Here is a 117,227-nt window from a genome sequence, read left to right on the forward strand (position 1 = left end):
AGTTGCTATATACCAGGAATTAGCCAAGATTATTGCAGTGGCTTATTACAATAGGTTGACTCCTGATCAATTGTGTTAACATGTTTGGTGCTTTTACTGAGTCTTTTTCCTATTAGTAGCTATGAGCAGAAGGTAAAGGAAGACAAAGTGGTAAGAAGAACTTCTGACCTTGGAAATAAAAATCTTACAAACCTTTAGTCAAACAGTCCCACTCTCACTGAAGATAAACTTTTAACTCCCTCTTGTGGTTAAAAATAACACTCCACGGCCAATTCAAATATTTTGCTATAAAGCCTTTTAAAAAAACAACCAAACCACAATTCCTCACCTAAAGTTGCATCTGAATGCATCAAAGTATTTAAATTTTCAGAGGCATAGACATGCTTGTTATATAGGCATAAAGAAAACCCTCCTTTCTTCTGCTCGTACAAGGCTATGCCAAGTGTTTGCAGCCTTTGGCTCTTGAGCCGTACATACTACTTTGTTTCTTCCCAGGAAACTGTAAAACAGAAAATTTGTTACATCTGTTATCGTTACAGCATCAGATCAGCTGCTCTACTAATCTAAAACAGTTCAGTTTCTGCACATTTACACAGCAAGCGAATATAAGGGTAATTATAATGGTGAGTATAATGTATTAAATATGATGTCCGTATTGGATACCACCAATTGCCTTTCATGCACAGATACAACAGAAGGTCACACAAATATGTCTCAATCTAAAAAGTTTGCTAGATTCCTTCGCTGGACCAGAAATTCTACTACAGTTGCTGCTAAGACAATATACTGTATAAGGTAAGAACAGATTAAGTCTACCAAAGATTATATACAAGCAATCCTAGAAGCAAGTTTATGGGAATTTTTGCTATACAAAAACTGGTGAATACTGTTGTGTTAACTTCCTGACAGTGCTGAATTAACACAGATTCATACTAAAATAAAAATCAAAATTCAATGTTATTGAATGCTTCCAGACTGTTGGACCTCTCCATAAAACTCATTAAACACTCCTAAATATCCTTTTTTCAGGATGCACAGAGTCTTATGCCAAGCTTTCAGTGGCCCCTTCAGGATCTGCCTACTTCATTTGTTTCAAGATCCTGGGACAAAAAAGAGAACTTGCTTGAATGACCTTTACAAATATAACATGATTGCAATTTATGTAGCACCCTTATTATGCCTAGGCATATTACAGATGCATTATTAATGCTATTCAGTCCTTTATTACAGCCAGAAAACCCATGCTAATAGCTTGAAAGCAAAAGAACAAGTCTTCCACTTAATTTGAATGGCAAATGAGCGGCAACCTCTCACTGTATGCAATTAAAGTGGTGGACCACCTGTGATAACAAAAGAAGATTTATGTTAATAATCCTTCATACACTATTCTAAAGGAAAGGCAAACCAAGAATAAAAGGAAGCAATATCATTTTTAAGGCAGATTTCAATGTAATCACTATCAGCAATGTACAATACATTTTCATCATGCAGCAAACATGGCAGTGTATGAAAAAGCTAACTCTTATGTTCTTATTGTAAATTGATGGTACATTATTTGAATGGGAGCATTATTTAGGATCTGATTCTATCACTGTTACTCACATAGAGTAGAATCTTACGCCATAGATATTACTACCAACTTCAGGAATTCAGATTTATCAAAGGCACATAGCTACTGTTATCTGCTGCAATGAATTCTTAAAGGCCCAAGAACTAAAGTAACTTACACACTGGGAGGCAGGATGGCAAAGGATCATACTAACACACACACACACACACACAAAACCAAAGTAGATTTAAGATGCCCGTACCTTACCTAAACTTCTATCAAAATGTCCTTTCTCTACAAGATATAAAACATAAACAGAGTAGAAAACGGATATGAGCAGAGTTGATATTGATTGGGTAACTGTCCATTTCTATACTTTCCAAAGGTCCCCACCTACCTCTCCTCACATGCAATCTTAGCTCTGATTTTTTTTTCAGGGCAATAGGATTTTCTTAAGAAAACTACAGTATTTACTTAAGGGATTTCACTCATGATTTATTGATAACATAACTCAAGCTTAAAGATTTTTGCATAACAATTTGTTTGAATATGTGTCATTTTTCTTGTGATACACCCCAGGGCAATCTAATTTTAGATCAGTCAGACAATATGCAGGATCCCGTCATGTGTTTATAGAATCTATTTACCATACTCCAGATGCAACTGGAAATATAGTCCATCTGCTATCTAATGGCCCAATTGCACTTTCCTTTTGAGTGAAAGTAATCAAAAGTCTGTTCTGGGAAAGAGATGTTCAGGTGCTAGCTAAAGTTTTATTTCCAGGCACCACCATAAGCCTCTGTGGTCTAAACCAAGATCAAAAGATCCAGCTCTTTAGTGACTCGCTACCAAAAACCCTATAGTTACTGAGACCTTGGAAATCTCAAGCCACACCAAATTATAGACTGGGATATAAACACTGCTAGAAACTGCCAACATGGAAAAGCAATCCTATGCCAGAGTGGGAAAAACTGAAAAGTTTTTATTCCTCTGGGAACCCTGTCTGGACCATATAAATGAATAGACTGTATCTCACAGTCTAAATTTAAAGTCAGCAGCTCCTTCCTGGACATATTATTTTCTAAATTAAGTATATTTTTTGTAACCACCTGCAAACTCATCTGAGACTCAACATTCTGATCCCAAGACTCAATTACCTGAAGAAATCTTGTGACTTCATGTTCATCCTTTTTAGAACATATTAATTTGAAATCAATATTGCTTCTTATGACTCCATATGCAATTTACAATGCAGATATAGAAATGCTTCCTATTTATATATGCAGGGATTAGAGAATTGTCTTGTTGTTAGGACACTGGACTGGAACTCAGGAGTTATGGGTTCAGTTCCCGGTATGGCCACATATTTTCTTTGTGATTTTGGATAAGTAATTTAATTTCTCTGTGTGTCAGTTCTCCATCTGTAAAATGGAGATAAAACTGTACTTCCCTTCCCACACCCTTTGTCTGTCTTGTCTTGGGGACAGAAATTGTCTCTTACTGTGTTTGTATAGCACCCATCAAAGGGGTCCTGATATTGGCTGAGGTCTCTTATAAAATAATAAATATAATACTGATTGGCATCTGGATCATCAGTTTTGAGTGACACTTTGTTATATCAAAGCATATAATGAGTTAGGGGTATGAAAACCCCCAAGTCCTATAACACTTAGACCAGGGTTGGCAGCAGTCGGCACGTGGCCCATCAGGGTAATCCACTGGCGGGCTGCGAGACATTTTGTTTACATTGACCATCCACAGGCACGCCCCCCCACCCCGCAGCTCCCGGTGGTCACAGTTTGCCATTCTTGGCCAATGGGAGCTGCAGGAAGTGGCGGCCAGCACATCCCTGCGGCCCGTGGCTTCCCACAGCTCCGACTGGCCAGGAACAGTGACCCATGACCACTGGGAGCTGCGGGAGTGGGGGGGGAGGGGAGGACATGCTTGCAGATGGTCAACGTCAGCAAAATGTCTCGCAGCCCGCCAGTGGATTACCCTCATGGGCTGCATGCCGAAGGTTGCCAACCCCTGACTTAGACAAACAATCTGGTCAAAAAATGATACTGGCTGCAAAATGATACAAAGTTGCTTTCCAGAATTCTGGCATTCTGGGATGGGGAAGAGAAGAGGAAAGGGGAATGGGAGCCCGGCATGTGGTGTCCCCTTGGCAGTGGCTTGCCTCCTTAATTTTATAGGAAGCAGTGATTTGGGCTTTTACTTTACAGATCATGTACCTGCAATGCCTTTCTATATTATAGGATGAAATTCAATAAGGACAAATGCAAAGTAGTCACTCAGGATGGAACAGTCAGTTGCACACCTACAAAATGGGAAATGACTGCCTAGGAAGAAGTACTGTGGAAAAGGATCTGGGAGTCATAGTGGACCACAAGCTAACTATGAATCAACAGTATAGCACTGTTTAAAAAAAAAAAAAAGCAAACATCATCCTGGGATGTATTAACAGGAGTGAGAAGTAATTCTTCTGCTCTACTCTGTGCTGATTAGGCCTCAACTGGAGTATTGTGTCCAGTTCTGGATGCCACATTTCAGGAAAGACATGGACAAATTGGAGAAAGTCCAAAGAAGAGCAACAAAATGATTCAAGGTCTAGAAAACATGACCGGTGAGGGAAGATTAAAGGGCTTTGTTTAGTCTGTTTAGTCTGGAGACTCAGCTTAGGAAACATTTTGTTTTTGACCAGCTCCACAAAATACACACTGCAAAGTAAATGAAGGCAGAGAACTTGACCTATGTTAGAGTTCTTTTCTCTTACCAGCTGCTGTTCTAACCTGTATTAGAGAGCTCCACCCCACTGGTTACAAGAAAAAAAAATCCCTTTCCATGTCCTCTGGGACAGAAGAACAGGACAGGTATCTCTTGCCCCGATCTCCTGAGGTCCACCATTTTACTGCAAAGGAGAGCTCTGCCACATCAAATATCTCAAAGAATATTTTAAAAAACAAAACAAAACAAACAAAACCTATTTGAAGCCAAATGGATCACAAACCACCCAAAGCTGCAAAATTGGAGGAAAATAGTTTTTGGTGAGAAAAGAGGGTTCGCTATCCTCATATTCCACACCTGCATGGCTCTGGAGATAAAACTTGCTGGCACGTCAGTAAAAGAAGCATCCAGATTTAACAAGTTTTTCTCCACCTCCAAAACAGCATGGGCAATTGAACCTTGCTGGTCGACTTTGCAGAGCTCCCAGAGAAAGAGGAAAAGCAGGTTCATCACATGCCCAATTGTGGAGAGGATTTGAGGAACCTATAGCCCCATCTATTCTGAGTCTGGAAATCATATTTGTACTTTCTCTTTAAAAAAAACCACCACAGTTCTCTAGAAAGGTACTGACAGTTTTCTCAAAATGTGTACACAGGGCTTAACTCTGCTATAAAACTTTTATAAATCATACTATAGATATTTCTAACATGGGCACCAATATTTAGGGACCTACTCAATATTTAGAAAAACCAGTTACTAGCCTGTTCTATAGTTGTTGTTCTTAGAGATGTGTTGCACATGTCTAGTCTACTTCAAGTGTCTGAGCACCCAAAGCACTAGCATTGGAGATTTTTCCTACAGTGATACCTGTGAAGGTGGTGCGTGCGCCTTCTGCGGTCTCATGTTCATAGAATCATAGAATCATAGAATTCAAGATCAGAAGGGACCATTATGATCATCTAGTCTGACCTCCTGCAAGATGCAGGCCACATAAGCCGATCCACCCACTCCTTAGCAAGAGACCCCTGCCCCATGCTTCGGAGGAAGGCGAAAAACCTCCAGGGCCATTGCCAATCTTCCCTGGAGGAAAATTCCTTCCCGACCCCAAATATGGCGGTCAGCTGAACCCCGAGCATGCGGGCAAGACTCTCCAGCCAAACCCTCTGGAAAAGGTTATATCATACCAGGCACATAATTGACCTATTGACTAAGCCCGTTATCCTATCATACCATCCTCCATAAACTTATCTAGCTTAATCTTAAAGTCATGGAGGTCCTTCGCCCCACTGTTTCCTCGGTAGGCTGTTCCAGTATTGCACTCCCTGATGGTTAGAAACCTTCGTCTAATTTCAAGCCTGAATTTCCTGACTGACAGTTTATATCCGTTTGTCCTCGTGTCCACATTAGCACTGAGCTGAAATAATTCTTCTCCTTCCCTGGTATTTATCCCTCTGATATATTTAAAGAGTGTAATCATATCTCCTCTTATCCTTCTTTTGGTTAAGGAAAACAAACCAAGCTCCTCAAGTCTCCTTTCATACGAAAGGCCTTCCATTCCTTGGATCATTCTAGTGGCCCTTCTTTGTACCTGTTCTAGTTTGAATTCATCCTTCTTAAACATGGGAGACCAAAACTGCACACAATACTCCAAATGAGGTCTCACCAGCGCCTTATATAATGGGACTAGCACCTCCTTATCCCTACTAGAAATACCTCGCCTAATGCAACCCAAGACCGCATTAGCTTTTTTAACGGCCACATCACATTGCCTACTCATAGTCATCAGTTTATGTAATTTCCAACTAGGGACAAGAAGTTGTGCGTATCTCCCTCCACATTGAGGAATGGGCAAATTTCATAAAACCTTTGGGTTTGTACCCCTTAAAGGGAGTGGGCACCAGAGTGTTGGAGCAAGCCCCTAAGCTGAATCTTTCTAGAGCAGATCTCTGTCTCTCTGTGCAGCTGGGTGTGGCCCTGCCTGTGTGTTTGGCTGGAAGAGACTTGTGAGCCTAACCCAGCAAGGCCAGGTAGAGGACCCAGGCTGGCAGAACAGGCTGACTCAGTGGCATCCCAGCACAGTAGGTGACAACCCAAAGAGCCCAAATCTGTCACAATGACATTGGCCATGTCATAGCACAAATGTATACAGGAGGAAATCCATGGTGAGCTTCTTTGAGTGAGACTGCAAGGCCCTTCCCCTGTCCACTACTGACATAAACAGTTGCAAAGATTACCTACACCATTTAGTCCTACCCAAATAAAACGCTAAGGCTCTTCTAACATTCAGTGGGTGGGAGTCTCTTCTCATCCTTATGAGCATGAGGCTTAGGGAATCAAATTGGTGAGTATAGTGCCAGATTGATGTCGAAGTGAGAAATCACTTTGGTGAGAAATTTTGGATGAGGGCATAAGTATACCTTGTCTTTGTAAAAGACAGTTGTATGTGATGGGTTAGATACCAGAGCTCTCATTTCTCCCACTCTTCTTGCAGAATTAATTGTCACCAGAAAGATGAAGCAATGAACAGACCCATTATCTTTGCTAACACCAGGTTTAAGTCACAAGGAGGAATTGGATCCCCTACTTGGAGATATAACCAGTTCAGACCCTTCAAAAACCTTAGCATGAAGGGGCATACAAATATTTAGTGTATCTGGCACTTAAATACCTTGCACTTTCAGGTGACATTGTAAATAAGAAGTGGTCAGCATTATCTCCTGTAAATGTAAACAAACTTATTTGTCTTAGCAATTGACTGAACAAGTGGATTTCTAGGTGTGGTGTTGCACCCTGTAATGCTTTATAGAAATATGCTTATGAATGTAAATATGACATAACTGGAATATGTTTTGTGCTAGATTTGCCATGTAACATATCTTTGCAAAGGTTATGATCTACTGAATATATTAATCCTATTCGTATGCATGTATCATTTTTATATCTGAAATTATGAGCATTGGCTCTATACTTGTATTTAAAGTGTTTGCTGTAGGAAGCACATAAGACAGATTTGGTCAACATAGTGTGAAGGGGTTATTAAAGTAATTGGGACTATTTAACTAACCGTAGACTTTGGAAGATGCCAATCCACATCTGAGCTTTCCTGGGAATGTTCAAATTAACATGTAAACAACAGCCTGCAAAAGTTGAATAATTCTTAAACTTGTGACTTGCCCAGGTGGCTAGAGACCCCATCTTATGGCTGTGATGTGGCACAAGAGAGAGAATATAAGAGGCCCTGGAAACCCCTCCATTTTATCTTCAGCTGGCTCAAGAGATAGCCTCTCCACCCCAAAGAGATGCCTGAAAGAAACTGGAACAAAGGACAGTAACTACGGGGGTGTGAGTGATTGCTGGACCCAGACTAGGAAGGAGTCTAGTCTGTCAAAGAAGCTTATTGGAACATCTCTGAGGGTGAGATTTACCTACATTTTGTTTCCTACTGTATTAGGCTTAGACTTGTGTGTTTTTGTTTTATTTTGCTTGGTAATTTACTTGTTGTCCCTGTTATTATTTGGAACAGCTTAAATCCTACTTTTTATGTTTAATAAAATCACTTTTACTTATTAACCCAGAGCAAGTATTAATACCTGGGCGAGAAAACAGCTGTGCATATCTCTCTATCAGTGTTATAGAGGGTGAACAATTTATGAGTTTACCCTGTATAAGCTTTATACAGAGTAAAACGGATTTATTTAGGGTTTGGATCCCATTGGGAACTGGGTATCTGGGTGTTAGAAACAGGAACACTTCTTAAGCTGTTTTCAGTTAAGCCTGCAGCTTCTGGGGGGACATGGTTCAGACCTGGGTCTGTGTTTGTAGCAGGCGAGTGTGTCTGGCACAACCAGGCAGAGTACTGAAGTCCCAAGCTGCCAGGGAAAACGGGCTTAGTGGTAGCCTCAGCACATCAGGTGGCAGTCCCAAAGGGGTTTCTGTCACCCAACCTGTCACAAAAGGCTCTCAAGTTTTACATTGTTTTGTTTTTGAGTGCAGTTATGAAATAAATAAATCTACATTTGTAAGTTGCTTTACAATTGTAAAATCTACATTTCTAAGTGTACTTTCACTGTAAAGAAATTTCAATTCACCTCATACAAATACTGTAATGCAAAATACTATTTTTGTTAATATTTTTACAGTGCAAATTTTAAAATAATCCAATAATATAAAGTGAGCACTGTAGACTTTATATTCTGTGTTGTAACTTAAATCAATATATTTGAAAAAGTAGAAAAACATCCAAAATATTTATAATACATTTAAAACGGTATTCTATTAACATTACGATTAAAACTGCAATTAATCAATTTTTTAAATAGAGTTAAATTGATTTGAGTTAATTGCTTGAGTTAACTGTGATTAATTGACAGCCCTACTAAAGGCTTTGACACTGGTTCCATAATCTGAGGTTTTGCAGTCTGAGATTTTCATTAAAATGAGTAACTGAGACTTCAAATTCCACCATTTCAAATACAAAAGATTCATAATTTGTGACCAAATAGAGCCAGCCTTACATATTTTAACATGTTCTTCAGTTTCTGGCACTGTATGTGTGTGTAGGTACCATAACGAGATGCTAATTGTGGTTATTTTATGGTTAATAAAAGGCATAAAAATAAAAATTAAGGCTAGGCAAAAGGGGAAGAAACGAATGTGCAGGCTTTTTGCCACTGGACATCAGAGTTTAAACAACATACAGAAAATGACTGTGGTTTCCCCTACCCAATGTTTTTCCAATGTCATAAAATCACCACATGCTTTTGGACTTTGGGGAGTCAGTCTCTGCTCCAGCCACACACAGGACAGCAATGTATATTCAGACCTGGCAGCAGGGTGAGATGACACACAGTGAAAGGACTAGGGGAAAGTGAGCAATAACTAGCAAGGGAGAAATAGAGTAAGATTCACTACAGGCTGGCAATTTAGACCCTGCCTCTTCACAGGCATCCAAACCCTGACCCTTTACAGTGCCTGCCTGTGTAGAAATCTCACCAATTATGGAAAATGTAAGTCAGCTCCTGGTGACAGCCACATAGCAAGTGGCTAGTTATAATAATACAATATGGAGATACACTTCTTTCATAGAACTGGAAGGGACCCTGAAAGGTCATCAAGTCCAGCCCCCAGCCTTCACTAGCAGGACCGAGTACTGATTTTGCCCCCAATTCCTAAGTGGCCCCCTCAAGGATTGAACTCACAACTGTGGGTTTTAGCAGGCCAATGCACTATAAAATTTAATGAAAAAATAATTGTATGTGCAATTTCTTTTTAAGCTACAACTCTGTATTACATGGCAGAGTAAGTTACATCTAGTTACTGAATTCATCAGGGAAAACAAACAATGCATACAATTAACATTTTATTTCAACTTTTAATAGAGACAATCTATAAACAAACTATGGAAGTCAGGGTTAGGGCTGGGCAAATAGTAATACAAGTTTTCTAGAGGGAAGTTGTGATGCCCTCGAAGTGCACTAAATGAAGACACATTACTGAAGATTGCCAAGAATAGTATCTGTTGTAGATAAACACTGTTGGCCTTTTGGTCCATGCACACAGTTGTCAATTAGTCACCTTAGAAGGTAACATTCAGGGCCCAGATTTTCAAGAGTTCAATACTCTACAGTTCCTATTGAGAACAAGTCATTTAACTGCCACCCAATGCCTAAAACTATCCTGAAATACCAAAACAGCTTATAGGATGGAATGCTCTTGGAGTAAAACCTTGTTTGGGCCCAATCTGCATCAATTAAACCAGAGATGAGTTTATACAGACTTCAAAATTTCACTCACCTGAGACAATAAGGCACATGGATTTGACCCACTTGGGCCCCAAGCTAATCTGAGACAACCTCTGATAATACTTGGAATCATACATATATCCTTCGTTATGCGTCTGACGAAGTGGGTATTCACCCATGCAAGCTTATGCTCCAATACTTCTGTTAGTCTATAAGGTGCCACAGGACTCTTTGTCACATATATCCTTGATGCAGTTGATGTTCCTGCTGACATCCTGGCACAAACCCTTTGGTTCTGAAGCCAGGGATCCAGGCAAGACACTTCAAAGTTGTGAAGAGCTGCACAAGGGTTTACAGTGATCAAGTCCAAGCTACACCAAAGTTGAAGCTTTAATGTAGTCTTCCAAATCTCGAAGTATGTGAACAAAACCCTGTAGTCTTGATGCCTCTGTCAGCCTCAGTCTGGTTTGATGTGATGCTTTAGGTGAGGCCAGAAAAATTAAGATATTCCTAGCTAAATCTTAAATGGCTCAAGACAGTATCTTTTAAATGGGTTGCCTGATGCTAAAACAAATCCAGGACTCATGATGGTGATGTAGACTTGATGCAACACAAAGATATCCCACTCCCTCCCCTCATGTCAAAAATTGCTCAGGCTGAGCCTTTTCTTTAGCTCGTTACGTATCCTTTACTATGAGATCCAGATGATATTACTTGTTTATTTTTGTATTACAGTAGTGCCTATAGACTCCAAAATTAGATATCATAGCCTTACTGTGCTAGGCACTGTACATACAATTAGTAAAATAGTCCCAGCGCTGAAGAACTTACAGTCTAAATAGACAAGATAGATGAAGGGTAGAAATGAAGGCAGAGAGATGAAGCAACTTGCCTGAGGTCTCAGAGTAGGTCAGTACCTATTGAATCCCAGGGGTGGGCAGGCACAAGCCTGCCCACATCTGAAGGCCCTCCCCCAGCCTAAGGAGAGGAGCTACTAGGCTCAGGGTTCAAATAAGAAGGGGGCAACAAATGATAAAATGGGAATGGGCAAGAGGGCCATAGGTTCAAAATCTGGGATCCAGAAGAGGACACTCGCCAGAAAACCCAGACAGCACCCACTGCTCCTCGAAGGTATCTAGGGAGCCAGCAGACAGGGCCCAGAGGAACAGAAGTATGAACCAAGGGTCAGAGTAAGTCAGTAGCAGAGCCAGGAATAGAACCCAGGATTCTTGATTCCTAGTCCAGTGACGTGTCCCCGCCACACACAACTTACCAGCTATTACCACAATCCAGAAGGATTCATTCCTAAATATTATAAAGGTTTTGTAATGTATATAATAATAGAAGTCTGCTAGGTGCTTTATAGGCAAGGACAAAGTCTTTGTCCAGACGTTACAATCTCTGTTTGTTAATACATTTAGAACATGAGTTCACAACTTAGGGATTTCAGGGGGCCATGACCACCTTGTCCTTCCTCTTTTGCCAAGTGAGCATGTCAGGAGTAAGGCCCTTCAGCTGCACCAGCTCAGTCTCCTGCCAGCCTAACTAGTCAGTTATAGGGTTGCCTGGCATCCAGGTTTCAACCAGAACGCCTGGTCGAAAAGGGACTCTGGCAGCTCCGGTCAGCACAGGTGACTGGGCTGTTAAAAGTCCAGTTGGCCGCAGCGCCAGTGGGGAAGGCTCTGTGCCCAGCTCCGCAACTCCCATTGGCTGGGAACCACGGCCAAAGGGGACTGTGGGGGTGGTGCCTGGGGGCAGGGGATGCACACTGTGCCCCCTGGCCACTCCTCCGCCTAGGAGCCAGAAGGACATGCCACCACTTCCCTGGAGCTGCACGGACTTCCTCCGTCCCCAGGAAATGCCGGGCCTGCCTGAGATCAGTGCCGCCTGGAGCCTGCACCCCCTCCTGTACCCCAACCTCCTGCCCCATCTTGGAACCTCCTCCCACACCCCAACCCCTGAGCCCCAGCACGGAGCTCCCTTCTGCACCCCAAACCCCTCACCCCCAACCCCACCTCAGAGCCTGTACCCCAGGCTGGAGCCCTCACCCCTTCCTGCACCCCAACCAACCTGGAGCCCCCTCCCACACTCTGAGCCCCTTGGTCCCAGCCCCATACCTGCACCCAGAGCCTGCACCCCCAGCCAGAGCACTCACTCCTCTCATACATCCCAACCCCCTGACCGGAGTCTCCAGGTAATCCAGTTCTGACCCTCAGCTCTGATCCCTGGGTCTGAACATGTCTTGACTCTTGGCTCTGGCATTCAGCCTCTGACCCTGGCTCCAACCCAATTCTCTGACAGAGTGGCAGGTGAGTGCCTCAGTATGGAGAAGATTGAGACTGACAAAACTGTCCATGAACTTAGTAGTTGCTTACTAAGTAGCCATCACTTGCCAATGATTACTTCACTGTGATATTTAATACAGCACAGTAGTTGCCTATTCTTAGGGTAAAGAAATGACTACAATATTACAGATGCCACTCTCTGGCAATCATTGATTTTTAATCGCAACCACCATTGTAAAAAGAAAAATAAATATTGTGAAGCTGGCAGCTAATGTCAGACTGTGCCTCAGATGCTCTTGTTCTGTGAAAACACTCCAATATATGCAAAGAAAAATGTCATTTTTAGCACCCAGCCTTGAGCTCCCTTGGCCTGTGCCACTTCCCACAGTCCCCATTGGCCTGGAGCGGCGAACCGGGGCCAGTGGGAGCCGCAATCAGCCGAACCTGTGGATGCGGTAGGTAAGCGAACTGTCCCGGCCTGCCAGGGTGCTTACCCTGGCGAGCTGCATGCCAGAGGTTGCTGACCCATTCTACGCAAAGAACTTCCTCCTAAGACAGCTGTAACCTGGAGCTCCTCACCCACCATTCTTAATAAAAGAACTGACGGTTGTGGATGTTAGTAGCACACAGGCTCTTGGCATCCAAACATGAATTGTATTAGAACATTATACTTGAAAATGACAGTTGTATTATAACAACCTACTTACCATTGGAGAGGTTTCACTTCCAGAAAAGGGGTGGGGGAAACCACATCCCCAAATAGCAACGATGATCATGTCCAGGGGCCTCAACAGTTAACAAAACAATATACACGAGGTATTTATAGTCAGACATCGCTTGTGTTTTGCTTTTTGGAGCATTCCAATTGCTGTAACTTGCATAGGAATGCACACGCAGTGGACCCAAGATGATGTGCTCTCCTTTGAGGGAAATTTGGAGGTTGGTAGGGATAAGCCTGAGCAGTGCTGCAGTCACCACCACCAAAACACTCCATGATATGAAGCATGGAAAAGAACTTGGATATGTTACAATAAAATGTACTATTTCAAACTTGCAAGGCAGACCAGTGGCAGATGGACAATTCACTGCCAACATGGTGATCTGACTCAGACTTGAGCTGGGCCCTGAATAGTCACAGGAGAGCTACATCCTGCCCTTTGCTAAAAGAATAACTCATGGGCCTTCAAGGAATCCCCAGGGGTGTGTGTGTGTTTGAACTGAGAGTCCCTCCAATTCCTCCTCCCAAAGCCTAGACTCTGTAGAGGGAACAAAACACAAGTGGGAGAATATAGGCTACCTGCACTGTCAGGTTGAGGCTGTTACTACAGCCCATGGGCAGTAGCAGTAGCCACAATCCACTGCAACCACCTTATGCTGTGTAAGCCATGAGTGGGTCTGAGAGTATCACAAACCAGATGGCTGTCCCATCACCCCAACAAACCCACCCTCTTGGATGCCTACATTTTCTGCAGAGCTGTTGCGGAGACAGGATGTTCAGTGCACAAGAGGTTGAAAAATGCTTCTACCAGGCCTATTTGCAGTTAAGCCAGGCTTAGTTCTTGTTCAACGTGTGGCTCAGTTATTTTGAGCCCCTTTGCAGTCCCAGAAAGCCCAAAATGCAGCAGAAGCAACAGTTACACATGTCTAAGTATTATTTCTTTAAAATAACGATCATAGGGTAAATTATCTGAGTCCTCTCGATGGAAGTAGAGAACACTGCAGAAATCAGAGGTTCACATCAGAGAGGAAAAAAGTTATAGTTTTCTAGCCAATGTTGGTTAGATGAAAAGAGGAACCACTCCTTCTGACTTCCATCTTCGACTATGTGCAATGTCAAAAACCATGACAACTCAAGTATAACCCCCCACAGAGAAGAACGTATTGCCATTTTTCCAATTAGTTGATTTTAACCCATAAAAAGCTTTAGTTTGGGGTTATCACTTAGACGTCAACTCCCCTCTCAGTTGAGATGTTAAATAGAACAGCCTTTCTAGATAAATGTTAAGTATTGCCAACCTTGCAGTAATGGCTCCGAACTCTAGGATTCATCCCCCGCCCCACTCCAACAGAGTCAAGTCTGTGCACTTTCAGAGCTATTTACACAGGTGTTTTCTGAGCAGAAGTGTCTTAATTTAGGTTTGTGGAAAGTCTAATTATTTGTGTTAATTGATCATGATGCGACTAGAGTTCTGGATAGTGCAGTTTTATAAGCTGAAATAAAAACTTCACATTAATAAGAGAATAGCTTTCCTTTGAAGTAATTAAGTTGCTTACTAGTAACTGCAATTCTCCAATTACTTTTCTCTGCTTCATTAATCTGGGACTGTTTCAAGAACATACAAAGTGAGAAGGGTTGATGTATACTACATTTGGTAATGGAATCCCAAAACAGGCTTAGTGATTTTAAAATGTTTGAGTCATGTACAGTTCAGATGGGACTAGTTACTCTTTGGGGCTAAGAAACAGTAGGAAGTCTACAGGAAGAACCAAGTACTTTGAAAATTTAATAAAGCAGATCGTAGAGAATTCCACCTAGAGTTGCTTTTAAAATAGACACACACGAATAAGCAAAGGTGTTTAGGAAACTTGCAGAATGAGCCTTTAGCTCTTCTGGAGTGTGAAATATCTTTGTTACAAAACATTGCACCACACACTTTGCAAGGTTCAATGCCTTTTTCTGCAGCCAAATTAGGTGAGCAGCAGCCATGAGCCAAGAAGCAGAAAGTCACAGCCTCACGTTCCATCTAAATTTAAACAAAACAACGAAATATCAGGCTGTTAAGAAGCCGATCCTGTACGAATAGTGCCCACCACCAGATAAAGAAACAGATCTTAGATGTTTAAAGAAAACTTTGTTTGACAGCGTTCTGTCAAGGAATCACTTATCAACAGTTGTGGTTGTGAAATCTCTACTTCTTTACTACTTGTACGGTTTCTGTCTGGTTTTTTATTTGTGTCTGTTACATAACTAGTTTTGCAAGATTCAAATCAACTAAGGTGGTGGGGTATGATTGGGTAAAGAATTATTTCACAATGTGTTCGGATTGGTCAAAGAATTATTTGTATTATAATAATAAAATGATTGGTTAAAGTATAGCTAAGCCGGACTCAAGTTTCACTATAGAAAATGAGGTCCGAGACGACCAGCTGGGAAGGAAAAAGGAAAGGGAAAAAGGTAAAGAATAAGAAGGAAAGACCTGGAAGAAAAACGACTATTCACCTGCAAGACAGCCTGAGAACAGAGCTGCTAGAATCCTATGCATAAGCATGATGTGAAGCAACCAGAAACCAGGTGAGAATGACCTTGCCTGGCCAACAGGGAAGTAAGCCTGTGAGAGCAGGATTGGTGAGCATAGCATTGCATGCTTAGCATGTGTATTCTGCTTGGTGATTGTTAATAGGGATATTACTGTATAAGGCTCTTCCGCTGGTTAAAGGTCCTGCAAACCTGCAGACTGTTATGCCGTGAGCCCGTGGAATGGTAAGGGTGGGTGCCCTGGAGTGTGGGATTATGCCTTGAGCCCTAGGAACAGGATAAAGGTAGGTGCCCCCTAGAGTGTGTGGGTAGCAACCTGGATGGGTTATTTGAAGATGAACTCCATTAGGACAATTACCCTATGGAATTTAGATGCCTAGGGCAGTTCATGACTGTTCAGTATTGGTCTTACATTCCTATTTTCTGTATAAAGAGAACATTTAAAGTTCAGCTACAGAGAAGAGCTGGTTTTCAGGCAGAACACTGACAAGGGAATAAAATTAGCAAGAATATATTTAAGAGGTATCCAAATCCATATTACATAGAACTAGAATTTAGGCTGGAAATGGGTACAATTTTCTCTTTATGGGATATATGGGAACTTACAATTAACACAAAGTTCCTGCAGCCTAGGAACAAAGTTGTATTAGGGACGGGAACAAACCAGATGATCGCATAGGTCTTGCCCATCTCCAGCGTCTGTGATTCCATATCTATGAAAGAATAGACAGACATCCAGATCTTTCCCCATCCTAATTCTTCACAGACATACTCCATCCTGTTAGCCATTTGCTCAGACTCACAGAGGACCTCACATAAATCACAGAGGACCTCACAGTTTTCTCTGCTCTGGGATCAGCAACTCTGAAACTAAGCAGGCTAAAAGTGGATAACTTCTTGCACCTGATTTAGGTTAGGACAGTGGTTCCCAAACTTATTCCGCAGCTTGTGAAGGGAAAGCCTCAGGCAGGCCAAGGGACGTACTGGCTGCCGCTTCAAGCAGCTCCTATTGGCCTGGAGCAGCGAATCGCGGCCACTGGGAGCCACGATCGACCAAACCTGCGGATGTGGCAGGTAAACAAACCGGCCCGGCCCGCCAGGGGCTTTCCCTGCACAAGCAGCGGAACAAGTTTGGGAATCACTGGGTTAGGAAATAGAGAACAAGGAAAAAAAATTACAATTACCAACCATATTTGAAAGACATGTTGCTAAGTCTGCACTAACTTACTTTGCTCAGGTTTTGTAAACTCCAGATTGCAACTAAAGAGACAAATACAGAGATCATGATTTGGAAGTCAAAAATTTAAGCAACCGAGAGTTTTCTGAGCAAAGCAAAAAGGATCTTAATACATGAATTAAGAATGGGTGGCAGCAGACTGGAAACAGAGACATCAGGATCATATAGTCTTGTCATCTTGATCAGAATACTTTTCAAAAGACAATGGAGAGAAAACAAAGGCAATTACTTCTATAGTAAATCAGAAATACATTCTTCAAGATACTACTTGGCCTTTCCTAGTTACAAGTCAGACAACTACTGCTAGCTTTCAGCACGTTAAATAAAAATTAAAAAAAGAATCCAAGGATACCTGGAACAATTTGGACTTCCCATTACCAGATAAGAAAATGACTACTCGAGGGCTGAATTTGGAAATGCAGCCCTTCTGAAAATTAAAAGCCTTTCAGGAACATCCGTCAAGAGTGAGCAATGTTAGTAACCTGTACTAACAGACAAAAGTACATAACTCTTCAGAGGATTTTGGAGGTGAAGTCAAAGTTTACACTTTAAGGTGTAAACCTCAATCATTCTGTAAGACTCTCAGAGTTCAAGGAATAATTTCTCTGGAAACCAGTTGATATTATAAACCCCAGGCTCCAATAAATCACTTAAGGGAAAACTCTAAATAATTATGTTCAGAATGATAGCTAGTTAAATAAAAGAGATTCATGCATCAGTAATCAGAACCTATGTTTCACTTCTGCTGACAGAAGATTCCACTCCTCGAAATTCCTCTGGGTGAAATTCTATGGCCTGTGATATGTAGGTCATCACACTAGATGGTCATGATCATCCCTTCTCGTCTCAAGATCTCTGGGGGAAAAAAAAAGCTACCAGGAGGTTGACAGCTCTCTTTATTAGACTCCCCAGATAGCACCAACATGGCCAAAAGAGGGCAAACTCTCAGATGACAGTTTTGGAATCACACATGATTAGTGCTTTTAAACATTCTCCCCCCCCTCAAGTACAATCTTTGAACACGGCACCGAACTCAAAGAATGTCCTTGTGTTAAACATCAGACAAAGCACGCTGGTTCATGGAATGGAGATTTACATGTATATTTATCACTTTTTGAACTCTGATCTTACAGTTTTACGATCAGATGTGATGGAATCTTTTTGCCCTAGACAGCTTTTTAACTTATTTTTTAAAAACCAAAACATGACATAGCTATTTCCGTAACAAGACAAATTTCAGGGTATACAACCCCATAACAGCTCTACTGTAACCAGGTCCATGCTTGCCTGCAATTCTAAGCAGGGGGGAGCTGTTGAAGCAACTGCATCAAGAATTAAGAGTCATGTTATACAAAATTTACAACAATTCATGTCAAAATAGCTATAATTATCCGCTCTTAAATAATGTAAGTGCAGCCCAAATTTTGTATCAGTATACAAAACAAAAAATGCATAAGCAACTAAAGGGGAAAAACAAGACAGTGAATGAAGTTTTTATTGTTATTTTGTTGGGCTCAGTTTAATATACTCAATTTTTTGTTTCGCTGAGCTCAATAGATTTTTCATAAGGGCTCCTATTTATCAATAAGTGGTCTAACAAAAGCTATCGAACTAGCAATTTCATTTAAGGTAAACTATTAAGTAGGTTTTTCTGGAATGAAATGAGCTGGGCTTATACCTATTACAGACTACAAAGCTTTGAATGCAAATATTAATTGCAGATTCAACTGAAAATTTAATTATTTGGACAAACCTTTGCACTATGAAAAACAGGCAAAAATGCAAATTAAGTTACAATGGTCCTAATGGAAGCAAAGATCACCAATAGTTCAATTTTTAAAAACTTTGTAGCTTTTAAATATATTTTTTCATCAAAAAATATATATGCAATACACTGAACTGTTTCCCAATAAGAGATGGAAACAAGGGGGGGGGGGGGAGAAGGGAAGGAAAGTTTGCCAGAACTTGATTTGTCTAAATAAATTCCCTCCCCACAAAGCATTGAAATATATCCTAAATTAAAAATCTGACCCATTTATAAAAAAAATGCAATCTAAAAATCAAGAGACAAAATGAGTTTTCAAAGCAGGCCTATGTCACACTAGTAATCTGCAATATGCACATGTATAAGCACAGTTGTGAGTTATTTTATTAACTTAAAGTAGCGCTATGCAAATCACTCCTCTCTGTGCAACACATTCTCCGTTTTCCATTTTTTAATAGCTAAAGCTACATCAGAAAGATTTTGTTCCTTATAAGTATTTTATACAAGAGGTTTCCAGCCAACATCGACAATAAGACACTGCAATGTTTCCAATCAGTTAGATTTTGTTTTAATGACATGGGCATTTCTTGAAATGAACACAGCTATTACCTACAAAATAACGCACATTAATTTTGATGGTCTTACAAAACCAGTACTGAGCTGCAAATCTGATTCAAAGTAATATACTGAACGTTCGAGAATATCTAAAAACAGATATTAATTTTTTACTTCAATTTTGCAATACTTCTTGAAGAACTTGAAAAATATGACGCTGTAACAAGATATTACCAAGATTATAAAAACTGGTAGGAATAATACACTGTATCACTGATCCTCAGTAAGTAGAATTCTGATTAATATTAATCACACTAAGTGTTTAAAAAAGTGTTCATGGTTATTTAAAAAGTGTTGTGGCCCCCTAAACATTTGAAAACTGATAACCTTTCCACTCTTTATTTAAAGTCAAAATGTTTTTTTAAAAAAAGTCTCACAAAACAATAGCAATAATCAAAAAGCATGAATTGTATTTTTGTAATCAGTAAGATCTCTAGTGCTGAAGGGCTTTTCATAGTAAAAAGCAGATTCTTTGGGGACATTAGTTAGTTAACTTAATAAAATTCAGTTTTATGATGATTTTTCCTTCCTGCTACGAGGCGAGTCTGCTCCATTTGAGGTTACTGTTCCATTTACTCCATTTTCTAGGAACAAGAAAAAAAATTGATGATTTCCCAAGCAAAATAACAAATAAATAATATATAAATAAATAAATTATATTTGATTATCTTTAAGTTGTTTTTAAGTCAACGTATAGCTTTTGTACATGTTATTCCAATGTAAGTATTACTCTGCTAAATGCAGTCTTAAGAGACTTTCATGATGCAATAATTGCAATAGCTTAAAAACATTCTGTGTAAAAAAAAAAGTCTGTTTTACATAGTTTGCAGAAAAGATTTTAAAATAGAGACTGATTTTGAGTTCTGGACAACTAGTATCCAACTTTACAGATGAAGGGTTCTAAAGAGATAATCCCAAATCAATTTTTTAGAAGCTCAAACCTTTTGCTTTTCTGCAATGTGTGGAGAATACATAGTATAGTGCAGCAAAAAGCTTTACTGGCATTCATCTGGGATGACTTACATAAATCACTCATGGATTCACCTTTCTTAAGTAATGTATCCATTCCAAGTTTATGTTAACAAAACACTTCTACCACACTATCAAACATATGTAATAATATATACAGTATATTATGTGCAGTTTGTAAATATATGTTTGTAGTGATCTTTTCACCTGCCTCTTTCTCTGTAGACTTTCCTTCCATGTGAAGTGCCAATGGAAAGTTGCTGGATTGTTAGTTTATTATAAAGCAAAAGCCATATGCATGCATCTAAGTACATTTTTAAACCCCTTATAAATTAGCCAGAAGATTGTGGTTTTTTGTTGTTTTTTTTTAAACCAGTACACAAAGGCACATCTGTGACCCAAGAACTATGCCCCTGCCAAAATTTAAGTTATCAATCTCCCCTACTGGAATACTTAAGCTGTTCAAGAGATTGCAACGCTGAATTTTCTTTTCTTTGTTAAATCATGGCAAGGGTAGTCATTCCCATTCCCTTTGTTCTTGAAAATGCCTGAAATTCTTGCTCAAACGGACGTTCTCTTTAATATGCAGGGCCGGCTTTAGGACGTGCGGGGCCCGATTGGAAAGAGCTGCCGCCGAAATGCCGCCAAAGACAGCAGCAGCGATTGAGCTGCCGCCAAAGGTAGCGGTGGCAATTCGGCAGCAGCTCAATCGGTTGCCACTGTTTCTGGCAGCACTTTGGCGGACGCTGCAGGGCCCCTGTTCCGGACGCTACGGGGCCCCTCTTAGGCGCAGAGCCCGATTCCTGGGAATCGCCCTAAAGCCGGCCCTGGTAAATATGCTTCTATAACAACAGGCTTTGGAAATTAAGCCTTTTTAACCCTTGACTGTCCAATGATCGGGTTTCCTTAGGCTATGGATTTATTAAACCTGCTGTATCCTTGCAATTAAGTTAGGTACATACTGCATTGTAAACCATAGTAGACAACATCTGTCTGCAGATGCAGTCAAAGTGCATAGGGGCTTAAAATTACTTTTCCCTTCCAAACTGCTTTCCACATCACCACTACTGTCTGGTACTTTCCTACACTAATTCTGGCACGGTGAATCCTAAAAAGACACTCACCATGGAAGTGGTGCTTCATTGCTGCATCCTAGAATCCCCAGCAGAAGGAGCAGCAGCAACATCACAGAACTGAGAGTTCATGTGGTCTTTGCCTTAAGGCAACCACCAACACTACCACGAAAACACCCAGGAGCAGACAACTGTACAGTCCCAATAATCACATCCATAAATTTGACCCGTAGAGCAGTCATCCGCAACCAGCTCAAGCTTCTGCAGAGTTTGCATTCAACAAGCCCTACATTACTCCAATTTCAGATTAAACACTCAATTTTGCCTGAATCACAGGTAACTAGCTATATCACTCTGCCCTACTGGTCCCCTATTGGCTTGCTCCTGGCTTCAGCTGGAGTAAGTAAAAGCGAGAAGAAAAAAAAGGGATCTGGAGACATACACTCTCGCACAGGGAGAAAAGAGCTGGGACCAAATCTCTGTAGCAGCAGGACCTGCCACACGACTTTCTGCCCTTTTCCCAGTGGAAGGGTGAAAATACACCAATACATCTATCTAGCCCCAACCCCACACCATCAAAGTCTCAATCTCACAATGTGTACATTTTAATTCTACAGCTATTTCTGACATACCCAGATGATGTTGGCAGGCGTGGGGTTTGGTGCACTCAAGCACATGTGCTTAATACATACCACTACCAGGCCTGAGCAGCTTTAAGTTTTCACAATGGATATAAGGCTGTGTATAATATCAAAAGGAAAAAGACATTTTTGGGAGGGTTTTAAGCCACTTTTCCCTTTAATTTGTACTTCTTCTCCCATGGTTTTTCACAAAGCAACAAGACAGACAAAAAATTAAATGGGAACAGTAGTTGTAAACCCTCCAAAATTGGCTGTGGGCCTCCAGGGTAGGTATAACATCTAAAATAACTTGAATTGTGGTATTTCACAAATAAAATAAAGTGTCTCTTTTTGTTGTTCTCATGATATATGTAATTACTAACAACTAATATCCACCTTGAAGTTTGATGTAGGTGAGTTACAACACACACATAGGAGGGTACTATAATGATTTAAATCAAGGTGATTTAAGTTATTGAATTGTATTATTATTTAAATCACTTGATTTTTTAAAAAAGTCATTAAGTCAGGTTGAATCTTTGCAAAACTAATTAAATTACAATTTAAATAAACGGTGGTGTTTTGTTTGTTTGATATTTGTAAAATACCAGTACTGGAAGAGTATCTTACTTGAATTTTATAAAACTATGGCAAAAAATTACTGTATTAATATTACCAGTGAGAATTATTTAAACTTTCAAATACATTAGAGTTGTGATTAAAACAAACAAAAACAAAATCATACAGACTAAAATTTACAAAACCAAGAGCCTAAAGTTAGGGTCCTAAGCAGCATGGAAGCACAAGTCCCATTTACTTTAACCTGCAACCCAGCTGGAAGAACCTGTTATTTGCTTAAACAAAAAGCTATAATTAGAGAACAAAGTCTCACATCACACCAGAACTCCAAATAGGGCCAATTGTTCCCTTAGGCAAATTGCCTACATATTGCTTGAGAACCAGAGTAGTGTAAATGTTAATTCACCCTAGTGTGTCGCATGCTAACTGTCCTGCATGGACCCTGCTGGGAAGCACCAGAAGTTCCCTTGTGCCTGTTACATAGTATTACTTCAGGACTACATTAACAGGCACTAGTGAACTTCTAGTGCACGCCAGCAGGGTCCACGCAGGACAGTTAGTGCACGACAAGCTAGTGTGGATTAACGTTTACACCCCTCTGGTGCAAACTAAAGCACCATGTACACAAATCCCATAGTCAATTTTAAGAGATATTCAAAAAGGATTACTCTCATGTAATTCAGGCCTAAGAGTGAGACAGGTAAAAGTAGAGTGCAATTCAGAGGTGACCTGCAAAGTCTTAAAACAGCCACGGACTTTTAGATATCCCTTTAACCTGGCAAACTGGAACACATTACCTTAATTTTTACAAGTCAGGTGGGTATTTGAGAGTCACCTTTAAAACACTCAGGTAATTTTATCTGGTATATTTTATATTATCTGGGTTATATATAGCCAGTGAGAACAATTTCAAAGTTATTCCTCCTTGATATCAACCACCAATATTAGTTTCCATTAGTATGAGTTTGAGTATCAAAATCAGAAACATCTCATTTCACACAGCAAACATTCAACAGCACTTTACCCAACTATGCCAAATAAGTTTTTCATATTGGTTTAACTCTATCTTCAGAAAGAAAAACCTTGCAATACAAACCTCGCTCTTTTTTGGATGGTCTACCTTTAGTTGTTACAAATTTCTTCTTCAGTGACTGAGGCTGAGAAGAAGAATGTTCTCTCCACCTTCTAAGCTGGAAATTAATGAACTTCCACATCATAAAGGCTTGAGTTCCACAGATTGAGGACAGTATAATGATTCTATAAACAGATTTAAGACAGAGCAGAGGTAGTCATGTAAACAAGTATCAGATGAAGGCATGTCAAGTTTGTCAAGTTTACCAAACAGTTAACCCTCAAGGTTTGTATTTGTCAAGAGAAGCTGCCTGTTTGCTCACCAAAGTATATAAAATTTCCTCAGACACATGCAAGCAATCTTTCTTTTCAATAGGCAACAAATTAGAAACTCTTCCCAGTAGGCAAATACTGATTCTTCTCATGAGACTTTATGAGGCACAAGTCAGCCTGGTTCTGACTTTACTTCCTTATTTTTGATTACCATTAAGAGACAGCTGTTAACACAGATATGGAAATAGGATTTAGCAAAAGAAGAGAAAAATTAGAGTGAGAGACCTACAGAGGGTGGAGACTGGTCAAATGCACAAATATGGAAGCAGTAGCAGACTCAAGGCATTCTCTCTCCTTTCCCATGTTTGTCAGAAAAGCTCCTCCGATTACCAGCGGGCTATGGTTTACTCCCCCATAAAACTGTGAAGTTATTCGATAAGATGATCCCTGACCCTAGCAGTATTTTCATACTTTCCTTCCTCCACAAATTAAAATCCTGAAAGGTAGAGGGTGCATAGAGTATGACAACAGCATGGCTCCTAATTGTGCCATGTTACTGCAGATGAAAGAAACACCTCACAACCAACAGTGAAGTCTCTCTAGGCCCCTGAACAAGTGCCCTGTCCCTTTTATTGGTGCCTTCAGAACTTCAAGGACTTCCCTGAAGAACCCACAGCTCATTTTCCTGGGTGAGGGAAGGGAAATGGTGGCTGCTCCTTTCTTCTGCCTGAGAGGGTGATCTGTAGGTAACTCCATGTGTTACAGCTTGGTTTATTGGAGCTTACAAGATTTTTCTCAGTGGGATGCATCTAGAGGCCAATCTACAGATTTTAGGACAGTTGAGAGACTTAAAACTTCTGTATATCAGAGGGCCCCTTTAAGTCTAAAGCTGCATTTCTCTGGCAAGACAATCAACACTATGATCTATAGTAGTACAAGAATTCTTCAGTTAATAATTTTGTTGTGGAGTTGGGCAAATGCCTTACCATTGCTACCAAAGCTCTGGACTTGAGGGTATGGGCTTTAAGTAAATTAATAAAATGTCCTCAGTCTAATATGACTACAAAACATTCCATAATATGCATTAATTTGTATTTTATTCCTGGGGAAATTCTGCACCACTGCACATGTGCAGAAACATCACCCCACCCCCCGCAGATTCTCTTTGCTTTCCACAGAAAAATGTTTTTTGTGGGGAAGGAAAGAAAAGCTGCACCAGTGTTCATTCACCCTCCCCGGCAGGACGGGCACATCTGTTCTGGCAGCCAGGGGAGAGGTAAGTCACCGCAGCTGGGCGGTGGGGAGACGACGACAGAGATGGCGTTTCCCATCCCCTGCATGGAGCAGCTGGGTTTGAGTCACATCACCCCCAGAAATCTCCCCCGGCTGCAGGAATCTCTACACTGGTATCTATGAGTGTATGCACGTGCAGTAGCTGAAGCTCGGTGGAGCGGGGGTTCCAGATGGAGCGGGGGGAGACTCGGCAGGAGGGGGTCCACATGCATGGGGGTTGGGTGGTCGGAGCGAGCAGCTCCCAGTACACAGTGACCCCTCCCCTCCCCCATTTCCTGGCCCCATCACTCCTCACTCACGGGAGGGAGGGGTCACTGTGTACTGGGAACCGCTCCCTCTGACCGCCCAACCCCTGTGCATCTGAACCCCCTCCACACACACCCCACCGAGCCTCACCCCCGCACACACACCTGGAACCTCCCACTGAGGTCCCCTGCATTGGGAGCCCCTGAACCACCCCCCCATGCCAAGCCTTACTCCCTGCACTGAACTCCCCTTACACCAAACCCCCCAAGTCTCACCCCCTACATTGGAACCCCCCCAGACCTGGACCCCACACCACTGAGCCCCAACAATCTGCACCCTGACCTGCCAAGCCAACCCCATTCCCCCAGCACTCAGCCCCATCGCTGCAACCTAACCACCTTTACCTGGACTGCCCTGCAGAGTCCCATTCCTCCTGCGCCCAGAACCCCCGTGCATCCAGATACCCCCTGCACCCAGATTCTGCCACACACAGAACCCTGGTACTCTTGAGGGAATTCTACACCAAAAATTTAAAAATTCTGCAAAGTTCTGCATATTTTGTCAAAATAACACAGTAATACAACAACAATATAATGACACCATTTTCAATTATTTTGGTAATTTATTTCAAAATACTTGTCAGCAAATAATTGAAAATGGTGTCATTATATTGTGTTATTTTGACAAAAAAATGCAGATTTTTAAATATTTTGGCGCAGAATTCCCTCAGGAGTAATATTTAAAAAAAAGTTTCAATTTACCATACCTGATACCCAGAACGTTAAAATTTCCAGTAGTTAAACTGAGGTCCTGATTCTCTGCTCTTGCCAGGCCAAAGCCAACAGTGAGAACAGAGAGAATCAAAGTCAGAAGTCTTCCAAAAACAAAAAGACCAGCCCACAATGAAAACCTACAAAGAAAGTGCCACAAGTCAATAAATATGCATATTCATTATTTGGATAACATCAGAAAATCATTAGTCTGACTGTTTATTTCCATTATGTGGGACTCCGTTTAGTTAGAGAAAACTATCAAGATGTCTTTAAAAATTAGGACTGATATTCAACATGAGATGTTACTGCTAATCTCCTTTCAATTCTCAAATGCTTACACATTTACTAAAATAAAAATTCTAATAATTCTTTGAATAAGGAAGTTGCTGCAATAATTGAGTTTTTTTTTAATTACAGAAAAGATGTGGTGATTATGTATCTTAAATATGGTGATAGTCCTTAAGTTAGATTTTAAACAGCACAGTCATTTATGCACAGTTTTAAGGATCAGCATAAGTGAACACACTAGATATTATTCAACTTCAGAATGTTATCTAAGAGGGGTATAAAGTTGCTAACTGGGAGCTACTAATTTTGATTGCTAAAAGCTTAACAGGAAAAACTACCTCAACTCTTGGCCTTTAACCTCCATTTTCTACAGAGTTCAAGACGTTGTAAAAATCAATGACTGTGCTCGCCCCCCGTATTAAGGTAAACAATGAACGTGATACTTATTAGCAGCTATGAATCTGAAGAATTTCATTTGGAATTATGTCAAGTTTACTGTGTCTGCTACACCAAATATCCCATTCTTGCATGTATCATATAAAGTATATAATAAGGAACAGAATTCTGCTGTATCAACAATTGCTTGAGTAGGCAATAGGGTAATATGAAATTATTTGTTTTATAGCATAGAATTAAAGAGTAGTATTCTATATTAGAAATACAGAAGTCACACTTCTGAAGGGCAAGCAAATTCTAACTGAACTCATTTTTATTGTGGCTATTGTGCAGCAGAAATACAAAGTTTGCAAGAAGCTCGTGAGCCACAAAGTAGTTTTCTTTGTTACAGTTATGATAAATACTTACCCTTTTTGATACTTTTCATCACTGAAGTAAAAGAGGCGGGAGATGTGGAAGAGAAATTCAACAAAGTAATGCAACACCAGAAGAACAAGTCCAAGACGAGTGAGGCTATCAAAACAAGAGCAAACCAAGTATTCAAACATTTTATGAAATATTTATGGTAGCAGATAAATCCAGTGAAATTTAGCTTAAAACTGACTTACTTCAAAAGATAAGCTCCAGCAATATGAAAAAGATAAAGTCCAATGTAGACAAGCTGGCGAGGGATATCTTCCTATTAGACAGAAGAATGAATTAGTCTATGGGACACAATGTTTTCATGTTCACTGATTTTATAAATTTCATTTAGGCTGCTCAGACACCTTAATCCTTCCTTTCATAATATTAAAGTGTCTCCCATGACTAGATTTGTTTGAGTCTCTCAATTCCATACTAGTCTCATTCAGGAGTTAACAAATAGATTAGTTAGTGGTAATCTTAAGCATCCACCAGAATAAAGAAGAATAAATGGGGGGAGGGGGAGATCAATTGTCAGATAAAAATCAGAGGTGCTTTTCAAAGCACCTCAAGTATTTTTCTTAAGGCAAATTTGAAAAATTATGCCTCTGTACTATATTTCACTTACATATCAAAATATACAAATATTTCACACACCAAAATTACCTATTATGGCAACCAAGGTTAACCCAATTACAATTTAAAAGTTTATTTTCTGCTGAGTTTTACTTTTTCTGTATACACTAAAAAAGTTCTATTAATTAATGAACTCAAGAATTTTCACATAAAATGCAATGCTAAGAATGCATCTGTTTTAGAAGTGTGAGATCCTCAAGATGCTTCCATTTCAGGATTCCATCCTCTTAGGCTGATCTGTATGCTGGCAGCACAGTGAATTTTTTATTAGAAATTATACCAGTATATGTGCTGGCACTTCAAGTTAGGCTTTTAACTGGTTCCATTTTGATGATACCACATGGAAGTTAAATAGAGAGAGGAAGAGACTGAACAGGCAGGAGGAAGAGATAAGAATAGGAGTAGGGCCAGAGAGAGTGAAATTAGATAGAGCGATTTAAGAATAATTATAAACCATTTGCAAATATTAAAGAATCACCCATATGACCATATACTCCAGTGATACATAATAGTGTGGGGTGTAATACAAGTCATGTTCTTAAAGAGCTATACACAATGTACAGGACACTGACAACATTTCAGAGAACCTCTACATTTTTGGATGAGCTTCCTCTACAGAGAGAGTGAAATATTTCAGTTTTCGCTTGCACATATTATATAGTAGTGGAAATTGTGAAAAATCCATCCAGCAAGAACTACAATAAACAGACCTGTATTCTCATGTCAAATCAAGTTAGCATGTGCAAATCTGTGTGCCTACCATAACACTAGTGAGATACAAAAATCTAGCTAGAGCATGTGTGATGTTATCTGATTAAAATATGACCATATAGATCATTGTTGCAACACTGCTATATATATGCAGCAAATTTTGTACAAAGGTTGTCAAAGTGAGGTATCTATGAAAAGGTTATGATTTGCTGGTTATGATTATGCTATCTGAAGGCATGTATCATTTTTTATTTGAAGTTATAAGTATTGGCTCTATACCTGGATTTCAAATGTTGGCTCCTGGGGTACCGCCCACAAGGTAGCTAGGCAGCACATCTTGGAGGGACTATTCAAATTAAGGGGCTCATCAAGAAACACTTGGTTGACAACAGACCATGGGAGATGTCCATCTACACTAAGTGGACTGTCATGTAAATATGCTGTCTGGAGTGTAGGTAATGGCTTCCTGCAATGACTGAGTGAAATAAGGCATGAACATGTGACTTGCCCATGTGACTGCAAACTTCATCTTGTTATTGTAATTTTCCACAGTAAGAACAATGGGATGCTCTCTACATGGCAAACACTACAAAGGGCCCTGGAAACCCCTCCTTTTTGTCTTCAATCTTGCTTCCTGCCTCTGGAGGAACTTTGCCACAAACTGAAGCTCTGAACAAAGGGCTGAATGACCCTTCCAAGCTGTGGATGTATTCCAGAGATTTGACTTAAGCCAGCAGTTTATTCCATCACTGCTACAAGCCTGAACCAAGAACTTTGCAATTATTGTATGTACTTGATTCTTTTAACCATTTTTAACTCTCACCTTTCTTTCTATGAATAAACCTTTAGATTTTAGATACTAAAGGATTGGCATCAGTGTGATTTTTGGGTAAGATCTAAATTATATATTGGGTGTGTGGCTGGTCCTTTGGGATCAGAAGAACCTATTTGATGAGACTGGTTATAAAGAACCACTCATCTGTGAATCTGGTGTTTTTGGTGGTGACATAAGAACTAGAATGCCCAAGGAAACTGCTTTTATGACTTCTTGTTAGCCAGTGTGGTGAAAAAGAAGTTTACTTTTGTTGTTGATTTGGTATATCCTATTGGGGATTAGCGACCAGTCTTGGGGGTGTATCTTCCCTATTTCTCAGCAGTTTGTCCTAAATTTGGCATCCTCAGTTGTGACCCACTGAAGCATGGTTCTAGCATGACCTTCCCCATAAGGTCTGATGGAAAAGAATAAGAAAATTCTCTTTATTATAAACAGGCATTCTTAAGACTCGTGCTCTTAATACATGGCAAGCAAAAATTGTGCAAGCTAGAATTCTAGATCTGTTCACAGTCCAGCAAGGAAATAGGTGTCCTCATACCCCTCCTCTTTAAATGACAGCTGCTGTCTGAAGTGAAAGGTGAAAAGTTACATGCATAGAGAAGACATACACTTCAGGCTCTGCAAGGGGTGAGGATCTACAACTTCTGAAAATAAGAATTAAAGCTAAGTTTTGTTTTCTTCATTTCTCCTCAGCCAACTCACTTATTAAAAGCTGCATCAGAAGGAAACATATCACACAGGGTACAGGTTGGCTAAACGTGAAGTAACACCAATAGCACAAAAAAGCAAATTAACAAGATAAGAGGTGATTTGTTTTGTGATGTACCATCACCAATATGGATGCATATCCATCTAATAGAGAATAGCCAATACAGATACAAGTTAACAGCTCAGTTCCTTCTCCTCCTCCCTGGGTGACAACAGGTTTCTTCAGTTGAGACCTTCCAGAACTGGAAAAAAATTACAGCCAGCATACAATCCCCTGCTTAGTCACTTATTTGAGCTTGATGGCCCACTGGGATGCCCGGAGTGAGTGTCCGTATGGGTGTTGCCACAAAAAAACAAACAAAACAAAAAACCACTCAGTTGAAATTCCAGTAAGAGAAAGAGTAACTCTGGATAAGCCAAAATGGGCTAGATTAAAGTAATGGGTGAGGGGAAAGATCAGCCCTGAGCCCACTAGGGTGAACGGAGATCCCTCCCATAAGACCGCTCAAGAAGGCACAGGCCCAGTATCAGGTGGGGGCCCAGTACAGCTCCATCCAGTAAATGCAGTAGAATGGCTACTGTTCTGGTAACTTGTGAAAACTGTCTCCTCAAAGATCGACTGGACAACCACTTCAGGCTCAAGCCATACATTCTAGAGATGCCACTAGCTGGACTACAGGCATCAGCTGAGGGATCTTTCCTCAAAGTTTTCTTGGGTTGGAAATGCCTGCAAGGGAGGAGTGTTGGATGCAGGCTCTGATACCTATCTCCCAGCCTATGAGGATCTTTGAACAGTAAGACGAGAGACCTGGACTCATGGAAGGGTTATGTTCAAGAAAGGTAAACTGGGCAGAAATCCAGGAAATGCCAGCAGACTGAGCCTGGCCACAGAGTTTGGACAGAAGATGTGCTTGCCTTTCCAAGCACAAGTTCAAATGAGTCTGAAAAAACAACATTTAGAAGTAGAATTTAGGCTCCAAGTTTTACTAGAGAGTCTAACATAGGTGCTGGAACTAGGGGTGCTGCAGCACCCCATGGATTGAAGTGGCTGCCATTTACAGTTTGGTTCAGAGTCTCTCAGCACCCCAACTATAAAAATTGTTCCAGCACCATTGGAGTCTAAGGCAGCCTCTACCTTATGAAACCTAGTTACAAGATGATGGGACCCCAATGGAAAATCCTGCTACTGAGTGGAGCAGAGACCTCTTTTTCAAACCTATCTTGAGAAAACCTTAGGATAAAATTAATAGGGGGATTTCCTGGCAAAGATCACATGAGATCAAACACACCCTGTAGTAAGCAGAGGAAGTACCCTTATTTTGCCAACAAAATGGATGACAAGGATCCAGATTTCTACCTTTAAAGCCAGGAGCGTTCACAAGTCAGGCCCAAAAACTAAGTGGCATGGGGTTGAGGTGAAAGAAGGAAGAGCTCCTGATGTTGTAGTTTCTTTCATTCTAGCAGATGGAAGCTGAGACATCATGCACGACACAGGTCACAAGAATACACCTCCTGTGGCTTCAGACTCTACTGAGGAATACAACTCTGGCACATACATATTTCCTAGGCTGTCATTGCAGGCAGAGCCTGAACAGTCAACAGGTGAACCACACCTTCCTATTATTCCACCCCAATTAAGCACAGCAAGGATCCATAATAGACAAAAGATGTCCTAGTTGCTCTGTCAGGTTCTCTGGCTCAAAGTGGCTGCCTTTTGCAACTGCAAACTCTGCTGTTATTACCAGGGCCAGGCATTTTAATTTGCAAGACAATCCTAGATTTAGACATTTAAAATAGTGTGCAACAACTCCCTCCCCCCCAACAATACACACAGATTTGTTAAAAAGAAAAATTAAGTCAACCTTTGTTGGAAACACAAACTAACCTGATGAATTTCTGGGTTTAAAAAAAAACAAATGTCATCAGCCTGAATCAGCACACACTGCCGTATAACCATAGAGGACATGGCACATAAGAGTTTCCTGAACAATATAAGAAACCTTGATGTAAATACTTTCCAGGTTTGTCAGAAAGATGAAGTGTTTATCCTGTCGAAAGAATGAGACGCTAAAAAGGACAATCCTCTTGTAAATGGATTCTAAGAACATCAAAACTGATCCCCCATATACTTTGTTGCCCACGTGAAATGCATGGAACCAGAAGATAAGTCACTTTGACTACATTTTAATCAGCTATTTTGTGTATATGAGCTCCCTTGTAATCTGAAGAAATGCAAGTTTACCACCTTAAAACTGCTTAGTCACTAAAATGAAATAGTTACTATTCACTAGAATGAAATACTCTGCAATTTACAAGCTAGAAACAGCCTTAATCTAGTCAAGACTTATTATTGCCCACTGAAGGAAAGACTTGAAGCAACTGCAAATTCTCTTAAGGAATCATCTTAGACGTTCATGTAGAAAGCTAGATTACTTTGTTTTCTGATGGCTCTGTGGCTGAGCAAGTACACCTCTACCCCGATAGAACGCGACCCGATATAACACAAATTTGGATATAGTGCAGTAAAGCAGTGGGGAGCCCCAGGCCCTTTAAATCCCTGCCCGAGCCCTGCAGCCAGAGCTCCGGCAGTGATTTAAACGGACCGGGGCTTCCTGCAGCGGCTGGAGCACCGGGCCTTTTAAATCACTGCTGGGGAAGCCGGTCCAGTCTGGCACAGTGTACCGGACCAAACCTGATATAACGCGGTCTCACCTATAAGGTGGTGAGATTTTTTTGGCTCCCGAGGACCGCGTTATATCGGGGTAGAGGTGTATCTGTGTGCATCAGATTTGTATCCTTTGCTTACACAGGAAACGGAGTCTGGGACAGCTAATGAAATCATGCAGGGAATAGACACAGCTTTAGAAATGGTGGGGATCAAGACAGTAGAGCTCAAATCAAATCTAGGTGATCTGAATTTAGATAGCATAGCAGTAAATATACAATGTTCAAATGGTGTACAGGCCAAGACACTCAATGATATTGTGGACTGCACTAACCATACCCTTGAGCTTGTTATTTAGCTCTCAAAGATCACCCCCATCCCTAAAAAGCTTAATTAAAAAAATAAAATTCAAATTTTGCTATTTAAGTTCCAACTTCAAGCATTTGATCTCAGAAGTATCTGCTGCATATACTGGGTTGCTAGTCAGGCCAGAAAACTGAAAAAAGTGATCATGATAACTTGGCTATCATCTACTTCAAACACACTGCAAAAACTCAGGCACAAAGTTTGATGAACTCTGAGGGAAATCAAAGCAAACAAGTTTGTGAGCTCAAACTGCCATGATAGACTCAATCATCACCGTGACTGAAGTTCCTTGCTTTTTAAGCTGAGGGTATCTTGTTGCTCGAGGAATCACAAAAACCAGAATTCTCAGCAGTGAAAGACTATCCCAACCAATATTTATGTTCAGTAGAACTACTAATTTAAATATTATCCAATATGACTAAGGGTAGCAGAATCAGGCCTTTAACCAGCTTCATTTAAGAACTTGTCTACATGAACATTTAGTTTGTAACAAGCTGGGTTGTCAATCTACCTCATGCTAGTCTGCCATGGACTGTCTGTCCGCATGGACCCAACTCTGATTTAAAAGAGAACTAAGTCAAAATGCATTAAACTGTTAACACACATCAGTAGGGTCCATGCAGTCAGTCTGCAGCAGAATAGAGTGGGGTAGATCCAGACCCCAGCTTGCCGCAAACTACATGTTTATATAGACAAGCCCTAATTGTACTAGTAAGTATACATGCAGTGCTCTAAATTTACAAATTACTGTAGCATAATTTTGAAAAGTGTATTAATGTAAATTTAGAAAAGTACTCACTGAGGTCTATTTATGTGCCAAGTGAAAACTTAAGGGTTTAGACATATCTGCAATTTGGCACATAAATACACCTGAGTGACTGCTCTCCTAAATTTAGGAAGAAAGTTCACAATCTCTTGCATACTTTTGGACCCTGGAATACTTGTTAACTGCAGCGGCTGTGACCTGGAAAATCTTTTTTAATACTTTGAGTTGAGGACACAAAAGTTTCCTGCTTTAAAAACTTTTGTTTTGGTAAGAGATGGACACACACAATATATGAAGCAGTCATAACCTCTAACTCTCCTTACCAATAATCAACCTATCACTTATCTCAAGAACAAAATTAGTTCTTTGCCAGAGACTGAGAAAGGAAGGAAGTTGCAGTGTTCAAATCTGATGAAAGGGGGATGGAGAAGCATATATAATTAGCATATTGGAGGCACTGCAAACCCAAAGACCTTGTGATCTACCCTGGCACTCTTTCACACACTGAGCTAGATGGGACCTGGCAGGCATCACCTTCCAAACCTCATTAAAAAAAAAGAATGGAGGCACCCAGTAACACAATCCAACCACCAAGTCCTGAACACAGACAAGCAAAGAGTTTTGGTTATTTCACTTTATTAGCTAGAACGAATAAAATAAGAATGGTCTCTGCCCATTTTCAAAAGGAGGTGAGGATTCCAATATTAAGAGGACTCAATGTACACAATGGTAGATTTAAGATTTCAAAGAGAGTACATGTGATTGGGAAGGTTAAGAAACTTTGACAACACTATGCCTTGTCTACTCTTCTCCATAAAAGTGACTTCTGAAACTAGTTAATTTTTTGGAAAACCACATACTTTTGGGGCAGTCAAATTATGTTACAGAACTCACACTTATTCCCACCCCAAGATCACCTATAATGGGATCTATACAATACTTGATTTTACACAATCTAATTCACGACAGTCTCCCTTTGCTAAATAAATATATGTGCTGTTTCCTAAAATTCCTTGAGCTGGCCAGGTGGGTAATCTTTACACTACCTCCCCAAAGATATCTATTTAAGATTCCCTGCAGTTGCTAAATAAGAAAATAATTGCTACCAACCCTGCAATAAGCATCAGATATGATTTTTTTTTCATTTTAGTGAAAACTTACTCACTCAGACTACTAATTAAATAAAAGAAGTTTGAAACAAACTTACATTCAGTATGCACAGGGAAAGAATTCTGACATTTGTTTTTACTACATTAGAAGATCACAGTCAATTTTGTTCACATAGAACGTATTAGTGTTTAGAGAAAATACTTGATTACACAAATATCATTGAGGCCAAGAAATTAGCAGGATTAAAAAAAATTAGAAGAAAAATGAGAACATCTATACTTACTGAAGCAAGGAAAAACTGAAGGGATTATAAACTCATTCTTCAAGATATAAACCAATCTGACAGATATTATGCAGACCCCACTTCCAGTTTGGTGTCTAGCAACTTCCTCTGAAGCATTTGGTAACTGACCATTCTCAGAGACAGGATACTGGATCAGTTGGACTACCGGTAAATCTAATCTACTAAACCTTATGTTCTTAAATATGCTTAATCACTTCTAATTACAAAGAACCAGGGCTGGATCCTGCCTCTGTAAAGTCAATGGCAAAAACCCCTCTGACTTCAATGATGCAAGATTAGACCATAAATGGCAAGATTCAGTTGTTTTTAATAACAATTAAACCAGAAGCCACCACTTTGATTTTGTCATATTGGACTCACTGTTTCACCCTTTGAGTGTTGAAAGTTATGAGGCAACGTTTTTATAACAAACTGATTTAAAAGTATTATTTAAAACACTGGTTAAAATTGAGAATTTACCTTATAAATGAATTTTTGATTTGCAGTTCTTTAAAGTGTGTAATAGAAAGTCAATCTTATTTGCACCAAATAGGGCTTGCATGGAAGTAGTATACTGACAGCTCCCACCGAGAAAGACAACAGCTCCATTCACAATGGAGATACTGAAACAATTATAGATATTTCAAAGTAACTATTCAGAAAAATGCTTTAACACATTCTTCAATAAATATGCAGCTATCTAATCAACTCTTTGATTGAACATTGAAAGCATGTTCAGATGATGGCCTACAAACAGAAGTGAACTATTGGTTGATACAGAAGCATACACCTCTACTCCCCTATAACTCGGCCGTGGGGAGCCAAAAATCCCTACCGTGTTATAGCTGAAACCCTGTTCTACTGGGGTAGGGGCAGCAGGGCTCCGGCAGTGATTTAAAGAGCTCCAGGCCCCAGCTGCTGCGGGGAGCCCCAAGCCCTCTAAATCGCTGGTGAGCCACAGCCCCGGGGTAGTGAAGGCAGGGCTCCGGCAGTGATTTAAAGAGCTCCGGGCTCTGGCCGCTGTGGGGAGCCCTGCTGCCGTAGCCCTGGGGTAGCGGCGGCAGGGCTCCAGCAGGATTTAAAGTGCCCAGGGCTCCTCGCAGCAGCCGGAGCCCCAGACCCTTTAAAGCGCCGCCCGAGCCCCGCTTCTACCGCGCTATACGCAAACCCGTGTTATATCAGGTCGCGTTATAGCGGGGTAGAGGTGTATAAATTATATAATTATACTGAAACCTTCATTTCTGGCACAATTGTGAGAGCACAGCAGTATTTTCACCGTTAAGATTAAAAAAATGTTTTCAGCTTACTTTTTTGGTTTTCTGGAAGTACAATTCTGGAAAAGCATGAAACCAGTATGCCAACTGTGAGATGTAGAAAAACTTCATTTGAAACCTGCATGGTACAGCAATAAAATAAAAAACATCACTTCTGTAACTGCAGTCCAAACTCAAAAATTTCACGAAGTTTTCTGCACACTTGGTTAACCATGGATTTGACAATAAAACGAATACAGCATCTTCTCAACACTATTCACAGAAATAAGGTTTTTGGAAAACAACAATGATCCAAAAAAGATATTACAAGAGTAGCTAAGCGCTTATTAGCAACTTCATTCTCTGCAATATTGCCCTTAAGAAATACTATTTCTGCTAGTTACTTTAGTGTTGTGGGGCATCAGGTTTTAAGCAGAGATTTTAACCATCTCCATTACTGCTCCCCTTAGTTAGTCTAAACAAAATACCTACTCTCGGCCATAAATCTTGAAGGATAATCACTACTTTCTAACACTGAAGAAGGAATAAACCTTACGGAATCAGCGTGTGTGGGTAATCCTTCCACAGAGACGTTGGATCCGATACATAGTTCTCCTGAAAATACATAAACCTGTTGGTTACCTTTTAATCACAGGACAGACAGACAATAAATACAGAAGACAGTGATGAAAGTCTGTCACATTTCTCATTTATAGCACACGTGCTATGGAAGCAGTATAAGTGAAACTGGAAAATGCACTCTTATTCCAGAATAAGAGTGTTCATACATAGAGTTAGTTCCAGTATAATGATATAATTATACCAGTAAGTTTAGTCATGTTAGCAAGCCCTGATTATTACTGGAGACAAGAAAAGACTTCTGTTTCTGGAAACTGGAATGTAGTAGAGATTATATATATATATATTATATATATTTTTTTTAAGAGAATCTCAAAGCTCTTCACAAAAAGTAATTATGACTGAGAGTTTGACCAGTATTTAAAATAAATTTTAGAGGTAAGTAACCAGAAGCAGAATCACTTGTTTACAGTCATACAGCATTGAAGGGTTGGAACAAAGATAAGGAGTCCTGACTCAGTCCCATGCTCAAAAATTGATTTGTTGTTTGAAAGGCAGAACCCCCAAAATTAGGGTGGGGGAAGGAAATCTACCATCACAAGTACTAACTGGCATTCAACTGTGACAGAGATCTAAATACAATAGGCAAAAGACTTCTCTGATCTAATATTAAAATACATGGCTGAAAACTACAGTTAGTAATTTTCATAGCACAAAAGTTAGATGAGCAAGGGTGTGATATCTGACAATATAAATGAAAGATAAAAGACATACTCACAGAGACAAGAATATTCGTGCCCCAGACACATGAGAAAAGGTAGAATGCACTAAGTTGTCCAGATTCATTGAACTTGCTGTGTTTTGTTTTGGAAAAGTGCATTCTCCTGTTAATTTTCTAAAACAAAAGTTATTTATGTTATTGATAAACATACTGAACCATTTGTTTTAAGAGGAGGATGGTTAGATGTTTCTTATGTATAGTTTTCATAAAATATCTAAAACTGAAGTCAATGTAGCCACACATTCTAATTAAATCTTACAATAATAACGTATACCATATTTATCTTAATGGAAGAAATGCATACTTGGTACTTACATCAAGCACATACTCCTGAATAATGGCATGCATGATTATTGCTACCAGCATGTAGAAAAAAACTGTAGCCAAGTCCTTGATACCATAATGATAAAGGGAGATTGTTTCTGTAGATTGTTCTTCTAAAGGACAAAAACAAAGTTTTACTTTTAGAAAGCTCGTTATAAAAATCATGTTCAGTCCAATTAACAATAAGCTTGTCTATTTCTCAAAGCAGTATTGTTAAGACAACAAATCAATTAAAAAGATATTCCTATTTTGTGCTGGATACAAATTGAAACCAAATTAATGATTCATGATTGCATAACTCACTAGTGACCTAGTTTATAATCAACTCCCTCTCATTAAACTAAATTTGTGTCTGTAGAGATGTACAATGGAAAACATAACTAATGTATTTAAACTCCAAAACTCAACTCTTACATTTCCTTCTTGACTACTTTAAATTATTTGTCCCCCTCTGACTAGCACAGAGCATTACATACAGGCCCAGAATTCTAAGAAAAAAGATATTAAGAGGATTCATGTGCATCTTTAAATTATTTGTCCCCCTCTGACTAGCACAGAGCATTACATACAGGCCCAGAATTCTAAGAAAAAAGATATTAAGAGGATTCATGTGCATCTTTTAATATGATTAACACAATGGAACAGCCTTAAAAATGTTATCACAAAACTAATCTCATGACATCGTTTAAGAATAAGAGTGGATTAGCAAGAATTACTTTGGTCAGCATCCAGACTTGCACAGGGTCAATCTTACAACGAACACTCAATTTGGGAGAGTACAGCATACCAACAATTTATGAAAATTCTGTCTACTCCATGGTACTAGTGTTTAAATTCTCAAAAGATACCTACCTGTAGCTGGAATGGTAACATTGTACTGAAGTGTAACAAAAATGACAGCGGCTTTTGCTGTAATCTGAAAGAACAAGACAAAGTAAGTGCTATAAAATCTAAATTAAAACAAACCAAAGTTTACTAATCAAAAAACACATATCCAGCATGGCTTGAACTAGATAAGCAGTGGAGGCGGGTGCTTGGCAATGATAAAGGAAAGGAACCTCAGCTCAACCTCATTTGATCTGACTTTCAACGGGCAGAACTGCTTGTCTAGGGAAGCAAACTCCCACAATGCAGGGATTGAGCATTGCCAGAATACTTTAACAATCCTCTCCAAAAAGTCGCCTCCAAACTGCCTATTTACCAGTTAATCCAGGGGTTCTCAAACTGGGGGTCGGGACCCCACAGGGGGTCGCGAGCTGTCAACCTCCACCCCAAATCCCACTTTGCCTCCAGCATTTATAATGGTATTAAATATACAAAAAAGTGTTTTTAATTTATAAGGGGGGGGGGTCACACTCAGAAGCTTGCTATGTGAAAAAGGGGACACCAGTACAAAAGTTTGAGAGCCACTGAGTTAATCCCTTTCCACCACATTAAACTAATAACACAAGCTGCAATTCCCTTTCCACTATGCTTCACTCTAATATACCAAAGTATTGTAATGCCAAGTCATCTATTTTAGACCACTACCTTTGACCTTATTTTTAGTCAATCACCTTGTTTCAAACTCAATTTTAACATCCCAGCTAAAATAAATAAATAAAAAAAAATCACAAACAGGAGGGTAGGGGCGGGCAGGCAGACAAAATATAGAGCTGATGCTGACAGATCCTTAAAAAAAAAAATTACAACCAATGAATTGTACACCAGGCTCAAAAGAATCAGGCCTTGTCTACACTGACACTTTACAACGCTGCAACTTTCTCGCTCAGGGGCATGAAAAAACATCCCAGAGCGCTGCAAGTGCTCCCAGTGCTGGTAGACAGTGCTCCCCTCGTGGGTTTTTTTTTTTGTTTGTTTTTTTAAAAAACAGTGCTGTGACTATATAGCCTGTGACTATATAGCCTATAGACTGTTAAAGCGCTGCCACGGCTAGTTGAAGTTGCTAATGAAGACATACCCTTAGAAACCCTTGAACACTAGACAACACAGAAATACAAGCACACAAAAAAGTAAAACAAGGTGAACAGAATGCAGCTAGAGTAGCGATGCCATTGATTATTCTGAACTACATGAAAAATATTAAAAAGTCAGAACAAATGCAGAATAAAATTGCTACCTTTCTTTAGGAAAAACTTTTATGTATGTATTTATTTTTTTTTAAAAAAGAGCAGCACCACATTATCTTTTCTACTCCTATTTGCAAACAAGAAACCTGGTGTAAAATAGTAAAGACTGGAAAAGCTTCCATGAAGTCCACTTAATACACCCAAAACAGTTTTTTTTTAAATAAACAAAAATCAAGTTCAGAATATCTGGAACTGAAGGGTTTAAGGGATCCAACTACTTCTCTAGTGCCATACCATCCATCACTCATTATCACCCCTATACAGTTTACATCATCTATGCAACATTTACCTCTAATGTTTGGAAAAGTATTTACAGAGGTCAAAATATCTCAAGACCATAAAAAATCCCATTTCCTGTACAAGAGAACAATTTCCAGTGGTCACCTAGTCATTCTTTATTTTGTCCTTTGCTTCCAGCACTCTACAATGTTTTTACAGTTAAATGTCAATATGTATTCTGTGACATGAAAGCTAAGTACAATCCATGGGGCACCACTTTTGTTGATACCGAACTAACACAAAGAAGAAAAGCAGCAAAGAGTCCTGTGGCACCTTATAGACTAACAGTCATATTGGAGCATGAGCTTTCGTGGGTGAATACCCACTATGTATTCACCCACGAAAGCTCATGCTCCAATATGTCTGTTAGTCTATAAGGTGCCACAGGACTCTTTGCTGCTTTTACAGATCCAGACTAACATGGCTGCCCCTCTGATACAAAGAATAAAGATTGGCAGAGCCTTAAAACTTTCATAGTAAAAGCAACTACTAAAGAAGGTCTTTGTTGGTACAGAATAGCATATAGTGGAAAGACTGAACATAAAATTGAAAACTTACACTCCAGTATACAAAAATATTTTCAGCATTAGCAAAATCAGTTACTACAACAAACAATAAGGCATTATCACTTTGTTTTTTAAAAACAGTGAATCACAGGTGTACATAAAAAGGAAAAAAATTCAAATCCATCCTTCTTCCTTTCCACACAAAAACAGTGTATAGACTGTTTTCACAACCAAAAACATCTGGGAAGACAGACATGTCTGGCTTCCAGAGGCAAGCCTTAGCGTAGTATACGACAGATATATATTTATTTTAAACCCCTACTCTCCAATCTATGATGATAATCTGTGGCCTTTGGATACTGAATATTACTTAAAGCTGGAAAAAACTGATATAAAAAACTAGTGATGTACATAAAATGCTTATAGATCTTCAGGCTGCTCACCAAATGAATAAGGGATTGATTATGCTCTTAAGAATCATGGTAACACTGACAGACTATTAGCACATCAAATTGAGGCAAACATACTAGCACATAACATTGAGACTGTCTTATCTTGGCTCATAATAGGTGAGTGCTATTCTGAAGGGAGCACATATATTACCAGTCTTTGTGCACATTCTCAATAAGCAACTTCAGAGAGGCAAAAGAGACATTTTGCAAAACAGGAGATCCAGTAGACAAATTTGCCATTTCTTTTCACTTCAGTGACTTTTAAAAGAAAATTTAGAAGACTAATTTTAATTTTCAACTTGATCAGATAGTTTAGTCAGTAAATGTACTCTGACTTTTAACCATTGTCTCAAAAGCAGCTAGAAAATAACTAGATTTCAGTTAGCTCAAACATATTTTTTGTTGTCCCAGGCAGCAGCACATCACCACTTTTCTGGATGGTTGTCATAAGAACTTAGTTATGAACCTGAATGCAGACAGATGCATCTTTAAAGCTTAGTGGATACTTAGGTGTTGGATACTAAATCTTCACTAATTCCAAATTGATTTTGCATGGCAAGGTCATCCATCTTCCCAATAATTACTATCCAAACAAGACACTAAACTGCAAGGGCAGGTAAATGGAACGCATCTGCCCACCAACTGTCTTCCCCTTCAGCTGCTGCCTGGAGATGCAACCCGCACCTCTGCATGTGCTGCTGTTGTTTCTCACATGTGCTGTTGTTTCTCACATGTTTGCAGCGGAGGTGTGGGAATCACACAGCTGCTCAGGACCCTCAGTACCGGGTGGCAGAGCTCGGCAATCCCCGTCAGCCGGGGGAGAGGCAGTCTGGGACACGTCACCGTTTGCTCCCCTTGCCCAGGAGCTAGCTGGGGACAGCTGCCGCTCCAAGGGCAGGTGGCAAAGAGTTCTGTGGCACTTTATAGACTAACAAACGTATTGGAGCATGAGCTTTTGTGGGTGAATACCCACTTCATGGGATACATGTGAAACGCGCTCCCCAACAGGCCTTACGCTCCCGTCCCCCCATCCCCACTGCTTACACACGGCAGCCTCGCTGGGCCCCAGCCGCCGCTCCGCCTCCCTCAACACTACGAGCCAGACGCTCCGTCCCCCGCCCAGCTCCGACTGCCACGTAACCTGGCCGAGGGCAGCAGGAACCGCAGGGCGCTGATGTTGCTGCCGCACAAAGGGGAAGCGGCGCTTCCCCCACCCCGGCTGCAGCGCCGGCGGGGCCGCCCCATAACCCAACCCGGGGCCGGCACAAGAGGGCTGGGGAGGCGGTTGCGGGCGGTGTCCCAGGGAACGGAGCGTGGCCCAGCTCCAACAGCCCCCTGCCCAAGGCGCCCCTCCTACAGTCTGCTCCCTATGCAACGTGTCGGCCGCAGGGGCAGCTCCCCCAGCAGCCCGCGGGGTTAGGAGCCCTCAGGTATTGGGGGGCCGGGGGGTGAGGTGTGCTCAGCATCAGCCCCCCCCCCGCACAGCGGGAGGAGGAGCCTGAGCAGCCCAAACCCCGCCCGGCTGGGCCAGATCAGCGTATCAGCTACACACACATCCACCCTGCACGGCAGCGCCCCCTGCTCACCCCCACCCCGGCAAGGCCCCTCTCCCCTGGTCCGGGCACTAGGGGTGGGCACCCCCGGGGCCGTGCGCAGCCCGCTCAGCCTGCCCGGGGCGGGGGCGGCTCACCTCGAACATGAGCCCCAGCAGGAAGACCATGGCCACGCAGGAGACGATGTCCGCGTGGTTCTGCACGATGAACTCGTGGCTCAGCACGGGCGGGTTCTTGCTGCTCTTCTTGCGGATCGCCATGGTGGTGGGCAAGGAGCGGAGAGCCGCCGCGGCCAGGAAGGGGCGGAAGAGGAGGCGGCCCGCCTAGCGGAGCAGCACGTCCGCCCCGCCCAGCTCCTCCAGCGCTCGCCACGGCAGGGAAGCGGCTCGTCCTAGCTCCGCGCGCCGTCTGCGGCCAGAGAGGGAACCCTTGGCCGGCTGCTGGGAAGTCGCAGCGCCACCTGCTGGCGGGCGGTGGCGATGCTCGTCCTTACTCACTCCCGTCCGGTGGGCTGGGCGCTCGGTACGAGTAAAGGTGGCCGTTGGCTCCCCGTTGTTGCACGGGCCGCTGACGTTCAAACTGACCAATCACAACGCCCCGCCTCAGGGCCGGGCTGGTGTTAAAATACTGCCAAGGTAGGGGCAGATTTTGCTACCGGTAGGGCTCACTGGCGCGAGCAGTGCCCGGTCACAATTTGCTACCCGCCCTTTCTCATTGGTCCGGGGTAGCAAGTTCTGACCGGCCATCAAGCACCATCACAGCTAGATGACAACGGTGAGAGGTAGCAAACCATGGGGACCGTTGTTGCCCTTTACAATGTGCTACCATTTTGAAATCTCCATTGTAAATGAGGACACCAGAGGTATTTTTAAAAATGTAAAAGCTTTATGATTGTAACAAGGTATCTAAACAAGAATAGCTTACTTTACATTGCAGTGTTTTTTCAAAAACAAGCATCTAAACATATATCTAGATAGAGAGTTAACACTTTTTTCTTTACTGAAATGGACATTAAAATAATGGGCAGCACATGAAGCACTGCTGGGGGAGGCTAGCCCCCTGCCCTGCCCATTCCAACCTCCACCGTGGCCGCCAGCCCCTGCCCCAGGCTAGCGCCCTCAGCCCAGAACTAGGGTTGCCAGGCGTACGGTTTTTGACCGGAAGGCCTGGTTGAAAAGGGACGCTGGTGGCTCCGGTCAGCACTGCCAACGAGGCTGTTAAAAGTCAGGCTGGCGGTGCTGTGGGGCTAAGGCAGGATCCCTGCCTGTCCTGGCTCCGCACTGCGCCCTGGAAGCGGCCAGCAGGTCCGCCTCCTACGTGGGGAGGACCACAGAGCTCCATGCGCTGCCCCCGCCCCCGAGCACCGTCTACGTGCTCCCATTGGCTGGGGACCACGGCAAATGGGAGCTGGGGGGGCAGTGCCTGCGGGCAGAGGAGCGCACAGAACCTCATGATCCCCCCACCTAGGAGCTGAACCTGCTGGCCACTTCCAGGGCGCAGTGCGGAGCCAGGACAGGCAGGGAGCCTGCCTTAGCCCCACTTGCTGCTGGCCGGAAGCTGCCCGAGGTAAGCCTGCACCCCAATCTTGAGCCCCTGCCCCAGCCCTGAGTCCTCCCCAAACCCAGAGCCCTGGCTGCACCCCAAACCTCTCATCCCCAGCCCCACTCCACAGCCTGCACCCCCTATTTACTGAATGGTTGCAATGATTTAATGCTAATATATACACACTTGGTTTCATATTATCATATCAGAGTCTTATGCTATATATTGATTTGCTGTGGCCTGTATTGCTAATATCTTCTCACTAATGCTAGATGCTAGTGTTTTGTGTCCACGTTCAATGAAGCAGTTAGCCATGCTCAAATCACACAAGTTCACTCAATATCCATTATTAAGCACAGTGAGTACAAGTATGTGCAGTTTCCATTTTTCTTTCTTAATATCAGGAAGATATTATCCTCACTTATGTTACATTTATTGAAAATACTTTCACATTAACACTACATGCAAACTATGAAAATAAGTATCTAAAAATTGCCTCCAGTTCCTCAGGGAGGATCTTTCATATGTTGTCTCATCACACAAGGGATTAATTATTAACAATTCTTTTGTTTCCATTAATGCTATCTGTAAATGTAAATATATATGCATGTTATTGGTAGTATAATAATTTCAATACTTGTATAATGATTTTTCAAAACATTGCATGCAGATATTCTCATTTATTATGTTTCACTAACACAAGATAAAATCATATTGTGAATTCCTTGATTAAAACACTACAGACTATATTCTTTATTTTTACATTACCAACATAACACTTCACACTAGCATTTTATTTTTTAAACTTCAGTCGTCAGAATTTTTTAAACTTCAGTCCTCAGAATTTCAAGCCTTACACTGAAGTTCCAATTTCATTTGCACGTATTAAACTGTATTGAAAACCCATAATACAGGAAATTATAACACTGCTACACAGCTGTATTTGAAACCTGTTATGTAGTAGAACATTTAGTGCATACAATGCCAAAGTATAACCATGGAAAACATCTTACCACAATAACCCAATGAGTTGGTGCGTTGAAAGGAAGCAATAATATATCATTTTGCATAATTCCACTCTGTGTTCATTGAAAAAAAGAATTAAGAATGCAGTTATACTTTTCAATGAAGCAAACCATGCAATGTAGATTATTCTGTATTTCTCAATTTCAGTACATGGTTACTATCACTCATTCCCCAACATAGCATTGTATTTGCTGTTTCTTAAAACTGTGCTTATCTGCCTTTATGAAAATGTGCTTTGCCCATGTTGGGCATGAAAGCTTGTTAACATTTATCTTCTTCAGTTTCATTTGTCTTGCTCTGCCTGACAGAACGCTAATGGAAACTACTGACAAGATGGCTTGTACTTGATGACATTTAAGCAAGTTTTTAATGTATTAATCATCGTGGCACACAAAGAATGTAATGTAGTTCATAAATACATACATGGAAGGGATCCTTACTGTTACAAATAAGTTATGTAAGATGGATTACAAATCTTTTCTTTTTAAGACCCCATGTGCTCTTTCTTACTTACTTTAAAAACTGACTAACCAGTGCACATACTGGTGTTGAAGTCATGGCCCTATTGAACTGTATAACAATAAATAAATAAATAATTAAAATGGCTACTAGCCTTTCATAACTGTTGTTCTTCAAGATGGGTTGCTCGCATCCATTCCATGCTAGGTGTGCGTGCACCATGAACACAGTTGCCAGAGATTTTTTTCTTTAGAAGTATACCCTTGCACTATTTACTGGTATAAGGGGCACCCTGGCCTCACACCCTCTCAGTTCTTTCTTGCTGGTAACTCTGACAGAGGGGTAGGAGGATGGGTCATGGAATGGACATGAACAACATATCTTGAAGAACAACAGTTACAAAAGGTTAGTAACAGTTTTTTCTTCTTAGAGTGCTTGCTCACGTCGATTCCATGCTAGGTGACTCACAAGCAGTATCCCCAGAGGTGGACTCAAAGTTCACAGACGTGCTGATTGCAACACTGCTCTACCAAAACTGGGATTGTCATGGGCCTGTTGGATGATGGCATAGTGGGACATGAAGGTATGCATTAACAACCATGTCACAGCCCTGCAGATGTCCTGGATTGGTATCTGCATGAGGAATGCTGCCGATGAAGCCTGGGCTCTTCTAGAGTGGGCTATCACGATGGCCGGAGGCAGGACCTTCACCTGCTCGTAGCAGGCCTGGATGCAGGTGGTTATCCAGGACAAGATTCTCTGGGACGACACTGGCAGCTCTTTCATCCTGTCCACCACTGCTATAAAGAGCTGTGCTGACTTGTCTAGTTCTTTCAGTGTAGAAGGCCAGGGCCTGTCTAATGTCTAAGGTATGTAGATGATTTTCCTCTTCGCCTCTGTGAGGCTTCAGAAAGAAGACAGGTAGAAAAATGTTCTGGCTGTTATGGAAACGTGAAATAACCTTTGGTAGGAAGGCCATATAGGGGGTTCTGAAGTCAACGCTCTGATTTCGGAGACCCTCCTGGTTGAAATAATTGCCACTAGGAAGGTGAATTTCCATGAGAGGAACAGCAGTGAACAAGATGCCAGAGGTTCAAAGCGGGGCCTGTGAGCCTCAAAAATACCAGATTTAAGTCCCATGGGGGAATTGGGTCGCAAACCTGCAGGTAGAACCTCTCTAAATCTTTGAGGAACCTGACTGTCATTTTATGAGAGAAGACAGATCAACCTTGGACTGGAGGGTGGAAAGACAAGCTGGTTGTCAAATGAATCTTGACTGATGACAGAGCCAGACCTTGTTATTTCAGGTGGAGCACAGTCCAAGATGAACTGCAGGGATGATTGAGATGGGGAAAGATTCCGTTTGGAGGCCCAACAAGTGAAACGTTTCCACTTAGCCAAGTAGTTTGCCCTGGTGGAGGGTTTTCTTGTACCTAGCAAGATTTGCTGGACCTGCTCTGAGCGAGCTCGCTCCTCTGGATTCAGCCACGCAGCAGCCATGCTGTTGGGTGTAGGGAAGTGAGGTTCAGGTGGAGCAACCGGCCTTGGTTCTGCGAGACCAATCCTGGGCATGGTGGGAGCTCTAGCGAGGTTGTTTCCAAGAGGTCCAGGAGCATGCCAAACCAATGCTGGCATGGTCACACAAGGGCTATCAAGATAACTTTCACCTTGTCCCTCTTGATCTTTAGGAGGACCTTGTGAATTAAGGGTATTGGTGAAAAGGCGTACAACAGCTCCCCCGCCACAAGAGCAGGAAGGCATCGGACAGGGAGCTCTTGCTGAGCCCGTTGGTATTTCCTATTCTTTCTGGTGGCTAACAGGTCCACCTGGGGAGTCTCTCACTTCTGGAAGACGGCATTGACTACATCTGACTGAAGGGACCCCTCGTGGCGAGAAGAAAAGGACTTGCTTACGTGATCCAACAATGCATTCTGGTCTCCGGGGAGGTGTGACGCCTTGAAGTGAATGGCATGCTTCACTGAGAAGTCCTACATTCAGACAGCCTCTTGCCAAAGGGCTGAGGAACAAGTTCCCCATTGCTAGTTGACATAAAACATCGAGACTGTGTTGTCTGTCAAGACCTGCACCACCTTGCCTGACAGGTGGAAAAGGAACACCTGGCCGTCCAAGTTTATCACCCTGAGTTCCCTGATGCCTGACGACTGGAGCCAAGAACATTGCCTCATTGTGACCACAGTCGCCATCGTTCTGGCCACCGAGTAAGTCAGGTCCAAAGGTGCCTGGAGAGAGGTGCTGGCTATGGTCTTGCCTTCCTCCTGGATGGCAGCAAACTCCTGCTTAGACTCCTGTGGCAGGAAGTCTTTGAACTTGGACATTGAGTCCCCCAGATTAAAGTCATATCTCCCCAGCAGGACCTGCTGGTTCGATATGTAAAGCTGTAGGCTGCCAGTTGAATTAACTTTCCTCCCAAGAGATTCAATCTCTTTATTTTTTGGTGTGGCACTGGGCTACTCTTGCCTGTCAGTTTTGTTTGCTGCCAACACCATTAGGGCCCTTGGGCGGGGGTGAGGGGAGAGGAGTATAAGTACTCAAATCCCATTGCAGGCACATATTACTTCTTCTCTGCCCTTTTATGTCAGAGGCAGGGAAGAAGGGGTTTGCCAGAGGGTCTTAACTGGCCTCAGCACCTCTTTGTTGACTGGAAGGGCCACTTTAGAGGGAGCCACAGCAGCCAAGATGTCAATTGGGCTGTGGGTGGACTCTTTCAATTCCTCCACTTCCAGCCCAAGGTTCATGGTGACCCGCTTCAGGAGTTCTTGATGAGCCCTAAAATCATGCAGTGGAAGGGGGTTGGAAGGGCCTTCTCTTGCCTTGTCTGGAGACAACAATGAGGAGACTAGTGCTACTGGAGGGGCTGGTACTTCCTCCTCAGCCTGTCCTATTTCTGCCTAGACCATTTCGGTGACCTTGGTGCCAGGATCAGTGCCGTAAGCGTGGTCCAGGGCTGGACGGGATAGCGCCGTTGTATGCCTCTTGGATGCCACAAAGTATGACCGCTGAGACGGGAGTCCCTGAAGAAACCCTCCCAAAGAGTCCAACTAATTCAATTTTTCCCCTAATTTATACATTAGTAATACAAGGACATGTCACATGAAGAAAACTTGTTAAGCAACACTTTCAAAGGTCAAGCAAGAGGTTTCCTTCTGGTCATTGATTAACCCAGCGTTTTCTAAACTTTTTTGGCCACGGAACACTTTTAGCCTATTACGGAACACTTATAATATTATTTTGTAGTCTTTTTTGGTTTTCAAATAAAAAATTGCATTATTTATGCTCAAATATATTTTATTTTATAAAACAAAGCAAAAATACAAATTTAAAATAACTTGAACTAACAATTTCTAACTAGAGAGCACGTATAAAGTAGTACAAAAATCAAGTGCAAGAGTCAAAATTAAAAACAGTGTTCTACTTAAAAAAATCTGTTTTTATATATACACAAACACTAAATAAATTAGATTTTTACTAAGAAAATCTATTTTTATCAACAAATACAAATTTGGATTTAATGGGATTGGTGTTTCTGCATTTTTCTGTCACAAATTCGCTTAATGTTAGGAATAATGCTGGAAACTTGAATCCTCATGTCAGGCGCAGCATCAAGTCTATTCCTATATTTGGTTTTTGTTGCAGTATAATATGAAAATCCTGTCTCACACAAATAAATTGTAGCAAAAGGAAGGAGCACTTGAACTGCACGTTTAGCCACATTAGGGTACTCTTCTATTAGGCTGCTCCAAAAGTTATTCAGTGGAAGATCCTTAAACTTTTGTTTCAAATCAGAGTCAGAAATTAAGTCAATTAGGCTTTCATAATCTTGCGCAGTAAAGCTGACTGGTTTGGCTGTAATTACAAACAGATTTCGAACCCAAGCATTATCATCAGTAGTTGTAGGAAAATATTCTAATAAAGAGACCTGCAAGTCACGTAAGTGCTGTAAAATGGTGCTGGAAACATCTTCATGGACTGTAGAATTTATTTCAGTCAGAAATTCATGTACTGTAGGGAAGCAGTCAAAGTTATTCTGTTCCACAGAAGATGCCCAGAATTCCAGGTTCTTTTTTAACGACAAAATTTTATCCATTGTAGTAAAAATGTTCACATTCTTTCCTTGCAGCAACAGATTAATTTCATTTAATTTTGCAAAAATATCTGCAAGATACGCAAGTCTCATTAGCCATGAGGAATTTGTCAGTCAGTTATTACATTTTTGTCCTGAATTATCTGAAGTGAAGAATACCAGTAGTTCACTAAGAAGCTCAAAAAGCCTCACAAGCACTTTTCCTCTGGATAGCCACCTCACTTCTGTATGTAAAAGAAGTGTTTTGTGCTGACTACCCATTTCCTCACACAAAATTTTAAATAACCTGGATTGAAGTGGTCAAGATTTGACAAAATTGATAATTTGTACTGCTTCATCGAGCACAATTTTCAGATATGCTGGTATTTTTTTTAACTGCAAGTGCTTGTCTGTGTAGAACACAATGGCTCTTAGTGCTTTCTGGTGCCACACTTATGATTTGCGTTACAGCTCCCTTCATCTTCCCAATCATTGCCCAAGCAATGTCATTATATACCATACATCAATACATTTCCCCAACTAATTTCATGCTTTCTGATAATATTGTTGATGCAGTTGAATATTTCTTCTCCAGTCGTGTTGCTTTGCAGAGATTCACGTAAGAGCAGATTCTCTTCAATAATATTATTAAATCTATATCGGACAAATACTAGTAGCACAGCAAGTTCTGAAACGTCAATGGACTCATCTAGCTGCAATGAATACTCATGGCAAATTTTCAGTTGGCAAACTAGCTCTTTTTCTATGTCATCGGAAAGATCTTTAATATGGCATGCAATAGTATTATTTGACAACTGTACAGCATCAATTTTTTTACCAGACTGCTTGCTCAACATGCATGTTATAATATTTTTCGCGCAAGGCTTGATAAGTGTTTCTCCAATAGTCTGAGCTTCTTCGGCAAGCGCTATATGGTAACTTAATCAATAAGATGCCTCTGTTTCACTTTCATTGTCTGTTTTAGCAATTTTAATCATCAAAAGTTTACATTTTCCAAGTGAGTCATGCTGCCTCTTGAAAAAACTTATATCTTTGTCTTTGCATTCAGCATGCTTGGTTTCCAAATGCCTACGAAGTTTAGCAGGAGTCAATGAACTGTTTACTAGTATTTTGTTGCACATGACGCACTGCGCATCAGGAATATATTTATTTCCAACACACATAAAACCGAAAGACAAATAACTTTCATCATACTTTCATTTTGGTCTTTTAACACCTGCTTCTTCTTGTTTTTTTATATACTTTGGTGGAAATTCTTTCACCTTGGATAACTCACTAGTACTAACAGATTTTTCGGCAACAAAAGACTGCGATTGTTCATCCTCACTTTGAAATGTCACAATATTTTGCTCATTTATTTTGGCCACAGTTGGAGTACCAGAAGAACTTGCTTTTTGTTTCAAAGTTCCTTCTTTTAGCCACAAATCCATGGTGATTAGGTTTAGTAACAATATTTAAAAATACTGATTTTTGTCAAATTTTGTTGGTAACAAATATTTATATTGTTTTGAGCGAAGCTAGTTTAGTTGTACTTATCGCACACACGGTAAAGACCCACAGGTTTGAACGTGTTGAGTGAATAGGTTATATTCAACATGGCATAAAGAGAATGGTATGTGCATACTGCTGCAGTTCACGCAGCCTCGAGTAGAAGGGGTACGACGTCACTAACTGAAACATGCCCGAAAGGGGTAGACGTCAACATGCTTGCATGCCTCATTCTCTTTATGCCATGATATTCAATACGAGATCTATCAATAACTGGAAAAATAGTTTTATGTTAATTATAGTTATTCAAAAAGAGTTGTAAACTACGCTTCAAATATGCCAGATTTAAAATTTTAAAAAATTTAAAGACCCTTTTTTTTAAAATTACGATTCTTTCATGGAACACCTATTCACATTGTGTGGAACACCAGTGTTCCACGAATACAGTTTGGGAAACACTGGATTAAGCAGGTGTGGTTTTTCAGAGTTTGCATGCCTTGAGGCCCTGTCGGACACATTCCTGAGAGTACATAGACAGCCTTCCTGTTCTTCTAAAATGCATGTATCAGCAATTTCAACACAATCCTTATCAGGAAAGATGGGGGCGGGGTGTCAAGCTGCCCGTTCTGTGGCACCCAAAACCCCCTCGCCTCCTGCCTTGCTTAAGCGAATGCTGCTGCATGGCCAATTTACGGCTTGCTGACATGGCTGCTTTTAGCAATAAGCAATAGTGGTTTCAGGCACTTTACTGGTTTGCCAAAATCTCCCCGTACAGAGTGGGCAGTACTGGAATGGACAACAAGTCCTTCACAGCTTGGAAAGCCTCTGGAGTTGAGAGGCGTGAGGGACCATGACTGCTCCCAGGAATCGGAGGTGGGTCCCAAGGCTTGGTGCCCTCGGGGGGATGGAGGGGTGTCGCTGGAGCTGACCACGGCTCTGAGCATGACAAGTGGCCTGGCACGGGTCTCATCACGTCCCCCCTTGTGACCCTCTTTGGCGACAGGGAACGTCCTCTTTCTGCACTTTGTTTCTTGTGCCTCTTTCTGGGGATGGTGAACGGTGTCAGGAAAAGCACACAGCCAGTAGTGCACTTCATACCGAAGCCAAAGTTCTCAGTGCTGATTCGGAGCAGACGGCTCTGAACCCAATCTGAGGGCTGCCTCCATTAGCAGAGCCTTCAGGTGAATGTCTGTTTTTTTGAGTTCTTGGCTTGAAGCCCCTGCGGATCTTACATGATCTTGTCTTTGCCTTGCATCCGACGAAGTGGGTATTCACCCACGAAAGCTCATGCTGCAAAACGTCTGTTAGTCTATAAGGTGCCACAGGATTCTTTGCTGCTTTTACAGATCCAGACTAACACGGCTACCCCTCTGATACTTGTCTTTGATGTGAGCTTCCCCAAGGCACTTCAGACAGGCTGAATGTGGGTCGCTCACTGGCATAGGTTTGCTGCAGGTGGAGCACGGCTTGAAGCCTGGAGACCAGGGCATGTCCAGTTCTAAGAATGTCCCTCTAAGAGTATAGCTAGTTGTCTCATTCTATCTCTAACTCTAACTATAATTATAAATATATACAAAACTGTGAAGACCACACTAGGAAAGCTACGTAACAAAGTCCTGAAATCCCACAACCCTTTCAACAACAAAAAAAACTTTACAATGCTTTTGTGTTCACATCTCTCCTCTACAGCTGTGAAACCTGGACACCATACAAATAGCATATCAAACAGCTAGAGGCCTTCTATATATGGTCTCTGCGTACCATTATGGGGATCCGCTGGCAAGACAAAATTACCAACCTGGAGGTTCTCCAAAAGTCAAATGCCACAAGCACCGAGGCCAGGCTGATAAAAGCCCAACTACGCTGGGTTGGACACATCATTAGGATGCCTGAACATTAACTCCGCAGAAAAATGTTTCTATGGAGAATTGGCACAAGGACACTGGAATCAATGCCACCCCAGAAAGCACTATAAGGATAGCATCAAGAACAGTATACACTTCAGTGCAATAAAACCGCATGAACTCGAGAAGTGTGTGTCAAATAGATCAGCATGGCGACACACAATATTCAGAGCTATCCAAGCCTTTGAAGAGGATGAAACAATCGACTGTTAGCTGAAAGGGAAAAGCGTTATACCACTACTATAGCTACCAAAACCCTCATCAATGACGTTGTCTGCCTGATCTGCTTACGAGTATGTGCATCACACTTTGGACTTAGGAGTCACTCTAGAATCCACAAAAAGAGAGAGCATGAAAACTTCATCAAACTGACAGACTACGCGAAGAAGAAGACCAAACCACTATAGAAGGAAAGCCTTGCAAAAGCAGGAAGCCATTCAAGTAACTGTCACAGGCGGTAAGAAGGAACTGAGTAGGTGTGGGGCCAGTGGGGCCCCATTATACTGGTACAGAGAAACGAGGCTCTACGGGGTGCTAGGGCCGGCCCTACGGATACCATTAAGAGGAAAAATCTCTGGCAACTGTGAATGTGACGCACGCACACCTAGCATCGAATCGACACGAGCAAGCACTCGAAGAACTAATGTGGTCTTCAAGATGTCAAGGATTGTATCTCAGGTATATAAATCAAAATACTTCTGAGTACATTTTGCTGAGTACAAGTACAGCAAAATGCTGCAATTAGAGTTTTATTTTTCACACTTTTAGGCTAGTTGGACTTAAATGTGTTTTACCACATATTCATCTGATGGTTTAATTATTGATAAAATTGATATTTCCATGTAGAGTCACAATAAGTGGCCTACCTTTCCACTTGCTTTCTTGACCACACAATACAAATACACATCTCACTGCTCTACAGCCAAAATGCTTCTGAAATAAATGTAGTCAAACTTTACTAATTCTGGGTCACTGAGAACGAAAATCATGCTTAAAATTGTTGATTGGCTCTAGTTTTCAAGTTATGCTATTGGGTCAGTATATACGACCCTTGACTTGGGAATAGCGGAGGATAAGTGAGTTATAAAGGGAAGGGATCTCAATCTAAACCAGAAATGACTAAAATACATCTTTGACTGGATCTATGAATAAATCTATGACTGGGTTTGCACAGTACTTGCTTTTTAGGCAAAACAATGAATGATGCAATCTGAAGCTGGTATTGTGTCATACATGATATGAATTGCATCATGTTATTCCTAGAAGTCATGGATGATGCAGTCATAACGAAGCTTACATCACTCTGCTGAACAAATTGCCCTATATCAGCTCTAGAAATCATACAGTGCCGTGCTCTCTTATTTGTCAGTGTTTGATTTTGCAAAGGGACACATTTCTGTTTAGCCAAAGTGAGCAGATATGCCTCGTACTTGTGTGAACAGTGCAGATAACTTCTGCTATTTTTGTGGTGAAGTGACTTTTGCATCACAAAAGCGCAGTATAATCACTATGGTTAAGAAAGCCTATCACCTTTATTTTGGCAGCAAAATTGGAGATCAGGACAAGAGGTGGGCCCCACACATATGCTGCAACACTTGTGCAACAAATCTTCACCAGTGGTTGAACAGGAAAAGGAAATCTATGCCTTTTGCAGTGCCAATGATTTGGAGAGAGCCAACAGATCATACCGGCAATTGTTACTTCTGCATGGTGCCTCCAGTTGGGAAAGGTGTGTCAAAGAAGAAAAAGTGGACTGTGCATTATCCAAACATTCCATCAGCTATACGCCCAGTACTCCACGGAGAAGGACTGCCGGTTCCTGATGCACCAGAATCATTCTCACTTGAGTCAGACGAGGAAGAGGATGAAACTTCTGGTCCTGAACCATCAATGTCACAGGACCCACATTTTCTCCCATCCTCCTCCTCTGAACCACACCTCATAACACAAGGTGAACTGAATGACCTTGTCAGGGATTTGGAACTACCCAAGAGTAAGGCAGAGCTGTTGGGCTCCAGACTACAGCAGTGGAATCTCCTGGCAGGTGATGTTAGGATTTCCATGTTCCGTGACCGTCAAAAGGATCTTGTCCCATTCTTCTTCATGGAAAGTGATCTTGTAGCCTGCAACAACATCGATGGTGTGATGGCAGCCCTCAACATCGTTCACGATCCAGATGAGTGGAGACTGTTCATTGATTCATCGAAGACGAGTCTTAAAGCTGTTTTACTGCATAATGGCAATGTTTTGCCATCAATTCCAGTTGGTCATGCAGTCTATATGAAGGAAACCTATGACAACATGAAACAACTTTTGAGGTGCATAAACTATGACCAACATCAGTGGCAGCTTTGTGGCGATTTGAAGGTTGTTGCTCTCTTGCTTGGTCTGCAGACTGGATACACAAAGTACTGCTGTTTTCTCTGCTAATGGGATAGTCGTGCAAGAGATTCCCACTACATCAAGAAAGATTGGCCACTCCGACAGTCATTGGAGCCTGGGAGGAAAAGTGTTCAGCATCCACCACTTGTTGAATCAAGGAAGATTTTGTTACCACCCTTACACATCAAGTTGGGTCTGAGGCATATAAAAAGAACCCAATATCATTTAAAAGATGTCATGACTTGAGGGTGTATAACTCATGATTTTTGAATTCTTGTGGTTGTCAAGCTATGTTGGGGTTGTAGATGTGTGTTCATAATGTTGTGAAGACCAAAACTATAACTGAGTTAAAAAAAGAATTAGATAAGTTCCTCAGGATAGGGCCATCAATGGCTATTAGCCAAGATGATCAGGGATGCAACCCAATGTTCTGGGTGTTCCTAAACCTCTGACTGCCAAATGCTGGGAGTGGATGACAGGGGATGGATTAGTCGATGATTGTTCTGTTCATTCCCTCTGAAGCACCTGGCACTGGCCACTGTCAGAAGACAGGATCCTGGGCTAGATGGACCATTGGTTTGACCCACTATGGCTTTTCTTATGTTCAGCAAAACTTATAGTAGATTTTTGCCTTTAAGAAGGATTTACTATGAGACAGCGTACTGCCCTTATTGAATATTTGAGCATCAAGTTCTACACACAAGCAGTGACACGCGAAAAAGCACTAAGGGCTGGATTGAGAGGCAAAATAACAGTTGCAAAAGGCAATCCCCATTGGATCAAATGAAAGCAAAATTTTGACACCAGGCCAGGAAGTCAGTCAGACTGGAAGTCACATGATCCAACAGAATAAACTTGTGCTATAAAATTAAAAAGCTAGAATTAAAAATTCCAAATTAAAAATCACAGTAAAAAACATAGCAAGTGGTATATTAGAAACACAGAGGTCATTGCTAAGACTACTAGCAACTATTAACTTATAAATATTTTCAATGAGTATTTGCTCTTAAAATATAAATTAAACAGCACAGTGACATGCATCTGCATAATGATAACAAAGGTAAATGATGAAGTGGAAGAGTACAAGAATAATAAGAATAATGTTTAAAAAGTAAACAATTAGAAGGAGCAAAACTATACTTAAAATGGACTACAAGGAAAGGAGTTCAATTCAGGGAATCACAACAGGGGAGGAGGGCATTAAGAGGGGATCAGCTGAATGCAAAGAAAAGCAAAGATAGAGGGGATATTGAGGGAGACAGGAGTATAGACGAAAGTAAGAGGGGCAGGCATGGAGAAAAGCTGAGATTAAAAAGACTGAAGAAGATAGAAGGTTGGAATAAACAGCTGATCAGTGAAGGGCAGAAAAAGTCCAGTCAAAACTAAAGTTCACTGAATGTCCAAAGGCCCCACCTTTGTCTGATTCCGCAGTTGCTCCGAGTGGTTGGAGGCTCTGGATGGTTCCCTCCCTTCTACAGTTTTCCCCCCAAGACCATAGGGGAGGGAAAAGGGAGGTATAATTTGGGAACATGTGGGATTGTAGAGGGACATGGCTAGAATGGAATTAGCTGGCAATGGATGGTGAAGAAAAGGAAGGGGCTTGAGCTGTAAACTTGGGGCAGGGCTTAGTTTGCTAGAATTTAGAAAGCGTAGGAAGGTGGGAAGGGCATATGATAAAGAGATTTTGTGTAATGCGGTGTAGCTTTATATTTTCATGAGCTAACGTCACAAGATAGCTTCTAACTGGTAAATGTGGAAGCTACCTAGCAATCAATACAGCAAACTGGAAGTTACCACTCACAAGGAATTTAATCATAAATTTATCTGACTTGACATTCCTAAATGTTGAAGTAATAAATGAGTGACTGACAGGACTGAAGTAATGAAAGAAGACGACTCCCTTAAAATAATACTCTAAGACAATGCATTCTAGAATTACTGTATATTAATTCCTGCTACATGTGAAACTGTAATTGAAATTATACTTTAAAACTTATTCCTTAAGACAACCACATGGAGAGATAGCTTACTGCTCCTTTAAAATACACATTCCAATTATAGGAACAGTCTTTTTGGATATGACAGTTACAAAGATGATTTGGTAATACTCACAAAAACATGTCATTTTACTATATAAAGAAAACTTAGAGGAAATCATAATCCAGCTAAAAGAAACCAGTGTCAATAATATTTATTCATCTCTCAGTTATAACTAGCAACCTAAGGCTGTATCTGGTCATGTGCCAATTCCTTGCATTTGTAGGAAACTTATTTTAAAAGCATGTGTCTTGCAGTACAATTCTAAAAAAAACCAGACTAACTCTAGCCTGGGCTATTGCAACTCACTACACTAGGTACAAACATTTCAACATTTAAAAATGCTTTACTCCAGAATGCCAGAGCTCACCATTTTAGCAACAGAAGTTACCAAGAGCATATCACCTTAGTGCTCTGCTCACTACATAGCTCTTCATAGACTAGTGGACCAAATTTTAAATATTAATATTAATCTTCAAGCTTCTTCACTAAATTGGCCCACCCAACACCTCACTTTTGAAAATAACCTCTCTTGGCAGCTGTGTTCCTCAAGAACTAAAAACCACTGTCCACCTCAGCAGGCTATAAAGCTTTCTTGGCAACCGGCAGAACCCTGTGCGGATATAAAATTTGTGTCTGCATCCAATCTGCAATGCACAAACATGGTCCACAGATATAGTTATCCACGGATTTGCAGGGCTCTAGCAACTGGGCTAGTGCTTTGGAGTTAATTACCGGAAGACAACCAAAAATCTCTCTGTTCTGAAATGTAAAATTCACTTCTTTGACAGCTCTCTCACAGCTGCAACTGCAGCAGAAAAAAGAAGATAAAGCAGGAAAGAGGAAAGCAAGAACAGCCATAACAGGAGGGGAGAAGAAAAGTAAGTAAGACTACACAGAAGTAGGGTAAAAAATTGGAGCACCAGCTTACTGTGATCTCTTTTGGGAGATGCTCCGTTGTAGTTGCATCCTTCAATGTCAGATGAGAGATTACTTGCTCTTAAGACAATAAGACCAGGGAATATCCACAGAGTTAAAAATAAATTTAGAAATCATGCAATAAATAAGACAGACAGAATGATTCTGTGGTTAGAACACAGGACTGGTAGTCAGGAGTTCAGGGTTTGGTTTCCAACAGACTTCTACCCTAGTTTTCCCCATCAGTAAAATAGGGATACTTTCCTGCCCCATAAATGTGTTGGGAACAGTAATTAATTGTTTTTGAAGCTCTTTGACATGCTCAAAAGTCACAGTAGAAATATATTAAATGGGGATATCAGGTGGTATATCTGGCAATGATTTGTGGCACCAGAAATCTACAAGGATTCCTTCTTCTTCCCTCCCAATCTCCTTTCTTCCCAAAGTGCAGAATTTCTGCAGGTGGTTATTTTTAATATCTGTTCTACTTGGCCCTTATATTTCATCATATGAGATTTTCTTTACACATTAAAAGTCAAACTTTTGTAGGCAAGTTACCCACTCTTTATAACTCTAATTTATAAAGAACGTAGCAACCGGTGATAATTACAAATTTTGCAAGCAGGAAAATATTGTATGGATGTGACTGCAGAAATGGATGAGGTGAATGGGGATGGTGTAACAACGGAAATATTTTTAAGCATACAGTTTTGAGTGTTAATTTTCTCCCTCAAACTGAACAGGGACAGGCCAGGTCCTTACTTGGACAGGAAGCCTCACTGGAACATAAGCTGCAGGAAGTAATGTTTTCTGATTGTACTGAACAATGGCCCAGCACCATGGTACATTCTTTCAACTGTCAGCTTCTTGGCTTAAACATGTCTTATAAAAAGCATTTATCCTACTTGCTGCCCCATTCCGCAGTACATGCTACTGCCTGACCAGAACAATTTCCATAACCTTTCTTTATTGAGCTGCTGCTCTACATGATATGTGTCATTACTATGGGGAGGATAGTAATACTTCTTTGTAATTTCTGAAGGTGAAAGCCAGTGTCAGTTTTTAAAATGAGACATTAAAATACATGGGGGAAAAAAGTTCAGAGTTGACAAATTTTGCTCACCACACCAGTAATTTTCTAATCTGTCTCAGAAAAATAGCAAATAAGACATCACAGTCTGGCAGCTGTCCAAATGTGTTGTGTGTAATCTTTGGTGATCTCAAAGTTCCCAGTGGGAAGATTTCTCTGAAAAAAGCTCCACCACAATTGCCAACTCTTTTTATACTCTCAGCAGAGAGTCAAGAGAGACTAAATTATCATATTTCAGAACAATATTGGTACATATTGATGGGGTATCTTGCATGTCTACATACTGGACTTGATTCTGTGGATAATAGAAGTTTCAGTTTCTGAGACTATCAATCTGGTACCTTTCACAATCACTGCATTCAATTTTATCTTGAATTTAATGTTATTTCTTCATTGTAGGTAAATGTAGGTATGATGCTGGCAGACCAGGTCATGCTAGAATGTATTCAGTTCCATTTGCTTGTGTATTAGTACAGATCAAAGTAATGGTCAGTTGTATAAGAGTGTATTGTGTGTTTAAACTTCATGAAAACTAATGGGATGTTATTTGCATGTTTTCACTTATCTGTTCCTGTTATAACGTAATAGCAAACATTGACCTTATGTATACCCCTGCAACTGAACAACCAATCAAAGAAATTTTGTGAAACAATAATGAAGGACTTAAACATAGAATGCTAATTTCAAAGCAAGTGGCCATATATGATGGTCAGAAGTCAAAAGACCAGGTGCATTCCTCACTCACTGTCATCAAAGGAAAAGCCCACACGGGTAGAGACACTGTCAGCTTGCTTTCTATATGCAGAAACTATAAATATGGATTCAAAGAAAGATCTATGACTGGACTGTTCCAGGGAAGTGTTTCAGATGCAAAGCAGAGATCCCCAGAGGCCATCTGGGTATCCTGAAAGACTTCTGGGAAACTGGCAGTTTATTACATCATTAACATCATATGGAATTACAAACGGTGACTCACCTGTTAATATATTTTACCTGCGTTAACCTCTCAATAACTCATTTTCTATTCTTAGCTAAGGCCTTGTCTACACTACAAGACTATTTCGAATCAACTTAGTTCGAATTTGTGGATTCGACCTTATGAAGTCGAATTTGTGTATCCATACTAAATACACTCATTCGAATTTCTGAGTCCACATTCACGGGGCCAGCGTCAACTTTGGAAGCGGTGCACTGTGGGAAGCTATCCCACAGTTCCCGCAGTCCCCGCTACCCATTGGAATGCTGGGTAGAGCCCCCAATGCCTGCTGGGGGGAGAAATGTGTCGAGGGTGGTTTTGGGTAAGTGTCATCATTGAACCGTCAATCACAACCTCCCTCCCTCCCTCCTTGAAAGCACCTGCGGGCAATCTGTTTGTGCACTTTTCTGGTCAGTGAGCCCGCTGCGATCATCGCCGTTTTCTCCTGCTCGCACTTTATCGTCCACCTCTTCCACAGTCAGCTGCTGAGAAATTGGGCTACTTTTCAATGGTGCTGCAAGCACTGGGGGACCATAGGGGACGTTTTACAAACATCAACGTCGGGTGGCCGGGCAAGGTTCATGATGCGTGTGTTTTCAGGAACTGTGGGCTGCTCAGACGCCTGCAGGAAGGTAGTTTCTTCCCGGACCACGAAATAACTGTTGTGGATGTGCAGATGCCTATAGTCATCCTCGGGGACCCAGCCTGCCCGCTAATGCACTTGCTCATGAAGCCCTATACAGGCGCCTGGGACAGCGACAAGGAACTCTTCAAATACCAGCGAGCAGCGTGACCTGTGACTGTTCAGTTTCTTTACAGAGAAGCTGAACCTGCCCGTTTCTTTACCCAGTTACTGTTGACTCTCCTCTTCGGTTACATACCCCGTTCACCCCGTTCCCCCCACTTCCAGCACACGTGTAAAAATAAAATACATGTCCCATTATTACTTAACAAAGGTTTCTTTATTCATGACTTTTCGTGAAAGGGTTGAAACTGGGACGCAGGCTGTGCTGGGTAGGGTGTGCGGTGATGTAAAGACCGCCTCTAAACTCAAGGAATGACAGGCTCCTGCTCCTAGAGCGGTCCGCAGTGCCGGAATGCTTCTTTCAACGGAGCCTGCCATCCCTCTTTATGGAATTCTGTGTGCGGGCGGATATGTGACCTTGTGGTGGAGGAGGACGGATACAGATTCCTCAGCTGCGTGACTCAGCGGTCCAGGACAAGGACCGCTGTATAAGATCTGTAACCGCCCTCCCCCGCTGCAAAGTCACATCTCCCCCGCCCACACAGATCCTGGAAACCACCTCCAAAAACCGACCAGGGTGCCTACTGACTGCACCGTGTGTGTGACCCGCTGCTGATCCTGCCCCCGTGTCTGTACCCTGGGAAAGGTGACTGTCCTATGCAATTAACCACCCCCTTCCCCACACCCCCCATTCAAACACAGTCTTCTTTGAAAAAACATAACGGAAACAGTAATTAACAGCAAAGCATTTTTATTAAGTAGACAGTTAGGGGATGGGACTGGGATTGGGACTACTGTGAGTCTGGAAGTGAAGGACTTCGGCAAATGTAGGGTATGAGAGCTTTTGGGTACTTGAGCACTGTGCTGTGGTGCAGTGACAGTATTCACGTCCCCGGCCGCCCCTCCTCCTGATTATTTTCGGTGAGGGGGGTATGGGACTTTGTGGCAGGGGCCTGGAAACTTGGAAAGCAGTAATGCTGAAGACCTAAGAATGATAATGGATCAAAAGTTAGACTTGAGCAGGCAAGTATGATTTGGCTCCAATCCAATACAGTTTGCCTACACAAAAAGGATCATTCCACAGAGCAAGGAGGTAGCATTTTCTCTCCATGCTGCTCTGGTGAGACTTCACCTAGTAGATTATGTTCAGTTTTGGCAACTCATTCCTAGAGATGCTGACATGTTAGACATCACTCAAAAGATCAGAGCAACAAAATGACCTTCTGCTGTTTTCTGTATAATCATGGTGGATAAATATCAATGATTTAAAAAAAAATCAGATTTTTAAAAATCAAATTGGATTTTTTTGATAAAATACTTTTTGAGGGAAAAAACCTATCTAAAGATATCTTTGAGCTATCTTAGTTAAAACTATCTCATCATGGAATAGGAATTATAAATTCTAATTCTATAGTCTGAGACAATATATTCATGTAATGTTTAAGAAAAGTTTTGTAAATGAGTTCCAATAGTTCATGGATTAAGGACCCAATCTTATAGGGTTTCAGGGGCTTCTGTATAGATTATTTAGGTTCATCTTTCTATCTACCCAATGGGACTCAGTGCTCAGTCTAGAAGATACCATCAGAGATGCTTAGTTTTGCAGTTCTCAAAGCGTGGATTTGTGTCTCCAGAGATCATAGAATCATAGAATTCAAGATCAGAAGGGACCATTATGATCATCTAGTCTGACCTCCTGCAAGATGCAGAGCATGGGGCAAGACTCTCCAGCCCCTCTGGAAAAGGTTATATCATACCACAGCACATAAATTGACCATTTGACTAAGCCCGTTTATCCTATCATACCATCCTCATAAACTTATCTAGCTTAATCTTAAAGTCATGGAGGTCCTTCCTGATGGTTAAGCCCTAATTAATCAAGCAATTTCTGACTGACTGACTGACAGTTTATATCCGTCTGTCTCATTCCACCACAGCTGCTGGAGCTGAATTCTTTCTTCTCCCCTGTATTTATCCCTCTGATATATTTAACCACATTTGCCTACTCATAGTCATCTGATCATCAACCACTCTCCCTAGTCCTTCTCCTCCTCCGTTTCAATACCCAGTCTCCTTCCACCAGCTCCTCCTTATCCACCTCTGGATTTTCACTGATCCCCATCTTTCCAATATAACCAGTAATTTTTCATGCGGTACGTATCAAACGCCTTACTGAAATCCAGATATATGAGATCCATGACTTTGAGATGTTAGACTTATACTCTACTAATTGGGTCACTTTTTCCCCTTTCTGAATATAGGAACATGGAACTACATTAGCTCAGTCAGTAGTTAATCCCGAATTTTTAGGATTTTATTAAGATTATCGCTAAATGGCTAGCAATATCTCGCCAATTCCCTTAATATTCTAGGATGAAGATTATTCTAAGGGCTCAGCCAGGTCTAAAAAAAAAAACTACCCTACCCGTTTCGTTTCCCCCTTCCTTCTACACATACCTGCAACAACTCCTGCAACTTCAAGAAAAGTAACCCCGTCATCTGCCCTTAGATCCTAAATATGTTAGCCCAGTCCACTTCCCCTAACTAGTTAAATTTAATTTAAAAATTAGCCTTTGAAATCATACACCCTAGTCTCAGATGCACTATTGATTATCCTCCCATTTATTGGACCAGGAGCTCAGTTCCTCCATTTGTTTACCTAAGCTTCTTGCATTGGTGAACAAACATCCTAATTTAAGCCATCTGTATCTTCCTGGCAAACTTGGTGCTACTTCCCTTTATCTATCCCCTTTATCTATCGCCTCTTTCTCTTTGGCTCTTCACTGTCAGTTACCACTGTCAGTACCCCTTCCTCATTCCTCATTCTCTCAACCTTCCCTTGTGTTCAATAGCTCCTCACTGGCTCTGGCTCTCCTTTTCCTCCTTCCTCTTCCTCACTCTCTCCACCCACCCATCCGCCCATTCCTCTGGTGGGTGTCCCCCTTCCTCAGCCCCTGCTCCCCCCCCCTGTCCCGCCCCCCCCTCAGTTACAGTTACTGCTTGCCATGCTCTCCTCTCACCCTCTAAACCCCCTCTATTCTCTATCAGGGTTTTCCTCTGCAGCTCCTGGCCCTTTCCTTTTCCAGCCAGCAGCTCTATTAGACACTTCATCATATCATAGTACTGTTCAGTCCCCCCCGCTAGGAGGTACATATACGCGCGCTGCTGCTGCTCTCATCCTCGGTGTGTCCTCTGCTGCTTGGCTCATGGCTGCTGGCTGCTGCTCTCCCCTTCTCAGCAGCCTGCCCTCTGGGCCTCTACAGCAGGCCTCAACACACAAAACAGAACAGCACACACACTCACCTGCTCCTCCAAGGGCAACTCCCACGCTAACTCCCCTGTTGGCAGCCCTGTTTGCTGCCTCCTGTGCCGCTGCTTGTTAACAGCAAAAATCTTTTAAATAAATAAATATATAGAGCTGAGAAATAACAGACCTCAACTCTATTGTCCCTCTGCAGATTTATGTACACAGAGTCAATCCCTTACCTCGCTCTTTAAAAGTGCAAAGTTTCAAAAAGTTCAATGAATAAAAGATTATTGGGGGGCGGAATAGATCTGGGCAAGTAGTAGTAGTTTGGAGATAAGTAGTCTGGAGTGAGAAGGCAGTGACAGGCAGTAGAAACAAACGTCAAACTGTTTCAGCAACATATTCCAGAAGTCTTGAGGTCTTTCTGAGTGTAGCCTTCATTGATTTGAGACCTACCATACCATTCTAGAAGGGAAAACCAATAATGGCAGCAGACCGTAAAAGAGATCCAGTTTGGGAATAAGAACCATTCAAGAAATATATGTTTGCTGCTGCTGTTTTAAAGAAAGTCGCACCAGTGAACTGGTGGAAGTCACTGAAGCATTTGGATTCAGAGACTGTTGAAGTGATAATCTCACTTTTAACAGAAGTAGCTTCTTCTGCTGGTGCAGAAAAAATATTTTCTTCCTTTGGACTAATTCATTCCAAACTGAGAAATCATTTGGGCCCTGAAAAAGCAGGAAAGCTTGTTTTTTCTGTTCCAGATTTAGAACAAACAGGAAAATGAAGGTGAAGAAGACTTAGCTGCAGAAGCCAATATTTTAAGTTTCTCATGTTGATCTGGCTGATATAGTTGATTTAATTTTTGTGTTTTTTAAAAAAAATATATTTCATTTAACTATTTTAGTTAAAAACAATTTTAACAAAAACCTGATTTTAAAAAACTTGAATGTTTAAGTTCAAAAATTCATATGCTTGTTTTGTTAAAATATTGTATGTTTGCTGTTGAAGAAAAAATCCAGAATACATAATGTTGTTGGTTTAGTTAAATAAAACAATTTAAATGTCTGTCTGATGATGTTCTCCTCCTAATACAGCATGGCAAGAAAATCCTCCAAATATTAATGATTAACCTGTTGAACTGGAGATAGTTCACCTCCCAATCACTTCATAAATATCTGCTTCAATTACCTTTGGTAAATGAAATAACCAAACAATCATTCATTTTCTGATATAGCTGTAAAACTAATCTGAAAAGTTTTCAAAATAAATCATTTAAAAATGTAGGTTTCATTTTTAGAAGGTACACACTATACATCTATCTCTGAGTTGTGAAGAATATGTATTAAGGTTATAACAACCAACAACAATGCACTTTTATGTAGAAATCTATGATTAAATTAAGTCTTCCTGACTAGTGATTTACATCAAATCCATCCTGTCTATAATCCATGTGTATTTGCTGTCAACTAACATTGGAACAATACAACTTCTAAAGCCTACATAAAAAAACCTACCTGACAAAATGTGCACATGCCACATATGAAAATATAGGGTTGAACAATTTTAAAAGTCTGTAAAGGATTTTCCAAGGATGTAGGCATGAAAAATAAATGTATCTGTATTCCATATTAAGTGATTTCAAAACAAGATTTGTGCCAGGATTAGAAGGTACATTTAAAGCATACAGACATGTACTTTTTGAATACACACAGTAGTGCAAATATTTACAGGTTCAGTTACTTCAAAAGTTTAAGCTACACAGAAAACTGAAATTCAGGTCCAACATTATCTTCAGTTAAAACATTCTACTGTATTTTTAAATCACAGACAGTATATAGTCTCAGAGTCAAATTTTGCCTTGTTCCACCTTTGTAATTTATATGACGTTGATGGGTAACTGAGGGCAGAATTTATAAATCAATATTTAAAACTGGCAAACACCTGGGACTTCAACTGCTTAGTGTTCAATACGTCTCTAATAATTATCTGTATAGTATTTTTAAAAATCATGTGATTGTATAATCTGATATTGTTTCATTTGCACACAAAGTTTTGTTTACATTACTTTTGCTATGATTTTATTTTATTAAACATTTGTCTTAACTGGCATGAATAGTTAAAATTAGTAGTAGCTCCTTACACTGAATCTGCTAGGAAAGGTTTTTCCTCAGAGACTACAAAAAGCTGGAACTACTTTTTTGCTCACTTAGCTCTTGCATTGAATCTTTCTAGATTAAATAGCAACAGCCCACATAGGGGCCAAAAATTTCAACTTTGGGTGTCCAAAATTAGGCTCCAAAAATCAATACTTAGATATCTTAATAAAAGTGGCTGGATTTTCAGAAGGGTTGAGCACTCACACATCCCAAATAACGTCATTTTTGCACTAGTATGAACAAGTGAAAATAGGTCATTGTGAAAGTCACTCTGCCACCTTCACAATCAGTTTTTGCACTACAGTTGTCATCAATAATTACTTTATACTATAGTAGTACCTTTACTAGCTGTTTTCTGTCACTGCCAACAGAAAGTCAACAATTTTACAAAAAGGACAACATACAGCTGTTCATAGTAACTTCATTTGACTAACTGAATACACAAGTTTTTTCAATTCCCGTCAGACAGAATATGACAATCATTGGTTATCTGAGTACTTTGTAACAATAGATTACATAAAATGTATTGAAGACAGCAGAATTATGTAATTTATTTTTCTTTCCTAACAAAAATGTTGTTCTGATTTTACATAACAGCGGAGTGCTTTTGGATTCCTCGAACTCTCCATCCAATGTTCTGCATAAACAAGTTCATGTATTTATATAAAGAGGTGTGTAGGTATTTATTTGAGAATACACAATCTTGTTTCTATTTCTTGCAACACTTACAAACTGCTTTTCCACCTGAAGTTGGGAGACTTTTCATTTACTGTTAAGGAAAAAAACGAGTAAAATAAAACTGGCCAAGTTAGTCACTGAAAGCTATCATTGTTGGGTCTAAATATACACTGTTTTTTGCTATGGAAAAGGAAAATATTAGCAAAATGAAGTAACTCAGGAAGCTTAATTCTAACCTCAGACACATGAAGTTGTCACACTATATATCTTAAAATCCATTTGTGCATGCACAGTAGGAGATTTTATTTTAAAGCCACAATGCTGTCCACCTGAATATTGAAGGTTAAAGTTAAGTGTTTAGTTTACTGGATATTGTTAAACATTCACAAATTGGCTAACTATAACAAAACCAGACTTCTAGGGATATAAACCATATTAAGAATGAATTTTAATGAATATAATCATAAAACTTAAGGAAAACATACTGGAACTTCTGAATATTAAGAATCTTTGGGCAACAGAGCATACTGTTCTTTTAAAGTTTGTACCCAGTTTGAAAGTAAGTCATACTGTTAGAAAATTACTTTATGCTGTTAACCTATCAAAGTTTTCAAAACCTGGCAGAAATTGTTTTGATCCATTCATGACATCTCCTTTTTTAAACTAATACTGACTTTGACGTAAGGGCCCTTACAATACTTGCATCCAAATTAGGGAGAGAGCAGAGTTTATATATACAAAAATTATAAAACACTACTGTACACACACTTTTTAAAAAAAGTGAGATACAAATCAATAAAGGCAGTACAATTCCGAAATGAGGTTATAAAAAAAGGTGTAGAACCACACTGCAGTCTCTAGAACTACCTGGAGAGTTAGTGACTCCATTAGATAGAACCATGTGCCAAACTACTGTTATAGTTTTCATATAACAATGGAATAAAATATGCTAGGCATACTCAGTGCTGCACATTAACAAGAGGTTTCTTTGGACAAATATTTTGTGAACGTTAGAAGAAACTTTCATTTGACTACAGCTATTGTTTTCTAAGAACAGACCAAAATTTGAAATACTGCAGCTCAAACTGTATTAAAAAATGGCTTTGTACCAAAACAAAATCAAAGGTCAATGCTGAGTGGTATGAATATACAAGGACTTGTACAGTACTCATTCAGGACCAATAATATGTATTTTTCTCAATATAAATCCTTAAGCTGAACTGAAAAATTGACAAAGGTATTGTGCTGTCATGTGTATCACAAACCTAAGCTCTATTTAGTACATACAAATTTAATATTCGCACTATGAAGTGTACAAACCAGCAAACAAAAAACCACAGTTCTTATATTTTCAACTTTGCTGCCCCCCGTCAACCTCCCACAAGAATACTCAATATGGATAAAGGACCTGAAAACATCTTTTTCATTCTTCCAAGGAAGGTAGAACATGTAAATTAATTCTATATGCATAAAAAGTAACATGTTGAAGAAAGGTCACAAGAATTATTCTAGCCAGCATTTGGTACAACCCAGAATCGTTAAGGCTGCCAAACAATTTCAGATGCTCATTTCTTTCTGAAGCATATACTTTTCTGACTGAGGCTCAGTGTCCTTGGTCGCTTATCAAAAGGTGAATTTTTATGGTTTCAAGAAGTGTGAAAAAATTCTTACTTGGGGAACAAAACTGGCTTTAACAACTTCTGATTGTTTGAAAGGTACACACTGAGCATGCACAACCGAACACATTAAATTGACAGATGTACATTTAAGGTGATTTATTGTGCATATGTGCACAGCTTATTAATGGGCAAGTTGTGGCTCCTCTGAGGAGGGGCAAGGGAAGCCTCTACTCATCTATTCCTTGGGTATCTGCACAAGGCCCAGAAAATAGCCTGTTGATTGTGCTACCTCAGATGAGGCTTTGGCGGTGGGAAAGGGAGGGACTTGTTAGTATGGTCAATAGCACGTAAGGCCGACAGGGGTCTTACTCAGCCAATTTTGTGAAGTGGCCAGGACCTATCCTCAGTGTGCTTGCTAGTGTCCAGCAGTGGATAGGAGAACACATGCTACACCATTTAAAAGGTGTAGTGAGCATCATAATGATGCCCTACTACATTCTGCTTCAATCGCTCTTATGCACAAAATATGGTTCATAGTATTACCTCCTCAGCCTCTACAGTTATGGCACCAAAGCAATGATTGTGCCTGAAGACATGATTTAGACTTAAGTGCTTCCTTTTTAAAAATTCTATCTTCAGTTGTTTTAACTTAAAATGATACCAAACCCATTTATTCAAACTTTATTTATCACTTTAAAAAAATCCAAATTTGAAGAAAATTGGGCTAAATGCTTTTATTTAAAACTCAGCAAGCCCTGACAGCTTATTCACTTGTACACATTTATATTTTTATATACTGGTACATACACTTGTTAGCCTTTGGCTAATGCCTGTTAAGGTTTTCAAGTGCCTAGTTTTCTAAAGACACTGATAACCATTACTTGGCCTTTTCTTAAGGGGTCTTATTACAGAACTGGAACATTTTCTTGACCATTTTTATTTTAAAATAACTTGAAAGTAAAATGCAAAAAACTCTAAATACAACACAACATTAAGGTTTCAGTTAATTACTATAAAAGTCAGGAAATGTAAACGATAAGGTTACACAATTTTTAACTTTGCCCCCCAGTAACAAATGCCTAAAAAAGTCATTAGTTATGTAATCACAGCTGATCTAAACTTTTAGAAAAACATTATAAAATATATCAGAGCAACTGCGTGCGATGACAAATACTACTGTTATGCGTATATTCTTTAATTCTGATCTCTTGAATATATGCATTACAATAGTATTTATTGTCACAGGCAGTTTCTCAAACATATGATCTTTACCAGAACTTTAGATATCCTTAACGTTAAATCACTTTAGTTTTTAATTTAATTCTACTTTAAATTGTCTGAGTGACTACTAATACTACAAAAGTTGTGTGAAAAACTATCAATGTCTGAGTGCCAGGAAATAATTTAACAAAATACTGTAAGAAATAATTTATAAAAAAGAAAAAACTTACACACTTTTCCTTCTTTTTCTAATTTCCTTAAGTGAAGGGTAAGGTTATTTTCTGCTGCTTTAAGTAAGTTTTCAGGAGTTTCCTAAATAGAAATACAATGAATTTTTTTCTTGACCATTTTTATTTTAAAATAACTTGAAAGTAAAATGCAAAAAACTCTAAATACAACACAACATTAAGGTTTCAGATAATTACTATAAAAGTCAGGAAATGTAAATGTCATGCCATATCTGCCAATAATTTTTCTTTTTTTATTTTCCTCAATACACAAAAGGGAACTCTTCTATGTTCAACTACCAGCCAGCAGTGGCAAAGAATTGAAATAAGTCATACCACTTAAATCTCCAGTTTAAATAATATTTTTTTATTTTTTCCCATTCTTTGCATTATGTCCTAATTCAGGGTAGCACATGTTTAGGATAGCCCAAATTTAACAATGTATTACAAATAAACCGTTTCTAATTTTAGTATTTAGCCAAATATGAAGCTCAACAGAAGAACGGCCACAGTGGATCAGACCAAAGGTCCATCTAGCCCAGTACTCTGTCTTCTCACAGTGGCCAATGCCAGGTGTCCCAGAGGGAACGAACAGAACAGGTAATCATCAAGTGATCCATCCCCTGTTGCCCATTACCAGCTTCTGGTAAACAGGGGCTAGGGCCACAATCCCTGCCTATCCTGGCTAATAGCCACTGATGGACCTATCCCTCCATGAACGTATCTAGTTCTTTTTTGAATCCTGTTATAGTCTTGGCCTTTACAACATCCTCTGGCAAGGAGTTCCACAGGTTGACTGTGCGTAATATGAAAAATACTTCCTTTTGTTTGTTTTAAATCTGCTGCCTATTAATTTCATTTGGTGACCCCTAGCTCTTGTGTTATGAGGAGGAGTAAATAACACTTCCTTATTTACTTACTCCACACCAGTCATGATTTTATAGACCTCTATTATATCCCCCCCAGTTGTCTCTTTTCCAAGCTGAAAAGTCCCAGTCTTATTAATCTCTCCTCATATGGAAGCTGTTCCATACCCCTAATCATTTTTGTTGCCTTTTCCTGAATCTTTTCCAATTCCAATACATCTTTTTTGAGATGGGGTGACCACATCTGCATGCAGTATTCAAGATGTGGGTGTACCATGGATTTATATAGAGGCAATATGACAGTGGGCAGTTGTACATTAAATTCCCTTTCCATTCCTCAAGGTTTTTCCCACAGTTGCCAGCATTTCTTAAAATTTGAGGGGAATTTTCCAAATATGCTATGGATCTGGCAGTTGGAGATCTTCTGGGATCTAAATGGTTGTCTTGGTAAATTTTCAGTTATTTTAAAAATAAATAGAGTTGCAAAACAGTTATCTCCATATTAAAGATGTAGTGCCATTGTAAAAATTATTATAAATTAGTGATTGGAGACCCTCAGAATGTTTGTGATTCTGATAAGCATCACAACTTCTGGATGCCTACCTGAAGTAATGGAGCTTCTCCTTGAAACCACCTCTCCTCACATAACTGTTCCTCCCACAACAGGCTCTCCCACCACAGTCTATATCTGTCTTCAAAGGGGGGCAGGGGGAGATTTAAAATTCAGAGTATGTTACCCAGGCCTGTCCCCATACCTATCTGAAATTACATGGGGGACCCACCTCTCCCAAATTTTCTACCCTTTTGTGTCATTATCCCCCACCACCCAGTTCCCCTGCTCCTCTGATTCATCTCCCCTGCCACTTAAATCAATGTGTGGGGGAGGGAGCTACTGGCTCCCTTCCCTGGCTCTGAGCTAGTTTCCACTCTACACAAAAATTATCATCAGCCTAGAATAGCTGCTCAGACAGACAATAGGTAGCAGTCTCTGCTTGATCTGTATGGGAGGGCAGCATTACAGAAAAATCCCTCCTAGGCTGCAGTAATTCCCAGTCTCCAGGACACAGACTGGAACTTCAAACACCTGAGATGTGTTCGCAAAACCCTTTGTAAACCTGTCCAGGATGTTTATAGCCCATGTCAGAGTAGGATGGTTGACAGCTATCTTTTGCCCGCCCAGCATCTTGCACTTTCCCCTTCAGCCCAGCAAATAAGTTTTTCCTGTAAGCAACATCATGAAAGAGTTCTCTATACTGCATGTCCTACACTCTGAGAATTACCATAAAGAGAGGAAGGGTAAGCAGAGAGACTATCTTTAGGGCTCTGTCTGATGATCAATAAATAGGCTTTTGAGTGCACAGGCTGTTCATCTTTAAGTCACAGGATCCAGCTCCTGTTGCCCATGGCAAGCAGTCAGAACACAGGGTTTCTAGCACAGTTTTTAGCCTGCACCTTCCTGAAGCCTGTGGGAGCTTGCAACTATAAGTTCTAAAATACCTTGCAGGAGACTCCAAACCACCCTGGACATAAATATATTTAGTTATTGTCTGACATTGTTCATTCTGATCTATTTTATAACTACAAACTTTCTTGATCCTCATGAGAAATGTGTGATTACTAAGCTTAAAAATAATTATGAAAGGTAGAAGTTAATAACAATAATTTAAGGCCAGATCCAGTAAAGCACTTAAGTCGCGAGACTACTTACACACTTATAGTCACGTGTGCATTTTGCTACATTAGTCCTTTACCGCACATGACTAGAACAGAAAAAGTGCCAAATGTGGCTCCGCTTAACTATGAAGCCTCCTAAAAGCCCACACACAAACACATACCATGTTGACTTTATTTAAGTGAAAATTAAGGTTGTGCTCTTTAGTTCAATTTAATAACGTTTTAACTATAATTACCTTGTATACAATCTTTATAAGCTCCATTGATGTAAATGATTTTCCAGCATTCTCCTGCAAAACATTTAGGATTTGTTGTTCACGTGCATTTCGGTGAGAAATGTATCCTTGAATTTTAGCACGTGCATCATGTACTACTGGGCCATGTCCTAAATTCAAACACAATTACAAGAGTTTTTTTTATACAAGAAACAGAATTTTGTAAACAACTTATTTAATAATTTGCTCACAAATATCCTCTCACTTTGGTAAAAAGCTCTGATAAGCCTACAAATCCTATGGAAGCAGCAGCAGCAGCATCCCTGTACTTACCACCCTGCCAGTTAGGTTTGCCAATTTGGAAATATTTAAAAAAAACAGACAGTAGCTGGAGTGCTGGAACCTCCACTACCCTGCCTCTTCCTCACCCCTGCCCAGCACATTCTCCCTAAAGCCTCACCCCACCTCTTCCTCCTCGCCCTGCCTTTTCCTCTGAGGTCCCACCCCCATCCACTTCTCCTTATAGAAGCTGTAATACAGTAACTGTTCATTTTCAAAGTCTGCAGTGGTGAAAAGTCAAATTAAACATTCCAAAGCAAACCTTAGTTCTGAATCACAAATATATAGTTATCAACAAACCCGTCATTTCAATTTGAAAAAGATTTAACACACTCCACCTCCACCGGGCTAGAGATCCAATGTTTGGATATGAAAATGGAACCAAAATTTTGCAACGTTCAAGAAGGTTCACACATCCTGCATACCAGCTCATCTCCAGCAACCATGTACAGGTACACTTATCTACTGGGCCAAAATTGAAAAACTTGGAACCAAATCTGGATATAAACTCTCCCAACTTTTGGGAGCACTCAGATTTATAGTTTGGGTTTGAGCTCTTTTCCATTTCAACACAAACACCCCATCAATACATCTAATAAGTGACTTGCAAAAAAATTACAAATACATTTCTAGATCTATTCCATATATGTATTTTAATGGACGTATTTTAATATTTTAATAGTTTAGACCTTATGCAAACACTGGTTTGTATCACCCTAGATACCCAGATGCCTCACATCATCATAGCACTATAGTGCATCACAACTATGAAGGAATCTATTTTTGTAACACCCCTTTGAAGTAGTATCATTACCCATATATTACAGATGAGAAATTTAGGCAGAGAGGGATAAGTGACATTCTCAAGTCATACAGCAAGTTTGTGACAAAGGTAGGAATTGACCACAAATCCTATTTCAGAGGATTAATCACAAGGCCATTCTTCCTCCCTCATTTAATACTGTTAAGGAACTAAGACATTTGTCAACTTTTATTACTTAATAGGAGAAATTCTGCTCTCCTATTGTGATACTTAGAAAAAAATTACACTTTCTTTATTAATTTTCTTTATAAAACTGTGAAGCTCCACATGGGCTTTCTACCTTACAGCAGAATAGTGGATGGTGTTTTCATATGGTATAATGTGCTGAAATGTCATATTTGTGGTCTTGGTTACAATGAGAAGTTGGAATGATAGAGTCTTTGTTCTGTATTTGGAGGGCTTGACTTGAGATCTTGATGGCAGTCGATTTTGGAAAAATCTGTGTTGTTAAAGTGTGAGACTATCAGAATCTGAATATAAGTTGAGGCTGTCCAGGACTATATGGACAGAATTAAGCTTGTTTTTTTTAAATACAAAACGTGATACTATACATTTGTGCATTTATTTAAGAGACTGCAAGAACTGTGAATGTATTAGTATACAACATTGTAGTAATGGTTAATTTTCATTATTTTAAATTCTTCATTTTAGGGAGTCTAAGTTCAAATATTCCTTGGAACATATTAACTTTAATACTGTTTAGCTCCTTAAAATTAAGAAAGATTTGTCTGTTAATAATGGACATTCAATTTTTAAAGTACTCACATTACTTAGTAGGAAGGTTGTATTAATGAAAAAGCGAGAGAGCCATCTGGTGGCCAAAGTATCTTTCAGTTCCCAGGGAGACTTATAAAATACAAACAGTGAATAGGTTCTATTGTATATTCAATGAAAAAAATAATGTTAAATATAAAAAGTTATATGGAAAAAATAAAAAAACCTCAGCCATATAAATACCTTCACAGTAGGCAAATGGTCATGTTGGTGCAATGAATCATGGCCTTTTCCTAGATCTAATTCAGAGTTCAGATGGAGTAAGAGAAGCCTCAGGGGTGGAGAGAGAGAGAGAGTGTGTGTGTAGAGGAAAGGTAGAGAATAAGGCTGTCTAAAGGAGAGGATTCTCGGCATGAATAAAACTGAATACAAATAAAAAAAGTTACTATAATAAATTTACCAATTTTAATACAGTAAATAGTGGTGATAAAAAACTGTTCTCTGATTAGGGAATAACTATTGTTTATGGAAGTGCACAAATATTTTACTAAACATGGTTAAGGAAACAAAATTAGTTCCGATTCAAAATGCTGTACAAGGATACCTATGGCCATCAGCCACTGAAAATGCACAATATCCTATTGCCTTATTAGAATCTTAATTAGGGTATGTATTTGTCTATTGCCAGCAGTGTTTTAGGTGCTTTAGAAAAGCAGAAGGATAAGCTTCCTGCCTTAAAGAGTCTGTAATCTAGATAAATAATAAAACACAGAGAGGGGGGTGAGAGAGAAAGAGAATTGTGACAAAAAGGTAGAATTTAACACATACTTTTGGCATGAGGAAAGCTAATCAAAGAAGAGGAACATGGTTTGTAGAGTTTACAGAGAAGGCAGTGTGGCCTAGTGGATAAGGTATTGGATTGGGACTCAGGGCACCTGGAATCTATTTTCAGCTTTACCCCTGGTTAGCTTGGGCAAGTCAGTTCAATACCCCCATCTGAAAAATGGGAATAATGATCTTCCCTCTCTGGTAATGTGCTTTAAGATCTACAGATGAAAAATGTATTTCTTTTCAAAGTAGTACATTTTAACAAAGAACATGAAGAAAGAGTAGCGATATGGTAGACTAAGTGAAGGAAGCTATTCATAGAAGGTTCATGTTATGAAGGCCAAGAGACTAACTGGGTTAAAAAAAGGACTAGATAAGTTCATGGAGGATAGGTACATCAATGGCTATTAGCCAGGATGGGCAGGGATGCTGTCCCTAGACTCTGTTTGCTAAAAGATGGGAATGGGTGACCAGGGACGGATCATTTGATTACCTCTTCTCTTCATTCCCTCTGAAGCACCTGGCATAGGCCACGTTGGAAGACAGGATATTGGGCTAGACAGACCATTGATCTGACCCAGTATGGCTGTTCTTATGAAGAAGGCAGAAACAAGAGTTTGAAGTTATTTAATCATGCAAAATGCAGGGTGTGGGGAAGAGAATGAAAAGAAAAGATGGAAAAGGTAGGCAGGAGCCAGGATATGCAATCTTGAAAGAGAATAAGAAACTTAAATCTTACCATCACATAATGAGTTTTAAATTCAGTCTTGATAAAAAAAAAGAGGCATAATTTTATATGAAAATTAAATGTTTTCCAAGATTAAAAAAGAAAAGTCAAGGAGACTGAATAAATCGGAGGATAATTAGTGGAATATGGAGTTTGACCTCTTGGTCACTGGCTCAAATTCAGCATGGTTTGGTAACTAAAATAATCATCTGATTGATAGCTTGGTGGCCTTTACAAAATGAATTTATGGTCTCAATCCAGTTTGTAACGGACAGCTGTCTACCTCAAAAACCATGACCACAATTGGCATTCTTAGCCGTAGTCTGACTAGAGAAGCGAAGGACTCAAGGGCTACACATACTGAACTGACCCCAACTTTCCCCCCCTGCTCTATAGGTAGTCTTTTTAGTTCAGGTTTAGGTGCAGTGGTAGGATGGTGTGAAGCAGCTTGCACTGATGCTGCCTCTCCTGCATGTGTTCTGTGACAGAAGATTCTGGTTTTCTGGGCTATCAATTCTGCACTTCTCACAACCACAAGTTTCACTCAAATATAATAATGCTCATGAGAGAAATGGATAGCATCATGGCAAGCACACATGCAGTATCTTAAATAGAATAAACTGAATGCCCTTTAGCTAATTATAATAGATAAAGGCTGGATACGGTACATTAAGTATTATATACATATTATATTATTTGACTTAGTAAGAGTTCTTACATTCTTAGAGGAGCTATTTAAATATTTTATATAAACTAGTAGATCTAATTAAGAAATGTAAACTACCAACCAGGGTATATTAAGTCAGCTTGCATTTGTAACAGCATTTCCAGTGATTTCATGTAGTCATACAAGTCTTCAAATACTGCTGTCCCTTCTCCTAGAATACAGTCACCAGAAAATATAGCATTTTCTTCCACTAGATGTAAAGCCATATGATCATCAGTGTGCCCAGGTGTATATAAAACTCTATTAAATGAGAGGAATGAATAATTTTATATGCAACTATCACATATACACCATTTACATGTAACAGAAACAAATGCTGATAAAGCCATGAATATGGCAGTCTAGAAAAAACCTTCGTAAAGAATCCTTATTAGGGAAAGAGGGTTAATATGAAATGTTAGCTTAGAGATGATGTGATCTGGGCTAACCTGGTCCATTTTCTTAAGCTTGATAAACATATATGCAAAATGGCAAACATAATTTGCTCTAATATTCTATTCTATAACATAGGTCCTTACACTACACTCATCACTGTAGTATCTGAGCACTTTCTATTAGTGCATTACACAACATGGCTAATATCTGTCATGTGGTGTTTGTTCTCTTATCCTTTCTCCAGGAGAAGAAATATGTGCTGGGATTTTGTTTCCAAGTTTTTTTTTAAAAACACACACATACACATTTATGTTGAGGAAAGCAAGGTCTAAGAAATGTGCCTTGCACTTGGAGCTGAAGGGAGTGAGGTTTGTGAATTTCCCTCAGTTCCTGGGGGAGCTCATTCACACTGTCAGGCCATCCCCTTAGAAAGCTCTCTCCCGCATAGATGACCTTTACCCATATTGTAGAAAGTTCCACTGTGCCAGAAGAGCAAATTTGTCTATCATAGTCTTCATCCTGGACCTTTGGGCAATCTTTTAGATTTCCTGAGTCCAGGTCATTGAGTGCTTTGAAGATAGGGAGTGGAGGCCAGGTCTGATGTGTTCATTATTGCTTGTGTTGCTCAGGATACATGCTGCAGTATTCTTGTACCAGTTAGATTTTCTTAAGGGCTGAAGGCTTTATGCCCAGGTATACTACATTGCTGTAGCTCAGCTGAGATGATGATGAAGGTGTGAATAAGTGAGGCCGGGTCATCGTTTATCAGGATGGGACAGTCTCCCAGCCAACTAGAGATGGTTTAAAGCCTTACCTGTGGATGCTGCTATGTAAGAGCTTAGCATCAGTGAGGAATCCAAGAGCATTACTAAACTATAGTCTGGACTGACCAATTGTGGGTGGGTGCCTTCAACTAAAGGAGAAGCATTAAGGCTGCAAACTGTTCAAAATGCTCTCCTCTGCCCACCACTATAAACTCTATCTTGCTCTGGTTCACCTTCAATCTGTTGTTCTTCATCCATGAGCCGATCCTGTCCAAGCACTAGGTAGGCCATCTTAGGAGTAATGGTGTCTTCAGTAACGTAATAATTTAAACGGCAAGCCCTTTTTTACCCCTAGTGTAGCTGATCTTTTTTCTCTCCAAAATTTATTTTTAACATATGAAATGCTTTCAAACAGATATCTTTTACTACTTGAAGTCGATCTTGCAGCCAGCCTACTGCTGTGTTCTACAACAGTGGTTCTCAAAGCTGGTCCACTGCTTGTTCAGGGAAAGCCCCTGGCGGGACATGCCAGTTTGTTTACCTGCCGCGTCCGCAGGTTCGGCTGATCGCAGCTCCCACAAGCTGCGGTTCACTGCTCCAGGCCAATGGGGGCTGCGGGAAGTGGCGCAGGCCGAGCAATGTACTGGCCACCCTTCCTGCAACCCCCATTGGCTTGGAGTGGTGACCCGCGGCCAGGGGGAGCCGTGATCGCCCGAACCTGCGGACGCGGCAGGTAAACAAACTGGTCCAGCCCGCCAGGGGCTTTCCCTGAACAAGCAGCGGACCAGCTTTGAGAACCACTGTTCTACAACACTGAAGTAGTTTAATTCACCACTGAATTGAAAGGGACTCCCTCTGAGTAAGGAAAAGAAGCAGGATGTTTCCTGACAGAAGCAGTAGAGCAGAGTTATTTTGATGGGAGAATTCTGGACAACACAAATCTAAAAAACAAAAACTCTACTCCAAGCACAGTTTTTATTTTTTACCCTGAAATGAGACAAGTATCAAAGATTCCATGAAGTACATTATGGACTTTATTATCTATTCTACATGGAGACCACTCAGAAACTATGATAATGGGCAGCAGGATAAAACACCATAGATATAGATGGTTGCCCTGAGGAACAGTTTTATCTAGGGAACCTTCATAATTTTTCTAGGGAGGCTAGATAGTGCTGAAATCATGGGGCTGGATCCTGATACTATTAGGTAATCCCCTCTCACATAGGTAGGTCCTCTTGATTTCAACAGTATTATTTAGCTGCAGAAAGCCTACCTGCATGAGTAAGTAGTGCCAGGATCTGACATATAAGCAGCCCTCCAGTCAATTATATTGAAAAAATAATTTCACTGTGACATAGTCACGAATCTCCTCAACTGTTTTGGCTGTCTTAAAAATAAGAGCTAAATTATGATGCAATTATAAATAGTAACTTCACAATTATGAGGTATGAGAGGAAAACATTCTTAGTTTTAAAAGTGAACTTAGCCTACTAGCACAGAACTAACATTTACCTGAGAGTGGCTCCCTCAGTTTTTAACACATCTCCATCTTTCAGATATGAATACTTTAGCTTTTCTCCTTCTATTATTTCCTCACGATGAGGAGTGCGTGGAAGCTTACTTATGCAATATTCAGAACCTATTTAAAAAAGCAGATCACATTTTAGATCATTCAGTTAGGGCCCTACCAAATTCACAGTCCATTTTGGTTAATTTCACGGTCCTAGAATTAAAAAAAATCATAAATTTCTTGATTTCAGCTATTTAAATCTGAAATTTCACCATGTTGTAATTGTACGGGTCCTGACCCAAAAAGGTTGGGGGGGGAGGGGAGGTCGCAAGGTTATTGGGGGGGGGGGCTGCTGTACTGTTATCCTTACTTCTGGGCTGCTGCTGGCCAGGACCCCAGCTCTGAAGGCGGCACTGCTGCCAGCAGCAGCAGCCCAGAAGTAAGGATGGCATGGTATAGTATTGCCAACCCTTACTTCTGCGCTGCTGCCTGCAGAGTTGGACCCTCAGTCAGCAGCCGCCACTCTGCGTCTGCCCAGATCTGAAGGCAATGGCACAGAAGGGTGGCATGGTATGGTACTGCCACCCTTACTTCTGCACTGCTGCTAGCAGGTTACTGCTTTCAGAGCTGGGCACCTGGCCAACAGCCACTGCTCTCCGGCCACCCAGCTCTGAAGGCACCGCATAAGTAAGGGTGCTAATATCGTGACCCTCCCTAAAATGACCTTGCGACCCCCCTGCAACTCCCTTTTGAGTCAGGACCCCCAATTTGAGAAACACTGCTAAATCTGTATAGTATAGGGTAAAGACACAAAAGAGACCAGATTTCATGGTCCATGATGTGTTTTTCATGGCCATGAATTTAGTAGCGCCCTATTCATAGTTAAGCACTGATTACTCTCAGGCTGCTAGCATGGACGCCCCATAAAATTACAAAATGTGAGTAGATGTACCATTATGCAGGAGTCTATTTCAATGCAAATTAAAGAATAAATTGTTATTGCAATAAACTTTTTTATGTATATTAAGGAATCATATTTACCTGGACAAGACCACTCAGACATATTAAAAACTTTAAAATTGAATACAGCTGGTGTTCTGCATCAGTAATGTTTTTTAAAGAAGATAAAAAAAAAAGACTTTTCCAAATGAAATTTCACTTTGAAATTAAAATAATCCAATATTAGTTTCATTTGGAGAAGTTGTGTCTTGCTCATTAAGACACCAACACCATTTACAGCTGCACTTGGGGACTCCCTGGAAGTAACTCTGGTGAGGTTTTAGCCTGTGGCAATCTTCCACAAAACACAGAAGGGCTGCATTCTCTGTACTGTTCATAAACTATAAAAAGAAACAGCTTTCGCTGCTTAGAGATTTAACCAAAAAAGCATCACTGAATGTTTATCAATATGGTATCTTGTTTATTTTGGATAAGGACAAACATGCAAAGTGTCCATACCTTACACAATTTGGGATCTGGGTGTTCACCACAAATTTCTATTCAAGTGGTTACCAGCCACCTTCTCCAGTTATTTACTTGTTGTTCAAGTGAAAATAATTGTCAATTGATTATTCTCAGTGTTAACTCAGGGAGGAATCTCTTGTTGTTGGGTGAATTATCAATGGTAAACTAATTTCCCTCTTGTCATTCATAGACAAAAGACTATTAACAGTATGAGGCTTTCCCCCTTCCAAATATGTAAATACTTATTTATATATTGACATGAAGAAACATTTTAGAGTGCATCTAAACCAAACATTCATACTATTTACTGTACTCATACTATGCATGTAACATCATGTTTAAATACACTGTACAGCTCACATGAAGATCTCAAGTGTGCAGTCCAGCTAACAGTCCTCCAAAAGACTCTAATTAGAGAGTCCCTGTCCCTATAGCTAACCAGTAGTGCTCCTTTAGTAACTGTCAAATTAAACTACAATCTTCTGCCTACCATTGTAGATGTTTCTACAAATATCAGATATGCCTCCAGTATGATCATGGTGCCAGTGTGTCACTAAAATTTCCTGGATTGAGATGTTGAAGTCAGTCAGTGCCTGTTTTAAACAGCCAATATATTCAGGTATAGCTGGCTCTCCTGTGTCAATAAGGATCCTTCTACATTTAAAGAGAGAAAATATGGCAGAAATGTTCAATTACAAAAGTCATTAGAGAATGAAGAGACTCCCTGGGTGATGAAACTCTAAATACTTCGGGAAGACCACCTCTTCCTGTGACACACTGCTGCAGTACTATCAGCAGAAGTGCTTGAGCTACATTCCCCCCTCATTGTAAGATGGGGGGCGCCTGGCAGTATATTCTTTATCAGGGCCCTGGCACTGCTTTGGTCCAGAACAGTCTAAATTCAGTGAGGTTTGGGCATGCTACAGAAGCCATGTATTTGGTAGGATTTTTGGAGTGGATTGAGGATATGTTTCCAGAAAGATGGGAGAAGGTGTTTTTTTGGGTCAAGCTGAGTTTACAGAAGTTTGCTTTTTGAATGCTGATGGGTTATTGCACTGTAACATTTAATTGCCAGAGCACCTACAGACAGCATAAGGCTGTGGTTCTCAAATGTTTGTACTGGCGAATCCTTTCACATAGCAAGCTTGTGAGTGCGACCACCCCCCTTATAAATTAAAAACTTTTAAAATATATTTAACACCATTATAAATGCTGGAGGCAAAGCAGGGTTTGTGGAGGAAGCTGGCAGCTCGTGACCCCCCCCCTCGTAATAACCTCATGACCCCCTGAGGGGGCCCAACCCGCAATTTGAGAACCCCTGCCATAAAGCAATCTTTGAATCAAAATAAACAATGCTGAAACTTTGGACCCTGGCACAACCACTCAACATCAGTGTCAGTAAGTCAAAATTTACACTGAGTGCCAAGAAAAACTGTGGCAAGCCCAGGGAAAGAGCCAGTACCTGTTGTCATGAGGAAATGCAACACTTGCATCATGCCCTCGGGTAAATCACTGACTATGCTGGACCATGGAGCTTAACACTGAACTCGGGACATATAAGCCGAGGGAAATATGGGAAGAAGTATAACGTCTCTGGAAGGAAGACAGGGAAGGTGAAATCCTGACGGACCCAGAAACCCAACATCCAAACGGATAAAATTGTGTGCCAGAGCCGGAGAAACCCTTCACTGCCCCCGTTTCCCAACCCCACTCCCTAGGCTTCCCAGGGCCCCCGGGATCCCCCCTAAAAGGCACGACAGCGCAGAGAGCATAGCCCCACTCCCAGCCTTCGGGGGAGAGCAATACGGCTTGGGCCTGTCTCAGAGACCGGGCTCCAGCCTCAGCCAGGCGGCGGCTGCGGAGCTCCAGCGGGGCTGGGAGCGCGCGGCGCTGCAGGTGCGGAGCAGAGTCTGGGCGGGCAGAAGCTGCCTGCGCCGGCCCTGTGGCGCGAGCCCGCGCTCTGCCGGGGCTGTTACCTGGGCCCGGTCCCCACCAGGTAGGTGTTGGTCCCCTGCAGGGTCATGGGGCCCGGGTTACAGCCCAGCACGCGCACCACCCGCGAGGAGAGCCGCTCAATGCGCGGCAGCAGCGACGCCATTTTCCCCGCAGCGCCAACAGCCTAACAGCGGCGGCGCGCGCGCCCGACAGAAGAACGTAGCTCCCCTTGCCCCGCCCTCACGGAGAATAGCTCCGCCCAGCGCAGGAGCTGAGGGCCCGGCTGTATGTCTAGTTCCCACGGGGGCTGCGGGGTGGCCTGTGCCTTTGCGCGGAGGAAGTTGGGCGGGGCTGCTTGGCCTTGGCCCAGTCGCCATCTTCCCCCAGCTGAGAGCAGAATTCACCTCAGTTGAGCTCCTAGGCCTTGTCTACACCGAAGGGGAACGTCGATCTAAGCCACGCAATTTGAGTTACTTACGTGAACAGCGTAACTCGGTTCGCTGTAGCTTAGATCTACTTACTGCGGGGGCTACGCTACTCTACAGGAGACGAACTCCCGTCAACTCCCCTTAGTCCTGGTCTACACTGGGGGGGATTGATCTCAGGCCTGATCTACACTGGTGGAGTGGGAGGGGAGCGATCTAAGGGTACGTCTATACTATCTGGCAGGTAGTGTTCGATGTATCAGGGGTTGATTTATTGTGTCTCGTATAGACATGATAAATCAATCCCCACTGGCTTGATTGTTGCCCGCCGATCCGGTGGGTAGTGTAGACAAACCCTAAGTTATGCAACTTCAGCTATGTGACTAATGTAGCTGAAGTCGATGTACTTAGAGCTACTTACCGTGGTGTCTTCACTGTGGTAGGTCAACGGCTGATGCTCTCTTGTTGACTCCGCCTGCACGTCTCACTCTGGTGGAGTACCAGAGTCGATGGGAGAGCGCTCGGTGGTTGATTAATCACATCTTCACTAGACACGATAAATCAACCTCCACTGGATTGTAGACATGCCCTTATTCTTCTCAATCAGGTGGAGTACAGGAGTCAACGGGAAAGCGATCGGTGGTCACTAAATCGACTGCCGATACATGGATTGCTGCAGTGTCGATCCTCCAGTAAATCTAGACAAGCCTTTAGTCACCTGGATTGGGTTGCCACCACGTGTGGGAAAGGGTGCGTTGAAATCTGAGCAAACCACAGCACAGGAAGGGTGGCTCTGCCCCTGGTACCCAAATGCCACCCGTGCACGGCAGCTACTGGGCCTGAAACTCCCATGGAACGCTCCTCTGTGCTACAGCTTAGCCCTGCAGGAACCACCACACACAGATAATGCTGCCTTTGGCTTCCCCTGAGTCTGTCTAAGGGAGCCAAGTGTGGTACAAGTTACCAGGAGACTCAAGCCATCCTATAACAGGTGTTAACTATGATGGATGACATTCGTAAACTGATTTCCACTATCTTCTCCCCATACCCCACATTTTTTCCATTTTCGAACTTCCCCACAAATTCTGCCTTTAGGCTGAAATTTGCATTGCCTCGTCCCAGTCCAATGGTGAGTTTCTTTAGAGTACTGTTAATTAGCCAAGTTTTGCAGCTTAGGTGTGAGGAAAAGTGATCATTTGAAGATTGGGAAATAATCTCTGTATAAGTCTGATAAACAGATACTTACAAATTACTAAATTATAAGGGCCTCACTTGCCCTTTCCTCCATAGCCAAAAGAGCCACAGACAGAGCAAAATCAGTGCAGTTAGAAGGTACGCAGGTTGGGCAGGGGACAATTTGTGGACAAGTGGAAGAAAAAAGTCTTAAAGCAACATGTTCTTACCAACATTGCAAATAACCAATATTTTTCTTATTACACTGTTTAACATACATTAATATCACATGTGCAATATGAATGGGTTATGACCCAATTCTGTGTTGTAGTCCAACAGATCTTTACACATCTTGATGGAGGGTGCCCAAGGTTACTTTTTGTCACCATTGCAGCTCCCTTCAATACTCTGAGGAATGCACCACTCCCTGGCTTGCAGTGTTGTTGTAGTTGTGTTAACTACTTACACTAAACAATCTGTTTTACCTTGTGATGCTCTGAGTACGTTTAACAGACCCGAGGAAGAGCTCTCTGTAAGCTCGAAAGAAGTTGGTCCCTGCGGGCTCTTGGCTCCCGCTCCCCACCACCAGGAGCCTGGCTCCCCTCCCAGGCTCTCAGCAACCTGCTGTAGGGTAGCCAGGTTGTTCTAGGCTCTCGGCAGTGAGCTGGGAGCCTCAGTGCAACTGGTGGGCTTCTTGAGGGAGTGGGGAGCCTCCAGGCAGCACCAGGGCTCCCAGCTGGGAGCTACTGGGCAGTACCCAGCTGGGAGCAGGGAGCCAGGTGGGCGCAGCTTGGCTCAAAGCTGTGAGCCTGGGCAGCAGTTGGGCTGGGGGAGCTGGGACCTGGGGGGCAGTCTGGCTGCTAGTGGGAAGCGGGGTGGCCACAGCCTGGTTGGGAGCGGGAAGCTCAGGGGGGCAGCCAGGCTCTAGCTGGAGGCCCCCCCATCCCGCCCCACGGTAACAGCTAGAGCCTGGCTGCCCCTGCTAGAAATTGAGAAGAATGACAGCCAACAGCCAATATAAGTAATGCAGTGTCTACATGGACACTGTGTTGCCCTAACTATGCTGACAAGCCCTATGCCTCTCATAGAGGTGGAGTTATGTCAATTACATTGGCAGGAGCAAGGGGGCTGTAGTGTGTACACTGATATAATTAGGTCGCCGTAAGGCTTATGTCCAGTAGTGTAGCGCAGGGATTCTGTAGTGTAGAGCAGGGATTCTCAACCTTTTTCTTTCTGAGCCCCCCGACCCCAATATGCTATAAAAACTCCATGGCCCACATGTGCCACAACAAATGTTTTTCTGCATATAAAAGCCAGGGCCAGTGTTAAGGGATAGCAAGCAGGGCAGTTGCCCAGGGCTCCACATCACAGGGGGCCCTGTGAAGCTAAAGTTACTCAGGCTTTGGCTTCAGCCCTGGGCTTTAGCATAAGTCCACTGTCTTTATTCAGTCCATGATTTTGGGCCATGTCTACACTTACAAGCTTAAGCTTACATGAGCTTAGGCACGCTCATGTAGCTGCGTTATGCCAACGGGAGAGAGCTCGCTTATCAACATCATAAAACCAGCTCAAAGAGTGGTGGTAGCTATATTGGCTGGAGAGTGTCTCTGCCAACATAGCACTATGCACACCAGTGCTTATGCCAGCAAAACTTATGTCACTCAGGGAGGTGCTTTTTCACACCTCCGAGTGACAAAAGTTTTGCCTTCATAAGTGCTAGTGTAGGCATGGCCTTAGTGTCTAGCAAAGTTAAGAATTTAAGCTCCCAGGCTCATCTTTTGAATTTGTTTGCAGATTTCCCTTGAGAATGAGGACGGAGTAATCAGATACAGAGGGCTTGTTTTGTGAAAAGTGTTCACCCACAGGTGATATGGTGTTTTTGTCTTTTATCATTTTCCTGTATAAGTTCATGTGAGAGCATAGTGATTGTCTGGTTTCACCCATATAGTTGTTATTGGAGCATTTAGTGCACTGGATGAGGTACACCATATGTTGTGATACTCATGTGTAGGATCCATGGATCTCAAAAGGTGTGTTGTGGGAGTTGTTGATCATCCTAGCAGTGGAGATATGTCTACAGGTTTTGCATCTATTCTGACAGCATCTGGTGCCACTTTGAGTTGGTATGTCCTGGTCTGTGGGGAGCTTGCTTCTGATAATGAATTTGGAGAGGCTGGGGGGTTGTTTGAAGGCCAGAAGAGGAGGGTTCAGGAAAGATTTCTTTCAGGATGTAGTCCCCATGAAGTATGGTTTGTAATTGTTTAATGATACCCCATATGGATTCCAGTGGGGTGACAACTAAGGGTGTGTGGTCAGAGGTTTTTTTTATTTCCATACTGAAGCAAGTTTTCTCAGGGTATTTGGGTGGTCCATTCCATGATGTGATCTGCTTCTTTGGTGAAGTGTTCTTTTTTGGAGAAGGTGGTTTTAGTGTGTTAAGGTGTATATCCTGGACTTTCTCCTTGGAGCATATTCTGTGGTATTTGAGTGCCCGACTATAGATTTCTTGGTGCATTTGGGATGGCCACTGGATCTCTGAAGGTAGGTGTGGTGATCCGTGGGTTTCTTGTATATAGTAGTTTTTAGGTTCTATTGTTGAAGTTGATGGTGGTATCCAGGAAGTTAATGCTAGTGTGGGAGTGTTCCAGAGAGAGTTTAATGGATGGGTGGCGGTTGTTGAAGTTGTGGTGGAAATCTCCCTGGATACCATGATCAGCTTCAACAATGGAACCTGACAGACAACTATATACAGGAAACCCATGGATCACCACACCTACCTTCACAGATCCAGTGAAGGTAACTATCCTAAATAGTGGGAGGGACACAATTAGAATTATGTGCTATCTGTACAAGCAGAATTTTTGGGAGGGATACCAAAGTCTGACAGTGTTATGATGTTGGTCTGAAAAGTATTACTTCTGTTGATGATCCTTTATGCAGTGATTAAAAATCTCTCTCTGGGACCAAATTCTGGCTGGAGCTGTTTATAGGTGCTCACCAGAAATTCCAGACAGCAGATGGACAACAGGACACTTACTGGCTGTCTCTATTCTGGTGCTTCCATAATTTTGCCAAGCCAGCCTCTTTAATCTATCTGAACCATTATTTATATCACACTCATCACATTAATTTCTCACTTTCCAGGATCTTCAGCCTCGGAGGGGCAATTACAGGATGTTGCTTGGAGTCAGAGGGGCTAAGGCTGCATGTTATATATGTATGCTCTGACTCAGCAGTGGCCTTTACACACAACCTTCCCTTCCCCTTCTAGATTACTCCTACTGTCTATAGTTGAGCACAGGTTGGTGAATGGAATTGGCCTCAGCCAGAAATCAGGTGCCTTAAAATGCTATTTTTGCAGTGTACATGTGCATCTGTTTCGGGCTCCATAAAACTTATTTTCAGCCATCAAGTAAAATTTGGCTCTTGGGTTAGGCATGTCTGTGATGTCACATATAAAAATGATGGGACCTGAAGATACCTAGGCAACTTGTGTATTTTGGTAGCTGACTCTCTCTAATGTAAATTCAGGTTTTTTGCATAATCCTGAAAGTATGAGAGGCAAAACCTCTTAAAATTTGCTAAAAATCTCCCACAAACTGTGCTGGTGATTTTTTTCCTCATTAATTGCTTTGAATGGTAAGATTCTGACTGCTTATCAAATCAACCATCAAATGTCTTTTTTTCTTTTTTAGTGTCAGTGTAAATTTCTTCTAAATAAATAATGTCTTTTCTAATTACATGTAGGAGCTATGAAGCTATTTGGTCTGTAGATGGCAGCAGTAATATCCTTTGAGGAATTAATTTACAGGTTCTTTCTTCCACAAGAAAGCCTTTGGTCTTCATTTCCAGGACCTGACCACTAGGTACAAAACTTTGATACCCCTGTTACTAGTATGCACTGACTGAAGTGGCTGCTGTTAATATGTTTTTGCAATTCTACTAGAGCTTCTAGAGTGGACAGTGATTTGCTTCAGCTTCTCTAATTCAAAGAGCAGGTTTGCATTTTTAGTAAAAGCATACTAACCAAAGATTATTTATTTGGGAAAAAAATAGTCCGAACAGGGAGTGTGAACATTATAAGCAACAAAAGAACTAAACAAAATGAGTTTTGAAATGAGGTTGCTTCATATTATACAACCAAATGATATTAACTCATGGCCAAGTTTTAAAAAAAATATTTTGGTGCAAATAGATACCTAAACACCTTTAAAAATGTGGCTCTCAGCTTTTATCTTTTGCCCATGATATGTGTAACTGCTGAGAGGGAAAGCTTTTCATTGAGGCTAAATAATAGCATCCATATTGCCTAAGCATGGAAATACAATTCTGTGTTTATTATACAAACTTTGCTGAATAGGGTAATGCAGATGATTTCACAAAATAAATCATTCCAATATAATTTAGAAGCTGCTAGTTAGAAGTATTAGTGAGATAGGATTTTCTTTTTGTTTGAGCTTTTTTGATACCTTTGCAATTGCAGCTATAAAACACTTTAAAATATGTATTTTCTGGCCATCGGCAGATGTTCCCTTTTTAATCTGTTGAATCTTTATGCTTCCTCATTATTGCATTTTTGCCAGGGAGAATTTTTTTGTACACTTACCTGTTCCAAGCATCAAAACACATTCATCTGCCATCTGTTCATCTCATTGCATGAAAAAGCAAAACCCTTACCTTTTGTATACATTTTACAATGTATCTTATTGCAAAGACAACTGCTGAACAATTCTTAATTTATTAATAAGTCAAATATATTCACAGGCTTTGCTAAATCTACATATATATGTATATTGATTTTGATCAATAAGTCTTAAGAAATCAGTGTTATTTCAACAAGTGGATATACTTTTATGGAGTGAAAGACATGAAATGAGATTTAGTTAAATAACCTTTATTTTAGGACTATATTAAAAATCCCTAGATCAAGGCTCTTTTAGAATTCTTATTCAAATAATGTATACATTCATAAGAATTGACAGTTCCAGATAGCTAGCAGTTTATTAACTATGTCACATGGTCAACAGGTGATTTAAGTTTCAGTTTCCATTATGCCACATAGCCTTTCACTTTTGCTGATGGCAAACTTTCCAGACACAGTGAAAGTATGGGAAATGTTCAGACCTTCAAAGCTGCTTGAAGCAGACTATGGATTTGACAGTGAAAACTTTGACTTGTCTGTTGGCAGGTATTAAGGTAAGTTTGCATTTTATGATAGTGTTTTTAAATATATTTCAAGCGGTAAAGGTCTACTTTTTAGTATTTTACAGCTTCAGCTCTATCTCAGAATGACTGTGTAAAGGTATGTTGGGTTTCAGAATGGGCAAATTTTTCAGCACAGGATACTTAAATTGTACTTCTTATGGATATCTTAACAGATCTTGTATGGTAAGCAAGTTTTGAGCCTAGAGGTCTTGGATCAGGGACTAGGAGATTCCAGGTGCTGTAGGGCATAGGAGACAACACCCTTCTTCAAGTCAGCATTGAACTTGTACCCCACATGGCATTAGGAGATGCTTTAACTATTGGAAGTACTGTCATAGATTACACATAAACACTTGTATACATTAAGCGTCAGATTTCCAGTTGAGAATTCAGATGCATCTGCAAAAAGGCATTTGTACATGGTCTTGTGATTAAGGCAGTAGAGTGAAGTTTGGGAGATATGGATTCAGTTTGTGGATCTGTGTCAGACTTTCTGTGCTACCTTGACAAAATACTGATTATAATGCTTCCCTATTGAAGAGTGTGGAGAGGATGAATTCATTAATGTTTATGAGTTGCTCAGATACTGAAATGAGGGTACAGAGACGGGGCCCATATGAGTAATTAGAAGTCCAGCTACCCAATTTACACACACATATTTCAAGCACAAAAATCACAGACCATGACTGAAGTCACCTAAAAACTTGCCCCCAGGTATCTCATAGCATATTGCCCATTATACATGTTAATCCTGCTATCCTGGAAGATATCAACATCAACAATTATATTATCCCTGTCCAAATAGAAGCATAAGACTTGCCATATTGAATCAGACTGCTTATTCATCTAGTCTTATTCTGCCTCCTGTAGTGGCCAATAGCTACATCCTTCTTATATTTTCAAATAGTGATATTATTCTTCATCCACCATCCTAAAAACTGTGCAATAGTTACTGTGACCCATTACAATGGCAGTTAAATATTAAGGGTGAGTGAAGTCATTCTTATATATCGAGTATATTCACAGCATTATTTTTTTCTGAAGAAACATATCTAACAGGCTGCCAATTTAAATATTACATAAATGAAAGAATTATTATTAGGTTATGAAATATTAGTAAGAGCAAAGATCAGTTTAGCTCATGCAATACTGTGAACCAAAGTTTACTCCCCTAACCTCCCCAGATCATGTCAATTGCTCTTGATATTTGGAAGAAGTTAGTGGAAAAATTTTTTTTTTGTCAGATGAAGGGACTCCAGGTATCTGAGTTCTGAGAGTACGTCACTCTACTGACCACAGGTAGGCCAAGACGAGATAGGAAGTCAACAGAACAAGAGACTCGTAATAGCTAGGTCACTATTCAAAATTTGGTCTGGTCAATATCAATTAAGAATTGTCATGATCTTTCTTGTGGTCTATGTCATATTAGCTAATGGTCTCAGTTCATTTCTTAGTGGGCAGGTGTCCAAAAATCCGAAGCAACTCCAGCCCAAGTCTCTTCCTTCCAATCCTTCCTGCCCCAGCTCTGCTGGCGGCCCCCAGGTGTTCCCCATAAAGTGTCTGTCTGATACTGCTTTGGTTGTGGTGTGAGCCTGACATTTTGGAATGTTCATATGTTTGGTTATTTTGGTATGCTGCCAAAATTTTCCTGACACATGCACGTGAGAGAATAGAAGGGAATTGGTGACTTTTAACAGTTTATAATTCAACAAAAACTGAATGGAATTTTATGAGACCAAGAAAATGCAATTCCACAGCTCATAGACTCATAGACTTTAAGACCAGAAGGGGCCATTGTGATCATCTAGGCTGATATCCTGCACATCACAGGTCACAGAACCACCCCCTCCTCTTGTAATAGACCCATACCTCTGACTGAGTTACTGAAGTCCTCAAATCATGATTTAAAGACTTCAAGTTACATAGAATTCACCATTTACTCTAGTTTAAACCAGCAAGTGACCTGTGCCCCATGCTGCAGAGGAAGGCAAAAAAAATCCCAGGGTCTCTGCCAATCTGACCTTGGGGAAAATTCCTTCCTGACCTGAAATATGGCAATCAGTTGAACCCTGAGCATGTCAGCATGATCCCACAGCAAGACACCTGGGAAAGAATTCTCTATAGTAACTGAGAGCCCTCTCCATCTAGTGCTCCATCTCCTACCATTGGGGATTTTTGCTACTAGCAGTCGCAAATGGGTAGGGTTGCCAATTTTGGTTGGACGTATTCCTGGAGGTTTCATTACATGACCTAATCTTTACTTAAAGATTAATCTTTAATTCCAGGACAATCCTGGAGGGTTGGGCCACATGCTATTGCAGGCAATTTCATCATACCATCACCTCCATAAACTTATCAAGCTCAGTCTTGAAGCCAGTTAGATTTTTTGCCCCCACTGCTCCCACTGGAAGGTTGTTCCAGAACTTCACTCCTCTGATGGTTAGAAGCCTTTGTCTAATTTCAAGCCTACACTTGTTGATGACCAGTTTATATTTGTTTGTTCTTGTGTAAACATTAGCGCTTAACTTAAATAACCCCTCTCCCTCCCTGATATTTATCCTCTGATGTATTTTTAGAGAGCAATCATATTTCATTTCAGCATTTGGTTAGGATAAACAAGTCAAGCTCTTTGAGTCTCCTCTCATAAGGTAGGTTTTCCATTCCTCTGATCATACGAGTAGCCTTTCTCTGCACCTGTTCCAGTTTGAATTGATCTTTCTAACATAGTAGACCAGAATTGCACATGGTATTCCAGATGAGGTCTCACTAGTGCCTGGCATAATGGCAATAACACTTCCCTATCTTTACTGGAAATCTTTTGCCTGATGCATAGCCACATTACATTGGTAGCTCAGAGTCATCCTGTGATCAACCAATACACCCAAGGCTTTCTCCTCTTCTGTTGCTTCCAACTGAGAAGTCTCCAGCTTATAGCAAAAATTCTTGTAGGTCCCTAAGTGCATGACCTTGCACTTAGTACTATTAAATTTCATCCCTTTTCTATTTCTCCCATTTTCAAGGTCCTCCAGATCTTGTATGATATTCTGGTCCTCCTCTGTATTGGCAATACCTCTCAATTTGTGTCATCTGCAAATTTTATTAGCACACTCCCACGTTTTGTGCCAAGGTCATGAATGAAAATGTTAAATAAGATTGGTCCCAAGACTGATCCCTCAAGTGCATTCCCTCTACTGAATATTAAAGGTCCACTGAAAACAATAGAGGCGTGAGAGATTCTCAAAGAAAAAGTCACAAAAATCATTATAATGGAAATTGTTAGGCAACCTAAATGTAGGAACTGTAATCTTCTTTCCCCGATAATAAGGATACATATTCTACAGTAAGGCAGGGTCTGGTTAGCGATTCCTGCACAGGAATGATCTTTCATACAAACAGCCTCGATCCTGTTCAGTAGCCTCTAAGGGGTAATCTTTTGTAGTCACTGAATATGGACAAACATGAAAGATAAAACCATTAAACAGTGAAAAGTCTTCCAATCACACAATGCGTGTAGCTGTATAATGATGTGTATTCAAGGCATGATTGTTCTCCACTCTTTGTGGGCTCTCAGAGGCAGAGGAAGAAGGTAGTATCTTGAAACAAGCCCAGATTCTCATGGATTAGCTGTTGACTGTGGAAGACATTTTTTTGAAAGTGTTGTTGTAGCCATGTTAGTCCCAGGAGATTAGGGAGACAAGGTAGGTGAGATAAGAAGGTCTGAAGAAGAGCTCTGTGTAAGATCAAAAGTGTGTGTCTGTCACTAACAGAAGTTGGATGAATAAAAGATATTACCTCATGCACCTTGCCTCTAATCTCTTTTGAGAGTCTAGAAAGGCAGGCTTTCATGAATATTCTGTCTTAATGAGTAGAGTTGGGAAGGAGTCACCATCTTTACTCACACTAACTGAGGTTTAAAAAGCTCATGGTAGTGGGCTTGTTTCTTAGCATCTCTTAACTCTACACTTAGAAATGTCTACTTACAACAAGAAAGTTTCACTGGTACTGGGCAAGGTTCAGAATCACTGCTGTCAGGAGAGTAATTTCAACTGGTCAGAAGTTTATCTTCCCCAGTGATTGTCCATGAGCATCCCCCATATACTTTTCTTTTCCTTTTAAATTATTATGTGACTTCCTGGGGGGCTTTATGCTTTTCTGAATTATTGCTCTTGTTATTGGTGACTCTTCATTTATTTTTCTTTTCAGGAGCCAGCAACTAGAAAGAATGACATCTACCAGCGTAATTAAAAAGATGTTTACATGTATGCTTTCTGGAATGGACATGTAGCAATGGAATTAGTTTAGTATTCCAGCAAAGAGCATAAAACTTGAAGTCTCTTTATTTTGATTCAATTTTCCATACTGAAAATATACACTACAGCTTTCCTCCTTTATAGAAAACATTATGAGAAGGTTGTATCACTAGGTGTAAAAGTGTATTTAGATATGCTCTGACTTCTTCTCCTTATATTAAGTGATAACACAGTGACAATAATGAAAAACTAACTCATAATGACATTTACTAAGTGGAATTTTACTATGTCAGTTCTTGGAATTGTAATTTATGTAGCTGATATTGCAGCAGATATCTGGGTCACTAGTAACTATTTCTGTGAGGGACAATATTCTTTGGGTATCTTGACACTGGTTTTTAGGTTGCTATCATCAATAATAGTACAGATATTTAGTTATGAATGGTTTAAAGACGACTGTGGAAGCCCTGATCCTGGGAAGCTGAAATGGATTTTTCTACTTCATTTCTTGCATGGTGGAATTTTTACAAGGTAAAGCCAACTTTCAAATATTACAAAAATAAATCATATTGCTTTTATGTGGTTCACTATGAACTTTCAGTGTCAGCTAATTATTCAGGGCTGCTGATTTTAGGTTTTAACTGATAAACAGCAACAAAACACCCCAAATTCAATCAATCAATCAATAAAAACTAGAGTTTATCCCATAAACTCTGGAAAAACACCTGAAGTGCTTACTTGTATCTAAGGCCTTGTCTACTTAGAGCATTAATGCGGACTAATTCAGGGGCGTGATTTCTAAACCACACTAATATGTTGTGCATTAATTGCTCTGTGTAGACCCTGTTGGTACACACTAAAGATTCCTTACTGTGCTTTAACATAGTACTGTTTGAAACAGTACAACGTTAAGTGCACTAGGTAACATTACAAAGAGATTACTTATTATATAATATACATTACTCATTACAGTATGTACAAAGAGAGAGCCCCGAAAAACCCTAGTTTTCCAATATCTACATAAAACTCAAATATTGCTAAAAATACCCCCCCATGAAATTAATAGCCCATTAAACCAGAAGCCTTATTATTATGTTAATACAAATCTATTGCTGTGACAGCAACCACAACTTTACTTATGTCAATGGAATTGTGTTCCATTTTGCTAGTGGTAAATTTGGCCCACAGTTTTTGATGTAGATATAAGTCTTACCTATTTCATTTTCCTTATCAATAATTATTTTAGGTGTAACTGTTACAATTCAATTAAATTTGGTACCACATTCTTTATACAGGACATATTACATAAAAATGCTTGACAGAGAAAGTCAGTTGTGTAACTGATAAAGAAAAAGAAGTTTTTAGGGTGATACTTAGGGGAGAATTGCTTCTGAGGGTAGCTGAGGTGAAAGAAATTCATTAACATGGAAGGTGCAGTGATATGGATAGAAAGAAGGTTGAGTTTGGAGGACAGGAATGAGCAATTACTCATGGTAGTAAGCACTGAGCTCTGTAGTGAGTGTTTGCAGGCTCATGTCCAGGGTGACTAGAATCCCTGTTTGCTGACAGGTGCATGTTTAGTCAATTTAAAATTTTTCCTTCAGCTCTGTTTGTGGCTTTGAAAAGTAATTTTCAATTCAGTTTGCATTTATGTTGAGACTACACATTACTTCCCTTTTAAAAGTGATGTGAAAACTTCTTGTTGAGAAATTCAGAGGTTCTGGATCTTAATCCATCTATGGGTATGATTGTTGTGAGTAACAGGCTTCTTGCTGGGAAAATGTAGACTTGCCAAAGACACTATAATTATGTGCTTTAGCATGTACTTCATAGAAGAAAATGCTCATTTTAAATGCTCCTTAAAATACTTTTATAAGCTGTGGACATTCTAAAAAGGTGCATTTATGCCAATTGAAAAATCTCAAACAACTTTCTTACCTGTAAACCTTAGATTATTAAGAGTGAAATAATTTTTAAGATCCAGTTTACTTATCACTGTTTACTTTCTTTCTTTACTTTCGCCTCTCATATATTCTTTCAATAAGTTTCACTTTTGTTTACAGTCAGTTTTACTTTCATGTTCTTCCTGTTGCAATGCTAGTGTTTCTAACACTGCTGCAGAATATTAATTTGTTTTAAAAGGATTGTTTTCATTTTGAAAATTGGTGTTCGGTTTTATAAAAGCTTGTTTTTACAAGATTTTAATTTAGGGCTAGAAATGTCGCTGTTATCTGGCTGGCCAAGTTTTTATCCACTTAGCAGACCCATATATTTGGTGGATTTGTCTGGCTATACTGAGATTTATCCTTCAGTATTAAAGGGACATTATCAGCTTCCCTATCTTGGTAGGAGTCTCTCAGGACCCTGTCCTTGGCCCCTCCTCTTATCACTGCATACTCTTGCCCCTCTCAAATCCATTCAAAATGCTGCTGCTAAGATCATCATCTTGGTTCATTGCTCTGTCACTTCTTCTTTAAGTCCCTCCTCTGGCTCCCCTTCTCTGAGGAGAAAGAGGGCATTAGGTGTATTTTTTAAAAATAAATATATCCTTGTCAGGTTATGTTTGATATTAACCTGCCTAACTGCTAGGAGTTATACCAAAGAAGGCTAAGGGTGAAATTAGCAGGAAGCAAAGGAGTGACACAGATAAGAGTCCTGGAGAAAGCTATTTGTTGGGGAATACCCCATATCTGGCTCTATCCAGGCTAGAATGGTTTATTCTTGCCACGGCTGATCAAAGAGAATCCTAAACCTAAAAAAATCTGGCCTTGGGGAGGAGAAGTGTGGAATGGGTTGTCAACAAATGGAATCTGACATCCAGATTGACAGAGGGAGTATACTGCAAGCAGGACTGGCTGGCTCTCCCAACTCAGAAATGGGAATAAGCTGAATCTCTTTGAGCTATGGATAGAGAGGTTAAGTACGGAAGTATCTGCCCAGGCCTTTCAGTATGATAACCAATTTTCCTAAATGCTTTTTACCTTTTGAGGAATGAATAAATAATGGTTTCAAAGACAATGTTTTTGCATCACTGCTGTTACAGACTCCTGAAGGGTAATTTACAGAAACTAAGTTGGGCTTGTGTTATTAATGTGGTTGGGAACTAGGGGGCTGTAGCCCAGAGATCTAGCCTGAGAGTGGTTGGCCCGCATGATTCCACCCAAAGCAAGAGGCTGGAAGCCAGGTTTGTCAGCTAAGGGGTGCACTTGAGAGGGACTAAAAGGAGTCTAAGGTGCAATTTGCCCTGTAGCCATGACAGCATCAAACACAAACCTCTTCTCCTGACCTTCAACGTCCTCCACAGTTTCGCTTCATGCTACCTAACTGACCAGTTATCTTATTACAAATTTGACTCCTACCTTCACTCTTGTCAATGTCAACCATCTGGTTCTCCATTTTTTCAACAAGAACTTCCACATTCTCTCACATGCTTCCCCTCCTGCGCTGGAAAAGCTCCCAGTGAAAATATGTAAAATAGCTAGTCCTCCTTCAACTCACCTCTGTGGTAATTCACATTGTTAAGTACAACTTAATAATGGCTAGGGAGGTGGAGAGCTGTGATCACTACTACTGTGTGTATTATAGGAGGTGTGTTAAGTATTACACACCTCCTATAATATTTATTTGTTACCTTTCTTCCACACTCCACACTGGTTGTCATTTGTCTCAGACACCTGATAATTATCTTTTAGATTGTAAGCTCTTTGGGGCAGGGAATATTATATGTTTGTAAAATGCCTAGCACAATGGGGCTGAATCTTGCTGTGCTATCTCAATATAAATGTGAATAACAATAAATATTAAAGCCATATTGTGACATACCAGCATGCACTCCAGATCAGTGTTGGGTGGTGGTTGTTACACCCCTTGCCTGCAATCTGGGGTGCCTTACAATGCCTTGCTGCTGCAGCCTCTAATCAGTACTGCAGGTCACTCCCGGATGTGTTTGTGTAATTGCAGCCTGCCAGTCACACCGTGGCTCTCACCAGCCTTAGTTCTACTGCAGGGTGACCCCAACACATTCCCAGTCTCAGATTCTCCAAAGAAATATATATCCTGTACTGCCCAGCCCCCTTCTGGACAGTACAGATATAGAAGACTGTTATTCCTTTAAGGGAATAATATATCAGCTTATTACCTTAAATGGAGTTATCCAAACATTTCAGTTTAAATACATTGGATTAGATCAAACAATAAAACAAGTTTATGAACTACAAAGAGATAGATTTTGAATATGAGTAATGAGGCATAAGAATCAGAAATGGTTACAAGAAAAATAAAGAAAAAATGCGTTCTAGTATCTAACTTAAACTATATCAGATTCAAGCAAAATTTCTCACCACATGCTTCCAGCAAGATTACTGACCAATTTCTACAGGTCAGGACCCCTTCCCCAGAGTCCAATGGCTGTTTCCTTTATCTTCTCAAGTGCATAGAATGCAATGGGCTGGCAGAGAGAGAGAGGAGTCCTTTGGTGTGTTTGCCCCTCCTTTTTATAGTTTCATTGTCACTCTTGAAAAACATTTTCAGCTGAGAAACAGGAGACAGTCTGTGTGGAAGGATGTTCCGTACTGGATTTTTTCCATCTGTTTGACTTCCTTTGTTTTCCCTTCTTGCTTGATGATCCTGTTTACTGCTTAGCACACATTCCTTTGTTTAGGACAGACCTGTTTGCTGACTTCTGCCTGGGCAGGCTGTGGGGTTTGGAACATGTGTTAATAAAATCGTACAGGGGAATCTTATAACCTCAGATACAATATTGCTACACATCTTATGAGGACAAAACTGACCAGCAAATTATGAGTTTTCAAATGATACTTTAAAAGGCACACCTTGTACAAAGATTATTACAATAGAGTGTAGGGTATCAATACAGGGGTGTATTCTGTCACCCATATATTTAAAAATCCTTGTTTATATTGCTAATAAGAGCTTAGATTATTAAAATGGAAAGAATTGTAAACATTTAATTCCTTTAACATAATGTTTATTCTCAACAGTTTTTTAATGGAACTAAATTATTACGATTATTGGTGATTTAACAAGAGCTGACATACTGTTGCTACAAGTATGGATTTTGTACAAGGCAACACAAATGCAGAACAGAGGTGGCTATACCTCAAGCAAATAGCAAAGAGTTCTTCAAGAAAAATGATTCTTTTTCCACTGGTGGACAGGGAGGCAATTAACATTAACAAGTAGAGGATTTATAAGACCAAATTTCAGAGAGGATGTTAACATGGATGCTGCAATAGTTTAATTGGGCTAGAGCAGGGGTGGGCAAACTTTGGCTTGAGGGCCACATCTGGCTATGAGGGGGGTGAAGGCTGGGGCAGGGCTGTGGGGGGCACGGGGGCAGGCTCTGGGCGGCGCTTACCTCAGGCAGCTCCCAGAAGCAGCAGCATGTCCCCTCTGCCCGGCCAATGGAAGCTGTGAGGGCAGCGTGCGAAGCCCCTTGGCTGCTCCTAGACGTAGGAGCTGGAGGAGAAACATGCCACTGCTTCTGGGAGCCGTGCAGAGTGGGGCAAGCCCCGGATCCCATTCCCCGATGGGAACTTGAGGGCCGGATTAAAACGTCTGGAGGGCCAGATGTGGCCACCAGGCTGTAGTTTGTCCACCCCTATGCTAGAGATAATAATATGTATTTGTTCATATTCTACCAGTGTATGTTTACTATTTTGGGTATTTTCCTTCAAACAAACAAACAAACAAAACAAACTTGGTTTTGTAACTACTGAGAACTTAAACTGCCCCTCTTCAGTATTCAGAAGATTAACATACAGAAGAGATGACTTCCCTTTAAGGTTTAAGGAGAAACAGTGTTGTCAATGACTTCATGTGAGCTGCATCCTTCAACACTCATATCTATGGAAGCAGCAGGTATGCTGCCAGGGAGGTCACAAAGCAAAATACCGGCAGCCCTGACCTGTGCATGTTGCCATGGTTTTAGGAGGCCAGTTTCCTAGGAGAACAGGCCCACCAGATTAAATGATGAAGAGGATATTTTGAGTGGAAACAAGCAAAGATTCCTGCCTTTTTCACAGATTTCCCCAATGTAGGGGATGACCAACCTGGCCCTTAGATTTTAGCAACATGAAAAATAATTAGAAACTGCTATTAAAATAAAAGGAGACAGTCAATCAGAGATCACAGTGGGAAATAAAGCAGCAGAGATTACATTCCACGGTGATTTTCTGCGCCCTCACAGCTAGCTCTGTCTGATTTGAATCCTGCTCTCTGCTCAAGGCAGAAGATGGAGAGTGGAATCCAAAAGATCCTTCTGTTCCAGACACTTTGGAATGGAAGCATATTTGCATTCCAGTCTGTGAAGACAATATCACAAAGGCAGAACCACTTTCCCCCCTGCTCTCCCAGTTTCTATAAAAATGAATGGGCTTTCTAGAAGCAGTAACTGACAGCTGAATACTTACAGCTGACGTGTGACATTTTCAGGAGTAAATAAAGTATAACATTCTGTTCTGTAGTCTGTCAAGTAACAAATTCTTAGCAAACTCTAGAATAATAAAAAGATATTATTGAACGGTTATTGTTTTAAAAATAGCACTATTATATTTATCCCTATAGGAGAGACATGACCAAATCAAATTTGTCCTAGAACTTAGGTGTGTGAACTTAGTGTGTGAACACTTCTCCCCTACAAATCTAAGATCAGTATAAATGTTTTTAATTGATATACTTTTAATTAATAAGGAAATATATATTTTTTAAAAATAAACACTCTCCTACAGTATTGCCTCCCACTATTGCAACCTTGAGCTAATACATAAGAAACTGAAAGCAAAATTGATTGGAACTAACTTTAAAAAAAAGTGAAACTGACAATCTATTTTCATTGTCCAAAATGAGGGAGTACATATTATAAACAAACAAAATAAAGAGTGAATTAAAAAAAAATAATCTTTCATGTTTAGTAAAGTGAGGTATCATTTGTAACATAGTTGATGAAATTTGTTCTTTTAAAATATATTAAACTGCTGAGATCGCTGACAGCTGTAGTTGCTATTTTGTAATGAGCAAATTTTTTCAGAGACCTGATTTTGCATGTCGGTCTATTTACGGCACTCAGCTCATATGCAGATCTAAAGGTGCTAAATGAAATCTTGGGTTGTTTCGAGAATTATATAAGTGTAAATTTTATATTCAAATGAGCTGCTTGAGTGGCCAGAATGGATACTAAAATATTTATAATTTATGAACATGCTAACAAATCTATCCTGAGAGAATAGATAATTGATAGTTTAGTAAAGCATTTGATACTGTCTTTCATGACATCATAAACAAACTAGAGAAATGCAACCTAGATGGAGCTACTGTAAGGTGGGTGCAAAACTGGTTGGAAAACCATTCCCAGAGTGTAGTTATCAGTGGTTCACAGTCATGGTGGAAGGACATAACGAGTGGGGTCCTGCAGGGATCAGTTCTGGATCTGGTTCTGTTCAAGATCTTCATCAATGATTTAGATAGGGGTCGGCAACCATTGAGAAGTGGCGTGCCAAGTCTTCAGTAATTTAAGGTTTCGTGTGCCAGTAATAAATTTTACATTTACAGGGGCCCCCCGACAGAAACTCAGAGTGGCAGCGGGCTGAGTGTGGCTGGTGGCAGGGACCCTGGCTGGCAGGGGCCAGCAGATGGAACCCCAGACCCGCAGTGGGCTGAACGGCTCAGCGCGCTGCCGGTCTGAGGTTCCATCTGCAACCTGCGCTGCTGGTCTGGGGTTCTGTCCGCCGGCCCCTGCCAGCCAGGATCCTGACCGCTGGCTCCACTCAGCCCGCGGCCGGGCCGGGGTTTCGTCTAGGCCGGCAGTGAGATGAGCAGGGCCTGTGGCCAGGACCCCAGACCAGCAGCGCAGGCGGCAGATGGAACCCCAGACCGGCAGCGCGCTGAGCCACTCAGCCTGCCACCGGTCGGGGGTTCCATCTGCCGGCCCCGCTCAGCCCACCGCCGGCCCGGGTTCCATCCATCCAGGCCAGCAGCAGGCTGAATGGGGCCAAGACCCCAGCTGGCAAGGGGCCAGCAGATGGAACCCCAGACCGCCGGTGGGCTGAGCTGCTAAGCCCGCCGCCGGTCTGGCATTCTGTCTGCTGGCTCCTGGCAGCTGGGGTCCTGGCAGTCGACCCCGCTCAGCCCGTTGCCGGCCTGGGGTTCCGTTCAGCCAGGCTGGCAGCGGGATGAGCGGTGCTGGCAGTTAGGATGGTGGTGCAGGCAGCAGACGGAACCCCACACCGGTAGCACACTGAGCCGCTCAGCCCGATGCCGGTCTGGGGTTCCGTCTGCTGGCCCCACTCAGCCTGCTGCCAGCCAGGGATTCCATCCATTCAGGCCAGCAGCAGGCTGAGTGGGTCTGGGATCCCGGCTGGCAAGGGCCGGCAGCCAGAACCCTACACCGGCAGCTGGCTGAGCGGGGCCAGCAGACGGAACCCCAGAACAACGGCGGGCTGAGCGGCTCAGCCAGCTGACGGTCTGGAGTTCCGGCCGCCGGCTCCTGCCAGTTGGGGTCCTGGCTGTTGGCCCTGCTCAGCCCGCTGCCAGCCTAGGATTCCATTCACTCAAGCAGGCAGCAGGCTGAGTGGTGCCGGCAGATGGGACTCCGGCTGGCAGCAGTGTGCCAGTAAAAATCGGCTCACGTGCCGCCTTTGGCACACGTGCCATAGGTTGCCAACCCCCGATTTAGATAATGGCATTGAGAGTACACTTATAAAGTTTGTGGGAGGGGTTGCAAGTGCTTTGGAAGATAGCAATAAAATTCAAAATGATCTGGACAAACTGGAGAACTGTCTGAAGTAAACAGGATGAAATTCAATAAGGACAAATGCAAAGTACTCAATTTAGGAAGGAACAATCAGTTGCACACATACAAAATGGGAAATGACTGCCTAGGAAGGAGTACTGCAGAAAGGGATCTGGGGGTCATAGTGGACCACAAGCTAAATATGAGTCAACAGTAACGCTGTTGCAAAAAAAGCAAACATCATTCTGGGATGTATTAGCAGGAGTGTTGTAAGCAAGACACAAGAAGTAATTTTTCTGCTCTACTTCGCACTGATTAGGCCTCAACTGGAGTATTGTGTCCAGTTCTGGATGCCATATTTCAAGAAGGATGTGGGCAAACTAGAGAGAGTCCAGAGAAGAGTGACAAAAATAATTGAAGTTCTACAAAACATGACCTATGAGGGAAGATTGAAAAAACTGGGTTTGTTTAGTCTGGAAAAGAGAAGACTGAGAGGGGACACGAGAACAGTTTTCAAGTACATTAAAGGTTGTTAAAAGGAGGAGAGAGAAAAATTTTTTTTCTTAACCTCTGAGGATAGGACAAAAAGCAATGGGCTTAAATTGCAGCAAAGGAGGGTTAGGTTGGACATTAGGAAAAAATTCCTAACTGTTAAGTACTGGAATAAATTGTCTAGGGAGGTTGTGGAATCTCCATCATTGAAGATTTTTAAGAGCAGGTTAGACAAACACCTGTCAAGAATGGTCTAGATAATACTTTGTCCTGCCATGAGGCAGGGGATTGGACTAGATGACCTCTCAAGATCCCTTCTAGTCCTATGATTCTATAATATCCAATATACACCCTATGCTGGAGGAATCCCTTTAACAACATGTGAGGTGTTCACCTCTTACCATGTCTGCTCCCCCAGGTCTGAGCTCTGGAGCTCATATTCAGTGCATCAGATTTGCACTTGGTGTTTGGACAAACTCAGGCTCTGATGGTTAAGTGTGAGTAACAGGTTGATTTACTTTAACAGTTTTTCTTGAAAACATTGCAAACTCTACAGATGTTTACATTTTGGAGGCAAGAACCAGATGTTTGCATTCTTAATTGTTTTATAACTTGAAAAAGTTACAGATGTTTTGCCAAGCAGTGTAGGATTTTATTTATGGCAGATTACTCAGAATACAGTAAAATAAATATGCAACAAATGTAATACAAGAAAACAATTCCACCTGTGAGTTTCTTTCTTTTAAGTAATGGAGTCAGAGCCAAATCATGGAAGTAGTGCACAGCTTGCGTGTCAAGGCTGCATTGTAAGGATCTCTGCAAGGAGAAGGGCATGGAATCAGCCCTCTAGGCCATGAAGTAGTAGCATAGCTGCTCTATAGCTGTGACTGCTGCAATGCTTAGCCCCAAGGCTGGTGTACACCCTGCCTTCTTTGGGGACAATGGATAGTGCATTGCTGGGACACAGGGAGCCCACACAGAGCAGAGCACTGCAGCAGGCAGGTGGCATAGATGTTCAAACCCCGCCTCTCTCCTTTTCCTCTGTTAAAGCATAGCATTGTCATAGGACCTGCATTCTCCATGGCCACAGAGCAACATTTGGCCCTTACTTCTGGTGAAAGGTGTCATATTTAAAATTCAGATGACTGAAATCTATCATGAGCTGCAGCACTGCAGGCCACCAATGTGCCTCACCTCTGACCTGGAGGGATCACCCACCTGCACTGGTGAAAAGGGTAGTTCAGTTTCCATGCCTGTTCACTCTCTGCTAAAGCAGCCAGGTGTGGTTGTAGCTTCCCCATTTTAACTCAGTCCTCAGATGCATTCCATTTCTGTAAACAATCACTATTTTCCCCACCCATGTCCTTGGTGTGAATCCCCAGCTAGCACCGTAGAATAGTTGGCCAAATATAGGGAGAGAGGTCACACTTGGAATTTTGGGCCTTGTAACTGGAAGCCCCCTAGAACGGCTCTGCAAGGAGTCTGAGATTTGCTTAAATTATCCCTGCATTAGAATCCTTTCAGAATGTCACTATTAATTTTACATGGAAAAGTTTCAGTACTACGGTGACGGGCGACAGTATAAAACAGATAAATAGATCTCTGCATGTGTCCAATAGTAGAAATTACTTACTTGAATAGGTGCCCTGCAAAAGATTTAGATGCTGCACACCCTAGCTCTCTGCTCCTAAACAGCTTTCTTTTGAAGGGGAGTGGTGTCTATATTATAAATCTTGTGTTATTTTAAGTTAAATTATAACTTTTGCAGCACTTTTTTGTGTGCACAAGGCATTGTGATGAGAGTGTATCTTCTAGTGATGTGAAGTGGATTGGCTAAATTAAGAAACTTACCTCAAAATATGAATATTTTTGAACTTTAGAAAGTTCATGGCATTTCAGCATCTCTGAAAACGGCCTATTTTTTTTACGTGGTATTTCAGGTACAAATAGAGTCAAGAGGGTTTGTGTGTGTGTGTGTTTTACAGTCTGATTTGGAAAGCAAAGAGGTTTGAACATGTCAGACAAGTGTCCAAACTTTTGGATGCTACTTTGAGCCTAATCTCAACTTCTAAAATTTGTTCACCGTTAGTATATATTTCAGAGCTGGAACCAGCCTTCTCAGGAAAACCCTAAACCACGGGACACAACACCAAAAAAAGTAGGCACAATAAAGGTTAATTCCCTAGTGGAATGGCTGTTTTCCCACTGTTTTGTCAATAGTGGAGCCAGAATAGGTTCTCTGGACAAGGCTTGTGGAAGTTCCAGGGATCTGAAAGTGGAATCAATGATAATTGAATGGTCTCTCTTCAGCAGGCAATTTGCACACCAGATGTTTATGAATCATTTATGATTATGTTTATGAATCACTGGGCAAGCACTCAGTGGACGAGATCGTTACTTTGCCTTGAAAGATGACAGGGGTGAGGCCTACATGGATACTTATTAGGGGATGTTCTTTCTTGTATGTTTGTTGCTAACTGGTTCTGAAGACTCTTTTGTTTATTGCTAAACAATTCCACAGGAAATAAATGAGGTAATTAGCCCTTAGAGCCTATTCTTTTAGACTTGGCTCACCATATCTACTATCTGCAGGGTTTCCCCCACCCTACTTTAAACTTCCACTTTGGAGGCAGTGGGCCAGATCCTTATCAAGCACAGGTGTAACTCTTGACGTCAAAGGATCTACACTGATTTACACCAGCTGGGGATCTGGTCCTACATCTGCTTGCAGCTATCATTTTTTCCCCAAGGAGGACTGAATAGATTTCTGTGTGCAGATGATCACAGTTGCTTCCTTAAATATCCAAATGGTGTCTCTTTGGACTAGAGTTTAGTATTCCCTCTTCTCAAGGGGCTAAGGCTAAGCACTCTATTTCCACAGCCCTGCCAACTCTTCTAGGGCTGAAAAAAAAAAGACTTGGTACTGGGAATTAAACCTAGGTCTCCCACGTAGCAATACAGATATCTTGAACAGAAAAGGTACTTCACAAGGCAGGAAGTAAATCTGTCATGATTCACTAGCTCCAGTATAATGTATCGCTCCATTTAGTTTTCTTTCAAAGGAAACGATTATATAGCCTTAAGGAGAAAATAGAAATGTTTTGAGAGGTCATTTATATGCCCTCAATATCTGACAAAGAATATGATTTATCATATGACACCATCCAGATCATGTCATTGTATGAAATATGTGTCACCTGAGAGTTATTTTCTATATTGAAAGTCTCTATGCGTGTTTAGAAAAGAGACAGCTTAAAGAATTAGGGCTAGATTTTAAAAAATGAAGCTACAAAAGAATGTGCAAATTTGATGTAGATGTGCAAATCAGCTGATGTTTATGTTAAGGGATACATACATACATACACGCATAGTTTCATGTATGCACAATCTCCAGTTTGCATGTGTACATCTAGGGATTTGGGTGCATGAAAAATGAATCAGAGCGTCATCCTAAAGAGAAGGGGACAAGAAGGCAGCAAAGGGGAGATTCAGAAATATATCCTGTTTAAAGAAATTAAAGTTAATTAACTCAGTCCTATGGTCTTTACTCAGGCCAATCTCATTCCATTCAATGTAGTTTCCTAGATTGCACCCATTACTAACATTAATCTCAATGTGTGTTTTTGTATTAGTAAGAAGTAAAGGATTCCATTCAAAGAGAATTAAAAACAAATAATGATAATTTGAACTAAGTACAAAATGGCTGAAATCTTAATTAGTTTTCACTATATTCTAGAACAGTGCTTTAAAAAAAAAACCCTGTCTAACCAAGTTTTTATATATATATTTCTCTTTGTAGGTATTGGTTTGCATTGAAAGATGGCTACCAGGCTGCTTTTAAACAAAACAGCTCAGGAGATGAACTTACTGGAGGCCCTGCCAATATCATTCATAAATGTGCCATTGATGCAGGGACTGATATTAGTATGCTCAGGGTATTTAAGACTTTCCTGGAGACCACACCCCAGCTCATTCTTCAGATTTACATCCTGATGGAGCATGACAAGGCTGCCTTCAGTCAGTGTAAGTCTCTCTCATTTGAAAGTTGAATATAGTTAAATCTCCACTAAGAAGGCAATCCCTAGTATTAGGTAACACTTTAAAATATTCCCTGTCACATCCCAGTACAATTGTATTTAACATTTAGTTAAAAACCTCCTCTATTAGGTTATTTATTTGACTAAACTCTGGGAAAAGTTTGCTACACCGATACTGACTTGGACTCCTTATACATTCTATGGGTGGCGTACCCGAGCCCACTTATCCACTGACACTTGAAAAACTCTTACACCCCAATCTGGGTCTATGCCGGTTATGCGATATGTATGTATCTCTTCACCCTTGCAACCGATACCTGTAATTCCTCATAACTCAAGTCTGACCCCAGATGTACAGTACCTTCCCTCTTAACTTGTGTCTATTTAATTTTAAACATTAACTTTAATAACATTTTAAAATCTGTAATAGTAATATTTAACAATAATATTGTATTGTGTTTGATGAGTGAAAGCTAATGGATGTAACCAACTGAATCATTTCAGAGTAGTCTATCTTGTTTTCGTTTATTGAATAGGTTGGTATCTAAGGTACTTCTATGGCTCCCACTACTGAGCACCTCACAGTCTTTAATATATTTCTCCTCACAACACCTCTGTGAAGTAGGCCAGTGCTATTATCCCCATTTTACAGATGGGGAACTGAGGCACAGAAAGGCTAAGTAACTTGCCCAAGGTCACATAGAAATGAGTGGAGGAGCAAGGAATTGAACCTTGGTCTCACAAGTGCCCTAACAACTGGACCATTCTTCCTCTCAGATATAGAGTATGTTTAAGTAAAAATATATGAAGTTTTTCCATGGAACTAACATCTATCCTTGTGTTTTATTTAGATGCTTCCATCATCACATCTTTCAGCAGCATTTCCTGGTCAACTCTTGACTATCAGATATCATTACGAAAATCTGTGCCTGATAAAAATCAATTTTCTGGGGTGCCTCCTAAGTTAATCTACCTCTTGTATAAATTGTTCACACTGACTTCTTGGATACTGAGTATTGCACTGGTCACCCTATTAAATATTATAAGTAGTATATTTCTGCTAATATTTCTTTGGACCTTGGGCTTCAGCTGGACTTTGAAGCAACACACTACGTTTTGCAAATCTAAGAGGATGGAATTTTTATATAGGACTGTTGTTGGGATCATTCTTATTTTTACATTTTTTAATGTCAAGGGGGAAAAAACAAAAATGTATATTTCTAGTTATTATGCCACTCATGTGCTTGTAACTTTAGGCATAATGTGTGTGTGTTTGTTCTGGAAGACTTCGGTTACTGAGCAATTATATTTTACATTTGTGAGTATCACAATTGTTCTCACTCTGGGGTTAGGAATTATTTGTCTTATTGTTTATTATAGGGTTTTCCACCCCACTATTTATTTCAGACAAGAGAGTGCTTCAGATGAAGTTGATGGACTAACAAGAGAAAGAAAAAAAGAAGAAATCAGTAGAATAAGAAATTTCATAATGGAATGAATTATGTGAATTTTTAAATATGTGCAAATCAAAGCAAATACTACCTGGACTGTTAGTTACTCTGTCTTTACTTTTCATACTTGCAATGAGCATTTCAAGTAAAATAATTGCTAATGGGAATGGTAGTAGTTATTAGCTCTGAATAATTATTGGTTCTGCTTTACTACAAAGCAAAGACTTTATAAAATGAACTAAGCACTTCTGCATATTGGTGTTTTTTCCATCACTTGCAAAATAAATAAAATACAAAAATAGCTCCTGTAAAGGCAAAACAAACAACTGATCCTACCCTCCCACCCAAACCCAGTTTTACTTTTTACACACAGAATGTAGGAGAAATAAAACCAAATCAAGTTACTGTTGATATTGTCTTTGTTTCTGAAATGTACTTCTCTTCAAAACAAGGCTCACATCTCCTTATTTGGCACTGGGAAAGGCCTGAACTTCATCTGAAATAACCAAGGACTGTGATATATTAACTGTACCTGAACACAGGGATCACAGAGGACTGGATTTACCCTCCCACTGAGAGAGGTACATGTATTCACTAGGAAGGGTAGCTACAAACCCACAGCCCTACCCTGGGAGTTCTACCAGGGAAGAGGAACTTTAATTTGGCCGCAGTGCAATAGGAACCTGGCCAGAAAAAGCTTTTGGGGAGATGTGCTCAATCAGTATATTTTACAGATGCTCTGGTAACACACCCTTCTATTTCATTGCTGTGCTCTCAACCTCCCACATACCCTTTGTGGATTTTCAGATGTCAGTAGCTTGCAGACCTGGATTATACCAGCACTAAAGTCTAAATAGCTAATAGCTGAAGGCAGGAATCTCACATAGAGGAAGAGATATCTCCCTTGAAACTTTTCTCTCTCAATGGTTTTTAGGTCTAATTGTTTAAGTGTTAGGCTATGTCTACACTACTAAGTTATGCTACTCCAGCTACATCAATAATGTAGCTGGAGTCGACATAGCTTAGGTCGATTTACTGCGGTGACTACACTGCACTGGGTTGATGGGAAGTGCTCTCCCATCGACTTACCTTACTCCTCTCGTTCTCGGTGGAGTACCGGAGTCAACCGGAGAGCACTTCACTAGACCCACTAAATTGACCCCCGGTGCATCAATTGCAGCAGCGTCGATCCCGCAGTAGTGTAGACATAGCCTTAGTCTCAGCATAGGGAAGGCTAGAGTTCTGGTATACAGCTGCATGGCCTTGTATGACGCAGGTTTGCCTTTGCCACTGGAGAAAGGAAGAACAGTTCTTCTAATGTACTGTTGCTATAGGGATCTCTCCAAGAAGTGATGTGAAATCACAAAATAATGAATTTTTCTAGAGAGGTGCTTGCAGATACTACAGTGAAACCAGACAACCTTTCAATATAGTTATTTGAAATGCTTAATATATATTGCATAAGGAAAGTAAATGAATAGCCAGAGCCTTTTATTAAATGAAACAGGGAGAAACAGCTGAGAGCTGCTGGCTTTTAACTCAGTTCCTCGTTCAGTCCTCCTCAGTTCCTCACCCCCCTTCCCTTCTTTCCTTCCTTGATGAGGACTCACACATCCAAATAATGTCATCATGGGAGCAGGGAAAATGGGGCAGGGAGAAAACTGAGGTTGAGAAAAGAGACTCATGCGGTAAATAGGTTATAACAGGAAAATGTCTGTTTGACTAGCAAGTGTCCCTTAAACTTTGGGGGAAGGCCTGACATTTTGGTGGATCTAAATCCCTTAAAGTGCAGCAGGGCTATTTCCTGTGTGTATTGTGTCACGTTGGTTTACTGCAGTGATTACAATAAGCTTTTACTCTATATTACTCGTTAACCCTGCAAAGCCAACACACCTAAGAGAGACAGAGCTGGATTCTTTCCCTTGTGTCGTCTCATCAACCAAATTGTTTTCTAAGTTCCAACTTACAAGGTCAGTCAGTTACATCTGTGTAAATCCATCAAAGGCCATGGATTTCCAGAAATGTCACTGAGGGCATACTTTGGGTTGCAGAATCTTCATTCCTGGTGATATGCATGAAAGAGAGAGTACAGCAAGTTGAGTTTACAGGGCTGGCAGTCAGAAAAAACATTTCCACCTACTGGCAACTATAGAGTAGTCCCACTGAAGCTGGGACTTAGCAGGACAATCAATGACACTCAAAGTGAAGTTACAGTCATAAAAAATAACTATGTACAAATGGCCCCCTTATTGCCTCAGTGTATTGAAAGCCATGTCTGCAAAGAGAAGTTTCCCCTACTTTTATGGCACTACTTTGTTTGCTTTGCAGAGGCAACATAGTTATGAGAGAGGGTGCTAGATTCCATCCTGGTGTGTGCACATCATCAAAGCCAAGTTCTGCCTTCATCTAAACCTGACATTGAATAGAGTGACGGAGGCACAGAAGTAACCAAGGACTGAATTTTAGTCCGCAGAATCTTTATTACCAGTGATGATGTATCTGTATCAAACAGAAAAATTACAGCTTGACTTTTAGATCCCAGGCTGAGTTTACTGTTAGTGTTCTAGGAGAAAAGACAGCAGAAAGTAAACCCTGTTCTTTCCTTGCTCCTTTCTTTTTCAGTTAGGCTGATCATTCTAATGCCCAATAAGGCATTGTACTCCTCATCTTCCTTCCAGCTTTTGTACATTGTCTTGCTCTGTGCCACTCTCCAATCACCTTTTCCATCCTCTTTCTTTCTGTGCCTCTGAATATCCACCTCTTACATTTCAGGTAATTAGGTGGGAAAGGGGTCACTTATAATCACCTTAGACAGTACTAATTAGATCAGGTCTCATTCACCATTTTAACCCCATAAAGTTCTAGTGGGCACAAATTTAGCCCATATCCTAGCGTTAGTATTAACTGTTGGGAAGAGGTACATGTTTACTGTAAAGCTTACTTTAATCTTGTGTTCCCTACTGGTGGCAAGCGTGGATTGCCAGAATACTCTTCATCAGAGAAATTTCTGCCTTTTTTAAACTGTAATCAGGAAAGAAGACAAAGTATTAAAGTCTATGCAGTAAGTGCGCTCCCAACCTTTCAGATGTGCTGCCCCTCTTGATTTGAGAGTTCCATTCTCATAAAGGAACTTGTTAATTCTGAGCCTATTGCTAATGCTAAATCAGAATGAACATAGCTGAGGGCACCCAAAAATGAAGAAATATGCATATGAATGATGCACACATTTTAAAGAAGCAATGGCCACTTCCAAAAAATCCCCAAAAATTCTCCTAGGGATAAAGTTCAAACAATGTGTTTTCTATCTATCTATCTTCCTCCCTTCCTTCTCTGCTGGGCTGCTCTTAAAATTCATTTGTCAGTCGGCTTGTGCATTGTGCCTGACCTTGTCATTTTAATCTAACTGCAAATTGAAAACAAATGTTTTTTTTCTGTTAAGTATGGCCATGACATCTTGCAACAAGTATTTTAATAAGTTAAATCAAAGATAAACAATTTCTTCCTGTTTTGACTACTGTCAGACCTAGGGAAGAGGGACAGAGTGCCATGAAATTGTTTTAATTACCCTACTGGTATCCAGTGTGACATCTGGTGGCACTGGTGAGCTCACCTGATGTACCACAGATAGCACTGATTTACGAAGCCATAATTGGGTTTCCAATAAACATTTGTCAAAATAATGTATTCGTTCAAACCAAAGCCTTCTTTATTTATTCATATAAAAGAGCACTTAACTTTCAACAAAGAATTGCCTGCCATCAAAAACACTCTATAAACAGAGAAAATTTATGACTGCACAGTACCAGAGGGTGATCACTGTAAGACTAAAGTTAACTTTAACCCTTTGGAGTGCTTCATTCCCTTTCTTGCTTGCTACTGGCACCATATATATTTCTTTCTAAAAGCCCTACGTCCAGACACTAGCCTTTTTATATTCAGACTTTAAAGCAGCAGCTCTCTTTTTCAGCACAAAGTCTTCAAAGCCCAAAAATGGCAGCAAAAGCAAGATCTCTAGTATTGGTCACGCAGTTTGGGGGCTTGCACAAGCTGGTAGTAGCCATAGGCTTTTCCTATACTCCCCCAAACCCCTTCACCTTTCATATGGTCTTTTATAACCCATTTGGAAAAGCTGGCCTTTTCACAGAGTAGTGCAGTTTGACTGAACCCTGGCAAATGCATATAGCCATTCATTCATTTTATCTATTAATTTGATTCTATTATTCCTGGCAAATTAGTTAGATGTTACGGATTTCTACTCAGTTGTCAGGACTGTCACAGCAGCATAAAGCAGTTGGACAGTGCAGTCAACATTTGAATATGACTGCAGAGGGACACTAATGATGGGTCTTCGCTAGAAAAAAAAGGTTTGCTCTTACCACATATTAGCTCACATGGTAACTAACACATGGGAAAATCCTAGTGAAGACAAACCAGTTTGTAGTTTTCACAAGGTTGAGGTAAACCCAAAGGGGAGGGGAAGCCCAGGGTTTACCTTCACCTGCTAATTCGAGTTAAAATTACAAACTGCCTTGTCTTCACTAGGATTTGTTAGTTACCATATCTTAGCTAATATGTGGTAAGAATACACCTTTTTTCCTACAGAAGACAAAGCTTTAGATGAGTAAAGCAGAATAAAAGGAGAGAGAGAGAAGAGGTAAAAGTCACATTTTCTACCCTAGAAATTCTAATGTTATAATTTTGGAAAAATCTAAATACAAGACCTTCACTTTTAGTATTATTAGCTTTTATTGATTTTATTTATTTACATAGTACCAACAGCATGCTGGACACCTAACAAGTGAGTAGGAAAACAACAAATACATAAGGGATCAAACTGAGATGCAACCAAAAAAAGAAAAAAAAAACAACTAAATGATTTTATGGTGAAGTTTAACATGTGTCTTAAGAACATAAGAACATAAGAACATAAGAAAGGCCGTACCGGGTCAGACCAAAGGTCCATCTAGCCCAGTATCTGTCTACCGACAGTGGCCAATGCCAGGTGACCCTGAGGGAGTGAACCTAACAGGCAATGATCAAATGATCTCTCTCCTGCCATCCATCTCCATCCTCTGACGAACAGAGGCTAGGGACACCATTCTTACCCATCCTGGCTAATAGCCATTTATGGACTTAGCCACCATGAATTTATCCAGTCCCCTTTTAAACATTGTTATAGTCCTAGCCTTCACAACCTCCTCAGGTAAGGAGTTCCACAAGTTGATGAAGAAGAACTTCCTTTTATTTGTTTTAAACCTGCTGCCTATTAATTTCATTTGGTGACCCCTAGTTCTTGTATTATGTGAATAAGTAAATAACTTTTCCTTATCCACTTTCTCAACATCACTCATGATTTTATATACCTCTATCATGTCCCCCCTTAGTCTTCTCTTTTCCAAACTGAAGAGTCCTAGCCTCTTTAATCTTTCCTCATATGGGACCTTCTCTAAACCCCTAATCATTTTAGTTGCTCTTTTCTGAACCTTTTCTAGTGCTAGAATATCATTTTGAGGTGAGGAGACCACATCTGTACACAGTATTCGAGATGATGGATTTATATAAGGGCAATAATATATTCTCAGTCTTATTCTCTATCCCCTTTTTAATGATTCCTAACATCCTGTTTGCTTTTGACCGCCTCTGCACACTGCGTGGACATCTTCAGAGAACTATCCACGATAACTCCAAGATCTTTTCCTGACTAGCTAAATTAGCCCCCATCATGTTGTATGTATAGTTGGGGTTATTTTTTCCAATGTGCATTACTTTACATTTATCCACATTAAATTTCATTTGCCATTTTGTTGCCCAATCACTTAGTTTTGTGAGATCTTGTTGAAGTTCTTCACAATCTGCTTTGGTCTTAACTATCTTGAGTAGTTTAGTGTCATCTGCAAACTTTGCCACCTCACTGTTTACCTTTCTCCAGATCATTTATGAATAAATTGAATAGGATTGGTCCTAGGACTGACCCTTGGGGAACACCACTAGTTACCCCTCTCCATTCTGAGAATTTACCATTAATTCCTACCCTTTGTTCCCTGTCCTTTAACCAGTTCTCAATCCATGAAAGGACCTTTCCTTTTATCCCATGACAGCGAGCCTTTGGTGAGGGACCTTGTCAAAGGCTTTCTGAAATCTAAGTACACTATGTCCACGGATCCTTGTCCACATGTTTGTTGACCCTTCAAAGAACTCTAATAGATTAGTAAGACACGATTTCCCTTTACAGAAACCATGTTGACTATTGCTCAAGAGTTTATGTTTTTCTATGTGTCTGACAATTTTATTCTTTACTATTGTTTCAACTAATTTGCCGTTAGACTTACCGGTCTGTAATTGCCGGATCACCCCTAGAGCCCTTTTTAAATATTGGCGTTACATTAGCTAACTTCCAGTCATTGATTTAAAGGACAGGTTACAAACCTTAGTTAATAGTTCCTTCACATTTGAGTTCTTTCAGAACTCTTGGGTGAATGCCATCTGGTCCCGTGACTTGTTAATGTTGAGTTTATCAATTAATTCCAAAACCTCCTCTACTGACACTTCAATCTGTGACAGTTCCTCAGATTTGTCACCTACAAAAGCCAGCTCAGGTTTGGGAATCTCCTAACATCCTCAGCCGTGAAGACTGAGGCAAAGAATCCATTTAGTTTCTCCGCAATGACTTTATCATCTTTAAGCGCTCCTTTTGTATTTTCATCGTCAAGGGGGCCCACTGGTTGTTTAGCAGGCTTCCTGCTTCTGATGTACTTAAAAACATTTTGTTATTACCTTTGGAGTTTTGGCTAGCCGTTCTTCAAACTCCTCTTTGGCTTTTCTTATTACACTCTTGCACTTAAGTTGGCAGCGTTTGTGCTCCTTTCTATTTGCCTCACTAGGATTTGACTTCCACTTTTAAAGGAAGTCTTTTTATCTTTCACTGCTTCTTTTACATGGTGGTTAAGCCACGGTGGCTCTTTTAGTTCTTTACTGTTTTCTTAATTTGGGGTATACATTGAAGTTGGGCCTCTATTATGGTGTCTTTAAAAGCTACGCAACTTGCAGGGATTTCACTTTAGTCAATGTACCTTTTAACTTTTGTCTAACTAACCCCTCATTTTTGTATAGTTCCCCCTTTTGAAATTAAAGGCCACAGTGTTGGGCAGTTGGGATGTTCTTCCCACCACAGGGATGTTGAATGCTATTGTATTATGGTCACTATTTCCAAGCGGTCCTGCTATAGTTACCTCTTGGACCAGCTCCTGCACTCCACTCAGGATTAAATCTAGAGTTTGTGGGTTCAGCTGCTCCATGAAGCAGTCATTTAAAGTATCGAGAAATTTTATCTCTGCATTTCGTCCTGAAGTGAAATGTTCCCAGTCAATATGGGGATAATTGAAATCCCCCACTATTATTGGGTTCTTAATTTTGATAGCCTCTCTAATTTCCCTTAGCATTTCATCATCACTATTACTGTCCTGGTCAGGTGGTCGATAATAGATCCCTAATGTTATATTTTTACTAGAGCATGAAATTGTTTCTTCAGAAGTTTTAAATTATGATAATTTGTCTGTCTTGCTAACAC

General features: G+C 40.8%; 3 protein-coding genes and 1 pseudogene across 11 annotated transcripts; 1 reads left to right on the forward strand and 3 right to left on the reverse strand.

The window, feature by feature from the left end:
- Window positions 1-19,105: 19,105 nt before the first annotated feature.
- Window positions 19,106-43,500, reverse strand: TRAM1 (translocation associated membrane protein 1). Its single transcript, XM_039522742.1, has 11 exons — window positions 43,232-43,500; window positions 39,028-39,091; window positions 38,167-38,288; window positions 37,849-37,965; window positions 37,048-37,106; window positions 36,546-36,630; window positions 27,365-27,435; window positions 27,165-27,269; window positions 26,066-26,209; window positions 23,513-23,673; window positions 19,106-19,759 (listed from the first exon to the last, which is right to left on the reverse strand). The coding sequence occupies exons 1-11, from the start codon at window positions 43,352-43,354 to the stop codon at window positions 19,686-19,688; spliced, it is 1,125 nt and encodes a 374-aa protein (XP_039378676.1). The 5' UTR covers window positions 43,355-43,500; the 3' UTR covers window positions 19,106-19,685.
- Window positions 43,501-43,504: 4 nt separating this feature from the next.
- Window positions 43,505-110,162, forward strand: XKR9 (XK related 9). 8 transcript variants are annotated; one of them, XM_039522735.1, is made up of 8 exons: window positions 43,748-43,956; window positions 58,826-58,915; window positions 87,271-87,341; window positions 89,224-89,342; window positions 90,539-90,672; window positions 94,885-95,462; window positions 107,972-108,195; window positions 109,061-110,157. In XM_039522735.1, the coding sequence occupies exons 6-8, from the start codon at window positions 95,191-95,193 to the stop codon at window positions 109,705-109,707; spliced, it is 1,143 nt and encodes a 380-aa protein (XP_039378669.1). In that variant the 5' UTR covers window positions 43,748-43,956; window positions 58,826-58,915; window positions 87,271-87,341; window positions 89,224-89,342; window positions 90,539-90,672; window positions 94,885-95,190; the 3' UTR covers window positions 109,708-110,157. The 8 variants fall into 8 exon arrangements, with proteins under 8 accessions (XP_039378673.1, XP_039378669.1, XP_039378672.1 ...); XM_039522737.1 differs by lacking the exons at window positions 43,748-43,956; window positions 58,826-58,915; window positions 87,271-87,341 and adding exons at window positions 84,061-84,163; window positions 84,911-85,432 and having other exon boundaries at window positions 90,504-90,672; XM_039522739.1 differs by lacking the exons at window positions 43,748-43,956; window positions 87,271-87,341; window positions 89,224-89,342; window positions 90,539-90,672 and adding an exon at window positions 43,505-43,616.
- Window positions 49,648-51,653, reverse strand: LOC120397323 (annotated as a pseudogene).
- On the reverse strand, window positions 66,608-84,113 carry LACTB2 (lactamase beta 2). 2 transcript variants are annotated; one of them, XM_039522745.1, is made up of 7 exons: window positions 83,920-84,113; window positions 82,434-82,597; window positions 80,482-80,608; window positions 77,889-78,067; window positions 73,691-73,839; window positions 70,922-70,999; window positions 66,608-67,938 (listed from the first exon to the last, which is right to left on the reverse strand). In XM_039522745.1, exons 1-7 carry the CDS (start codon window positions 84,039-84,041, stop codon window positions 67,936-67,938), a joined length of 822 nt encoding a protein of 273 aa, XP_039378679.1. In that variant the 5' UTR covers window positions 84,042-84,113; the 3' UTR covers window positions 66,608-67,935. The 2 variants fall into 2 exon arrangements, with proteins under 2 accessions (XP_039378679.1, XP_039378677.1); XM_039522743.1 differs by having other exon boundaries at window positions 70,918-70,999; window positions 83,920-84,111.
- Window positions 110,163-117,227: the final 7,065 nt, after the last annotated feature.

Source organism: Mauremys reevesii, linkage group 2 (genome assembly GCF_016161935.1).
Source record: "Mauremys reevesii isolate NIE-2019 linkage group 2, ASM1616193v1, whole genome shotgun sequence".
In the NCBI taxonomy this organism is placed as follows: domain Eukaryota; kingdom Metazoa; phylum Chordata; order Testudines; family Geoemydidae; genus Mauremys; species Mauremys reevesii.

Bases quoted from the DNA above. Each gene is read 5' to 3' on its own strand.
- LACTB2 (XM_039522743.1), bottom strand. From the start codon at position 84,041: ATGGCGTCGCTGCTGCCGCGCATTGAGCGGCTCTCCTCGCGGGTGGTG. The intron at 73,840-77,888 runs GTTGGTAGTTTA...GTTTGAATTTAG, and splicing joins AGCTGACTTAATATACCCTG to GACATGGCCCAGTAGTACAT. The intron at 71,000-73,690 runs GTAATTATAGTT...ATTTCTATTTAG, and splicing joins TTATAAAGATTGTATACAAG to GAAACTCCTGAAAACTTACT.
- XKR9 (XM_039522739.1), top strand. From the start codon at position 95,191: ATGACATTTACTAAGTGGAATTTTACTATGTCAGTTCTTGGAATTGTA. The intron at 95,463-107,971 runs GTAAAGCCAACT...TTCTCTTTGTAG, and splicing joins CATGGTGGAATTTTTACAAG to GTATTGGTTTGCATTGAAAG. The intron at 108,196-109,060 runs GTAAGTCTCTCT...TGTTTTATTTAG, and splicing joins CAAGGCTGCCTTCAGTCAGT to ATGCTTCCATCATCACATCT.
- TRAM1 (XM_039522742.1), bottom strand. From the start codon at position 43,354: ATGGCGATCCGCAAGAAGAGCAGCAAGAACCCGCCCGTGCTGAGCCAC. The intron at 38,289-39,027 runs GTAGGTATCTTT...TTTGTCCTTTAG, and splicing joins TGTTACCATTCCAGCTACAG to AAGAACAATCTACAGAAACA. The intron at 26,210-27,164 runs GTAAGTATTTAT...CTTTCTTTGTAG, and splicing joins GATGAAAAGTATCAAAAAGG to GTTTTCATTGTGGGCTGGTC.